This window comes from Uloborus diversus, chromosome 9 (assembly GCF_026930045.1).
Source record: "Uloborus diversus isolate 005 chromosome 9, Udiv.v.3.1, whole genome shotgun sequence".
NCBI classification, from domain to species: domain Eukaryota; kingdom Metazoa; phylum Arthropoda; class Arachnida; order Araneae; family Uloboridae; genus Uloborus; species Uloborus diversus.
The window spans coordinates 48,547,318-48,691,496 of NC_072739.1; the positions used below are offsets into that span (position 1 = coordinate 48,547,318).

The 144,179-nt window shown below is 32.7% G+C and overlaps 1 protein-coding gene across 4 annotated transcripts; it reads left to right on the top strand.

Annotated features, from left to right (window-relative positions):
* The first annotated feature begins 20,282 nt into the window (after positions 1–20,282).
* Positions 20,283–116,166, top strand: LOC129230755 (kinesin light chain-like). Of its 4 annotated transcripts, XM_054865190.1 has the most exons (15): positions 20,291–20,639; positions 56,356–56,602; positions 58,223–58,444; positions 61,948–62,044; positions 63,163–63,391; positions 65,333–65,420; positions 66,413–66,514; positions 70,056–70,229; positions 83,612–83,711; positions 85,867–85,984; positions 88,364–88,472; positions 92,596–92,751; positions 102,538–102,671; positions 108,703–108,748; positions 112,029–116,166. In XM_054865190.1, exons 2-15 carry the CDS (start codon positions 56,381–56,383, stop codon positions 112,101–112,103), a joined length of 1,872 nt encoding a protein of 623 aa, XP_054721165.1. In that variant the 5' UTR covers positions 20,291–20,639; positions 56,356–56,380; the 3' UTR covers positions 112,104–116,166. The 4 variants fall into 4 exon arrangements, with proteins under 4 accessions (XP_054721166.1, XP_054721165.1, XP_054721168.1 ...); XM_054865193.1 differs by lacking the exon at positions 102,538–102,671 and having other exon boundaries at positions 112,029–112,118; XM_054865191.1 differs by lacking the exons at positions 102,538–102,671; positions 108,703–108,748; positions 112,029–116,166 and adding an exon at positions 94,090–95,566 and having other exon boundaries at positions 20,283–20,639.
* Positions 116,167–144,179: the final 28,013 nt, after the last annotated feature.

Here is a 144,179-nt window from a genome sequence, read left to right on the forward strand (position 1 = left end):
GGATTAATGTATGTTTTAATATTAGTTTTAATGTTATTTAAGAGTGTTGTTTCACTAATTTGGTGGATTAATTTTAACTTCAATACCTCATGGTACTTAACCAAAATTAATTTGGAGGAATTTTTACATTTTAATGCAACTTTTGTCATGGCTGTAGCGCCAAAATTTTTGAACACTCGTCCCGAACACGTTATCATAACTCTGCCTGTCAAATAAGTTTTAAAAATTTCATTTTGTTTAGTTTCATTTTATATTTCTGGCAACTAAAAGCAACGCTAAAATGTAAAATAGTAAATCCTAATCCATTATTTATCGCCAAAGGACCACAGTACCATACATTCGGCTGAGACTTGCCAAGTTTATGAAACTGCGTAAAATGTTTGGTTAATCTATATTTATAAGATATGATTTTTAATTCCGAACAGAAGATGCTATAAAGAAAATGTTTTTCATGTATTTGGCCGTTTCTGGCGAAAAATAAATCTTTCTTCGACGGTAACTGAGGGTAGGAACAGACTCTATTTCATAATTTTATTTAGTTACCAGATAATTGTAAATAGCAAAAATAACCGGCGTTGCCTGGGTCTGTAATAATTATGAGAAACAATCGCTACTTTTATTCGTTCTCTGCTGTAACTGAAATAACTCAAAACACACCGCTTTGACGTGATTAAAAATAGAGCTTCTTCCTTACCCATAAAAGTAAAATGGCAATAAGTATGAAGAACAAAATAGTACTCTTTTAGAAACGAAAAAACGATATTTAAGCATATACAAATTTGAGGAATTTCCAAAATATAAAATTAAACTTCACTCGTTTAAAAAGATTTATCTTTTTGAGCAATCACGATTGCTTATTGTTCTCACTTGACCGTTTTTGGCGTCCGTGCCTTTTTCAGCTTGGACCAGGCCTGCAGCACCACCGTCCACCGGCGGCGGCGCGGCTGGTCCTGAGCACTGTCCCCCGAAATCCACTTTTGCTGGGCGGTGGCGTCCATGTCCCACACACACGAACGCCTACACACACACACACGAACGCCTACACACACACACACGAACGCCTACACACACGCACACGAACGCCTACACACACACACGAACGCCTACACACACACACACACGAACGCCTACACACACACACACGAACGCCTACACAGTCACACGAACGCCTACACACACACACACGAACGCCTACACACACACACGAACGCCTACACAGACACACACACGAACACGCACGTACACAACACTCACTCACACACATGCATACATACACTTACGCACCCACACACATGCGCCTACACAAACACACACGCTCGTGATTGCGAAAAACATAATTTGAATTCAAGATGCCAAAAATTCAAATTAATTTTTATTTATTTATTTATTTTTTTTAACATAGTCTAAAACCTTTTCTATATTGCTATTGAAGTACAAACTTTTAAAAAGTGTCCCCTTACTGCGATTTAAAATGTTATTTAATTTGCATTAATCGTTTTGGGATACCTTAAATGAGGCTCCTCCTCCCTACTTTGTAAAACTGTGTGTTACAAATTTTCATCGAAGAGATAGAGTCGCCAAATACAGAGATACTTCTGGTGATTATAAAATGATGCTACCCGAAATGTTTCCAATAAACAGTAAAAAATTTGGCAATTGTTTGAAATTGTGTGCAAAGACAAAGTAATGGAAGTTTTTGCGCTGTTTATGAATTTGCTTAATTTAGTTATCGAATTATTTTACGTGTTAAAAAATTTCAAGAAACAAATATTAAAGAAATGGCGATATTTGATTACATGGTGAAAACCGAGAAACAATATTGCGTAGTCTTTAGCTTCAAAAACAGCGACAGTTGAAAAAAATGCCAAATGCCTTAGCTATTGAAATGATTCCACAAAAAAAGTTTGGCTAGATTCCAGCTGATTGATTAAATACCCAGTCAATACAAATAAATAAATTAAAAAAAAAACAATAATTGCCTCAAAGTTGCATTAAAATGGAAAAAAATCAGCCAAATTCATGTATTATTTGCCAATTTTGGGCAAAAATCCTACTTCAAGATTGGACTTGAGAAAAGCCTTGAACAGTCACGAAAAGCAAAGATAGTCAACAATACAACAATAGTCGCTATCGAAAGGGAGTTGAGATGATACACTAAATATTGTATTCGGAACGGAAAGTAACTATAGGGGGCGCTATTTAAATAGGAAAACAGAAGACAAACGTCAGGAAGGGGGCGTGACCAGACGTCAATGGTGCGCGCGCATGTCTCACAAGCAGGATGCGAATGATCGTGATTCGTAAATAGGATGAAGTGACAAGCGGTGACAAGACAAGTATTTTTATAATGCGTTTATCAGATATAGCAGGAGTTTTTACTCTTAAACGATAGCTTCTGCAAACATAACAGGTTGAGATCTTTTCATATTCGTTCAATAAATTGATATCCACGGATGTTTTTTTTTTCTGCTGCTCAAAAACTCAACACACAGATCTACGTGCAAATAGCATGTTATCCTATTTAGATTCTCTCGCCAGATGGCGTGTTACTTACTTTCAGCGGAACGGAAAGTAACTATAGGGGGCGCTATTTAAATAGGAAAACAGAAGACAAACGTCAGGAAGGGGGCGTGACCAGACGTCAATGGTGCGCGCGCATGTCTCACAAGCAGGATGCGAATGATCGTGATTCGTAAATAGGATGAAGTGACAAGCGGTGACAAGACAAGTATTTTTATAATGCGTTTATCAGATATAGCAGGAGTTTTTACTCTTAAACGATAGCTTCTGCAAACATAACAGGTTGAGATCTTTTCATATTCGTTCAATAAATTGATATCCACGGATGTTTTTTTTTTCTGCTGCTCAAAAACTCAACACACAGATCTACGTGCAAATAGCATGTTATCCTATTTAGATTCTCTCGCCAGATGGCGTGTTACTTACTTTCAGTTCCGAATTGAGTTAAGGAAAGCCTTTGAACATGGAACTGAAAAGCTCATAACTCGTTTCTTATTCTACTTAGAAATTTCGAACAGGGGCCATCTTCAGCAGAAAAATCAGAGCTTTCGATGGACACATAATTTTAATAAATGCACGTATTTTTCCACCGAAATTTATTCTGATGCATAAGCTATATTATTGTAAAGTTTCATCAAAATCCGTTCAGTAGTTTTTGCGTGAAAGAGTAACAAACATCCATATACATCCATACATCCATACAGACAAACTTTCGCATATATAATATTAGTAATGCATAGGTAGGATGCATCAGAATAACACATAGGGTAGTTTTCGTCCTGTTATGGGGGGCAAAAACCCATTAGGGGGGCAATAAAACACAATTTTTGTATACATTCTCTAATATTGGGATGAAAAAATACTTGCACATATTTACATCATATGTCCATCGAAAGCTCTGATTTTTCTGCTGAAGATGGCACCTGTTCGAAATTTCTAAGTAGAATAAAAAACGAGTTATGAGCTTTTTAGATCTATGTTCGAAGGCTTTCCTCAACTCAATACAGTATTTAGTGTATCATCTCAACTCCCTGCCGATAGCGACAATTGTTGTATTGTTGACTTTCTTTGCTTTTCGTGATTGTTCAAGGCTTTTCTCAAGTCAAATCTTGAAGTAAGATTTTTGCACAAGATTGGCAAATAATACATGATTTGGCTGATGATTTTCCATTTAAACGGAATTTTAATGTAATTAATGATTTTTATTATTATTTATGCTGATTGAACACTTACTCATTATCCAAACAACCAGCAGATCGCCAAAATTTATGCAGAAAGATTTCCGTAGCTAATGCATTTGGCAGTTTTTTCAACGTTGCTGTTTTTGAAGCCGAAGACTACGTCATAATGTTTCTCAGCTTTCACCATGTAAACAAAATATCGCCAATCAAAGAATTTTCAAAAGACTTTTTTTACTGTGTTAAATAATCCAGCAACTAAATTAGGCAAATCCATAAACAGCACAAAAACTTCCATTAATTTTCCTTTTTGCACAATTTCAAACAATCACCAAATTTTATTACTTATTTTGGTAACATTTCGGATTAAACTGTTTAGCGCCATTTTATGGTGACCAAAAATATCTCAGCATCTGGCGACGATATCCCTGTAACGAAAATTAATATGATATCGTTTTACAAAGTAAGGAAAGAATGGGGGAGCATCATCGAAGGTACCCCGAAACGACTTTCGCAAATTCGGTAAAATCGCACCAAGAGCCACAATGATTGAAATTTCCCGAAGTAACTAAAGCAAGTATAAGAGGATTACGAGCGCAGCTACTTTTTTTTAATCACTTCGTACTTCATTAGCCATATAGAGAAGGTTTTAGACTCCATGTTAAAAAAAAAGTATCAACAGATTAATCTTTTTAAACATGAGAAGATTAATTTCATGTTTTTTAAATTTGTATATGCTTAAATATAGTGCTTTCGTTTCTAAATCAATACTACTTTGTTCTTTATACTTATTGCTATTTTAGTTTTATGGGTAAGGAAGAAACTCGATTTTTAATCACGTCAAAAAGATGTGTTTTAAATACTTTCACTTAAAACAGAAAACAAAAGCAAGTAACGATTTTTTCTAATAATTATTATTGACCCAGGCAACGCCGGGTATTTTTGCTAGTAAATAATAAATGAACTAAGAATCAATAAATAAATTTAAAGTCAGAAGAATGTGCTATTAATTCTTTCAGAAAGAGATAGCAAAAAAATAATTACGAATATAATTTCAATCCAGCAGATTTTTCACTCTTTATTATGTCTTCAAAATTCCAAGTCGAGATATTTGACAAGTAATGTAATTTCCACACTTGTGAAATTTAGATTGAACATTAACCACTGTTTTTTAGTTTCGTGCTGAACAACATATTATTAACGTCTGACTTACGTGTAAACTAATATAACATACGAGTAAACTAATATAATAATGTAAAATAATACACATAAAAATAAGTTAGCCTTTTGAACAATAGCTTTAGAATCAAAGACTTCAGCATTTTAGTCACCAATTGAGTTCAGAAAATTGTACAATATAATGGAATGTTGCCTGTTGCAGCTGCAATCTAATATCTTTTTAAGCATTTAAAACTGAGCAAATGGAAAAATCATTTTTAAGTTTCAAGCAATTTTTCTCTCTCCCCCCCCACCCCCCACCCCACCCCTTTCCGTTTCTTTAAATTTTGTTTTATTTATTTATTACAGAAATCTATATGATCAATCAAAATTGATTTCATTATGACATTCTATTATGTTTTGTAAATAGTTTATTTAAATAAGGGAGATATATTTCTGCTTTACATGGAGCAAATACAGCAAACGACGTAAGTATTTAACGAGAGAAAAAAAATTTGTTGTGGACCTCATATTACTTCTTTGTGCGTCTAATAGATATTGGATATCTTTTACTAACTCAAAATAATAGGTGCATGAACCCATACATGCTCATTAGGAGATAGGAGTAATACTCTTCTTAAATGCATATTTTTTTAGAAACTCATAAAATATTTTCAGTATGAGTACGGTACTTTCAAATTAAGAGGGTTCGGATGTTTTTGTAGGCGTTTGAGATATGAAATTGAGATAATAGTAACAGTAATAATAATAATGATAATAATAATAATAATGACAATAACAACAAATTTAGCCATGCTCAAGAATCAGCAAAAAAAAAAAAAAAAAAATGCAATCTATGCTGAATTTAAGAAGTTGCATCAGAGCGGCTCCTCATTTTTGAAACAAGGATGAATGAGAATGAAGAATACAAAAGAGTTCCAACGATGGAAATTCGTGCTTTACTAAGATTTAGAATTTTTTTCTGACGATTCAGTATTTGAAAAAAACTCATCGAAGTCTCGGGGTTTTTGCAGTCAACGCAAGTATCCATGACTTGTCATTATGCATTTTATATGTACTATTCAATGGTCCCAACCCCTTTATTCTCGGAATTAGCGTCCCTTCCCTACCGATTCCAAGAAATAGCTTAGGAACAACAAGGTCAAATGTAAGAGAAAGTCAAAGGAGTATTCCGAATTGATTATACGTAAACACTATATGTCCAATCAGCTTTTGAATATTGTGTATTGTGGAGTCAATTTCTCTGAAAACTCATTAGGTGTCCAGGCCCGGACTGGCTCCTTCTGGGTTGGTCGGCTAGGTGCTAGAAAGGGGCCCCGGCCTCCTGGTACGGAGGTTCCTGGGGCCCTTTCCTGCGAAAATGTGAGAAAGTTATTGTTTCAAAAATTGCTTTTTCTTTTTGGACATGTTAAATAATAAAACTAAAGTTAAATTTATGTATAAAAAAACATGTGTTTGAAGTTTTACTTGACTTACCCTTTAGCAGAAGGAAATTTCATACCATTTTTACAAAATCTATTAAAGGTGCGTTATTTTATTTATCATTATTTCTGAATTGAACGTTTTTTTTTTTTCTTTATTATTATTATTATTATTTTTTTTTAATTTTATTTACCTTGTAAGCGGAGACTATGTGGAGAAGGTTTGTGATGCAGGGTCAGGGTTGGAAAGATTTTTCCCACAACCGGTATTTACCGTCCTGGGAAATACTATTGTTTTTCCCCCCGGGAAAACTGATTTGATTATTAAAAATATAAATTCAAAACAATTTTTGAAAATCAGATGTAAAATTCTCCATTTTTAGGCCTAATGGGGGGGGGGGGGAGGGGTAGCTTAGTCTCTAAGAGGGAGCCTCTTATCCTCTCCGTGGGTGAGCCACTGTTGGAAGGGGCTGAGATATTTTTTATCACACGCTATTTTAAGCTTAAAGCAATGCCTTAATAGTAGAAAATTATCATACCTTTTTTGCTTCATCTTGTCACTATTTTGTCCCAATGTATCTATCTTTTAATTTCCATAATAAATATTATAGTTGGCTTGCACGCAAGTAAAATACAAACCTTCAATTATCTTACTATAATGCAGATTGCAGAAGACAAAACCCCACGTGGAATAGTTTTATAGCCAATATGCGGTCGAACCCTATCGGAAAGATTTCCATATGCATTCAATTTTCCCATTTATTTACTGGTTTAAAAACAAAAGGAGATGGGGCACTAAAGCAATCAACATGAACCTATTGAGTCTTGAACGAGTCATGAAGTTTTTATTTACTCCTATTTTTATTACACCTGCATTTCTCTTTTGTTTGAGTTTTTTTCACACGGTCATCATCCATACCCAAATTCTAAGTTCTTGTCTTATCTCATCTTTTTGATTCTACAAGAACTTGCAGAAACGTGGAGAAACGCACCTTTAGCGGCCTGGATCACAAAAGCTGACATCACTCTCCAAGGGGCCCTAATTTACTCCTGTCACCGGAGTAACTTAACCATGCGTGGAACCAAATTGACAAAGACAGAACTCCTGTGTAGTACCGCCAACACCCCCGGAGGCCTCGGTAGTACACTTGGAGAAAGAAGGAAGGAAAGAAAAGTTGTAGGTTAAATTTTATTTGTTGGAATTTGCAAAAGATAACTTTTTTCAACTTTAGGATTACTCTGGAGATCTGCGTACTCGCAGACTCTGTAATGCGAGGAGGGGGAGGGCACACCTCTTAGGGGCCCATGGCCCGAGAAACCAAGGAATCTTTTTGAAAATAAATCGAACACCTAAACACCTCCAGGATCTGATTACTGAATAGGTCAACTAGGCCGTAGCCTAGGACCCTGGATATTTAGAGGCCCTCAAATGGCTGAAACTACTTTAGTTTGCGGCTAAAATTGTTTTAGCCAATGTATAGAGTTTGACTACAGGGCTCCCCAAAACTTGAACCTAGAAATATTGAAGCATACAAACACGAACAACAACCACTCTTTTAATTTTTTTTTTAGTGGGGGGGGGGGGAGGGCAATTCAGTGGGCGGTTAGGGGCCCAGATGATTTTTTGCATGGAGGCTGAACATTTCTGTTGGGGATCCTTAGGCGATTCCTAAGTTGCCTATTTGTTAATCCGGCCCTGTTTACGGGACAAATTCAGAGAATTTAAAGCCCTACGGGCCCCTAACCTAAAAATAATGTTTGCCCCGGGGCCCTACCTGGCTTTAATTGGGTCCAGTGAGCTATTTGTATAAAACTAGAGATCAAAAGCATCCCAGACAGGGCCTGATTAAGATATAGGAAGGTTCTAAGCGAATATTTTTTGGAGCCACTATGCAGTTAAATCTTACTTTTAGTCATTAGCTAAAATAACTTTAGCCATTGGAGGGCCCCTAAAAAGCAAGGGCCCTAGACCACAGCCTAGGTGGTACATTCAGTAATCAGGCCCTGATCCTGGCAAAACGTATAAGGAAACAGATTGAAATAGTTACTAGGAAATTAAATTGTAAAATCATTTTTTGCTACAAATTTTTTTTCGCTTCATTTGGGGGGGCCCTTCCTAGCTTGGGGGCCCTCGGCGATCGCCGACTAGCCGACCTGGCCAGTCCGGGCCTGTGTGTCCGTTATCGTTCGGTCACTTTTTTAAGCACTCACAGAGTGAAGTTGTTAGCGTGAGGAACAGTGGCGTAAGGTACGCTAGACCGGGGGGGGGGGGGGGCGATCAGAGTCGGAAAGGGACCGATCATTTTTCAGTTTTATCTTTATTCAATTTTATTAAATTTTCCCGCAATCAATCTTAGTTTGAAAATTTGGTTATGGAGTAGAGGTGCGACATCGATGTCGATGTTTTTAACATCGATGCTTTACTTTCGATGTTTTTGGACCATCGATGTTTTGGTTGCGATGTTGATGTTTTTGCATTTCAATTGAAAATTATCATAAAATTTGCTCCAATTTTCTCGCTAGGTGATTAAGTTTACTTATGGAGTTGCCCCCCCCCCCCCCTCCCCTCAAAAAAAATTGCACCTATTTTATAAGATCAATTTTTCTGTGTAGAGGATGATTTTTGGGAAGATCACTACAAGATAGTAAAAGATTAACTAGAGAGTGAGGAAGAGGTCAAAGCTATTGGAAGAACCTGACGCTGTTAGTCTGGTGCCAGAACTTGCAGTCTATTTCAAGGCTCCAGTTCTTAAACTAAAGGAAAATCCTATACGTTACTACGGTGAAAATTATTCAGAGCTGGTAAAAGTTGCTTTAAAGTATTTGATAGTGATGACAACATCTGTTCCATTGGAAAGAGATGTTTCTCTGTCTGGTGGGATAGTTTGCGAAATGAGAAATTCTCTTCTGGGTGACAAAGTAAACAGACTTCTTTTTCTCCAAGTTGTCAACACCAATATTCGGGGTTACTTATCGATTTCCCCCAACAAATCGCCCCTCTATTACTTACAATTTGTGTATAATTATTAACTAACAGTACAACACATGTTTCTTGCTCTTAAAAATAATTGTTAGAATTAATTTTGTATTTTTTTAATAATTACCACAATTTTTTCTCATCATTCAACTGACGGTAAGTGATATGATACATTTTTTCTTAGCTTCTTCTTTGATGTAAATTTAATTTTAGTTTCATTCAGTTTGAAAAAATTTCCTTATTACTATAACTAGTTTGTATTAATCGGTGCTCGTCTTATTATCAATTTTTGTCCTACTATAATTCCAAGATGTAGTAAAATTATTCTTATTAATTTATATTTATGATTTGAGGTTCAGGATTTTCAATATATTCGTCGGGTACGTATTCTTTTGTATTGCTTAAATTAGTGTAGTCTATTCAAAAATGTATGTTATACATTGATAAAAAGATCGATGTTTTAAAACATCGATGTTTGGAAACATCGATATTTTTTGATCGATGTATCAATACCATCGATGTTTTAATTTCTAACATCGATGTTTTGTCATCGATGTCGCACCTCTATTATGGAGTAAAAAAGCTTGCACTTCTTTCCAATATAAGTAGAAACAGGGCCCAATTAAGATATCTGCGGCCCTAGGCCTGGATTGGGGAACCCAGAAGTCAGCAATATGAACCAGCCTCCTTCACGTTACGTATTATGAAGTAAAATCTCACATGCTAAGAGATTTGCTTGCGGAAATTCGCAAGGTTTATATGGTCGACTCGAACGACTAGTGACAGGGCCCAAATTTAGCAAATTTCAACTATTTATAACTACTGTCAAAATTTCATTTAAATATGAATACAGCTAGGGGCGTGCACAGGGAAGGAGAAGAGACACCTGTTGGCCCGTACCCGAGCCTGAAGGGGGCCGAGATTTTTTAAATAATGGGTGAAAAAATGGGATGTAGAGTAAACAATATGAAGGGGGGGGGGGCGTAGAAGTCATTTGTGACGGGCCCCAAAATTTCTGTGCACACCCATGAATACAGCTACTATAAGTTAGAATAATGTCAATTATCAAAGAACGCTCCCCCCTTTTTAATTAGCATTGATTAAGATAGCTTAAATCCACGTTTTGAGAACTTTAATATCGACAGATTTTCAGAAGAGTCCCTGACTCCTTCCCTCAAAGATGGCTCACAATCACGTGTGTAAAACTTAAATTTCGAAGATCTTCTAAAATTGCGTTTTTTAAAACTAAAATGTCAAAACATTGCAGGAACAGAGTCACCAACTCCTCGTCAATTCGTTACAAAAAAAAAAGCTTAGAATCAGGTTTTTAAGACTTAATTTCAAAAAATTTACGACGAAAGGCCCCGAACCTTCCTATATTAGCATTCCTGGCACTATATTAGTGTTCCTGATATACTGCCAGGGCCGTCGCCAAAGGGGGGTGCTACCTCCCCTTTTTTTCAGAAATGGGAGCCGCCCATTCCGTTTCAAGTATTTTTTTTTAAGCGGGAGGGGTGAGTTTTGTATTCCTAAAAAAGGTATATATATATATATATATATATATATATATATATATATATATATATATATATATATATATATATATATATATATATATATATATATATATATATATATATATATATATATATATATATATATATATATATATATATATATATATATATATATATATATATATATTTATATATATATATATATATATATATATATATATATATATATATATATAAATTAAAAAGTACTTTTTCTAAAAACTTTAAAAAGAAAATGCAATCTTTAATATTATTTAGGAACTTTCAATATTCTGCAACACAATTTACCTAATAAAGGACCGCAGAAATGCACATTTCAAATATTTTATCAACGAAAGAAATTTATTCAGTACGAACCTATAGCAAGCTTCAGTTTAATAAAAAATGAATAGATGTTTATTGAAGATAGCTTCAGAAGAGCCACCTACATACTCACATTTCTCTCTCTTTTTTTTTCTGTAAAAATGTCATGGAACTTACAGTTGAGTGGAGAAAAATACATGCGCTGTCGAAGTATATTTTACAGAGAAAAAAAAAGTTAAAATGCTGTAAGAAAGGTTTAGAATATTGTAATGGATAGTTACACTAGTAGTTCTAAGTATTTCAATGTATGAAGCGAATATAAAACAAAACTTAATTAAAAGATTTATTATTCAGAATACACAATACTTACAATAAAAAAATGCGAAAAGAAGAAAAAGAAAAAGGATTTAAGGTATAACTGAAAATTACCACCAAACCAAACTTTTTTTTTTACTGGAACCTCCAACATTGGTAATTGAAAATTTCATTATGAGAGTAAATAAAAGCACTCAAATGGTTTTAGAAATGAAAAATTGGGGGAGACTTTAACACAAAATTTTTATCAATACTTTAATTGAATAAAAGAAGATAGTTGGAATACTTTTGGACAACTGATTTTCTTTTGTACATCATTGTTGGGAAAGTGACATACGTTGATTTGTCACCACAAACTACAAATGAATAAAAGATTCCTTATTTTAAAAAAACAGCTCGAAGGGGAAAGGGAGGAGGGGAAGCAATTCATTAGGAACATGAGAAATTCCTGACGTAAACATGGAATTAAAATTCTTTTAGAACATAAAAAAACGAAGAAGTCAGAAAAATACAGGATGGAGCCTAAATCAATTTCAACTTCGCCAAATATTGCACCCTACCAACTCAATCGGTGGAGTTGTCCTGTCCTACGAAAACGGAGGGAAAATACGCGGCGGATATGTCTCATGGGGGGAATGGTAGAGATAAACTTTGCGGCGGAGATGTCTTCCGCTGCGGCGGAGATGTCTCATGCCCCCACAGACTTCTACTTCAAACTGGACAAACCCCTTCGCTTACTAGGGGAGAAAGCGTTATCACGTCATTGAAGGCCATTCCACTAAGTTCCACCATTATCACCCCCTCCCTCCCCCCCCAGTGGGAACTTACGCGCATATTATAATAGTCAACAATGTTAGGTTAAATACGATTTTTGAGTTGCATTCTACGTTTAATGCTTGGTTTCTTATTAGATAATTGCAGAAATTTAAGCAATACATTCCTCTTCAGTAGTTATTTCTGTTCAAAACTTTAACTTCAGGTTGAATATGATACGTACAAGGCACTATAACAAAATTATTTGCAAAATTACGCGCACTTTTTACAGCTGCACGAAATAAGGAAATTTAATATTTACTTTCGTCGTAGAGCTCAATATTAATTCAAAAAGTGAAACTAACTTTGTACGATGAAATATTTAAGTAAGTCAAACATTAGTTATTTTGTCATTTTATTTCCTCCCCCTTGTCACGAATCATTCGTTTCAGCTGCTTGCATTGCAAGCTCCTTGCCTTACATTGCTCCTTGCAAACATTTCTCTACTGCTTTTTTACAAATGAAAAAGAAAAATATTTCTCGCGCTGACATTGGTGCCAAAAATTTGACATCAATGCAGAGCGGACTGGCCCGCTGGCCCATCGGCCCACGGGCCGATGCGCCCTCCCGCCTATGCATCCTTGCGCCCTCAAGGCTTAACACCCTTTTTAATTTTTTAAAATTAATTATTTTATTTTATTTATTTATTTTATTTTATTATTTTTTTTTTTGAATTTATTTTATTTTTATTTTTGGAGCACTTCCTTATTTTAATATATAAAAATCTTCTGTGCGGACGTTTGTCATCATAAGGCTTTTAAACGGCTGGACCGATTTTGATCAAATTTTTTTGTGTAATTAAGTTGTGGCGAGCATGGTTTCGAAGCGCGATTGATCGAATCGGAAACGTTTTTGTTAATTAATTAATTTAAACATTGGATGGTTATATCTCCCAAATGATTAATATTTATTTTAACCTATTGTTGAGCGAGAACTCAAATGGATATTTATCCCGTCGCCAAAGGACAATAAGAAAGTCAGCTCTGATTTCTGTGATGAAATTTCCTACTGTGATATATATGTCAATTGAGAGAATAGATAAAACGTAGAGAGAGAGAAGTGAAGCCTTCATTTCTTGAAAGCAACTATTTTAGGTTCTGAAATATGTTTTAAAGTAAAGTACTGGAAGGTTCAGGCAAAACGTGTGTTCTGTCGTGGTAGTTGAACCATGTGACCGGATCGGTGCTATAGGTTTTCCTAACCAAATGATCAGAATGTACCGTACCTAGCAACATTTGTTTCTCGGCTCAAATCCATCTGAGTTTTGGCATCAATGTCAAGAATACTTTAAGGATTATCAAACTAATCAGTACATTATTAAAGGAAAAGATGATGGAAGATCTTCATCTTTGGTGGAAAGAACAAACTAAGCAGTATATGAAGTTTGAAAAGTTTTTGTTTAAAAGATCGGACCGCTAATCGGTCGGAGTTGGCTTCGCTCACTGATCGGCTGGATTACAGTAACGTGGTGGCTTGGCGACTTTGGCTATAAACAATAGAGTTGCGTGATCATTTGTTTACATTTTAAAGCTACTGTTAATGTAACTTATTGTATTTTTTTGTTTATTTGGCGAAATATTTCAAATTGCAAAGAATTCTTTTTCTTTTTAAAAGAGTTTTTACTCATTTTAGTTGAAGAATGTGTTTATTTTGCATCAGGAGGGGGGAGGGATGAGTGATTTTCGCTTATTCAGAGAACTGTTTTTGCCTTTATCATTTTTTTAAACGATATCCTTTCGATTGTTTTAACCTTTTTCATATGGGGGATGTTGCAGCGGGATTTCCCGTTTGTTCTAGATGAGTAGTTAGTTTTTTACACTAAATATATGAGGTCGCTTTTTATCCTTTGAGTATGGCCGAAGGAACAGACCATCAAGTACGGGAGAAAAAATAGTTAATAAAACAACTGCTCAGTGGGCATTAGATAAATCAAGTTGTAATAAATATATGCATTCTGACACCAAGCAGCTTAAAACATTTTTCTTTTTATTTATTCTTTCCAACAAAACGGTTCAAACACTTGATAGTTTATTAAAATTTTTAAGCTTTTCAATTTACAAGTTCGAACATAACAACGTCTGTCGGGTCCTCTAGTTTTAATCTATTTTTTTATTTTTCTGCGGTCACAAACCTGTGCGACTTTACTTCATTTCTGTTTTCTTTTCTTTAAACTCGTAAACCTGTGCACCATCGTTTTTTTTTTTTTTATTTTTTTATTATTTTTTTTTTAACTTTTTTTTGCACCTTTTTTTAACACCTTTACTTTTTATTTTGCACTTCTTTTTTTCTGCGCCCTTTGGAGACCAAGGTTGGCGCCCTCTTGCGGGACCCAGTCCGCCCCTACACCAATGGATAAAGTTCGCCAGTTTCACAATGATGGAAGCCTTCCTGAATGAAATGATACCGCAAAACTCTTTTAATACGTAAAACTTCTGTATAAACAATATTCTATGTAAAAGTAGGCATGACCTTTGCCGTTAAATATAAAATTTCCAACAGCCAAATGAACGAACTCTACTCGCTGCAACGTATAATTGTCCATGCAAAAGCACTGGACTTCGTAATAATACGCCAATTTTATTAAAGGTTTCACCTTGAGATTTGTTGATGACGATAGCAAATGCAGGTATTGTTGTGAGAAGAAGGTAATTTTATCGAAACTGAAAGTCCTCTCTCACTCCGTAAAATGATTTATTTTATTAGTGATTCTTTTTGGGTAACTATGAGCATATATTTCCATTTTGATTATGTAATATTTAAAAAAACAAATGCAAAAATTTCATTTCTTTACGCTCATAATCATATTCCTTCAAATTTTCATCAAAATTCACATTTCTTTAGGCAGACAGGTTGGTCAATAACGCAAATTCGCAAAACACAGCCTCAGTTCCTCTTTACGCATGGGTTAAAGCTTGCGGGTCGAGGGAGGCAGGGCCGTCACCAAGAGGTGGGGGGAGGGAGAATTTCTGAAATGGGGCTGCCCAGGGCCTGATTAACACACAGGTTGACTAGGCCTAGGCCTGGGACCCCATGTTCCTAAGGGGAAGAATTATGCATAGCATTGTAACGATATGGAAAATACATGTATTTTTTAAAAAATAAAAAATTTTGACTTATTAATTGAAAAAAAAAACTTCTTTAAAGGGGAATTTTTAATCATTCTGCCAGTAACAAATTTACTTGGTCACGATTATGAGGGGGCCCAAAGGGGATTCATTAATGCACATAAGTGATTTATACATAGTTGTGTGATTAGACAAAGAGGCCTCCAAAAGTGCATTCGTGCTTTAAAAACGTAAATCAAACACTCCATAGTCTTCAGGGGGCCTCCAAATTAATGTGGGCCCAAAACCTGACTTTTAGTTAGTCGGGTCTTGGGGCTGCCAATATAATTTTAGTGGTATAATAAAAAATAAATGAATAAATTAAAAAAAAAACACGGAAACTTCAGCGGTTGTAAAATGTTAAAATACTTTTGGTCTCTTTCACGCTTTTATTTATAAACTAGCAGTACCCGCACAGCGATGCCGTGCTAAAAATTTAATGGAAGTCCGTTGAATAAAAAGAATTGACGCCCCCTCCGCCTCTGATGTGAAATGATCGTTTTTCTTTGTATAAAATGCGTACACACCTTTTCAAAAAAAAAACAATTTAAGTTTCTTTGGAGTTTAAAATTTTTCGTCAAATCATTAAATTAGATTTACAGTTGCTTTAAAACTCTATTTAACGAGTGAAGCGGTTTTTTCTGCAATTTAAAATATTTCGCCAAATAAACAAAAAAAGACATCAAATAATATCTTTCAAATGTAAAAATAATTCTGCAGCTCTATTGTTTATCGCTAAACTTGCCCAGCAACCACGCTATCATAATCCATCCGTCTAAGGAGAAAAAAAAAAAAAAAAAAAAAAACAACATCCCGTGGAACATTCAAAAATCATCGTCAGAAAAAAAAGAGGAAAATGTCGTACATTTCACACGGATAAAAACAAATCAAAAGTTTCTTTTCTTTCAAAACAAATCACCAAAACACTGAATTACATTAACGGTTGCCTCAAAACAATAATCCTAGACTGAACTGCTCAGTGCCTAACGTGTCAAGCGACCACGCTACCGGAACCCAGCCCTTTTGCGAGTGAAGCGGATGTTTTTTCTTTGGCAATAATAAATGTTTCGCCAAACAAACAAAAATGTATAAAATCACATTAACAGTAGCTTTCAAATCTTTATATATTAGGAGCTGCGTGGCCTGGCTTTGCCCGGTCTACCTTGAGAACAAAAATTGTGTCAATTGACATATATTCAACAATTAATTAAAAGAATAACTTAGTAACTTAAAGAATAACTTAAATAAAAGAAAAAAAAAGCACCATGCAAAATTACCCTTCCAAACAATGACGACAGATTCTGTCGTCATTGTTTGGAAGGGTAATTTTGCATGGTGCTTTTTTTTCTTTTATTTAAGTTATTCTTAAGTTACTAAGTTATATTAAAATACTTTTAAGAAATTAAAAATCGAAAGATGGATTTTAAAAGCGTAACCATGGAAACATGAAATAAAATAAGTTTAAGAAATAAGGGAATAAACAATTGATCCAAAAAACGTAACCATGGAAACGCGAAAATAAAATGGTTGACAACATGAATCAAAATGACATATTTCACAATTGATTTAAAAACTGTTGTAACTTTTTTTCCTTTGAAGTTAGAAGCTAATTTTTTCGACCATAGGTCGAGAGAGATCTGGAGTAAAAAATCTCATTTTTTCTAACACTGTCAAAAAGAAAACTGTGGGACAATTCCTTCACTTTTTATTGATAGATTTAATGAAGAAAGTAGTGCCTAAATTTCAGCTAAGCATAAAAAAGTTCGAGTTAAAAACGCAAATTACTCCTGCCGTAATTAAGTTAGAGCATTGAAATAAATTGTTTAGAACGCAGAAAATTCTACCCTTTTTAACGATATACAATATTAATATGTGAAAGTAATTTTTCACCCCTTAATAGCCAATAATAGGCAAATTACGTGAAATTTGGGCCTAAATTTGAATAAAAAAAATAACTATTTATCGGATTTTTTCGAATTATAGCATATGTTACTCAGTAAGAAAGCACCTTTCATATAGTGAAAGAATTTTCCAAATAGGTGCAGTGGTTCCAGAGATTACCTCGAACATATAAACACACAAAAATCCATCCTCTCTCTTTATAATATTAGTAAAGATAAAGATGACAATTTAAAATTGCTATAAAATGCAACTTACTACAAGGATCGACTTGAGGTCATGTCAGCTTGCCGGCTCCAGTTGCTTAGCTACAGTGTTTGCCACCCGGGACGGCTCCTCAATTTGCCGCCCTTTCATTGGGAAATAGCCAATACATTAAACTGTCAAGGGTGTTTAAATTGAAACTAGAAATTTAATTAAAGAAAAAAAAACATAAAATTTTTCTACAAACTTACAAAGGAAAAAAAAGAAGGGGGGGGGGTCACTCTTGGAGAAAATTGCTAAATTTACGTAAAAAATCGAAAACATAGGCAGTTTTTGATAAGGTGAAACAGGGGCGGATTCAGGGGAGGGTCAAAGGGTCAGCTGACCCTCCTGTGACAAGAATTTTATTATGATCATTTTTGAAGTTCAATTTTTTACATTAAAAAAAATAGTACGTCAGTATCGTAACGTAGTAATCAATGTTAACCTTTTTTTTTTTAACCTGATTCTACAAGGTATTTCTTTTTAGCGCATCATAATTCAAAGGAATGACTGGGTCCGTTTACTGGACTGTTGTTATTTTGAGTTTTTGTTCATTTTCAAAAGAATAATCATCTCTAATAAGCTTAACGTTTTTTCAGTGTACTTTTCCGCCTCAAACCACAGGTGTGTGTGTGTGTGTGCGTGTGCTTTTTCCATCGTGACCAACCTGTCTGCCTAAAGAAATGTGAATTTTGATGAAAATTTGAAGGAATATGATCCATGATGCAGGTTGCGCCATTGAAAGTTTTAGGGGGAGGGGGAGGTGGCAATTTTAAAGGGTTTTTGTATTAGTTGGGGTGGGGGTGCTCTATAGCATAAGAGAGGTGCTCCATCACTTTTAGAGGGATGGGCACACCTGCTTACTGATACTTTTTTGCGATGGAGATCTGTTCATTGAAACTTGACACCCCTTACAAAAATTTCTGGATCCGCCCTTGAGGTGAAGGGAAAGGTCGGATTGGGTTGCTTCTGATTTTTTTTTTTTTAAATCTAAATTCTCTTAATGTTTCTTTGTCGACGTAGGGGGATCAGTGGGCAACGCAAGAAAATGTTCCGAAATCCAAGTTTTAAAATGCAGCTTAAGCTACGTTGTGAAGAGGTTAAGAAAATCGGAAACGGTTGGATACTCAATTCGAAAATTTTCAGCTCTGAAACATGCAATTTTAGGCTATCTTTGGCAGCGCAATTGCATGTGTATTCTAAGGCAGTTGTAAGCGTTAGGAGAGGGAGGGGCGCTGAGGTTTCTTACTGAAGTATTTTTTAATTTAAATCAATAGGGTTAGTGTGTTAGGGCAATGTGCGAATCCAGGGCATTTTTTTTAGCCTTGCAGTTCCCGCAAAAAAAAAAAAAAATATATGTAATTTTGGTTGATTGCGTCAATAGGGGGCTATGAAGATAAAGACAAATAGAATTTCTCACTTCAAACTTGTGCAAGATTGACAACGCTAGTAATCTCTAAGAGAAAGAATCTTCAAACTAAACCGCTTTAAAAAACAAAAGAGGTGGAAGGGATTTTTCCTTTTTTTTAGATCCGCGGGGCCCCCAATTTCTCACGGGCCCTCCTAAGAGCAAGGGCGCACCACCCTAAATATCACGAAGACTTCAACAAAAGCTAGAGATCCCTAAAAAATGAGAAAAATACCCGTCAACCCCCCCCCCTAAAAATTTCATTGGCGCAGTCTGCGCCATGACCCCACCTGAGGTGGGCACCCCTCCTGACTACTTTTTTGTGGGGAGTTTGTGGAGAAGTTAAGTTCTTTTCGTTTTGTTGCATAGCGATTTTCAGACGGTAATCTAAAACCCCATACCATTTACTTTCATTTTTCAATGAAACCGCAAAGAGTATAATGCTCTTTCAAAGGCAAGCCAAGTTACCACAACCAAACTCGTCGATAAGTTAAGAAATAGAAGCAATTCTCTACTACAATAAACTATAGGAGGCGCTGCAGCCACTGTCTAATGGCGGATGAAAAAGGTAAAACAAACAAATGCCGTAACTTGTGCCTTGCTCTGACGCTTAGTGAATGATAGTAATTTTTCATCGTGTTTGTGGGAAGCTTTTTTTTTAAATCTTCTGAAATACCACAAGCGGTCTGAAGCCTATAATTTACCCCAAAGAAAACTCGTGGAATGGAATGTTTTACCTTTTTTTTTTTAGTATTGTTAATCACCGCAAGGTAGCGTATTCGTGTTCTAGAGTTACGAATTGGATATTAATCTTCTTTTTTTTTAATCTTGTGTTTTGGTTGCATTTTTTATATTTTCTATTTTGGATGGGGAGAGGGCTCATGTCCTTCCTTCCGTCTCTGGATACGCCCATCATGGCAGTATATGCCTTCCCCCGCCCTCCCATTGTTGAATGTTTTCCAGCTTTTTAACAATACTTGTTACTTGCATCTTTCAACACTTTGCTGGGGACTTTGTTGGAACCGGAAATGGGAACTAAGCAGGGTACGTAATGTGTAGCGCTACGAATTAATATTATCTCCATACATTTTCAAACTAATATATTTTCAATTTTTTGAACAAATTTCAAAGAAGTTTGATGTTTCTCACTTTTGGTTTTCATTAAATGTCCTTTGGGAATCCAAACATATTATAAAAGGAGGCGAAAATTTTAATAGGGAGGAAAGATTTCAATTTCGTCTGCCACCTACTGAGCAGTACATCAACTGAACTTGGTGCATATTACGCCATTGTAGAATATGCTGCATGATTACACATTTCCTATTGTCTTCACTTCTCTTGTATATCTCAATCTCGCACACGTAAAGTTTCCAATAGTTTTCAGGTGGAGTTTCTGAGTTTGCTGTTTTCATTTGCTTCAAATAGCTTTTTAAATTTCTTCTTAACGTTTTGAATTATCATTGTGAACAATGACTGTGACCGGTATGTGGTGAATGACATTATTTGGCTAAAGATCAAAAACAACCGACATTAGTGAGTGGAACCCTAATAATCTGTGTTCGTGTGTGTATGGTGAAAGCTTTTTCGTCGATATGGTCTTTTTTGGGTTAAAAGGTATGATTGCTAAGTATTAAACTTAGCATTTTAGAGCCATATTTCTTGTGTAGTTCCTCTGTGCTATTTGAGCTGAAACTTGCCGAAGTCTTCCTTTGGATAACGTGTAAGTATCAAATTTTTAGTAAACGTTTATAGTGGTGTGGCACGCTAGTAATTTAATGTTTTAAATTAGAATACACTAATGATTTTATAATCTATTTATCTTAAGATTTGAGGGATTTTTCGAGGTTTGTTGATCTTTCATGTATTTCTGTTTAGTGATGTGTAGTATTGTTCATATTCAGTTTTCGCTGAGAATTAAATGTGTAAACTAAAATGTTTTGTGTTGAATTGTTTTTTGATGGCAGATTTAATTCATATAGTAAGAAATCGATAGGTGTTTTGAAAGTTAGTTCTGTTCTTTTAACGGGTAAATTTGATAGATTGTCAGATGTTCAATTATGATGTATACATTTTCATCATTTTACCTATCAACAATCAAATATGATTTACTAAAAGTGTGTGTGCAAACATTTTTTTTTCATATTAAAATGAAATAAAGACGGTCCTTTAAAAAAAAAATGAAATGTCCTCCACCCTCATGCTTGGGATGGATGCTTTTTCTTTAAAAATTTTCTTCAAAATTGTTTTTAATGAGTTTCATGTTTGCAATCGAAAGATTTTTCTTTCAAGTTTAAAAGGTAAAAAAAGAGGGGAGGGGGGGGGGGGTCTGATGACGTTTAGGGAATGGAAAATATCTGAGGGATCTTCAGAAATTTTTTGACACTGGAGCGCGAATTAGGTCATGTTTAGTAATTTTAGAGAGAAGGGAAAAAAGGTTTTCTCTCAAATTTTCGAACTGAAGTTGATTTTAAGCTGGGGAATGCTGCGAAAATGTCAACCTGAGCACTGGTGATTTGTGGTGATACACACAGGTCACATAATAATGGCATATCATTGTAGGGTTTACTTTCAAGTCCACTGGCAAGGTAGCTATGAAATAATGAATATTATTTTCCAATGTTTCCTAATGAAATACTTTTAATTTTCATTTTATTTTCAAAATCCAACCAAAAATGCTGGTGGTGCAATGCACCCCATTGCACCTCTGTAAATCTGCATAATGGTTTAATGTATTAGATATGTCTCAATGAAAGCACTCTACTGCACTTGAGTTAGCTGCCTTATGCCCCCGCCCCCCTCCAAACTAGCACTGGAAAGCACCTTTGAAAGCAATCATATGCAGAATTTTCGAAGAATATTTAAAATTTTATTGTAAAAAAAGTACGAATATACATCTTTTGGTAAAATCAATTTACAGTATAATTATGAAATTTACAAAAAATTAAATATGCGTAGCATGAAATGAACGTACAATATGCAAACAATTAGAATAATGTTATAATTATTGTGATTAAGGAGAGGAAAAAAAAGTTTAAAAGGTGATTGGGTTGGTTGATCCGATCCAACCAAGCTCCGTAAAAAGTGGACCAATGTGAACCAGGTTCTTGCTCTGAAAATATGCTGTCATTATTTTTTCTTCATGACAAAATTAAAACAAAATTGCATAACTAAAAGAGATAAATAATTTATTTTCTGAAATCTTGACAAAAACCTTTAAAAAAAAGTTGCAGATTTCTGAAAACTTCTCAGCACTACTGAAATAACACTTTCTGGAAGAAAATGTGGTCAACATTAATGTATCATGTGATTTTATTATAGGATTTGTAGGACCATGGTACATGTTTGTTGATCATAAATAAAAATTAAAAATATCAATTCAATAGCATTAATATAGAAAAGAAAGGTCCAGTGAGCTGTTTCTTCCCTACATAGAATTAAAAAAAAAAAAAAATAAATAAATCCATTCAAGCTTTTTTTTCAAACATTTTTTTGTTTCGTTTTGTTTTAAACAAATACAAATACAATACAAATGTGACAACCAGCAACAGGCTCTGGGCCCAGCTAAGCTGGTCCTAATCAGTAAAAGACTAGGGGAACAGGAAAAGAAAAAAGGCTAAGTTTTCATTTTACATCAAATATCTTTAAAAGCTATTAATATTAGGCCTTTTTCTCAGAAAAAAAATTAAAAATCAATAAAACCAACAGTTGTCATTTTTTATTTATTCAAAAGTTTATCAGAATGTCTCCTTGGTGATCTCAAAAATCTGTTAGATTGTTTGATATTTATCATTCATCATTTCCCTTCTTGCTGATAAGATATCAACATTAGGGTGTGCAAAGTTGTTTTATGTTTTCCGTGAGAGGCGTTGGTAGCTAAGTTTGTAAAACAGTAGTATTGAACATCAATTATATTTCACATTTCCACTGTACACATGTCTTAAATCTGGTGTTACTAGTTAAATCTTGTTTTTAACTTAAAATGGCAGCTAAACAAGCAGTGCAGCGTTTAGATAGTTTAAAAACTTTTCAAGAAAAAGATTTAGGAGAAAATTTGTACGTAAAAGTGTCCACTTTAGTGGACTGCGTCAATAAATCATTGGGGGATAAGTCGGAAACTATTGAATCATCAGAAAGAAGTGAAACGACAAGTAGTCTTACTGTAAATTTGCAAACATCTGATGTTTATGAAGAGAAATACTCTAGTGTTGGAAGTTCTGATTTGAAAACTGATGATAGCGAAGTACCAGTGGTGTTACGTAAATTTCTGCGTACTTTTAGTCAGTCCGGTGATGAATGTTTACCAGAGTTTGATTTAAGGTAATCAAGTTTTTTTGTTTATTATTGTTATTTAGTAAAAATAAAAGCCATGTAACATTAAGCTGATAAGTATGACCTTCATCTACATGCATTTTGTTTGATTTTGTTTGCTTATTTTACTTCTAAAGAAAAACTTTATAGTAAAGAGCACTTAATGAGGAAAGAAGTCAATAGTTCTTTTCAGAGACTGAAAAGTATTGTAAAATATTAGCCAAAAAAACTTGAAGGCACCCGACTTTTCTTAAAAGTTTGTACGAATATTCAATGGGAAAAATTCTTGCCCTGAGAAAAATTGTCACCAAGGTATTTGTTTTTCAGTTGGTCAAGCTATGTTTGTTGGCTTGTACTTATTTTTAGTTTTTTGATTGTAGCATCTATCAAAAAATATTTTTTTAAATGTTTTAGTGGCTTACCTTTTAAAGTAAAAGTTAAGTAAAAAATTAGTTGATTTATGGTAAAAATATAATAGTATATTATTTTAAAGTACATAATTCTTTAGAATTCAAGCAGGTGTTCAACAATTAGAAACACACACCTTGGGACCAGAGATTTTGCGTTATACAAGTTTTTGCATTATATTAGATCATTTCACAAATTTTGAAACTAATATTCAGAATACATTTACATATTAGCACTTCAGAATGAGTTTTATCTGCATTGAGTATTAAAGCACCAATATTACAATTGGTCATTCACAAATAAATATGTTTCACAATAAATATGTTCTTGCACTTCTACTAGCTTCATGGTTTGCATAACAACTGCATTTTCAAGAGCTATCTGATATTTTCTTTTTACTGTGAACACTAATTTTCATTTTAAAACTTTGAATTAAGATGGAAAGATGAAAAACTGTTTTAAAATTTAATTTGCCTAACAATTTTTATGTTTCCAACCAGAGCCGGCCTTAAGCCGATTAGAGCAAAAGAGCCCAATGGGACCCCGCTCTAAAAAAATTTTTTCTTAAAAATAAATAGGAAAATAAAGTAAATAAAAAGTTGAAAAATGAACTTAATTAATATTAATTATCATATGCTTAACTGAAATTTAATTTGTTGGTATGGAGCTACTTTCAGTGCGATTAAGGGAATAAGGGGAGTTTCCTGAGGCTTTTAGCAGCCCCATTAAAGTTAGCAAATGTATGTCTAAAACTACTAGTTTCAAATAAATTTCCAGAAGAAAAAAAATGAAACAAATAGCCAGTTGAACATTTTTAAATCCATATCTAAGGCCGTACCCGCAGTACCCTATAACTTCTGGTCAAGAGAAAGCAACTATGTAGTAGGGAACAAAAGTACAAATTTTTAATGATTATCAGCAATTAATACGGTCCGCAATAACGTAAGGGTAAAGGGTCCCTATCCCAGGATCTTACTATCACATGGGAAATGTGGATATTTACCCGAAACTCCGAAATTTCAGGAATTTCCAAAGCTATCTTTTTAATTATTTCATTTAAGTATTGACTTTTATAATTGACTTACTTTCTTTATTTGTGTTGTTAAAAAATCTTAAAACTCAGCAGCAAGGACAATTTCTTTAAAAACAAAATTAACACTAACGTAGGTACAATTTTGAAAAATAAATAAATAAATGATAAACTTCAAATACTGATTGTTTAATAAGCATAAAGCATCTCCATAACAATTTAAAAAAAAACAAATTGCCATTCTTCTTCTAACGTTTAAATACGCATAGCCTGGAATTTGGTTTTTATATCTTCAAGGCCAAAAAATTTCTCGGGGCAGCCATCAAACCCTGAAATATCTCTTAAAGTGACTGAAGATGCATTTGGAGGACTTCAATTTCAAAAAAGTCAGGAGAAGGCTACTCAAACGTCCACGCATACCTCAACTTTATCACAAAAAACTGACCAAAATTATATCATTCAGTTTTCAATTTTAAAGAATTTCCAAGGGAGGAAGATTCATAAATTTCACGACCCTCCTCCCCTTCTTCTCATCTAAAGTCTCCAAAGGTAGCCTAAAACAGTGTTTTTAAGATTTAAATTTTGGAATATTTCATGAGGAAGGCCTCGGAAACCTTTTTTTCTAACTAATGACCCCTTTCTTTAGCATCAGCACAATAGCTTAAAATTTCTCTTTTAGAAAATACTGCCACGAGAAAACCCTCAAACCCTTCCTTCCCATGGATAGCAAGAAATTGATTTCAGTTTCGAAAAAATTCCGGGAGGAATCTCCTCCCTTTTTCTCTATTGTTACCAAATAGGGCGGAAAATTGAGTTTTTAACACTTCAAATTTTAAAATTTTTTGAAGAGTCACTGAATCTCCTAACGTCACCACTGATAATCTAAAATTGCGCCTTAAAGCCCTCGAGTTTGAAAGTTTTCCGCAGAAGATCACCAAATTCCTTTCTTCTCCATTTTCATCAAACATCACCTAATCGAGACCAAAATTTCTGACTGGAGCCCTTAATTCCCTATCGTTACCAAAATTAATCTAAACTTATCTTAAGTTTTAAAAATAATTCGGTAGGCAGGGAAACTCCGCCTCTTCCCATTTCCCTTCATTTTACACAAAATTGTCCAATTTTACGATTTTAGAGGTCTGCTTTGAAGATTCTTCTAGGGACCTTGGGTGGTTTATCTGACCTATAACATCCTCCCCTCCCCAAAAAGAAAAAAACCTCATTTCCGTACCTCCCATTCCCTACAATTCCGTTCCGCTTCTTACATCCCAAATACGTCTGGTTTTTTGCATGTAGACTAAAATTGCTTTTTTGGAACTGATAAATGTTGGTGCATTTTCCTTTTCCGTCTAAGCTATAAATTGCGCATATAGGTGGCTCGTACGAGATGGGTGGGGGAGGGGGGGGCAACCGTTCACTCACTTCCAACGGTGAAGGGGCGTGCCCCTCTCTTCTCAAAGTTGTACAATAATGATCGATAAAAAAAATGATTTTTTTTTCTGGGTGGGTTGATTTATTCCACGAAAATAAAAACTAAAAATTCCAACTGAATGAACTTTTCTCAAGTTATTTCACGTCAATCGAACTTTAAATTGGAAGAGGGAAGTCTACAGTGGCCATTTGGACAGGTTTAAGAGGCCATATTCTACATTTTCTGGAGATAATTTAATCAGTCATGTTAAAATCCCATAATATCGTCCAGTTTTACAAAAAAAATTAAAAAAAGGGAAGAAAAAATCAGCATCAGGTGCTCCGTTCCCTTACCCCACACTTCTTTTGACCCCACAATTTTCTCGTGCACCAACCGCATGTGATTGGGCATAAAGATTCACAGAGCTACTTTTCTTACGTTCTTAAATTTTACCCTTATTTTTGGGACCATTCATTCATTCATTTCTGAAGAAAAAAAGAAGTAAAAATCAAAAGTAGAAATTTTAAGGAAGACTGATAATTGCGACAGTTTCAAATCCTTGGCTGAATCTGAAAAATCAGTTGGCACTTTTCCAATTTGTACAACCATACTGTAAAGGGCCCCGCCAGATTTCTTTAATTGGGCCCCGCATCTGCTAAGGCCGGCTCTACACAAAACAGAGGGAGTTTAACTTCAAAACCTATTGTTTATTTCTAAAAAGTAGTGAGGTTTATAGAGAATTGTGTTATACTAGAGAACCCGACAGACGTTGTTCTGTTCAAACTTTGTAAATTGAAGAGTTAAAAAAAAAAAAATTCAATAAACTATCAAGTGTTTGAACCGTTCTGTTGAAAAAAAAAATAAGTAAAAAAATGTTTTAAGCTGCTATGGTGTCAGAATGCATATATTTGTTACAACTTGATTTATCTAATGCCCACTGAGCAGTTGTTTTATTATCTATTTTTTCTCCAGTACATGATGGTTTGTTCCTTCAGCCATACTGAAAGGATAAAAAGCGTCTTCAGATATTAAGTGTAAAAATCTAACTACCCATCTTGAACAAACGGGAAATCCCGCTGCAACATCCCCCATATGAAAAAGAATAAAAAAATCGAAAGGATAACTTTTAGAAAAATGATAAAGGTAAAAACAGTTCTCTGAATAAGCGAAAATCACTCATCCCCCCCCCCCCCCCCCCCCCCCCGATGTAAAATAAACTCATTCTTCAATTAAAATGACTAAAAACTCGAAAAACGAAAACCAATTCTTTGCAATTTGAAATATTTCGCCAAATAAACAAAAAATGCAATAAATTACATTAACAGTAGTTTTCAGTATTTTTAATAAACTCTAATTTTCAAAAGATCAAAGTACTGTGTGCAGATTAAAAAAAAAGGGAGGAGAGGTGGGAGGTTGCTGGATGAATTCAACGTGTCTGTTAATTTCATGGATTTAATTAAAATATTTGGATCTACAGACACAAAAATCTATAGATTAACTTACAAGTGTAGTAAAAAAAACTGAGTGATGTGTTTGTTGACACAATCATGCAATTTCAGTATTTTGCATCCTATTTGGGTTACATGTCTCATATATTTTGATTATTCTCAAAAAAAAAAATAAATAAATAAATAAATAAAAATAAAAAAAAAATTAAGTTTTAATTACCAAATTCGTATTAATGAAGTTTCTAATTAAGATTCTGATTTGAGGTCTCAATTTATGTAAGAAATATTATGTACAAAATAATACTGTTTTTTTTTTTACATTTCTTTTTTTTTTTTACATTTCTTGAAGTCTTGCCAATTTTCGTAATTTTTGCCGGTTTTTACCATGTTTTGCCACCGTCCCGGCATATATACCATTTTGCTAGACCTCATTTTGCCCCTAACCTATTTTGAATCAAAACAGGGATTTAGTAAAAGGGAAATTACAGACAAACAGAATAATAGGTTGGAAAAAGGAAAAATTTCTATGCCGACCTTCCTCACTGCATTTGAATCACATGCAGTGTAATATAAGTAACTAGCTGCGTTGCCCGGCTTTGCCCGGTCTACCTTGAAAATAAAAATTGTGTCAAGTGACGTATATTCAACAATCAGGCGTAAAAAATAAATTAAAAAAAACATCATTTCCCTTTCAAACAAAGACGACAGATATTAAAATACCTTTAAGAAATTAAAACCAGAAAGATGGATTTAAAATGCGTAACCATGGAAACACAAAATAAAATAAGTTTAAGGAATTAAAACGCAAAAGAAAATGGTTTTCACAATTTGAATAGAATCGAGATTTCTTAAACTTGATTTAAAAAGGCTTGTAACTTTTTATTCTTTCGAGATAGAACCTTATTTTTTCAGCCATAGGTCGAGTTAGATCTTTAGTAAAAATGGTCACTTTTTCCAATGGCGTCAAAAAGAATGCTGTGGGACAATTCCTTCACTTTTTATTGATTTGTTCAATGAAGAAAGAAGTGCCTAAATTTCAGCTAAGCCTAAAAAAAATCCGAGCTAAAAACGCAAATAACTCCCGCCATAATAAAGTTAGAGCATTGAAACAAATTGCGTAGAACACGGAAAATTCTACCCTTTCTAACCATATGTAATAATATGTGCAAATAATTTTTAACTCCAATATTTGAGAATTTATGTGAAAATTGAACGTAAATTGGAATAAAAAAAGAACTATTCATCGATTTTTTTTTTTCTTTCTCAAACAGGTCTGCAAACCTTCTCGGGACTTAAAGGAACAAACTGAAAATTTCAGCGTAATCGGCCGGGTAGTTCTCGAGTTTTGCGTGTTCAAACACACAGACGCTTTTCGGGCACTTCATTTTATACTATGTAGAGATATAAGAGTGGACAAAGAGGGGGGATCATCACTCATGACCTCTTTTCGAGTGACCAAAGATAGCTTTAAATGGCTTTTTGGGATTTATATTTCAAAAAATCCATCCCAGACCTCCTATTCGTATCCCAAAATTACCTCTATGGCCAAGAGACTATGCCAGCTCAGTTGGAAACTAAAGAAACAACTCGAAAGCGGATTTGTATAAGTTTGATAAATTAAATGGAGGAAGGGGGCCTCCTTAGGGCTCCCATTCCCCCCCCCTCCCCCACCACCTTAGGCCTCTGCCTATCCCGTCCCTTTCAATTACAACAGCCTGAATAACAATTATTGAGTTAAAATACCTGGGCATTTGTATTATAGGGTAAATACCCAGGGAATGTACCCGAGTAAATACCCAAACTAAGTTTTTACCGGGGTATTTATTTTCCAGTGAATTCTATTCACAAGAAATATCTGTAATTGTGAATATGATATCATAATATATATGTATGTTGAGAGTACGGAAAAGATAAATATTGGAACCTGTTTTAGGAATTTTTAATTTTATAAACTTAGGAGGGGGGGGGGGGATGTCATGCTACACCATGCATTTTTCATTAAAGTCTTGATTTAAATATCATTCCTTTTATGCAATAATCTATTGCTAATTTCAGACAGTGAGGGCAATTTCGGTTTATCTTTACTAAAAACGAAGCTGAAAGTCTGGATTTCTGTTACCCCCGCATAGCCCCTAGATCATTTGGCTGATTTATCACGAAATTTGGCACAAAATTGTATGGGGGTGAGCACCTTGAAGCGATTTTTTTTTAAAATTGGATTTTGTTCTTTTTCTATTCCAATTTTAAGCCAATTTTCCCAAGGGAATTACCATAACATGGACGAGCAAGTTAACATAGCATATTGGCCAGAAATTCATCATCCATTATTTGTAAATATACAGGCGAAACAAATGACCTTGTAATTTTCTGCTACGGGCGAAGCCGTGCGGGTTCCACTAGTTTAAAAATAAAAAATATTGAATTTGGTTTTAAATTAATGAAGAAAGTTGATAGTAGCAACAATAGTGAAAGATGAAGTGTACAATTTTTTTAATTGAAAGAATTTAAGAGGTCTTGTGTCATTTTTTTTTTGGGGGGGGGGGGGGGTCAAATTATAGGTCTCAAATTTTGTTGCTCATTTTAAGGGTTGCCTAACTCAGTACACTTCTTGACTGGTGTAGGATACCAGATTTGAATGATTATTGCCAAACTTAAAGGAGAGATACTGAAAATTGCAGAAAGGTTTCACAAAATGACAACTGAAATCAAAAATCTCCCACAAGTTGCGCTGTGAGCAGGAAATCAAACATTACAGATTTTGCTCTGTTTTTAATTTTCATATTTTTTTTCCCTTTATGCTCTTGTGAGTTTTTATTTACCTAAGTGATATGGGAAAATGGATCCCCCTTAAAGATTTCCCTAATATCTTGAAGAGAAGGTGGTTTTCATCCAGGTTGAATATTTTTGGCTAATTTTAGGAAGCAATTAGGCCATACTCCTACATTTTCTCTTTGCAACCCTGCATTAACCCAGAGAATTAATACCCCACAAACTGTGAGCAAACACAAAATTTTATAGCAAGTTCCTTTCTGAAAATGTGTAGATATCTTTTAAATCATTAAATTTATTATGGATTCACTTCTTATGTTTTTCCAACTACGTTTGGTTGGTGTGAGTGGGACCCCTTTTGATACAAAAAAAAAAAAAAAAAAAAAGAAAAGAAAAAAGTAGTCTTATTTTGTCTTGGACATTATTAAAGAACTAAAGTTCATCATTAATTTATAAAGTAATGCTTTTAATATTCTTAACGATTGTATGTTTTTAAAAAATCAGATGGGTGTCCCACTTACCACATAATAAGGGGTAAGTGGGTCACCCCCATTTTATTTAAATTTAAATCAAGCATATCTAAAAAGGGGGTAGGAAGGTTTTACTTGATAAAGTATGTAAATTTTTTGTAAGCATGTCTATTTACGAGATATTTACTGTCTGTAATAATGATATGTAAAATCTGTATGGCAGAAATTTTTTAAACAAAAAACAAAACAATTACGTATGTGGAATTACATGTTTCCAACATTATATAATATTAATACGTGCAAGTTATTTTTCACCCCCATATTCAGGAATTTGTGAAAGTTGTGCCTAAATCGGAATTAAAAAAAAAAAGAAACAAGCTGTGAAAATTTCAGCGAAATCGGCCGGGTAGTTCTCGAGCTTTGCGAGTTCAAACCCACAGACGCTTTTTGGAGACTTCATTTTATACTATGTAGGAGATTTAGATTTAAAAAAAAAAAAAAATCACCCGTTCAACTTTTAAATTTTTCAGCAAAATACTCTAGTCAAAAGTATATAGCCTGAAAACAATTATTATTATTTTGTTTTTTAATGATCCACAATTTTTGTAAATAAACGGCTGAAAGTCATTTTAAAATCCTTTCAATTTCATTCCAGGATGATTGTGCGTAGTTACGAACTATTGCTGGACTTTCCAGTCTCCCTTTCTTAATTCATTACCGGAAATTCTTTTTCGGTCATGCTTTCTTGACAGCAGCGGACTGCAACAGTGCAGCACACATACACGTTTTGTTCTTCTCCACGTTCTTTCTTTTCGACCATATGGCTATAACTTCGAAAAATTGTAAATAAATATGGGTCCTAGTTGAGTCATGCCATAAGAAAAACTGAACTAAATGAAACTTTAACGAAGGAGTACTAATTGGCCTCAATAAAATAAATTTTGTCCAATATTTGTTTGTACGAATTTAAATCATGATAGTAATTTTCAGTCAAGTAATTATTTGAGCGAAGTTCGATGAGTATATTGCTTTCTTTCAGAAAAAGAAAATGATTACACCTATTTTTTGCTTCATTGTTTGATAATCGCAATTTTTCCTTTCACATCATTCGATTACGTCATCCGTTTTCATTCCTTCTTTTTACATTTTCAAGGTCCGTTACGGATGAGTGAAATGTAAACAAGTACTTAATTTTTTTTTTTTTTTTGTCGCTCTAACTTCTCCACATGCAACGAATACATGCTTACATTTTAATTTGGAATTTCGCATTAAAATTATTATTTTAATTTTATATTTTATTATTATTATTATTTTTTATTTATTATTTTTTGAGGGCATTTTCTCCGTTCCTCCGCTGAGCCTATATATGGTTTAAAATAAAAGCACTTAGTGTTAAAGAATTTCAATTGGCATTTTCTGTTTAATTGGAGTTGCTCTTTTATGAAAACAACTCGAAAATCTGTCTGACCCACAAACATAATTTTTAAACTGTCAAGCATGTTTAAGAAATAAAAAAAATAAGAATTTAAAAAAAAATTTAAAATTATTTTTTATAACTGTCGGTATGAATATGATTCGGTCATAAAAGTAGATGTTTCATCTTCAAATTAATCTTCACGCGATTAAGAATAATGGAAAAATATGTATTGCATTTTGTTTTTGAAGTAGCAAAGTTTTCAAAAATTTCCATTTTTCTTGAATGAAGATTATTTTGCTTGCATTCTTCATTTTTTCTTGAAACTTCCGAGACGTAAGTTCGAGATATGTTCCCACAATGTATCAAATTAAAATATTTATGGTAATATATTTTAGCTTTTAATTGTAAAATTAATGCAGTAGCAAATCATTGAGAACAAACAGATGGGATAAGAGTTAGGAAGATACATTTTTTTTTTTTTTTGGTTCAATTAATTCATATGTTGGGAAAATGCCATCATTCGTTATTTTATTCCTCACCCTTCACCCAAACCACATCAGTTCAATTTCGGGTAAATTTTATTTTTTCTTTCGAAAATAGAAAAACAGTTTTGTGGAAGATTTAACCTTATTACTCTGTTTTGGGACGTCGAAATTTAAAAATTTATTCCAATCATTAAAAACCAATTGAGAATAGGATTTCTTGTTTGATGGTAAGATAAATATCTGAGGCACTTTTTGGTTTTCAAATCCCGTGACAACATGACCTTAAAGCTCCCTACTTTTTCTTCTAGCTTGTTTTTTGCGCTGAAGATTTGCGTTGGCAAAAGCTTTAATTTTGAAGCTTTACATTTAATAACCTTGATACTGTCGCTTGCTTGCTATTTCATTCGTTCCCTCAGGCACTAATTGAAAAGAAGTAAAATAATTATCGTGTGGGATTGTTAAATGTTTGCATAATAATGATATTCAGTATTTTGTTAGGTGGGATACGTGAAAGAATTTATCAGATTTTTAAAAACAAAATTGTTATTCATTTTTAATTTTTTTAACTCACTTGATGCTGTATTTAGTAGATTGTTTTTGTCATGAAAGACGTAAGTAATTTTCACTTTCACCTCTTTTTCTTTTTTAAGAAAAAAATTTTTTAGTTTTCTCCTTTCACTAAATAAAAAATAATAAAGAAACAATAGATTACCGCTGCCTGGAAATTATTAAAACATATTGCGTTAGATTTATATGATTCGATTTAAAATATTTCAAGAAATGCGTAAGAATTTCAGTTTCCTATGCAAGTCAGTAGCGGATACAAGGGGGGGGGGGGCGGGGGAAATTTTTAATGTTTGCTTGAAAAAATATAAAAAAATGTCGAAACCATGAGAAAAAGTAAATATCTTTTAGAATTCAATGTTTTTGGGCATTACAATGAAGTGGGGGTTGGTGGATACAAAGAGAGGGGCGGGGATGGGTCATGGGAGTCATGATCCCCCCCCCCCCCCCAATCTGTGGTAACACTTTTTAATCAGTTGTTGGTTCATTGCATTTGAGTAGTGAAAATGACTGCTTGAAAAAGAAAGAAAAGAAAACCGGACCGAAACCACAAGAGGGAGTAAATCATTTTTGAATTCCCTATTTTTGGAGTATTACATGTCACTTTTCTATTTAGATGTATGCAGTAATTTAGCTCTACTTGAGACAGTCCGTTCTTCGCAGCAGCTGTCTTCAGGCACCAGTGTAATGAAAAGGGTCTGCCGCCCAATTGCTTTAATAGAACAAATTTGATAGTTATTGTAATGTGTCAGTATTTTTTATGTAAAGTCTCTGTAGATTATTCTTTTCTGTAGTGGTTTTTAGATCCGTTTTTGTTCGTTCTGAGTTTATTTAAATGAACTGTAAATAGTTAGTTTAAGTCAGTGTTTTGGACTTAGTGTCAGGAAGAAATGAAAAATTTTAGTATCTTGTTTGCCCGAAACCTCGTTACACGAAGGTTTCCGTAATTAGCCTATCAGTAGCCCTATAACAGTATTAGACGGAAATTGTGCTGAAAAAAGCCGCGTTTGTTAGAAAAAGGATTACCTGTAACCAAAATAATGAAGCGTTCGGGTGTTGTCTTTTTTGAAAAGTTAGAAAAACTGATTTATCCAAAACCGATGGAAACATATCCGGAGTTCTTGTATCAGACTCGGAGACTGCGACGTCTTCATTCGCCTCTGATTTTTCGACAATTGAAAAGAATCGGTGAGTATTCATCAATGGGTCCGAAATATATTCGTAAAATATTTAATTTTAACGAAGATTTTCGCAGCATTTTTTACTATTATTTAGTGAAGTTTATTGTATTTTTCTGCATGCAAGATGGATGTGTGTACTGTGTCGAGTATTATGCTAATGTTTAATCAAAATGTAAATGTATCATATTCATAAAACATTTAATTTTTGTTAGATTTTCGTAGTATTTATTTATTTATTGTACTAGAAAATCGCCCGTCAAGATATGACGGGTGCAAATTGCTTCTACTCTTCTACATTTGGACGAAGCAATTGCCTGTTTGGTGATATTTTGATATTTGAAGTTTTAACCCTACTCCAGTGGATTAACCCTAAACTCCAGTGGATAGCGTTAATTTTCAACTACTTCTTTGATTCTTCATTCTCCTAAAATGATTGCCTTGCCAGTAAAACAGTTTAGTTACCGGATCGAGTGCATCTTTGTCACAATAAAGCCTTTCCCTGCATGTTAAACATTACCAAAACATATTATCAAATTGGCATGCCATAGCGCAAGTTTCATTGTTGAAACACGCGGGTTACTCGATCATCGGCTATTATTACTATGAGGATTGTGTTGGCTGGTGTGGAATACTGATCTAAACAGGATATAATACAACTTAACTAGGTCATTTTATGTATTAAAAAATTATTAATTGAGTTTAATTAATAACAATTTAAGTATGTTTTCAACTAACTAATGGCCGATTTTGTACTTTTGTTGACACCTAAAGAAACCTAAGTTCAAGAAAATTCCCGAGAGTGAGACTACATTCTTGAGCATGCCCCCCCCCCCCCCCAACATGAAATCCTGTATCCGCCCCTGATGCAAGTACTCCCCGGCTCCTCCCCCCTATTTTTTTTTGGAAAATAAAAAGAAATTAAGCGACAAATTTATAAACACCGAATTATAAACTTTTGCTTTCAACGAGGATGATAAAGCAAATGAATATAATGAAGTCGTTTTCCGCGTTTTTTGAGAAATTTCGTTTTTGCGATATTATAACGTGAAAGGCCCGTATTTCTGTGTGTGTGTGTGTGTGTGTGTGGTTGATTATTTCGTGAAGGATTTTTTTGTCGCTATAACTAGTTTTTAGTTTTTGCCCTCTAAATTTTATGGAGGGTCCATTTCCACTATTGCTAAAATTAGAAAGTTGCGCTCCCAAGCAGTATGAATCTTTTTTTTTTTTTTTCTCTTCAATTCCCTCGACATAGCTCTGTTTTTATGAGGTTTCCGTTTTTACGATCATGAATTTTGCGATGCTTCGTTTTATGAAACTGAAAAACTGTTATTTATTTGAATTTCAGGATATTGCCGTTACACCGGAGCAGTTTAGTTTTAGGAAATTCCTAAATTGCTGTAGAGACCGGGACATTCTGTTTTCAAAATCGGAACTTAAAAATGGCTGCATTAATGTTTGAGCGGAGATTTTCCGAAAATAGTTAATGCATTGTGAGATATAAGGAAATGCAGTGATGAGCACATTTGTGGTAGTTCAGAATGCTATATAAAAAAAAAGTTATCTTGAAACAATAGAAAATGGTGGAATGCAATACAAACTTTATCTTTATTTATTTTTTGTTAATTGTTTGTCCCCCCCCCCCTCTGTTCTCTTCCTGGAGAAGTGTGCTTTGCACATTGAATACAGAATGAGTTTTTAATAAAACTATTTCAATGTTGTAGTTATTCAGTAGTGCTTAGTAACATTCTAAACTACTGAGCTTATATTTTTTTCTTTTTAGTTTTATCGGTTTTTACGCAGTCGGGTTTTTTGATTTTATTTAATAATTATTTATTATGATTATAAGACTGTAAATTTTGCAATCTTGTCATTTCATTGAGACAGTTTATATCGTGAGGGTTATGAAGTAACTTGCAGGGGTCTAAACTACTGATTACTATTCCCTCTAGTTACCTAACTCAGCTTAAAGCTACTTATGCTTGACCTTTAGCAAAAATGCGCGAACTTAAGTCAAACACAGCTATGTAAACAGCCTGTATAACTCATGATGATGCGAGCTCGGAAACATCGTCAATCAAATCCTTCTCGCAAAACTTAAAAATCCCGACCAGAAAGTACACGTCTCAAAACTCAGTCCCCTGAATCACGACAAAAACAAATGCAACATGTTACAGATGAAAATCGAATTAATAGACTTAGTAAGCAAAAAATTCAGGCAGTGAAAACGCTACCTGCATGTGTCGCACGTAGGTAGCATTCGGCACAATCCCAAATTGACAACTTGGTGACTGGTTGTTGATACGGTGAAATTCGATTACTGTCATGTGTTTAGTGAGAGTCCCAAGGTTAAAACAAATCGATTGACATAAAAATTATCAAAATTGGCCAAGGCATTTAGCCTCTACGACGCCACATAGGAACAAACATACGTACAACATAAGTAGACTCATAAACACATTACCCTCCTTTGCGTCGCGCACGCGCAGTCGGGTAAGAACGACTCCTTCCTCTTTTAAAAACTCAAAATACCACTTAAATTAGCAAAAGACCCAGAAATGGCTGTAATTGGGTTTTCGAAAGTTCAAAAGAAAAATTTCTGAAAGAGCATGCTTATAAACATAGGATTTAACCTTTTTTTTTGGAATAAATAATTTGACAAAGTTCAATATTTTTTTAAGTTATTTTAATCGATGCGCAGATTCAATTTAGGTTTTTACGCTTCTGCACATGACATTACAAGTGATGAAATGCCATCCACTGATGCCTTTAGCGCTGAGCGCAATATTTAATTCGTTTCTTTACTCACATGTACTGGCAATGCATTGATAGCAAGCGTAGAGCACAATATTTATTCTTTCCTTTATTAGCATGTGCTGGGAATGCGGTTGACAGCAAAGGGTAAACATTCAGCGGGCCGATGGAGTAGTGCGCTAAAATACATCACTTGACTTGTGACGCCATAAAGACAACGCCTTTTTTCCAAAACCACACATTTAAAGAAAATAAATAAATAAATAAATAACTGTTGTGAAAACAAACATTCTTTTTGCCGCCATGTTTTTTTTTTTTTTTTGCTTATTTTATTAATTTCAGTGCCTAAAAGTAGTACTTATGACAGAGAGACCTCCTCCTCCCATTGAGAAACTTTCAAATTTTATCCATTTACAAAAATTTAGTTTTCGCCCATTTTTACTTTCTTCTATATCTAATATATAGAAGAAAGTATTGGATTCGTGCAAATTTTCGAATTTCGAATTTTGACGGATTCGAACGTTTTGAGGTGTGCTGAGTCCATTTCGACTATTTTTGGAAAATGTCTGTCTGTCTGTGTGTATGTATGTATGTGTGTGTGTATGTATGTGTGTGTGTGTGTGTCACGTCTGTGTGTGACCAGTTTTTTGTGGCCGCTCTACAGCAAAAACTATCGCATGAAACTGAACGAAATTTGGTACACATATGTGACCCTATGTGAACTTGTGCCCATTAGTTTTTGGCGCGAATTCCTCCAAGGGGGGTGGAGCAATGGGACGTTTTTTGAGTTATGCGTGATTGCTATTCCTCAGGAAGTAACTGGCGGAATCAAACAAAATTTGGTCCATATGTTGCCCCTAACTGGAGCAGGTGCTGATTCAATTTTGGTGTCAATAGCTCAAACGGGGGTTGAGTTATAGAACGTTTTTTGTCGTGAATTGTGACTGCTGTATCTCAAGAAATAACGAACGGAATCAAACAAAAAATTTTTGACAAGTAGCCCTTAGTGGGTATAAGAGCTGATTTTATTTTGGTGTCAACAGCTAAAAAGGGGGTAGCGCAATCGTACGTTCTTTTTTTCCATTGTGAGTGCCCTATCTCAAGAAGTAATGCTACGTTCTGTTTGAAATTTGGAATATATGTGAATCCATACGTAAACAGGCTTTGGTTCAATTTTGACTCCAATCGCTCCAAGAGGTGTTGATTTTTTTTTTTTTTTTTTTTTTTTGCGAATAAAAATAGTTTTATTAATGCAACAATAAGAAAGATAAATCGTAATAGATTGTCGTCTGCGTATTTCTCGTGATTTTAATTGTATGGAAATGATCGGAAATATTATCTCAATGAATTAAAATTTTTAACTGTTGCCATCTTATGTTTTTTAATAAATAAAATATTTGTAATTAATTCAAGTAAGGCTTTTAAAATAACTTTCAATTTTCGCTCTTTGCTTTGCTTTTACAATAATTCAGACATTGGGATGGTCGTCAAGTTTTTGCATGTGTAATTTTGTTTTTGTTAGGAATATTGCTTCCTCGTCAAGCATGGGGAGGGATCAGAAAAAGGAAAAATATAGAAGAAAGTTTCGTGATGGCCACAACATACTAGTTACTTCTATATCTAATATATAGAAGAAAGTATTGGATTCGTGCAAATTTTCGAATTTCGAATTTTGACGGATTCGAACGCTTTGCGGTGTGCTGAGTCCATTTCGACCATTTTTGGAAAATGTCTGTCTGTCTGTGTGTATGTGTGTGTGTGTGTCACGTCTGTGTGTGACCAGTTTTTTGTGGCTGCTCTACAGCAAAAACTACCGCATGAAATCGAACGAAATTCGGTACACATATGTGCCCCTATGTGAACTTGTGCTCATTGGTTTTTGACGCGAATTCCTCCAAGGGGGGTGGAGCAATGGGACGTTTTTTGAGTTACGCGTGCTTGCTATTCCTCAGGAAGTAACTGGCGGAATCAAACAAAATTTGGTACATATGTTGCCATTAACAGGAGCAGGTGCTGATTCAATTTTGGTGTCAATAACTCAAACGGGGGTTGAGCTATAGAACGTTTTTTGTCGTCAATTGTGACTGCTGTATCTCAAGAAATAATGAACGGAATGAAAGAAAATTTTATCGGCAAGTAGCCCTTAGTGGGTATAAGAACTCATTTTATTTTGGTGTCAACAACTAAAAAGGGGGGTAGCGCAATCGCCCGTTCTTTTTTTCCATTGTGAGTGCCCTATCTCAAGAAGTAATGCTACGTTCTGGTTGAAATTTGGAATATATGTGAATCCATACGTAAACAGGCTTTGGTTCAATTTTGACGCCAATTGCTCCAAGAGGTGTTGATTTTTTTTTTTTTTTGCGAATAAAAATATTTTTATTAATGCAACAATAAGAAAGATAAATCGTAATAGATTGTCGTCTGCGTATTTCTCGTGATTTTAATTGTATGGAAATGATAGGAAATATTATCTCAATGATTTAAAATTTTTAACTGTTGCCATCTTATGTTTTTTAATAAATAAAATATTTGTAATTAATTCAAGTAAGGCTTTTAAAATAACTTTCAATTTTCGCTCTTTGCTTTGCTTTTACAATAATTCAGACATTGGGATGGTCGTCAAGTTTTTGCATGTGTAATTTTGTTTTTGTTAGGAATATTGCTTCCTCGTCAAGCATGGGGAGGGATCAGAAAAAGGAAAAATATAGAAGAAAGTTTCGTGATGGCCACAACATACTAGTTACTTCTATATCTAATATATAGAAGAAAGTATTGGATTCGTGCAAATTTTCGAATTTCGAATTTTGACGGATTCGAACGCTTTGCGGTGTGCTGAGTCCATTTCGACCATTTTTGGAAAATGTCTGTCTGTGTGTATGTGTGTGTGTGTGTGTCACGTCTGTGTGTGACCAGTTTTTTGTGGCTGCTCTACAGCAAAAACTACCGCATGAAATCGAACGAAATTCGGTACACATATGTGCCCCTATGTGAACTTGTGCTCATTGGTTTTTGACGCGAATTCCTCCAAGGGGGGTGGAGCAATGGGACGTTTTTTGAGTTACGCGTGCTTGTTATTCCTCAGGAAGTAACTGGCGGAATCAAACAAAATTTGGTACATATGTTGCCATTAACAGGAGCAGGTGCTGATTCAATTTTGGTGTCAATAACTCAAACTGGGGTTGAGCTATAGAACGTTTTTTGTCGTCAATTGTGACTGCTGTATCTCAAGAAATAATGAACGGAATGAAAGAAAATTTTATCGGCAAGTAGCCCTTAGTGGGTATAAGAACTCATTTTATTTTGGTGTCAACAACTAAAAAGGGGGGTAGCGCAATCGCCCGTTCTTTTTTTCCATTGTGAGTGCCCTATCTCAAGAAGTAATGCTACGTTCTGGTTGAAATTTGGAATATATGTGAATCCATACGTAAACAGGCTTTGGTTCAATTTTGACGCCAATTGCTCCAAGAGGTGTTGATTTTTTTTTTTTTTTTTTGCGAATAAAAATATTTTTATTAATGCAACAATAAGAAAGATAAATCGTAATAGATTGTCGTCTGCGTATTTCTCGTGATTTTAATTGTATGGAAATGATAGGAAATATTATCTCAATGATTTAAAATTTTTAACTGTTGCCATCTTATGTTTGTTAACAAATAAACTATTTGTAATTAATTCAAGCAAGGCTTTTAAAATAACTTTCAATATTCGCTCTTTGCTTTGCTCTTGCAGTAATTCAGACATTGGGATGGTCGTCAAGTTTTTGCATGTGTAATTTTGTTTTTGTTGGGAATATTGCTTCCTCGTCAAGCATGGGGAGGGATCAGAAAAAAAAAAAGAAAAATATAGAAGAAAGTTTCGTGATAGCCACAACATACTAGTTTCTCTTTGTAAACACAGAAATTGCACTAAACAGGATAGGCGTCTAACCATCGTAGAACTCGAAAATGAATCTAGCCATTCTTAAGCTCTGCCAGTTTTTTGAAAGGAATCTTCAGTAAGTTCAGGGGTCTGTCCAGGATTTTTCACAGGGTCCGTTTTTTGTGAAAAATCAAATAATTTTGTGAAAAATGAATTAATTTTGTGAAAAATCAAAAAATTTCGCAAAAAAAAAAATTTTTTTTTCTTTGTTAAAACAAATTTTAGAATTTAGAGATGGCACAAACAGCATCAATTAAACTTAAAGTTGAGTGTTTTCCTCTTCTACGTCGAGAAAATCATTCTGGATTTTTTTTCTGATATTTGGCGGGGGGGGGGGGAAGCATCGCTCTTTCAAGTATCAATATTTATCTACCATTCTACATTATGTTAAATTATACTAAATATATTTCTGTACAGCACTTAAAATAATTGTAACAAAAATATAAATGAATAAAATAAAATTCAGAATAGGGTTCAGCATTCAACTTTTTGACCCAAGACACTCTTAAAAAGCACAGAATTTGGTTTAAAACTTCTAAATTCCGTGATTTTAACAAAAATAAAAAGATATTTCAATTGTTTACCTCTTAACAAAGCGTAATAATCATTAAAAATTCGAAAAATCGGATTCCCATAGCGGATGCAAAGAGATCGCAATTCTCAAAGTGAAGGCATCAAAAGTATAAAAACAGCTTGTAAAAGAAATATTTTTGATAAAATTATTTTAAAATTGCATTTTAGAGTCCTATAATAAACATATCATTAATATCTGTGGACACAGTTGACCCAAAAAATAAAATAAAGTAAACCATCTATTTAGCATTTTAAGTTTTGACTCATAACAGAAAATGGAATTTTGCTTTAAAAACTTGAAATGAGAGTTCTAACAGAAATAAAGAGACTTTTCATTTATTTGAATCCTAGTAAAGCGAAGTTAGCTTGAAAAAAGAACAAAATGTGATTCTCATATCGGATGTTAAAAGATTGCATTTTTCAAAATGTAGACATCTGAAGAAAAAAAAACGGTAATTAAAGGAGTTTATTTAAAGTTAATCATCCTTGTTAGCATCGAAAAATCAAAACCCATATAATTTTCTCCCAAAATAACAATTAAACATCTCACCGCACCACCGTAAAAACGCAAATATTGACAAGCTGGCAAAATGATGAGAATATTTTCTAATCAAGTCATTATAAAGGTTCAAAGCCAGACGCTAAGGGGTGATAATTTTGAAGTTGGTAACACTATCTGAAGGGATCATATTTTTTCCTCACCCTTACTATCCCTTTGCAGTTCTAAGTTCATTTCGCAGATATATATTATTATTGTTTATTAAATCATGTGCGGAGAAAAGTGCTTACCAATGCCTTTTCAGAAAAGTTTACAAAAACACCGCTGCTAATTAGCTGTGATAAAACAAACAACCATTATATTTATTTGGCAGTAACCATTATTTATCGCTTGCAGGAGCATTCCAAGAGTGCCGATTTTTTTTTTTCAAAATTAGCCGATTTTGTATAAGCTGATCCCTCTAATTTGACTTAAAAAAAGGTTCCAAAAATTATCGGTTTATACACAGAAATATGCGTTATTTTGCTTTCAGATTTGCTCTTTCAATAAACAATTTGACAGATCCGATCTTGTTTATCAGAATTTTGTGAAGGGTCCGTTTTGTTTGATCGGGATTTTGTAAAAGGTCCGTTTTGTTTGATCGGAATTTTGTGAAAGGTCCGTTTTGATTGATCGGATTTTTGTGAAGGGTCCGTTAACGGACCCAAATATCCTCTGGCCAGACCCCTGAAGTTGATCAACTTACGTTTAAAAAAATGGACGATCAAGATTTAGTTTTAATAAAATTAATATTTTTACTAAGATAGATAAGAAGAGACTAAGGGAAATGAATTGTCTACAAATGATGTCACACTTATTTTTTTTTTCAAAAATTTGACCTGCTTCCCTGCTGTGTCACACATCGCCACCAAAAAAGACACCTTTGAGAAATACTGTAGACCCTCGATTTACGCGCGTGTTACATTCCACGGAAATGCCGCGCAAATTAAGACTTAATAGTAATAGTGTTAAAATAGGAGCTGGTTCCATAGGTATATGGTTCCTGCCAATTACTGGCGATGTTACTAATACTGGAAAGAGCTGGAACTAAACGAAAAAAATGTCACCAATGGCCCAAGCTCGCTTATTAAGCCTCTAAATGCAGTTATTGGGTGTTATCTGCAATTTTCAGAGTTTGGATTTGCAAGAGAGGAAAATTTTATTCGTTTGGGCAATGCCGCGACCACGGAAATTCAAAAGTTGTCCGTGTAAAATAAAATAAAGGTGTCAAATCTTAAACCGCGTATAATCAAATCCGCGTGTAATATACATGATAGGAAAACTCAGAGTAACATTGCTTCGGAAAGAACTAGTTGCCAAGCTACAGTGAAACCTGTGTAAATTGACCACCTGCGGTGCACTATTTTAGTGGTCAACTTACAGAGGTTGATTTATATGATGAGGGCTTATTCCGTGTCTGAAAAAAAAACAGTCAACTTAGAGAGGTAGTGAACTTACAAGGGTGGTCAACTTCATAGGTTTTACTGAACTTCTTTTAGTTGCCCGAGTAATCTGGATTTGTCGTACCCTATACTTATGTAATAACCGCCTCGTAGAAAAGTGTCTTATGACTTCAAGGTAAGTTTAGAAAAGTTCTGTGAAGCTAACCTTTTATGCTAAAAACTCCAAGAAAAGAAGTTGGAATATTGGTTCTTATAAAAAAAAAATTAAAATAGAAAAAAAAAAAAACAACGTGATCTTACTGTTGTATTCTTGGTTCACTTGCGAAATTTTGCAGGTGTGTTTCGTTAGAATTATTACCTATTGTCAAAGGATCAGTTCAAGAAGAAAAAACCTGTGCAAGACAAAGAAAGCTGCGACGTCATTTAATTACTGATCTAGCCGTCGTTTGAGGACTTTTTTGTTTCCATAGTAACTTAGGGTAATTGTCAAGTCGTTTTTTATGCTTTTGTAATGCAGAATGTTGTATGTTAAGGAGAATTATTAGAATATAACAGTAGTGAACTTCATATATTAAAGATAGCGCATACCATTTATGAAGAGGAAGCTGGTAAGTTATTTGTTAATAGAAAACGAGTTCGATAATCGGTTAGATTGTATGTTCAATAGAATATTAATGTGTTTTTGAGTTAAAACGTTGCGATTTGTTTCAGTTTATGCGAGCGTGAGCATTTATTGTGTATTGAGGAAACTGACATATGAAACTGGTAATTTATACTTAGTGAAAGTAATTGTAAATTTTTTGCAGAAACCTTGCTCTAAATTTGCCATTAGCATTTAGGAAAAGCAAACATGCTGCGGGGGTGATTCTACCGTCACGTGTGGGACGATTGGACGAATCGTTTCCTTACTTTTATTTATTAGAAGTTGTTTAAAGCTGAAACTTAAAAATTTCAAAATACTTAGTTTTGTGTTTTCTAAAATGTTTATTTTCAGTCGTATTTTTTCCAAACGAAGTTTACCTGTGACGTGCAGGGGACTTATCCATACATGCACTTTGGAGATTAGATTTAGAATTCTCGCTTCTGGCAAAATATCGTTCGAGTCTATTGTTGCAATTTTTTAAAAAATGATATTATTTGCTCTCCTACAATTTTTTTTTTGTTCAAAAGGAAACAAATTAGTGGACCACTCCAGAAAATCAGACATTCCGTCTTGCTCGTGAGAACTCGGTATTTTATTTCAAAAGCAATTGAGTTGATTCTTAGTGTTTATAGCCGTATTTGGTACAGGTTTTTCTTTCTTTTTTTATAATATCCTTTCTTGATGAATTTGTTTTTAGAAAGTTTCACACTCAATTTGCTTCCGTGTTCCTAGGAAGAAGGATAATTATAATGACTTCGTATTGGGTGTTATAAGCTTTAAATGAAAAAAATAAAGGAGAGTCATGGTCAAATGGCGTTACTTTAACCATCTCTCAGTTACGCTTCATTTATTATTAGTCAAGCTTCAGTAAAATTGCTTCAAAAATATTTACAAAAAAAATTTTTTTTTCTTCGATAATTGTAAAATTTCTGAATTTTGCAGTTGAAACTTTGAAAGTTTTCTCTTCTTCGCCTTGTTTTCTTTTATGCTTCTTAGTAAAGCGTAAGAACTCTCCCATCTTTTTATGTTTAGAATATAAACTCTTTCTGTGCGGCTCTTGGTTTCAAAAACAACGTTATAAATGCAAAACAATTGCAAGAAATTGCAGACACGTAATATGGTGTTCAAATAAGCATCTTTTTCAACACGCAAAAGTGTGAACTTTTGGGTTCTTTAAAAATGCAAAACACATATTTGCAATTTGTTGCATATTAGTACATTTATAACGAAATTATAGCAGAATGGTATTTATCCCAGAGATTGTATAAATATTAGACTGCGCGGTCCTTTATCCACTAGACAGAAACTGGCTGTTATTGTGAAAAATGGCGGTCTAGTGTTCATATAATAGGCGTGGGGAGAGGGGGGGGGGGGGGAGTAACTCGTTCCAATAGAAATCCGAGTTCCATGTGCTGAACTATGTCAGGCGAAGTTACAGTATGAACAGAAAGAAATTTTTTAAACGTTGACCTTTAAGGGGTTTTTAATCTGTTTTGGAAACTCAATGGGGGGGGGGGGGGGTGATAGGACGTTGGTATACTATTTGAAGAGGTGCTCCATTGCTCTTGAAGGGAATGGGCTGCAATGTATTTTAGTCTTTTTATAGGTGTAAAAGCTATTCAGCTATTGGTAAGGCGATTGAAATATTCTGTTGTTTAGTGAAGGAACCATTTATTTTGTCATAACATATTTATTACCTACTGCGTGCACATATTTGCATTTTGTTAGATCTGACAGACACCTGGCATTAGGGGGGGGATTAGGAGAGGTCGATTCCCCCCTCTGCCTCTGGAAAATCGATGTATGTTCATGTATTTCGGCGTGGATTTCGTTGTTTTTCAATATGCATTGAGTATGTACCTTTTGACTTCCTCGAAAAATTTGAAATGACTTTCGGGGGATTGGTCGAATTTCGCTCATTATCCGTGTACATGAGCAGTCTTTTATGTTTCGATTTTTACCCGGTACTAGATGAACTTCCTTTCGCAGTTGGTAATGTGTTAACTTCGATTGCTAGTTCGTTTAAATATCAGCATACCTATTCTTTGCCACTTTCCCCGTCTCTCTTGTTTATTTGCTTATCTTGTATTAAATTGGTGTTACTGATTAAGTTTTTGTACCTGAAATGAATGAAAAAAAAGTAAAAAAATGTTTGCCCAATATTTCTCTAAAGTGTTATTCTGTGGGGAAACTTAACAATCTCATATACAGTGAAACCTGTGTATAACGATAAGCTGTCTATAACAGTTTTTTTTTTTTTTTTTTTTTGGCCCCAGCACAATGTCAGCATGAAAAATCAAACTGTCTATAACGATAACCTGTCTATTACGATTTTTTTAGGTCCCAACCGTATCGTTGTAGACACGTTTTACTGCATTATTCCTCATAAATATGTTTGATTTGCCAAATCAAAGTTAGTTACAATTTCTTGCATGAAAACGAATCTAAAAATTAAAAGGCTTAGTAGGTTAAAAAAGCAAAACAATTTCATAAGAGCTTAATTTTTTCAAACTTGGTGAAATATCCTTGCTTGACATCAAAATAAGAATAAAAAGCGAAAATTTCGACGAAAGTGCAACCCTTCCCTCCAATCTAGTTTTAATTTTGAACGTATTTTGTATGTCTGATTTCAGCGAATTTTTAAAAAAAAAGTCATTTTTTTCCTTAATTTAAAAAAACTAAAAAATACTGCTGCTAATTCAATTACGTAGCTACTAATGAAATTGTTTCTGCTATCAACTGGCGACTAAAGAATTCTCCCGGGTTCGCCCTTCATTTTGAAAAAAATCTAACACAAGACTGAGGTTTTACTATAGTTTTACGAAGTCCGTTTCATCACGCCATGTTTCTGGTTAATAACGTCTCCATTGTCGGGCTGAATGACCTATTCTATTTATGAAAGGTGATGTTCTGTTGATATTGCTTCGCATTTATGACCGAAATATCAATTGTTTAGTTTTTTTTTTCAACATTTTTATTCATCTCTTAAGATGACGTTTATTCCTATTCCGTGTAGCTTCTGTCGCTTCTCTTGAATGGAAAATCGCTTGCTTACGATGCTGTTGCCAGCAATGTAATTAAGTTTATATTTGTGGTAGATTGATATTGTGTCGTAATAAGTAATGAGTCATTGTGTTGATGGATCGTCTTCTGATGAATTTTTCGTACTCGTAACTGGCTGTAATCTTTTCTTAAGTATATTCAAATCGTTGTGACCATTATTAAAATAGCTTGATTTTCGTGACTTGAGTCTCATGTATAGGAAGTTCTTGAAATTATCTTATGATTTAAATATTCTCTCATTATAGATGGAAAGGGAATAAAAATTCGGGGTGAAATGTATGTATTTCAACGCGGAAGTGCTGCTAATAGTTGATGGTCAATGGTCAGTGAAAAAATATTTTCGCAAAATGTTACACCAATTGGTTAATTTATTGATACAGTAGAACCTCATTAATCCAGCCTAATAAAGGATCCTGGTCATCCAAATTAGTGAATGTACGGAATCAATATAACCTATAAGTTTAACGAATGTCCATAATCCGCAGTACACAGGAAAAATTGGATTTGAATTCAAGAGGATGAAATATAAAACTCTATGTAGGTGATACTAATTTAAAAAAAAAAAAAAATACATAAAAAAAAAAAGAGAGACCAACAAAAATTCGTTATCACCCTAACTCGCCTTTTATTTGTGCTGTGTGTACATCTGAATGTCTTTCCGGATTAAGTGAATTCCGGTTTAATTGGATCCGGATTAACGGGAGTTTACTGTAATCATTTTAATCGGTTAATATATCATCTGTAATTGTTTTAATTAATGTTTTCCTCCAACTATAACAAAGGGTATAAAGTTACGAAAGAAAAATCTAAAGCATGATTTGTGTGTTAATTGTATCCGTGACAGCGTCTTTTGCATTGAGAAAAGAGTTCATTGTAACACAAACACACGTGTTTGCTGAAATTTTCAATTTTTGTGCATCATTGAAGTTGATTTTATCAATTTTCAAAGTGACTTATTTCGTTTTTTGAATACGTTTCAATTCGGTTAAATTACGACTGAAGTATACAACTCAAATTCAAAATAATAGAATATCAGAACTCGGAGCTGGTCAAGCAACTCTACCAATCTCCATACTAACCAGAATTTGTGGTTAAAGAAAGCCAGTTCAGGACCTGGTGCCCGCCAACAAAATTGATCTCGTTGCCTCATTGAAGAGGGTATGGGAACTGTGTTAGAAACGATTAATGTAAACAGGTGGTAGAATCCGTGTGTAAAAGGACTAAAGCATTGAATCCAGCAAAAAATGACGCACTTTAGTATTGATATTGCTTCTTTTGAAATGTTTTTTTTCACCCTTTAATTAGAATATTCTAATTTTTTGACTCAATGTAAACCTTCATCACTATAAGCTTTTGGATTATTCTGTCGAAGATTATTTTTAATTGAGTATATTTGAAACGAAATGCACACTTTAAAATCTAAGAAAGGTGGCACGTTCATTTAGTTACCTAATTGCACTTATATTTGGTTAGAATCAACTTTTTTCCAAAAATTGAGAAGTATTCTATTATTTTGAATTTGGGTTGTAAAATTCGTCTATTGTCGACACAACTACGAATGTTATTGAATTTAGCCAGTGGCTGTTTTACGGGTTTGGTGACCCGCCGCAATGCTATTTTTCTGGGGCCCTTTTGTTTGTCCCCCATGTTTTGTCGCAGAACTATGTAAAACAGTTCTCATGTGCATTTCTGTATTCCCTTCGTGGCCTTTATGCTCCAAAGAGCCCCTAGCAATTGCGACTTCTGCGACTTGGTAAATTCGTCAATGAATTTAGCTTCATGCGCTGTTAGTCTGATAAGTTATATTTAATGCATAATTCAATTGGAATTCATGAGTGATTGGCAAACGTTCAAATATAATTTATTTCTAAAATTGAACAAATTTTATGTTTTCTAGAATCACTTTGCAAATTAGACATTAAATATGGAACTAAAACATTATGCGAAACCGACTAGTCCATAAATAACCAGAGAGAAGCAAACTGTAAAATAAGAAATAATTGACTCGAAATTCTATTGTGTATTTTCTTTACTGCTTAATTTGATTATGTCTGTAAATATTTCTTTTGTGACCCTTAAGATGGTTGTTTCTTCATTTGGTTTTCGTGTTTTCTCTTCGTGATAATGATGCTGTAACAGCAACAAGGAAGTCAGATGTTTAAAAGGAGATATTTGTTTTGAAATATTTTCATCAATGACGACTTTCTTTTTCCTCCAGCTGTTTCTACTTCGACCTTAAATTAAGCAGCATTTTAAAACCTCTTTTGGGATGTATTGAAACGTACTGCTCCAAACTTTTTGCAACAACCGGGGCTTAGTAGGAGTGGGAGCTCACGGAAGCTGAGCTCTTGCACTTCTTTTAAATTTCATTAGAAATGTAACATTTTAGTCGAAATTCAGTACAAAAAAGTTACGAGGACCAAAAGGCTCCCACACTTTTATTAGCAATAAAGTCCTGGCAATTGCGCCCCCCCCCCCCCATTTTTGAGATATATGATGGTTTTAAAGCCTGCCGAAATTTAAGAAAAGTCACTAAATTTGAAGACTTGGCGAAAACTGGATGGTACCTCGGATCTTCACCGTCTGCATGTGGCATGACATCCATCTGCAAAGCGTGTGAAAGGAGTCTTCCGAAACTCACTAAATTTGGTGACTTTTACTAAAGACCTCATATTTCGATAACGGCCGACATGAGAGCAAATAATTTATACCTCAAAACACATGTTTTACTATGCTTTTTAGATTGTTACGTATTGATCCCCCCCCCTCATAATTGCACTAACGTATGGTTTCGGGCGAGGACAGTGGTTTGGTATACTTGACTGGTATTTCAGGGACGGCAAAGAGTCTACAACGGAACATGAAATGAATAACCTCTTGCCTGTCATTGTATGCCAAGGGGTTTTGGTTATTGCAAAGTTATCCTAAGTCCGAGGTGATTTTATTAGGATACCAAAGAGTTACTGTATTAAAGCTCTGATTAAAGATCGTTTGGTCTTTAGTCAAAATGTTTTAATCTTTCGACACACTTATCTGAAATTTTTCAGAATTAAGGGAAAACGGAAAAAAAAATCCGAGTTTCTATGAACTTAAGTATTTTATTCATAAAACTACAACAACTGTGAAATAGGCAAATGACTGTTATGTAGAAAAATTGGTATTAACAAAATTAAGCTCTTTAATAGTTTACGCAAGAGGGGAGACTATGACGAAATTTAGTTCATAAAAACATCAAAGTAGGGTTTTAAATTTCACATAAAAAGCTGTTCTGACGAATTCGAGGGAGCGAATGTGTCTCGTCTATCGTTTTCCGAATCCAAAGTAAATACAGTCTTTTTATAAATTCATAGCAATCTGCTATTATCCTGCTCCTTTGCAGGACTGGTAAGAATACCAAGTGGCAGATTTCTGAACAAAAAGCGCAATTTACAATTTTGCAAGCCCTCCAGTGTAGAGTGAATTAGTCTTCGATTTTATAAAGGATGCGAACAATCTCTTCTTTAATCAGTTTCGAAAATCTCACCGAACCTTGAAGAAACATTTTTTAGAACGCATGAATGAATCGTCAAACAAATGAATAAACCCGAGATAAAAAAGAAAAAAAAAAAAGGCAGTTCTAATCTGGTGCTATTGACCTGCATTTTTGTTGGTATTCTAAGTTCAAAACGAGACGTTTCCTCGCCATAAAACTAATTAAAGTTAGATTGAGATTTTTTTTTTTTTTGAAGATCAATAAACGGTCAAATATTTTCACGTTTACATTTTCATCCATTTCCTTCTGCAAAAATTGGCATTTGATATAAAATATTTTCCCAAGCATTGAACTCTTTCTACAAACGAGGTATTTTAAAGTGAAAGTTTTATTTCGTTTTTTTTTTTTATCATTTTCTTCGCCGGAAGTCGTTTTACTCGCCTATTTTAATTGCATTCGTCTGTGTTTTCAAAATATTATCTTTCAGGATGAATTTTTTCTATAGTATAAATGATGATAAGGATTGTATTAAATTTAAAAATTGCATCTATTGGTTAAAAATTAGGTAGTGATGTTTGTAAGCTGCAAAATATCGTTTGGAAACTGAGATAGAAGAATCTGAGCATTTGCTATTTATTTTGAAACCGTTGAATGTATTTCTTCAAGGGCTCTACGATCGATATTGTCTAGCTAAAGTAGAGTGCGTCATTCGAAAAGAGACCTTGATGCAAACGGGCGAGACGATTTTCATTAATAACCCCAACCCCATTTTATATATTTTAAATGGATTTTCCAAAATAAGTTTAATATAATTCAATGCTTTTCGTATCACTCAAGTTAAGACTTATTTATCGTCGTCTGAGTACAACAAATAGGCAATTTTTATACTTTAGTGAAAAATAAATAATATAAAATAAAGAATCGTTTGGCGCGGTATAACCCCCAAAGACTTTTGCGCCATTGAAATTAACTAAACCAACCAACAAGTAGGCAACTTCAAGTCTGGAAGAATTAGAACGTTGTGTTGAATATCTCTGTTTGAAAGAAGACATAATTGCTTCTGATTAAATAAAATTTAATGTAATAACATTTAAATCAAATCTTCACAGTCCCCCAAAATCACTAAAAAACATTAAGTTGTTGGGGTTTCATCGAAGCAGTATGACAAAAACTGAATTGTAGTTGCCTACTTGTAGCATTCACCCCAGAATTTTATCAATAACTTTATGATAATGAAGATTTATATTTTGGCTATACATTTGTTGATTTTTTTTTATTTTTTTTTGAGAACTATTTTGATTCGTAGGATATAGATTGGGCTTATCCAGATCCGTCATTTCAAATTTTCTCGAGAGGGGTTGGGGGGGGGGGGCAAAATATATAATCAAAGACAATTGAAAAAAAAAACATGCGTGTCAATTAATTTTTTTTCGAAGTCAACCCCATCCCCCCGCCCCTTAACTGACGAAGATTTCAAGTTGGTCCGATTTCAGTCGTAAGATGAAAAGAGCTAGGCAGGCCTCTGTGAGTATTAAAATTAACGCTGTAATGAAATTCAAGTTCTTGTTATAGCGAAGCACAAATTATCACCGACGCACACACAAATCGCCCCCAACTTATGTGAAAGGTTAAGTATCTACGACACAAGTGAATAATTACGCGTACATTAATCGGAAGTTTCTAAGTTCTTATTATAAAAAAAATAAACAAAATATGTTACGCTAATTCAAAAAATCAGTAATCCAACGTCAGAAAGCACAAATATTGCAAGATATTGCAGACACGTGTTTCGAGTCTGCAATCAACGTCTGTCGACGTCATCCGAGAAAAGCTTTTCTTGTGGACTATATTTTTTCATCCGAGAAAAGCTTTTCTCGGATGACTTTTCATCCAGAAGCTCACATTTCTTTGCATTGAAAAAGGTGTTCCTTGTAACACCGAAACACGTGTCTGCAATATCTTGCAATATTTGTGCTTTCTGACGTTGGATTACTGATTTTTTGAATTTTCAGCACAAAGGTATTTATTCGTTATTTTACGCTAATGTTTATTTAGTTGAACAACGGTTTATTGAAAATGTAAAATGACATACGTACGGCCTTAGTATCTACCGCGGGGGGGGGGGGGGAGATTATGTATGATTTTTGCATCAACGTACGTAATGTGCTTTGTTTATAATTCAATGGCAACCGTTCATAAAACAACGCTGATAAAAATAAAATGTCTCAAGTGATTTGCTTCGCTGAAAAGTTATTCCTTCGGTGTTTGCGTATCTGAAATTAGCCGCTAAAAGGTTTCAATCGAATAGAGTTATTCTATTATCTCCACAGGTCCTTTAAAAGTACCCTTGACCTTAATTTCCGCGCTTGAAATCAGTGTCTATGGAAACTAGACCATTGTGTTAATAGAAGTTTCCGATACTATTTAACTGTTATTACGCGTACGACTTTCAACTGCGCAAAGATGCCAGCCTGATCCTAACCAAACAGAATCTGAAAACGCATAAATATTTCATAGATTTTTCTCTTAAATAACGATATCTCCCCCCCCCCTCCCCATCATTTTCAACAAGCTGTTGTTCTATTTCTCCTCTGGAGAATCTCGTGTAGTTTCTTTCCCTAACTTCGAACGGGAGTGCCCTCTCCGGATCGATACCATTGACATTTCTCCCGGCGCCTGAAGTACTGCTTCCTCCTACACACCCCACGCGCCCTTTCTACGTCATAAGCTAAACCCCTGCAACGGTGCACATGCGCCGTTTCGATGTTTTTCGCTGCCGCCCCCTCCTTAGCCACAAACTTGAGATCTATTTTTCCAGGGAACCCCCCAACAAGTTAACGTCCAGTTGTGTCAGCAAGTGCCTTTTATTTAGCCTAGTGTACTAAATAGCCGTAGTCATCGAACGAGAGTGATACTAGGATATAATTAAAAAGTACCATATGTGGAGAGATATATTTGTTATTGCAGCCAACTGAGTATTGAAGTCCTTCCTGCTGTTTGCGTCCAATTCAATGCATTTAAATTGAGTTAAACAACCCAGTGAATATTTAATGTATCAGCTTTCAAACGCCACATGTGATCTTCGTGCAATTCTGTCCACCCCAATTGTGATCAGCAAAAGTTATTTTTCTGCTACTTACACGTGTATAATCTGATGGAATATAATATATTTTATTGTTATCTGCATCATATCTGATTAATTGTTGTGTATTATATCAACTGTTTATTTAGTCAACTTGCGACCTTTGTTCTTTGCCTTAAGTCGGGCTTCAGTGTCGTGGTGGTGACATCGCCGTGAAAACAGTTTTACAGATTATGTAAATAGCGCTTTGCCGTTTTTGGTTTGCGCTCTTTTGCTTTTATAAAGGTATCGTCGTGAAAAAAACTTTACTGATCATATAAACTGCGCTTCATCGTTTTTTAACTGCGTTTCACTGTTTTTATAGTGGTACCGTCGTGAAAGCAACTTTACAGAACTTTTTTTTATTGTCTTTCATTTTCAACTGTACTCAGTTGGGACATCGCTGTAGAAGCAACTTTGCTTACTTCTTTTACAAAATATATACACAATGCTTTACTAGTTTCTAAACTTGAACTGAGCTTCACTGTCTTTGTCGTGACTTCACTTCAAAAGCAACTTTTCAGCACATTTATATTTCGCTAACTATGCTAGGAGTAGTCTATCTCTGAAGCCATGTCAGAGAGCTTGAAAGTATATAGAATGTAAGTTCAAGCAACAAATGCTTTTATTCTAAAGTATGATTTTTTTTTTTTTTTTTTTTTTTTTTTTGCTTCTCTATTTTAAAAAAATTGCTTTAAAAAAACTTTGAATTGAATAGTCTAACAATCAAATGTTTCTGATACAACACAGGGTTCGTTGATTTAAATTAGTTTGATTTAAATCATGATTTAAATCAAGTGAATTTTTTTAAAAAAAAGTCATTAATTTAAATTGATTTGAATCAAGGGATTTTTTTACAAAATCATTAATGGAAATCAGTTGATTTATTTTTATAAATTCATTTTTCATTGCTCTAAATTTAACTACACTGCATCATACTATCTTAACTTCAACTGGCAAAACTACATAGATCCATATCTTTCTGTGTGTGCAACAGATTTTCGCTCTTGCAATATTACTTTTACTCCAAAATTAGTTTAGAACAAAGCAAAAATGTGCAGTTTTTTCTTATACACCATGACTAGTGTAGTTAAGAAAAGTAATTGTTCAACATATTTTACCCTAAAAACGTACATGATGATGGAAACCTTATCTTTAAGCAAAGCTGAAAACAAAATCACATCTTATCTATGCATTATAACGTATTTATAAATCTTTAGAATTTATTGAATAGTTAGAGAACTGATCTTAATTTTAAAAGTAAGCTGAATGGATTCATCTATTTCATGAAATATGTTATGTTTTTAAATGTAAAGTAATTCATATTTGCAAATTTTTGAACATTTAAAAAATAAATCCAATTTAAATTTTTAAAAAATCTGACTTTTTGTTTTTTTTTTTTTTAAATCAAAATCACAAATTTTGAAAAACCACTGTTTGATCATAGCATTCCTTAAATGAGGCAGTGAGAAGCAAAGGGGTGTAAATGGACATTTTCAAGTTTTGAGTAAAACACATTTAAAGATAAGGTCCTATGTAGACCTTAACTGAAAAGTTTCTCTAATCATGCTGTAAAACATCACCTACCGGGGCTACTAGTACTATCTCTTGCCTCAAGATAGAAGAGTAGTTCACCTACCATTTGTACTGGTTCTCTCTAAATATTTAATTTTGCTACTTACATCCCTAGTTTCTTCTTACTGCCTCAAATGTGCATGTAGATATAGTAGCATACTAGGGTTAGCTATCTAGCTTTAAATCAAGTATGCAGAGTGGATCAGGAGGGGGGTAATAACTCTTTGATACGCCCCTTATCTACATTTTATGTAAATGATGTCCTGCTTTGAGGGGGAGGGGTGTTACTGAAATTTATAGTTTGTAATAGAGGAGAGGAGGGTGTAACAGAAATGGGACGTCATGCATTTTTTTTATAAGGACATGTTTATTTAAAATAGTGTTAAGGGGGGAGGGGGTAAGGTGATGTGGGACAATGAGGGGGGGGGGGAGAGGTTCAAAGTGGTGGGGAAAATTTATGTCATTTATGGACAGCACCTCACAAAAATATTATAATTTTGTTCATAAGTATTTTACTTTTTTTTACTGCTAGTGTAATTAAACATATTTGTATATTTCTATTCTAAAATATAAGATCCTAATGTGTCCTGGTAATACAACTCATGTTTTATTTAATGAGAACTTTTGGGGATGGGGGGGGAGGGGAGGGTTCCATAAAGTTAAATGCAATTATTTAAAATATGACTCCAAAAAATAATAATGGATGGATAATACTGTCGATAGTTTAGGGGGGAGGGGGTCATGACCCCCATAACCCTCCCCCCCGTATCCACCCTTGGTTGTCTGAATGTCATTTCATTTTATTTATCAACATATTATTATTCTATTAATGTCTACTAATATAATCTTATTGTGCAATGTGCAACTAACTTTATTTTTCTTTTCCAGAAAAAAAATTGAAACAATAGGTAAAATGACTCAAATGACCCAAGAAGAAATAATAACTAACACCAAAACTGTTATACAAGGCTTGGAAGCCTTGAAAAATGAACATAACTCTATTTTAAATGGACTCCTTACATCACTAAAAGCTGTGCAGCAAGAAAAGCCCAATGACAGCAATGTTGTTGAAGAAAAAACTTCAATAATAAAGAAAACTCTTGAATCAATTGAATTGGGATTAGGTGAGGCTCAAGTAAGTATTTAAAAATTATTTCTTTCTTACAAAACTAGAATTATTCTTTTCAACTGAATTTATTGTAACTTGGCTCAGTTTAAAAATTAAAAAAAATTGTCTTTACACATTAATTTTAGGCGTAAAAGAACTCAAAACTAATTTTTCCCTAGTTTATTTGACACCAAGGGATGTAAGTGCCAAAACAAAAAAATAGGAGATAACCATTATAAATGGTAGATGAGCCTCATCTCCATCTTGGGGCAAAAGATAGTACTAATAGCTAAGTAGCCCTGGTACCCTGGTAGTTTATAAAAACTTTTCAATAAAAGTCTACATAGGACCCCAGCTTTAAACACGCTTTACTCAAAATTTGAAAGTGTCCTCTTAAATCCCTTTGCTCCTCACTTCCTCATTTGTATTTATAGAATATTTATAGAATTGTTCTCAATTCTAATCGCATATTTCTCTTTAATTTCTTTAACCTTTTGATTTTGATAAAATTTTAAAGAATTTTTAAGGTAGGTTTGCTAAGTCACTGGAAAATTTTTATGTTGTAGTTTGTTACTGAAAGACTTCAAGTTTTGCAGACATCAAATCAGAAGAAATGTTTGAAACAAGTTGAAAAAGTATTTTGTTTGCAACAAGTAATAAAGAGGAATGTTAGCAACTTTAAACATTTAAAATGTGAAAAAAAAAAAAAAAAAAAAAAAAACTTTTTAATTTTAAGAGGGAAAAAGAAAAAAAAAATCAAGATTTTTTTTTAAAATCTAAGAAAAAAAGTTTTGGGTCTTTCCCATTCTTTTTTAAACAATTTGTGTTACATTTTAAAAATATTTTTATTTGAGCTTAGTTTTGAATGAAGCGAGTGTATTTTGGAAAATTGTTAAAACAGTTTTTGACAAAAGTTTTGTTTTCTTTTGTGAATATGATTTCAATAGAAATTTCCTAAATAAATAATTTTTAAATTTGTGATATGCATTAAAGAAATGTGTGCATGCATCTGCACACGCCAACAGTGACCCCCCCCCCCCCCAAAAAAAAAAACTAGATTTTTTTTTAAATTTTGTTCAAACTTTTTCCACTTCTACTTGAATGAAGTATTTTCAATTCAAGAAATATTTTAGTAACTTTTAAAAACAATTATTGGGGACAATTTGGAACCTATACTAATTGAGAGAAACCTTAGCTTGCATTCAAATCCTTGCTGGTATATGAAAAGATAACTTCAACTAAAGAAAGAATTTATTGCTTATCCAATAAATGTTTTTTTCCCTTGGAAAAAAAGGGCATTTTTTAAAAATTATAAATTAGTCCGTTCTTTTACCAATGCATTTAATCTGCTATCGGCCCACAGTTTTTTTTTCTGTCTCTTTGGATAAACTTTCTTTTTGCTTCTGTGAAGGACAATTTTAAGGGCCTAGGAAAGTTCTTGAATTAAACTTGAAGTATATTTTGGGCTAATAAATGAGACTTATGTACTTTATAAAGATATGTTTGACTTATTATGACTATGACATTAAAACATGTCTTTTCCAAAAAATGACATATTTCACATAATATTTTCATTAAAGTCATGTTAAAAAATTTGCTATTTTTACTATTGCTGTACTTTTAAGTTTTTATGTTGTCCTTTAAAAGGTAATGATGGCTCTTGCTGGTCATTTACAAACAGTTGAAGCTGAAAAACAGAAACTTAAAGCTCAGGTTCGACGACTTTGTCAAGAAAACGCATGGCTACGTGATGAATTAGCTAACACTCAGCAGAAACTTCAAGCTTCTGAGCAAATGGTTGCTCAACTAGAAGAGGATAAAAAGCATTTAGAATTCATGAATGCTTTGAAAAAATATGACAATGAAACAGTAAGTATACCATAAACTTCATTGGTGTACATACAAAGAAGAAAAAAACAAATTTTTATGTAAAAAAGGATTCTGGTCGCTAACAGTTGTCTGGTCTCTCCTGGAGAACTCATATCCTTAATTTATATTAGAAAAATTGGTACATTCAGGGTTGCCAGCCAACTGCTCCGTGTTTTGCGAAGTTGCACTGCAAAAGAAATTCTTTTGCTCCACATTTCCTGGCCGAACACTTTCAAGCTTAAATTTTTCTGTTTTATGACAAGAAACATGTGAATTAAAGATGCTTATACTCACACACAAAGATTGAAATAGTGTTTGAAGCTATTTTATTAATTGAAAAAAATAGTACTAGTGCTTAAAATGGTTATTAAAGCTCTAAAACAATTTTTGATAAATGGTTTTAGTTATTTTTATACAAAATTCCGAACTGCTCCACAAAATTTTAAATTGTTCCTCAAATTCAGCCCAGATGCTCCTCAAATTGTTTCTTCAAGGTTGGCAACCCTTGTACCTTGGTAAAATGAACTTTAATATAGGAGGTGACTGTAACAGAGGTGGCCATTCCTAGTTCTTGTTGTATTAGTTTTATTGCATTTGTTAAATATTTAGAATTGGGATATTAAAGATTAAAATAAAGAGGAAAAAGAGACATTAATCTGTTATTATTTTAATATTATTGTCATAGAATTTATAAGAAAGTAAAAAAACTAAGTTGTTATAGACATACATTTCTACAAAATTATTATCTATGGGGGCAATTGCAAATTTTTAGATGGGAGAAATAGTACAAATATTTTCATCACTATTTCAACCTTTTACGTTTCCCACACTCTAAAATTTTGGTATTAAAGAACTTGCTGTGTTTTCTACTGCTTTATCTGAGTTTTTAGCGATTTCATAATTTTATTCCATTAAAATTACTTGGAATTCTGAAGGTTTAATGAACCATTTTAAATCCTATTGCACTCATCATTTAAGGGCTTTGTCGTCCACAAGCAGAAGTCTTTTGCGCCAAAAATTTTTAAGAAGGAAGGTCATAATAGGGTAAGTTGGAACCCTTCAATCACACCTTAAATTTCAGCTGCTAAAATTATAAAAAAGAACCTTTACAGTCGTCCCTCGCTACTTTGCACTTCGATTTTCGCCGTTTCACTACATCGGGGTTTTTTCTGTTTTTTTCCCCTAATTATAGCAATGAGCCTTTTATGTTCTCGTGTAAACTTTTTCTTACCAGAGAGTTACAAATTATGTCTTTTAAGTAAGGTAAGCTCTTCTTAGGGACTGTAGTTGTACTAGTTGAGGGAGTGGAGGTTTAAAATCGCCGAAGAAAGTTTATCTCAATTTAACCTTAAAGGCTAACTGCAAAATATAAATCACTGTATTATTACTAAGGGATAAATACATCTCTAATAGTGTTCAACAACGTACTACTAGCTTTTTAAGCTGTATGCGTAATACCTTTGATGAGGATAAATGTAGAGGAAGAAAGGGAGTATATACGGTCACTAACTGAAAATTAATTCATCATTGAACAAGTTGAAGTTGAGCTATTTTCATAGGTTAGTAGTAGTGTGTAAGAACTGCATGTGTGTGTGTACTTTATTTCCCAATAATTAATGTGATATCGGTTCCGTCTAATATATCTCGTTTTCTCATATTTTGTGCAATAATATATTAAGTAATACAAATGTAATGTTGGATAAGGGTTTCATGTTTAGGGGGCTATAAGTATGTTAAAAACCTATTTTAATTGTCATCAGTACGTTTTATGCCCTCTAATTAGGAAAATATTCGGTTTATAAATACAGAATCCTACTTCGCGGAAATTCAGTTATCGCGGTGAAGTCTGGAACGAATTAACCGCGATAAACGAGGGTTAACTGTATTACCATGCGGGAGGGGGGGATCTAAGAGAAGGGCATAATTATTTTTCTAGAAGCAGTCTTTAATAATAAAGTATGCCTGATACTTTTAGGTCCTAAAGAGTTGAAAAAACGAAAATTTGGGCAAATTTTATGAAGCAATTAAAATAAATTGAAAAAATGAAGGGAAAATCAAAACAATGAACTTCTGAAGAAAACTACTTGGATACACTTCTACAATACTATAATAAAACCACATTTAAAAAAAAGATTGAAATAATGGTGTTTTTTTTTCTTCTGCAAATTATGATTAAATTAGAAATAATTAAGCATGTAGTAGTATAAGGGTGAAATTTATGTGCATCAATATTTAAATGTTTTGAGAAAAAACAGAGTATTGACACAATATGAATTTATTTGTTCCCATTTAAATTGTGATCTACAGTTTTCATATAGTGTAAAACAATTATTTTCACGAAAATGAAGGTTTTGGTGATTTTGAGAGCTGAAAATTTCACGAATTTTTTTTAAACAGAATTGTATCCTTCAATAACAAATATTTTGCAAGGCTTGAATTTTTGCAAATACGAGGGGCTCACGAAAATCATAATAATTAAAGCGTCTTGAAAAAAAGTGCTTTTGCAGTGTTGTACCTATTACTCTCACATTTTGCAATTATTAAAAAAGTTAGCATTACTGTTGTAAGTCTCAAAATATTGCTGTAGTTTGAGTCTTGTATCAATTTTCATTTTGTTTTTTCCATAGTTATGATGACTTAAGTCTTAAATCTTTTGTTATGCTTGCATTATAGTTGTTTTGTCTGCATCCTTTAAAAGATTTGTCCTTAAATTTTGTTATGTTCATTTAAGCAGTTATATTGACTTCTTTTGTAAATATACTTTTTTCTTCTATTTCAGAAAAATTGTAACCACTGTAAATGTAATTATTTGTAACCACTGTTTAGAATTTGGCCGTTCCTGGCCTTTGGTAGATAATGAATCTCATCCAAAATTTTAACATTACATTTCTAGGTTTTTTTTTTTTTTTTTTTTTTTTTTTTTTTTTTTTTTTTTTTTTTTGCTGTTAAAATTTTCTTTCTACAGTGAAGTCCAGTTAATATGTGTACCAATACAACAAAATATCCATTTCAGCAAAATAAACTGTTAGTCCTGATTCAATTGTAATTATATTGCTTAGATTTCAACAAAACTCCTGTTACAACAGAAAAAATTGCTATCTCTTGAGGTAGTTCTAACAAGATTTCATTGTAGTTTAAAGAAAATTTTAGTTTTATGGTTTTAAATTTGGTGGAAGTCAAAATGTTTGAATCAGATTGTTTATTAAAGATGTACTGGAAGTTAAATCAAAGTAAAACCGACTAGGTCTACCATTGATGTCTAGCAACTTGTGCTATAAATTTATGATATGTTAAAAAACAAATTTTTTCCATTTGGAAGAATGCGAATATAAAGCTTGCCTGAGCATTACTTAACAAGCTTCATATTCACAGTAATTAAGTAATAACAGTATTACTTAATTGAATTTTTAAAGCACACAGTTTGTTAAATAAGGTGCTGAAAGTGTAAATGATATCTTTACAAAGTAGCCCAAATAAATTTTAAGCTTTTGTTTCTGTTTTAGGGATCTGAAGAAAATTTTCCTGAAAAGAAACCAGATAGTGAAGAACCTCTAAATTTAGGATTTCCTGAAGATGATGATGACAGTGCACATCATGAAGGTAATAATTTTCTTGACACTGCATATTTTTTAGTAATTTAAAAACATGGCTCCCAATGCAATTTTCATCAAAATGGCGCGATCGATTAATACCCGACTTTTGCAAGTCCAAATAAAAATAACCCATCAGAAAGAGATGAATTATTAGAAAAAGAACAAGGTTAAAGTGCTTTTGTATAAAATTCAAGTATTCATAAGGAATTTAACAAGAAAAATGTAAAAGTTCCGAACTCTTTGTGTTTAGCGCGATCTGGAAAATGTTCGCCATTTTTTTCTCCCCTCTTTTTATTGGGAATGCAAAATGATGATTTTCAAAAGTAATTCTGGTTACATGAATGCCAAATTGCAATATTTTTACTGTACAATTGTCTTGTATTAATCCTGAAGATTGCATTGAAAACCTCTCTCATTTTTAGTCTTCATTTCTGTTTTTAGGAATTTCCTCAAGATAAAAGTTGAGGGAAAGCTTATTCTTAGAATACAGTACAATGGGCTATTTGTGAACTTGCTCCCTGAGCTCTGCCCAGGAGGTCACTGTAAGCTCCAGTCGTAACACTAAAATTCCATTGACTGGTCCACAATTGGGGTGTGTTTGAATAGCTGATAAACAGATAGGGTCATTTTAGTCCCTTTGTGTTGATTCTCCTGGTCATTTTGAAGCTTAAAAGCATTTACTAAATAGATCTTCAGCATTTTCTCCCATTTTTTTCTGCTTCTTATCTTTTGGGTTTTCTGGGTCCCTGGGACCCGATTTTTCGCGGAAGTTGCGTCCCTTTCCCGCGAATTTGCGTAAAAAACCCGCTATAGCGCGTAAACGCGAACCCTGGCCTTTTATGAAGGATGTGTATGATGTCATACTTCTTGTGACCTTTCTTTTTCACTTGTCACTAACTCACGTTTTCACAAACCCCCTCCCTCCTCAAGGTGAGACATTTGTGGACGACTTCCTTTGAGTTATATCGAGTTGATTGTAGTAGAAGTGATGACATATATGTGAAAGTTATATATTTGTTGAAATGATTTGAAAAATTGAATTTGCTATTTTTACAACAATCATCTTTTAGTAAAGTGTCATACTTTCGTATTTTTGTTTCATAATTCTTGCTTACTTTCCTTCAGCTCTCTCACCAACTCCATCAACACAGATGTCTGTTTCCGCTAATGCAGGCTATGAAATTCCAGCAAGATTGCGCACATTGCACAACTTAGTAATTCAGTATGCCTCTCAGGGAAGGTATGAAGTAGCTGTTCCTCTATGTAAGCAAGCACTAGAAGATCTGGAGAAAACTAGCGGTCATGATCACCCTGACGTTGCAACTATGCTTAATATTCTCGCTTTGGTCTACAGGTATGCATATCAAATATTTGAGAGCTTATGCTTATATGAATACAAAAAGGAATTTAACTAAATAACAGCATGGAAATTAAGTCCCCCCCCCCCTGTTGTTGAATGAAACTTTCACTTTTAAGTCTCATGGACTAAAAGCTAAAAGTTGGATATTCCTGTACATTTCAGGAAAACTTTTTGAAAAATTAAATATTAAGTGTTGAAAATTATCAAGACTTTTTTTTGGTACATTATTACAACATGTGATGAATAACATCAATTAATTCTAATGTTGATTTTTTTCTAGGAAAAGTGCTACTTAGCTAACTTGCTACTTGGTTTTTAATAGATTTTTTTCAAAAAAATTTTGTACAATCAAAACTACTCATCACTATTGCCGCTAGAATGTAGATCCAGAAATGGGGGGTAATCAACACATAAATAAATTGCCATACAAGGATTGACAATATGTTTTTAAGCTAACAACTTATGGGGGTAGGGGCCTTTGCTGCACCACTGCTACCAACACTTCTTTTGAGAACAGGTGTATGAATTGGTTCCTAGCTTTTAATCTGGGATTTAATATTGCAGTAGTGTATAATTTATCTAGTTACAGATTAATGTATCGGTTAGACTGCATAGTGTGGATCTGATAAGTTATGCTATGACCTTGACTATGTTTTCTTGATTTTAGGGAGTTTAGTGCAAAGGAATCTGTAAATGGTTCAAATTTCAATTAGAAAACTTTTGCACAAGTACTACAAAAATAACCGCGCTGAATTCAGCTCCAATTAACCTTCCTTATTGTCTCAAAAAGAGGTTAACAATGTCAAGGTCATGGCTCAACTTATCACAGTCACACTATAGTGATCCTTACTTGATGTTTGTTGACTTTTCAATTCAGATTCTTTTTGCATGTTCAGAAATCCTACTATACTAATGTAAGCAATTGATTTTGTGGTTATTTTTAGTTTTATTTATCACTTACTTCCCCCCCCCCCTCTTTTTTTTTAAAAAAAAATTGTACTTTAAGTAATATGGGTGCAAATCACATCAGAACCACCAGTTATTGTAAGGCAGAGGTTCCCAAACTTCAGCCCTCCGCCGACCCCCTCCAGAAAAATTACGAACTTCGCGGACCCCCCCCCCCCCTTGCGCATGGGGAAAAAATGATTTGACACAAAATCTTTATATTTTATGCTTCTTTTCATTTAAATTTATTTATTCATTGTTCTGTATATTTGTCAGAGTTCTTGTCTGGTTTTCATTTCTTACATTATTTTGAGTTATGGTAATAAAATTCTATTTGAAATTCAATTAGGAATAAAAATGTTATCACCAGATTTCTACAACAAGTTGACTAATAAAAAGAAACTTTTAAAGTTAATGAACAAAACACTGTTAGCTTGGTTTAAGTGTGTTAAGTCGTGCACATAAAACTAATTAATGTGTAGTAGTGGTGTGTTTACTTCCACGTTCCGAGGGGGGGGGGAGCTGCTTCGTCCTGCATGTACTTAAGCAAGAACTTTTTTATTCCTCATAAATGTGATTTCTTTTTGAATTAAAATATTGTTACCCCTTCTGCAATCTCAATTATATTTAAAGTCTGGGACCACAGTTTGGGAAACTCAGCTGTGAAAATTGAGCTTTTGATGGAGATGTATTTTTTATGAATAAGTGAGTCTTTTTGGTTTGGAAATTTTGTTTTAATGAATAAGTAAATTGAACATTTGTGATTACATATTGCCTAGCTTTACCTGAAATAGTTTTCTCGCATTACTTATAAGATTACCCAAAACTATTCAAAATAAAATTAAAAACAGCACTGTTGAACCAGTTTCCCTAACTCTTGGAATGAAAAAATATTATTCCTACTTTAACTTTTAGTATATGAAGTGTATTTTTCTGAACTGCAGTTTCATTTTAAGATTCAAAGAATAACTTTTATTGTTTCCTTTCCAGGGATCAAAACAAATACAAAGAAGCTGCAAACTTGTTGAACGATGCACTGGCTATCAGAGAAAAAACTTTGGGTGAAAATCACCCTGCAGTATGTATCATTATTACCTATTTATATTCACACATCTATCTTCATGTTCACTGTTATCAGTCCATTTCCCCTAGCTTTTTCTTCAATCACTGCTATTTTTTGTTTTCCAAAACTTCTCATCAAAGCTTTTAGTTTGCCTATCTTGTTTGTGGACTTTTTCTGGGATCTTTAACACCAAAGAAATATCAGTTCAATGCTTTAAAAGTCAAGAGAAGAGACTTGCAATGCCACTACACTTGAGTCTTTCTATTACATCATATACCCTATTTTTGATTTTGATTCTTCATGGTTGTCTCTTTCAAATCCTCCTTGTCATTCCTGCTAAGCAATTCTCCTGATGTTGTTCTATGGTTTAAAACCTCTGTAGTGATTTGTTGGTAAAGGCCTGCGTTTCAACTCCATGACTTACTGCTGATAAGAAAAAGTGAATATAAAAACTTCTTTTAAAAGCAAGTGCCATGGAGTTCCTCAGTACTATGTCTTGTTTGCCGAAGGTACTCCATCTGATTAAAATTCTGCTTTTGCTTTATTTCATGATATTATCCATTACAATTTCTTTATGTAAATACTTACATGTATAGCTTAGTATTTTTTCAGTATCAGTGCCTTTATTTTTGGTTTTCTGCATTCTGACATAAGCATAAAATTCAACTTACCCTTTGACTAATTGGATTGATGCTGTTAGTTTAATATTGATTACTTCTATATGAGTTTCTCTTCAGATTTCTGTTTATTTTTTTTTTTATAGAATATTAAAGCAACACAAAGAAGTCCATTATTTTGAAACAATATTTTTTATTGCATTTATATTGCATTTGGTCCATGATATTGAAGTTACACCTGAATCCTATGTGTTCTCAAGGTTTAAGTTTTCGACAGTCATTTAGTTATAGTTTTTAAGAATGTTATGTAATCATTTATATTGTTAATGTTGTCTTTTTAACTATGCTTCAGTTGTAATCAAAATATATTTATTACTTTAAATATTTTAGGTTGCAGCAACTTTAAACAATTTAGCAGTTTTGTATGGGAAACGAGGAAAATATCGAGAAGCTGAACCATTATGTAAAAGAGCTTTAGAAATTAGAGAAAGAGTAAGTGTTAATTTTAGTTTCAATAACAAGTACCTATTACATTTTAGGCAGCGTTATCTTATTGTATTGTGATATGATATATTTATTAGCTGATCATGCATGTCCAACCACCAAATTTACTTAATTTTGAAACTTCAACCTCTTTTTGTGTTAGAGTATCCCATTGAGTCCCGTTTTAATACAGTTATAAGGTTATACTAATTACATTTGCTGACAAATGCAAAATAAACAAGATTTTGAAGTAGGGGGAGGTGGAGGCACATTGTACCGGTCTCAATTATTTTAATATTATTAATATTTTTTACTTTATTTTATGACCAACAAATAGCACCTATGGTCTTACAAATCCTATAATGAAATCACATGGTAAAGTTATATTGAACAAATTTTTACTCCAGAAAGTGTTATTTCAGCAGTCCTGAGTAATTTTCAGAAAACTAGTTTTTTTTTTAATGGTTTTCAATAAGATTACGGGCAAAAAAATGAACTCCTTTCTTAAAGTAAGTTCCTTTAATTCAATATAATTGGCATTTTTCTTTTCATTTTTTGTCAAAAAGAAAAAAAAATATGACGTCACTTTTTCAGACCAAGAAGGTGTGGTAGGTTGGTCCCCTCTTTGTGTGGCATGTTGGACCCAACCAATCTACCTAACATAATTTTAAAACTTTTTTTGCTATTAATTCTCAAAATTAAAACAATATTCTATGATTTTTCTTTTGATTTTTTTTTAAATCAAGTACTAATGGTGAATGCTTATTGCTGTTTTTTTTTTTAAATGATTCATCAAAAAATCAATTTAATATGTTATATTGATCTTTAAACTTAATATTTTTCATTACACACAACAGAGAATAAGGTAATTACAAAGTTTAATGGTATTTATCACTAAAATTATAACATGTTGTTTGAGTTATGCCGTCCAACAGGCCCCACCAGGCGGACCAACGTACCCTACACATTGGTCCACTTTATGAGGTTCCGTTAAAAAATCAAATAAAAAAGTTTATCAATTCAACACTTCCAAAAAAAAAAAATCTGTGGTGTTGAGAAGTGTGAAACTTATTGTAGAAAATTGAATTAATCACTAAATTTTTTGATGAGATAAAATATGATAAGTAAAAGAGCGGATCAACGTTCCCCACCTCACCTTATCTAAAATAATTATTCTAGAAACAATGTGTAAATATCAATCATACAAATAAACATAATATTTAATCCTGTGAAAGGAATGTTACTGAGCAAAATTTAAAGACTAGTCAATGTATAACTTATTGTTGGTGTGAATTGAAGAGCTTGTTTCCAAAAGGCATTAAATCAAATTTTTCAAGAATTCCTTTTCAATTTAAATAATAGCAGTACATGTCTGACAATTTATTTACAACAAGTAGCTTTCACAAACAATGATTAGTCAAATTGGAAACAGAGGGTGCAATTCATGTTTTTTTTTCCCAAAATAAATTAAGTCACTATTAAGTTTTGTGCCGAAAAGGACAAAGTCAAAGTTAACCAAATTTTGCAACATGCCTTGAGGATCTCAGGAGGTCTCAGGAGAAGCACACTGGAAAATAATTTGCCTGCGTGGCCCTTCTGAAATAAAATCCAAAATAAATATAAAACAAGCAAAATAATAATTAAAAAATGAGTTGTTTTGAAACTACTTGAAGAATAGGAATAAAAAAAACCGCGGGAATGTTTTTGTTTTTACAAGCAATCTTGCAAGGATGCACCTAACACTAAAAAATGTAAAAATTGAAAAGATCTATTTAGTGAAATTTTTTTTTGTTCATTGAATTGAGTGGATTAAGTTATCATTATTTAATCTTTACCTTTTTCTATTCTTAGGTTACTGTTGTTCTTTAGTTAATTTACTCTGTTTCTGGCATGTAAACATTGTTTAAAAAGCAAACGGCACCTGTAGAAGGGGGAGGGGGGGACATTGCTCATGACACCATTCCTTCAAGAACATCTTAGGTCCTTTCTAGGTAGATCATCTGACTTCATTCGCGCATGCGTGGGCTCTGATTGATCAGGTAGAGGTCGTATACTAAGTCACTTAGAGACATAAGCATGGTTGTAGGCAGTTAAAACTCACTTGCACAGCCGCAATAACTATGCTCGTAATTCCGGCAAGCCAATTTGCTTATTGTTGAGGGATTTAGGCCTTTTGTTTTGCCTTTTCATTGCCATCTTTCAAGTGATGTTGCTTGTTACTAACGACCAGGGTTTAAGCTGGGTTCAAAAGTTCTTTAGCATAAAAGCTAAAATTGAGGAAAAAATGTTAGCAAAATGCTAAAATGTTACTCATTCTCATATATTTATATATGCCTCAGTGTGTTCCATCTAAAGTTGAAAATAAAATTCACATTTCATCTGTGATATCTTTGAAGAAATAAGTACAACAGCGATTTTTTTAAAACATAAAATAAAAAAAGAAACCATGATTGTTGTTTAGAACGTTGCAGTCCCCTCCTCCTAATAAAGCAGTTATTGGTTGGACATAATGCTGAATAAGACTAAGTTATTGAACTTAATTGTAGTTTAAACATCTTAGCTAAGATTTAAAAAAGATTAAGTTGATTATCGCCATGCATGCTTCCTCTCTAGGATCAAACATTTCTACTTTTTTAAAAAAAATAATTTATTTTTTATTTGAGCAAAAAAGCGAAAATGCATTGCTTTATTTTCGCAATTCAGATAGTGTTTTCGCATTATGCGAAAAATGCGACCGTAGCGGAAACCCTGCTAACGACCTTGTTCCTTTACTGAACAAATAACAGGTCAACTTAAATAAAATTTAACTATTTGAAAGCTGATGCAATGATGACTGTGTTATGCATTTTTTATGTTTTTTTATCGCGATTAAAACTTTATTAATAAATTACTGTTGATATTTATCTTTGTCTTCAGCCGTTCTTTTATTCACCATCTCTTTAGTTGTGCTCAGCTAGTTTTTAAATTGGTTGGGTAAGAATTGTTTTTCATGATCAATCATATATATATTCCCATCCAACAAAGATCAAAAATATGTTTAACAGCAAAAAATACCTTATGTTTGTTAATATTTGTTTTACAGCTATTAATATTTATTTAACAGCAAAATTGCTTTTAATAATGATAGCAGTTTAAAAATATCTTGTATTTAGAAGATTTGTTGTAACTAGGGTTTTTGAAGCATTTTTCTTTGAGGAACCGGCAGCAGTCGCTGCATTTTATGCATTTCCAGAAAGAAAAATTCTAAAATGCTGTGTATGTCCACTGGCTGGACGGTTTACCTATTCACTGGGTTTGAACAATTTTTTTCATTTACCTAAAATTCCTAATGCAGAACCATAAAAATTTCCACAAATTTTTTAACTTGATTACATATATTATCTAAAATACTTTTACCATCATGTGCCAAATGCTACAATTTTTCACGATGCTATGATTTTTTGAAAATGAAATAAATATAAATTTGTTTATATTCTACAGGTGGTTTTAACAGATTCAGTAATATTTAATATGTAGAGAATTTCTTTTAATGAATCATTCATTATTCCAGGTGTTAGGTAAAGATCATCCTGATGTTGCAAAGCAGTTGAACAACTTGGCTTTACTTTGCCAGAACCAAGGAAAGTATGAAGAAGTAGAACGATATTACCAGCGTGCTCTTGAAATCTATGAAAAAACATTAGGACCTGATGATCCGAATGTTGCCAAAACTAAAAATAACCTGGTAAAATATTTGTCTTAATGCATGTTTTTCTGTCATTAATTGTTACTTTTAATTTTTTGCTGGATATTGCAAATATACTAAAGTTCTGATTTTTTTTTTTGTAAAGTTCTTAGTTTCTTTGATTATGACAATGATGGTTCTGGTCTTTCTCAGTGCAGTTAATTTTTCTATTTTTGCTGTAACTTAAGGAAAATTTCTCTTTTCAGTATAAGTAGCACTTTGCACCTCCACTTTTCTAAGTTCCAAATTAATGATCAATCAACAAATGATAAAATTGACCTTTTCACTTATTTAAACAAAGAATTGACTTGAGTGTGTTTACCATATTTCTTGTGTTATCATTTCATAAAAAATAAAATTAAGCATTAAATTAGAAGGAGGGAGTCAGGGTTCGTACAGGTCATGGAAATCCTGGAAAGTCATGGAAAAAAAATAAGCAAATTTCAGACCTGGAAAAGTCATGGAAAATTGAAATTTTCATTGAAAGTCATGGAAATTTATTTCAAGTCATGGAAAAATGTCCTGAACAAAGAGAAAGTAACAGTAATTAAAGGAGCATTAGAAATCTTGAGTGATTTAACAGTATAGTACATAAAAAGCTATTAAAAGTGGAAAATTGAACGATCCCAAAATCAAATCTGAATTTTGAAATCTCATTGCATCCACTTCTGTCGCAGCCGCTTCCTTTTTTGCAATGTGATTTTACTGCCTGGACATCACTTATTTTGAATTTACTGTTATTTTCAACACTTCTTATGTTTCATATTCTGTAGTAGCGAAATTTCACGTTCTTAGTTTTGCCACGCCCACTCAAAAAAAAAAAAGCAATTCAATTGCATCCGTGTTCGAATCCATCACTCTTAAGAACTTTATTATTAAATTTATCAGAGTTAACCTTCATTTGTTGAAGGTTTTAGAAAATAAAGGTCTTTATTCAGGTTATAGAATACGGAAAAAGAGGAATTCTAATATTCCAAAACAATAGTGCCCAACATACGGTCCGCAAAACTAATCCATGTGACCCACTGCTACGTTCAATGTCAGGAATCAAACATTTTCTGGAATTTCTGTTTCTATTAATTTATATGTATTTGAAAATGTGCAATTAAGTAAACAAAACAAGTATACTTTTGAATCAGAAGATTGATTCATTACTAAATGTTTTTTTCAAAAAAGATCTGATTTAGAAACATAAAAGACTAAACTATGTGGCTTTACTTTAAAGAATCAAAATACTGTCAAGTAACGTGGATGATTAAATGCACTGTTGACAATACTTTCGAAGCAAATTTATTGAAACTTAGTGGTGACTCTTTGTCCCATTCAATATTATTCTGCCTGTTTATAAATAAAATATCCGACATTTAAGCCTCATCAAATTCACTTCACTGTATTTTTACTTTACTTAAATTTATATGATGAAGACAAATAAGAATAGTTTAGTTTTTTATGTGTACACTTATGTTTTTCTCATTACGAGTAAGTGCTTCAATGAGGCTGTGGCATTCATGTATACGTTTCGCTCATGCTCATTTCCAAAAATTATCAAGTTAGAGATTAAATAGTGCTATTCTTTTCGAGTAACGAGGTCATGAAAATTTTCATTGAAGTCATGAAAAAGTCTTGGAAAGGTCATGGAATTTTTTCGTCCAAATAGAGTATGAACCCTGGGGAGTCTACAGGGTTGCCTTCTTCCAGAGAAGCTCGAGGAGCAAATCCAAGATTCGTGTGTAATTGATCATCAGCAACAACTTTTTGAGAGATAAATGATTCATTTCGGTAACAAGTAGTAGTGTGCATAATGTATAGGAAATTTAATGTACTTTTTTTTGTTACAAGCATTTTTCCTTAACCTGTCAAAAGTATTAAGAGCAAAACTGCCCACTAACTCATACTACATGTAACTTGCATTTTTTGTACTGTTGGAAAATGACATACCTGTCTATCCATAAAGCAAGTTTAAAACTTTATGAACAAACATATTTACTATTAATAGAATGATAAAATTTTATCAAGAACTAAAATTCTTGTTTTAAAATTACTAAGCGTGCAATGGTGCATTAAGCAAAAACAATTGGCAAACCATAAATGAAGCAATAATGCATTTAGTGGTCACTTACTAATTAATGAGTGTTTCTTGAAAAAATAGTCATGGGAACTAACAAACATTGGAATGATCTGATACTGCTATGGGCAAGTTGTGCTCCAGAATGAAATTTGTAAATAAAAGTTCTGCTCTAATTATATTATCACTTGATAATGCAGTAAAAGCTAAACTTAAGTTTTATTAGTTGTTAAAACATGCACTTTATCTTACTGTCATTGACAATCGACATGGCACTTACAATCTCACAGTCCATCATGTGCTTTGCTGAAATCAAAGTAATATGTCACATAAAATGCATGTTTTTCCAACTTCCTCAATTTCTTTAAAATGGGAAACAGCTTTGTGTATTCTTTTTTTTGAAAACTTGGCTGTGCAATCTCTTCGGAGGCATTATTATTGCAACGAACGTTCAGTTGGTATGCAAACTGCAGCACACACTCTGCACTGTCAAAATCAAAACGACTAAAGTTTACATGAACTTTTAAATGAGGAATGAGCACGACGAATTGTGCAAGCAGCAATAATTGCAGCCGTTGCTAAACAAAGTTCCATAAAAAAGAAAATCACACGTATGGAGACTTGAAATGGTAGTTAGCTAGCTAGCTCTTCCTAGATTGAGGTCATCAAAATGTACACAGCGCATGCCCCCATCAAGATCGCTCAAGTTCATTAATGCCAAGTTCAAAAGCGGAGTTTTGTGTACTTGTGCAAAGCAGTGAAGTTTGATTTGGAAAGCTGAGAAACTCCGCTGATACAGGAGCAGTTGACTTGTCTGAGTCGACTGTGACCATATATCCCTCTTTTTGAACAAATATCCTGATTTTTTTTAGTGAAGGTCGTTTGAACAATAATGAGGTTAAATTGAGTGCTGCCAAGGTACTATACCTATTTTGAACCTGTGTACAATTAATGCTCATCAGAGATATATATATATACTACGTATTTCAAATTACCTTTTTTTTTTTTTTTGAAAAAAAATCTTGTCCTTATGATGTACAGAACATAAATTTGAAGTTTTACTCGGATTCGCCCAGTAAATCGGGGGCTATAAGCCTCTGGGTACTGTCAGTTTACTTTTAAATTACCCTGTATGAATATCCTAACTAATACTATAAGAAGTAGAACTGTTTCAAAGATTTCATTCTTATTAATGTAGAAGTGAAATGTTTACAATTTTTAACACCTAACTTTTTGACTTATTACTCTTAAAAAGCAAGGAATTTTGTTCAAATTTTTCAATCTTGTGAATTTCAATAAAAAATAAAATTTATTTATTTTTTTGCTGCTTAAAAAACTTAGTAAACATAAAAATTGGAAAAATCTGATTCCCATTGAGACTAAAGAGATCGCAACCCTTAAAATGTTAGCAACAAAAGTATAAAAACATTAAATACAAGAAATTACTTAAATAATTTTTTTTTAGAATTGCATTTTAAAGGTCTATGATAAACATTTTAATAGCAATCAACAAAATTGAAACAAATAAAATTAACCAGTGATTCAATATTTAACTTTTTATACTCACAAAGAACGCAAAATTTCTCTTAAAGATTTTGATTTTATGATTTAAATAAAAATATAAACATTCATTAGCCTCCTAACAAGGTGTAGTACTGCTGTGCTAAGCACAGAAGTTGCATCTACACTTTATGAACAAAATTGAGTTATAATCACCAGGTATTTTTCCTAAATACAATGAATTATGGTCATTTAAAAATGAGAAATATATTTAAACAAAAAATCTGAAAAAGTGACATCTGAATCAAATAAATGGAGATGTAAAACTTTAAAAAGCTTTTTTTCAATTTGAGCTTAACTGCAGATACCCCTCATGCACTTATTACTGCAGAGTAAGCATTGAAAATGAGAAAAATATGATTCTCATATTGGATGCAAACACATCTTATTTTTCAAAATGAAGGCATTATAAGTATAAAAACGGCAATGAAAGTAAAATAATGTTAGAATTAATTTTTAACAAGGGTATGTGATGAATATTATTCATTGTGTTATTTTTTATTCATAATTATCAATATAACTGCGAATTTGGAGTAAAAAGAGGGGAAAAAAAAGAAATTGAAAGAAAGAAATTGAGCTGAAGAAAGTTCTCTCATTCCCATACTCTTACTATTAATTTTTTAGTTATTCATTGGTTTTGATACTAAAGACACACAAAGAAAATGCTAGGCAACTATCTAAAAAACTAACCAATTTTATTTTAGTTTTACAGCTGTGAGAGTTCCAAGTTGCCTTTGCTAACAAACTGCCCCGAAATGACAAAACATCAAATCTATCAATTCTACAATACAAAAAAGCATGTAACTAAATTGAACTGACAGTTAAGTTTATGGTGGTCAATTTGCACAAACCAAAAGAGCTCCTCTTGCGCCCTCTTTCCTTTTTTTTTAACTGAATATTCTCAACTTAAAACCAATAATTTTTTTAATGATCTTTAACTTAATATTGTGAATTTGTAAGAATTGAAGGGAAAAGGTCTTTGCAGTTATTGTTTTGCATTAAAACCTTTTCTAATGACCTAAATTGGAGTTTCATTGCCAAGAAGACCTAAAAAATACATTTCCGTATAACATGGTACAAGCATTCAGTCTTGTTCTCTTTAAAGTCGACCAGGGAAGCATGTTCAGTTGCAGTTTTATTTTGCTTGCATCAGCAGTTACACATTTTTCACATATTCTTAATTTTTTTAAGAGAAAGAAATATATCCTGCTATCTTATATAAACAGTTTTGCTCTGCATGACTTATCATTTTAACTTCGGATTTGTCCCAATCAATGGGAAGAATTACTGTATGGCTTTTTTTTCCTGTACACTGTGGTTTATGTTTGAAATAAATCTAATTACAAATTATCCACCAACCGATTCATATGAACCAGTATTGCACTTTTCAAAATACTGAGACACAGAGGTTAGTTTCAAAGCATTTTTAAATTTTAGAGCAGAATCTTGAATGCACTACTCCATAAAGATTTTCTTACACATCCTGTAAGATAAAAGGTGTGAGGAAAAACTTAAAATTATGTGTCTTTAAAAGAACCTCTTGGAAATTGAAGACAGATTGAAGGATGAAAATCATTCCAGCTTGAGTTGACTTCCATCTAGTTTCTCCCACTTTTCTCACTAAGTTCATGTTTCTACTAAACAAAGAAAACAGAAACGTCACTAAATAACAACCATGTATTAACATAAAACACTTGGACTACAATTATATTTAAATACTAACCTTAACAATTGTATGGTTTCAGTTAAGCACTCCAGACTTTTTTTTTTTTTTTGTATTGAACAGGATTTGCTTTGCTCGGTGTAGTTGCAAGAGAACGTAAGCTTAAATTCTTTTAGGTAGTCAAATGATACAGTACTGGTGGGGAGAAAATATTTTTCTTGAGTATCGTTTGTTATTATGGCATCGAAATTGGATAGTAATGAAGTACGGATATTTTTAAGCAGTTGAGCAAGTTCAGGTGCAAGATAAATTTTTATCTGTGGACTATTTTTCCCATTTGAATATATCTTCTAAACCACTAATGAACATTTGGACATTTTCACTACTTATTCCTGAAAAGGTGGGTAGCAGGGAAATTAAGGAATTAGCCATGGCATAAGTTATGTGAGGAGAGGAAAACAAAATTCAAGTCAAAATGAAATTGGAAAAAAAAAAAAGACTTAAGCAACATCATTGTAATAACGAATGTTTAAATTTGAAAAATACAATAATCATGAGAATGATATTTGTTTTAAAAAATCAAAACGATATCAAAACGCACAGGAACCAGCTAATGAAAAACATGAACTTTTTGCATCACAGGTAAATCGATTTAAATTCTACCAAAGTTAATAATGTAAATAAATGATAGTCAACAAACTTATCAATGTTTTATCACTACGGATTAATTTTGTGTTATAAAGAAAGAAAATTCACTCATAATACCAAACTAATTTATGCAGTTTTTAATGTTCCAATAAATTCAAGAGACCTTTCAAAAGACAAAAAAAAAAAAAAGGTTTTAACTAATCATTTGAAGAAATATTCAAACAAACCTAAAAGAACATGCATCGGTTATTTCTTTTTGGCCCAGTGCCAATGTTAAAGATTTTAGTGGCACTGATGCTAAATGATACCAATGTTAAATTATGATTTTGAGAACTAAAAAAAATCTTTAAGTACTTTGTGTCGTGATTATGAAACAGAGACATCAAAGAAGCAGTGATAAAGGAATTAAATATAACTTACCAAATTTTTTTATTCAATGAACACATAATTTCACTTTGAATAAAATTTAAATTTGCATGAACTTTGCAAAAAACAATCAGAAACTTTAACAATTAGATACACAAAAGTTTACAGAATATAAAAAATTGATTCTATTAAGTCCATGATGCATAGAGTCCATAAAAAGATTTAAGGATATTCAGGAATGAAGCAAAATCATTTAAATAGCCTTTTTTCCTTATCACAAGAGTTATCGCTGAGGTAATCGACCCCCCTTTAGCAACGCCTTGTGATAAATGCTCCTGTTAGGCATGGTTGGTGCCTTTTTTCGTAACTAATATTTCATTTTTCTTGGGATTTTAGCAAACAGTCGCTCAGTCAAATTGAAAAACCATTCCAATGCAAATAATCCAGCTAAAATATAGTTGATTCCCCAGTAGGAGACAAGCCTTCGTTGGTTGCTGATGATCAGCAACCAACATACTCAGGAGTATTACAGTTTAGGCCTCATCCGGCCATTCAGGGTTCGTATGCTCCTTCAAAACTCCTCCAATACTCCTTCATTTTCGAAATTTTTTTTGAAGGGCCCATCAAACTCCTTCATTTTGGTTTGAACTCCTTCAAAACTCCTTCTTTCTTAGTTCAAGACTACATAGAGTCTTCCTCTATGACAGTAACTTGAAATACTTCGCTCGACAAATTAACTTCGTCACAAGGGCAATTTTAACATAGTAATTTCTTATATTAATTTTTTCATAAAAATGTGATTTACAAATTGATCATAGAAGTTATAAAAGTTGAAAATGAAAATATTATTAGATGACTAAGACATTTCATAAATGAAGTAAAACATGCTTAAATGGTGCTTGGCTAGGGTTCCAAAATTATATTGCCCAACATGCCACGGGGCATGCAAAAATTCCGATTGGGCATGAATCTTTTACCCTTACATGACTGTCTCGGCTGGGCATCTAATTATCATAATTTTTTAAATGAGTATTGGTAATTTTAATGGCGACTTATTATATACTACTAATTTAAACTTCTATTTATGTTTTATATTGAAATAATTCTTGTTTCAGATATAAAGCTGTTAAATTTTTTGTCTGATTAATGCTATACGACAAGTTCAAATATTTTTGTTTCCACCCCACTTTCAGCTGCAAAAGTCAGTTTGTCGAATTATTATTTAAATATTTAAAAATACATAAGCAGATGTACTATAAGTGATAGTGTAAAAAAAAAAATTGTTTAGTAAATTGCATTTATGATGTTGTAAAATAAGTCATCCACAAGTGATGTCGTGCCTTGAAGGGGAGAGGGGTTCGTGAAATTGGGACAAGGGGGAAAAGAGAGGGTGACAAAAAGTAGCATCACTAGTTATTATAAGGGCCATTCAACGAAAAAGTCAACCCTTTGTCCTGCATGTAACGGTTCATATATTTCATCAAAAAGTAATAATTTTAAAGGGTAATGACGAAATTTTTTGCTTAAGATATGACACATAAGTTTGTAATTTGTTAAGCAGAAAAAATTTGTTCATTAATATTTTAATGTATTATGTTTAATAAAATATGTGAAGCATCACAAGCAGGGAAAAATGACCGTTTTCCGTGGAATGGCCCATAACTATGTTTATAAAAAAATGACGTGACACGAGGAAGAGTAAGATAAAGTGTGACACTTTGTGACAAAGGGGAAGGGGGTCAAACTTGTTGAAAAAAAAAATGTGTCATCATTTAAGGCCAGCCCATTAGTACTCCTACAAAATCTCATTTTACTCCTTCAAAACTCCTTCATTTTATTTCTGAAATTGAGTATGAACCCTGAAACTGTATCCAATTGCATTATGCTGAGTAGAATCATTTTCTTCACTTAATTCCTAGGATAAAATGCTTGGAGAAAGTACAAATTTTTCCAATATTTTTTCATATCTTGCAAAAACTCATTTTTTCTTTGTGCTGTTTTCAATGACTAGTGGTTGGGACATATCAAACCACACACATTATTTTTTCTACTGAAGCAAGCACACCCGCATCTTGGCGACACAGCTAATACCGCAACTCAAGCTAAGAAATATGATATTCTCTATTCTTTATCTAAGAGACTGGACAAGAGACAAGGCTTTCTAATTAACCATACTATAATGAAATTTGATCATAATATATGAAAACTGTTACTAGTTTATGTTTCATATGTTTCTTCAGTAAGTTTTCATTAATTCCGAAAGTTTTTTGACACTGGTGGGAGGGGGGGGGGGGCGTCAACAGGTTTTTAACAGACCCTTGTCACCTCAAAAACTGTGCTGCACTGAGCGAAAACATAGTTCATTTGTAGTAGTTTCGTTAGAACACTAATCCAAACAAAATAGGTAATTCTAAACAATCTACTAATAAGTATATGCACGGAAAAGCAACTACGGTATAACCTCGGTATCTCGAATCTCTCGGGATGGAGAAAACATTCAAGATATCGAGTTTTTGAGTTATCAAGGTTTTGAAAAAATTACACTAGTAACTCTCATTATTACAGACACATACACTATATACATTTAATATGTACTACAGGTTCACTTTGAATTACAATTAATAAGTTAAGTCTTTAATAGTTTACAGGATTTGTAATTTTATAATTGTCAATACTGTACAGGATGAAGTTTTGAAATGAACAACAATTTCAACTTTGTTTTTTCATCTAAAAATTTGAAAATTCTAATTTTATCTTCAACCAAATAGCCCCCTACATTCAAAAACTTTTCGGCAGCCATTTTGTAGGTGTCTATAAAGCAGAATGATGAGAATGAGAAATGCATTTTCGGTTTTCGCTTGAAAAATGACGAAAAATCGACTGCCCTGTCCTCAAAGTGGACAACCGGTTTAAAAGAAATGAACAAAGCACAAAGATTCTAAACTCTGGGGAAAACACTGAGAAAAAAAGAACTACAGCTCTCTCTTCATACCATACCCACACTCTCCTATTATCTTACCCCAATCCCCTATTCTCGAAATTTCCTAGAAAAAGGATGAAAACTTCAAGCAATTGACCCTGGAACTGGTTTTACAGCAAAGTTTCAAAGAGAAACGGCAATTGAAACTAGCTTCTATGCAAAAATTTAGACATATCAAGGGTTTAAAAAAATAAATTTCGAGGTAACTATGGAAAATACATAGAGGTTTTTATGGAAAATGCGGGGGGGGGGGGGGATTTTTTTTCGAGACATCAAGGGTTTCGAGATGAGGTTCAAGATATCAAAGTTTGACTGTACAGAAGAATTGATGGAGTACAAAACACCAAATATCTCTGTCTTGTAACCATGCTGTATTAACACATGCTGAATAGTTCACACAAGTTGCGAACTTGAATTAGGTTATCCATACTTTGTTTCATCATCTCTAGAGAATGAATTTTCATCACTCCCCGACTTATTTATAGAAATTTCGAAATCATTGTCTAATTCAATTTGAGAGTTAACTTCTGTTATCATCAGCCACTCATTATCACTCATTCTTATTAATTACAGCTTTAAATTAAAAGAAATTCAATTTGCTGCATGCAATCTACTAAGCTAGTGAGAACAGAATTCGCGCCTTTGCCTGCATAAAAGAAAAGCAAAAAATTAATCATAGCTCTAAATTTGCGACCATACCTCAACTGGACTACCAGAGCCATCAGTTTGAAACATTGCAAACGAAAGAATTTAGAAAAATCTGGCAAATCATTGCAGTAGAGTGACAGGAAAGTGGTTGATGACCCTATTTTAAATTTTCATTATTAAACAAATTTTATTTAAAGGAAAATACTGTAATTTGCAATTACTGTTAGTTATGAATACAAAAGTGATTGATTTCTACTCTTTTATGAACTAAATCAGAAAACAGTATTGTTGTCAAATTCTCTTCAGAACACGGCTCAAACTTAAACTAAGTTTTAGAAATAGGAAATTATATTTAGGCATCAAGATGATACTTAGGTATCAAAATTAACACTTAGGGTGCCATTTTTAATGAGAAATCTTCATTAAATTAAAATGTTACATAGCGCCACTGCAAATGTAAAAAGTCTGTGAAATATACTGACAAAAAGGATTTTCAAAGACAGAACTGATAGTAGTGACTTTTACAAGTTTCATTTCAATCAAGGGTCTTAATCATTATGAGTTAGGAAAGAAAAGCTGTTATGTGATTCAAAACTTAAGATGCCAAATTTGGAGCACACATTCTTTTCTGCAGTGAATGGAAATAATAATCTAGTGCCATAGCACAAAAGTAATTTTATTGTAAGAGAAAACAGTCAGATGTTAAGTTATCAGTTACTGTAGAGACTAAAATTGCAGAAAATCACTTGAATAAGTTGTAATTCAATTATGTTTTAAGGAACTTGAATGTGTATAAATTTAAGATTCTTTATAAGTTATAACACAATTATCAGTAATTGTATCATATATTGGGAAAGAAATTATCAATTTATGCAGGATTGTTGATAAACGTAAACTAAATTAGTCATTCTTTATACGAAAATGTATTGATCTGTTTTTACTTTCAAGGATGATTTATTTTATTTTTTATTTTAAATTTTGTAGATAAATTTAAGATGTTAAATGAAAATGCATTTACATTTCACAAAATAGATAAAGGTTTTCTATTTTTCATTGGCATAATATAAAAATGCGAATATTGCAATTAAAAGGTCTTAGCTGATTTTTTGGTATTTGGTTTTATTTTGTCCGAATATTCGTTATTTAGCAAAATACAGTACTTGGTGCATCTCTAACAATAACAATTAAAAAAAACTTACTTCACATACGTAAGTTGAATTAGTGACTACAAATCCCTCTCTGAACTTTTGCTGCCCATTCTGGTAGGATCCTGAGGGAATATATTTTCAAAGGATAGCCTTGCTCGGATCTGTTCAAACATCTCACTGCACAGCACCTTGGCATTTTCTTCACAAAATATAAAAATTGAATTGAGAGCAGTACAAGTAATTTAAAATATGGAAGCTAGCTCCTTCAGTGATTTGTCACAGAAAGAAAAGTAACAGGAGTGCAAACTAAATATTTAGAAATCGTAAGTTGTAAACGATAAATGGTGTTTGTGCTTTCTCCAAGGATGTGTGTGATTCAAAAATTTTAGGTTGCGGTTTCTAAAAATTTTGGACTTACAACACATTCTAAAACTAGAAAATTAATATTGAAAAAAAAATTAAAAAATTGTGTTCAATAAATGCAAATATTCATGTTAAAATCATTGAAACCATTGGGGAAAGAAAGTTATTTTTCCACCCATTGGTTTCAATAATTTTTTGCATGCACATTTGAAGGGTTTTTTCGGAGGGAGGATGCTATATATCTTCTGAAAATTTCACACTGTCTTCAGAAAAATAAAAGCCTCATTACGCAATTGTTGAAATCCCAGTTATAAATCATGGAATCCTCTGCAAGCGTTAGGCAATCTATCCTTAATAGCAATAACATCAAAAGCTACAATTCAAAACATCTAGGCAATTTTACTTTGTATTGATTCATAAGTAACGGAACATAATTTTTTAAATCATCCTCACACACAGTAAACCTTGGTGAGGAGTGCTGTCACCAAATGCATTTCAGAACTTGCCAAGCTAATCATACACAGAAAGGAATACAACAGCATAATTTACAATTGTAGACTGCTTTTACCGTAGTATAATTAAATGATAATGGCAAAATTAACTAATAAATATCCTGTAACACCAAAATAAGCTGGTTGCATAAAGATAATAAACAAAAAATAAGTGTAAACAAAATGGATGCTTTACTAGCATTTCACAAAATAAGGATTTAAAAATAAAGGGATTTTTCCAGAAATAACTGCACATGCATATAGCTTAAACATTCATACTATGACAAATTACCAAAAAAGTGATATGTGCCTGTAATTTATCGGATTCTTTGAATTTTTAATAGCTTCATGGATGTCTCATGTTAAATCAACAGGAAGAAAATCTCTTATCTGTGGGGGTAAACTGAAGAGGAGTGGAGGTTTTGCGTATTGGGGGTGGACTCTGAAGGCTACTTTTATATAAGAACTCAAGTTTTAATTAATTGAATAAATACAAAATCTGAGGCGTATTCTAAGAGGGAAAAAATACTGAATCACTTGTAAATGCAATGGCTTACCTTGGAAGGGGCATGAAATTAACCTAATAATCAGTAACTCTATTAAAGGACCAGTTTTTTCCCCAAAACATTTTCTTGGTGTGAAAGATATAGTAATTATTTATTACAAGAGTTTTAAAAGTGAGGAAAAACCTGTTATTGAAATATAAGGCTTTTGTTTTGCTAGAAGGATCAAACTATGATTGTGAAGGCATTTTTTTTTCTTTTGTTGACAGCACACTTGGTTGTATTTCTCTTTATTCTAGGGAAATTATGAATATAATGAAAAATAAATCATCACTCACAGATATAAACTAACTGTTCTGTTAAGTGTTGAACTGTAATTGAAACAAAAAAAAAGTTGATGTAAAAATTGTAGCATTAAAAATCATTATAATCAATTAACGACTGATTGGCTTTTGGCTGTTTATTGGTCATCGGCCAATTTGCTTATCAGCACATACTTACTTTGTATTCCTTGAGTGATGGAGTCATACATGATAAGATTGTTCAGAATATTAACAAGCAGTTTCTGGTGAAAAATATAAACAAGAAAAACTGGCTATTAAAAACTTGGATCTTTATATCAAGCAAAAAATATATTCAAGTAACAAAAAGAAAAGAAAAAAAAACCCTATCATTAAAATGTTTGCATTAATGCATATATTATTTCAGCTAACATAATAGAGATTTTGATTTCAAAACTAATGGTTTGCAGAAAAATGACTTGGGACAAAATTAAAACTTGTTTTTATATTGTGTTGAATGAAAAATAAACCTTTACTTTGCATAAATACGCACTAAAAAGTTTAAAATAAAGCTATTGTTAGAATGTCTGCATTTATAATTATTATAAATAGAAATGATTTTTTTTTAAATCTTTTAAATGAACATTAACTAAACACTTGTTTCAGGCTTCAGCATATTTAAAACAAGGTAAATATAAAGAAGCTGAAATACTGTATAAACAAGTTCTCACAAGAGCTCATGAAAGAGAATTTGGTAGTATTGATGGTAAGTATTGCAACCAAGTTTATAATTTTATGTGTAACATATTGTCTGAAGTTTTTTTTTTTGGAAGGGAAAGAAATAATGTATTATGCCAACATAAAATCAATGATTTTATAATATCATGATCAATAATGTCTTAATTTATTGCATTTGATTTGTGTCCATACAGTTGAACTTCAACATATCTTAAATTTTCTATGTCCAAATCCCAGCTAATTTCCATGTCCATTACATAGAAAAATTGTTTCTATGTATAGAAAAAATCTCTATAAATCGATTTTTTTCGAGATTTTCGTAGATTTTTTTTTCCACTTTAGAGTTTGTCTCATGAAAAATGAAGGTTAGGAGAAAAAATTATGTTCACTATAAAGGTTGAGAGGTGTGTAGATAGGTAGGTGTGTAGGTTGTTGTTCCGTTCTGGAGATCTTAAATTCCCTTAAAATTACGTTTATTTCAAATCTTAGTTGTAACCAGTAATACAGTAAAATCATTTTCAAGTTATCCCTTTTGTCTGTTGATTATCATTCCTAGTCTTTTTAGCTGCAATGAAAATCATTCAAGTAAGGTAGATTGATTTTTTACTTTTCTTTCGATTACATTGTCAAAACGAAAATCTCCTAATGTTGCGGATCAAGTCGAATTGACGAAGAATGAAGATGTATGAAGGAGCAAAACTCTTTCATTTCTGGTAAATTTAGTATTCCCGCAAGCAGAGTGCCTCCTATTATGAGAAATCGAAAAGTTTTAATATAAGTACTGAAACTTACAGAAAACTTTCACTTAAAAAACATGAAACGACATTACAGTTGGTTTTTTAGAAACGATGCAGTGCTCAGTAAACTTTTCGCATTAAATTTTTTAATTATTAACTTTCATTCAATCCAGTGCTCTTATAAATCAGAAATTGGGTTTCTTATATGAAAATTTACCTTATGTTTTAGGAGATTTTTATGATTAACTAAGATTGTTTCTATGTATCGAATTTTTTTCTGACAATTCGCTACTTCAATGTGGAGGGCCGACTGTATTTCTATGCATGTTGCTGAAAAAGAATTCTTCATACTTTGTGCTATGCATTGATAAGGTGTTAAACTTGCTCAAAAAGGCCAATGCATATTTTAATTAGCTACTAACCTGAATTTTCACGTGAAGATTCAGGCCAAAATGGTACAATATTGCAATTTTAAAATGGTATACTATTGCATTTCAGTTTTTGTTGAACTTACGATCGCTGCAAATTTGTGCGGAAAACTTTGTCAAGACCCGACAGCATTGAATATGCAACTTATTTTTTAGATGGGCTTAATCTTGACCTAAAATTTTAGCTAACCTCTGTGAAAAACAAAAGAGAAACAAGAAATTTGCTTTGTTACATTTCAAGCATTTTGTTTTCAATTTATGCACTATTAAAATATTAACACAAAACTAGAGTGAAGCAAATACATTTTAAATACAAGGTAAATGTTGGGCATTGCAATGGGAAAGTGTAAACTCGTGCTTAACAATGTAATACACCAAGTTAAAAAAAGTAGTATCACATTCCACCCTTCTATATATAGGTACTGTCAATTTTTTAAATTGTTTGATGAGCATCAATATCATTCAAAACATTTCAACATGAGCTATTAATGAATGACCTTAAAGCCTTCTTTATTTTAAAAGTTTTCTAATTTCAATCAGTATTGGTTTTGCTTTTAGAGTGATAAATGTATTTTAGATTACAAATTTCCACCTGTCTTCTGAAGAAGCAATATGAATACTCTTAAAATGGTTCAAGTTCATAGAATTTCAAAACAATATATTTTCACAAATCTAATTTTCTTTAATTACTTGGTAAACAGAAGAAGAAAGTAAAAATAAATTTTCTTAGCCCCTCCTCTAAAATTACACATATAGGCACCCGTGTCAGTGCCCACCTGTGGGAGTCATGGCGCAGAATGCGCCATTGAAAATTTTCAAGGGAGGGTTTGACGGGTATTTTTCTCATTTTTGGGGGGCTCTTGTTTTTTTTTTTTTGAGGTAGGAGGGCTTTGCAATATTTAAAGGGAGTGCACCCTTGCTGTTAAGGGGGGAACGGCACCCCTAGTATAATGTATGTGTGTGTGTAAGCTTACTTTTGAAATTTATCTACAAACTCTGAATGTTGCTCTTTTTACAGGTGAAAATAAACCTATTTGGCAAGTTGCTGAGGAACGCGAAGAAAATAAAAATAAGCAAAAAGAAAATTCCCCTTATGGTGAATATGGTGGCTGGCATAAAGCAGCGAAAGTAGATAGGTATTGTGAATATTATTACCTAGTTTAGCATTTTGAGTTTTGACATTTTGTGTGCAAAGAAGTGTAAAATCAAAGGGTATGCTAAAAAGTATTGTTTATCTATGAAGGGAGTTAAAAAGCATTAGCATATTATATGTGTTGGTGAAAATTTTTAATGTATTAATCAAAATTAAGAGTTGATCACTTTTTTTCAAAAAAAAAAAAAAAAAAAGAATGCTTTTTCTCTGTTATAAGTCAAATCTTTTAACTTTTTGAGCAAAATTTTGCGAAGAAATATTTTTGTATATATCAATCGCTTTTCTCTGGTAAAATGTTTTGCAGATTTCATTAAATTCTCAAAAAATAAGCATGAAATCTGAATATGTCTATGAAAAAACAATATTGCATCCTCAGTTGTTTTAATGTATTATCAGATCCTGAACAATAATATTTATTTTGATAATCTTTGAATGAAAGTATTAAAGTCTGTAAATGTTGTAGTGCTGTAGATAATTATTCATTGTGGGTTTAAAATTTAAAATATAATTTGGAAAGTAAATTTCATCCCATTAACCTGTGAATAAATGAACTCCCCCGCTCCATCCTCTCTCATTTTTTTTCTAGTTCATAAAAAAATAACAATAATCAATTATAAACTTGCATTTGCACTATAATCTATATGGTAGTCTCATTTCTTTTCAACCTTCTTTAAAATAATCTTTTAAGAGTAATGTACATAAGTTGTCAAGATAAAACTTTTAGAAGTGCCAGACAAAGCCAATTAATTACAAAAACTCTTAATTTAAAAAAAGCATTAATTTTTTGTTTCCGCAACAATTATTATTATAACTTGTAATTCATAAGTTCTCTAAGCCATTGATCATAAAGTATCACAATATATGACAGTTCAATGTTAATGTGATACTGTTTTACATGCTTGCTTTTAGTGCTTTGTTCAGTTTATTTTGAACCTATCAGGCTTTTTCTCCTATGCCTCTGAATTGACTTCAATATTGTTTTCAATTTGGCCATGTAACAAGTTTAACATCGGGTTGGTGAATCAAGCCTGATTTTGTACTTGCGGTGGATCAAAAACAACATTACTAAAAAGTGACTGGCACAAGAAATGTCCTGACACCTAAAACTGCATTACTTATGTTGATGTAAAAGGATGCAGGGCGGAAAAAAAATATATAAATTTGATGACCAGCAACAGGCTTTGTGCCCAACTAGGCTGGTCCTAGTCAATTTGTTAGTCCTCCAATGAAGATCAATGGCGCTCTTAAAGCAATCAAAGCTGTTCCAAGTGCCCACAACTCTATTAAAGTAATAATTTTTCCTAATAATGTTTGAAATCTTAAGTAAATAAAAAAAAGTTTGCTATGGCTTTGAATATTAAGAATGTTTTAAAAACATGAAGAAAAAAAAATGTGAAGATATCTAGCCAGGTAATTGTCTTTTTTAAAAAAATTAGATCCAAGCTCTTAATATAATTGTATGTCTCTAAAATCTTAATCATTGACTTCCTATTGTAAAGTTTTTGTCATGGGGGATAAAGTAACACTATCTATCTCATCAAAACTCATAATAGGAACCTTTTTAAAGATTTTCTTGCTCCTACTTCTGTAGAATATACCTATCTTTCAAGACTTAATTTTGGAGTTTGCAAAGTCCTCTGCAATGTTTATTTATTAATGTTAAATCAATTACTTTAATCATACAGTAAACTCTCTGCGAGTCATTTAACAATCAGGAACATGTATTTTCCCAGTAAAAAGCTATGTTTTTTTTTTTTTTTTTGTCAAAAAATTGTAAATAAACTCGGTTGTTTTTGTTTTATTTATTTATTTATTGTACTTTCTTCATCGTACATATGCTTGTTCTTTACTGATGTTAAGTTCTGAAGTTCTGTGTACAAAACATTTTTACTGAACTGTATGTATTTTCACTGTTTGAAAAAAGTATTCTGCATCAATACAGCTTAAATTTTTGAAGAAAAGCAATTTTAACTTTATTTAACCCTCATTTTACCATTTTTGTGGATTATCTGCGATTTTTATTATCCGGGGAACTTGTGCCACTCAATTACGCAGATAATCAAGAGCTTACTGTACATTAGAGTCGGAATTATCTATTTAATCTGTAAGATGTGGATGCATTAAATGTAAATTTGCTGAAAATTTAACTTTTATGAAGGAGTGCCCATCTCTCCAAGAGCGATGGTGCACCCCTCAAATACCTACGTACGTCTTTCTTTTAAATGCCATTTTCTTACGGTCTTCCAATTTGACATAATTAAGAGGTCTATGTCATTTGTTAAAACATTTTGAATTTAATTTATTCATGCAAGTAATAACTTCCTAAAACTTGTCTTAAAAAAGAAAAATTCTTTCATTTCAGCCCAACAGTAGCTACAACTTTAAAAAACTTAGGAGCCCTGTATCGGAGGCAGGGCAAATATGAAGCTGCTGATACCCTTGAAGACTGTGCTTTGAGGGCCAGAAAAGAGGTTATAGCATGTTTTGATGTTTATCAAAAACAAAATTTTTATTGTTTTAAAAGATAAGCTGAAAGAATGGTGTATTTTAAATTTTACCACTAAAACCAACTGCCATGGGAAGGTAAAGGGCAGTATCTGTAGAAATGAATTTTTAAGATATTTGAAGGAGCAGTTTTGAATTTCCCACTAACAATAGTGAATTGTTTGAGTGTGACATCCTTTTCATGCTTTACTTTCAGCTGAAACCAAATAAGGGGCTGTCCATAAATGATGTCACAGTTTTTTTCCAACTATTTTGACCCTTCTCCCCTTTTTTCACACTTCACCATGTGCAAAAAAGCAGAGTATGTGTCAAGGGGGGGGGGACTTTGTCACATGTTGCAGTTTTTTTATTGACCTATTATTATTTAAAATATGGATGATATACATTTCTTGTTACCCGCTCGCTTTCCCTTGTCATAAACTATCAGACTTTAAAGAAAACCCTCTCCTTCAAAGCGTGACATCATTTGTGGACAGTCCCTAAGCAAGCTTAAATTTAAAGTACAATAGATGACAAAAATTCAAAAAGAAAAGAAAAATTTACAGATTCTGCTTTTTAACTTCCCTCAGCAGTAAAACTGAAATCAACTCTGAAGAGTCTGTACATATTTGTTTGTCTGTTTGTATGCATTGGGTCTTACAATTACAATAGGAAGGGCAAACTCTCCATCAATCGCCATCAATCAGAGAAGCTAAGGATGTAATTTCCATGTTGAATTTGCTCTTCTTTCCCTCTCAAAATGCAGAACATGTTGTTTTTCTTCTGGAACTTTTGCTGTATCTCATTTTTTTTTCTTTGTAATATTTTCCAACAATTACAGTTAATGATGTAGAAATTTTTTGCTTGAATTTGATTTTATAACACATTACTGAGTTCTATTCCAATATGAAACATTTCTGTGTTAAAGAGGACTCTGTCTCAAATCTTCCTTCTTGGATCCTTAGCAGAAGAGGAGAGAAGAGTCATTTCCGAAATGTTGCATTTCATGGAAATCCTGGAAAGTCATAGAAAAAAGATAAACAAATTTCAGACCTGGAAAAGACATGGAAAATTAACATTTTGCTTAAAAGTCATGGAAAAATGTCTTAGGCAGTAGTAAAGTAACAGTAGCTAATGGAGAATTAGAAATCTTGAACGACTTAACCATATTGCATGCAAAAGCTAATACTCGAAAATTGAATGATTTCAAAAACAAATGAGTTTAGGAATCCTATTGCATCCTTTTCTGTTACAGCCTCTTGCCTTTTTTTGTAGTATGATTTTACTGCTGCGACATCCCTATAATTTTGAGTTCACCATTATTTTCAGAACTTCTTATATGTTATATTCTGTAGTAGTGAATTTAGCATGTGATTTTTCCCCGCCAGCTCAAAAAGTGTGATTTAATTGCATTCGAGTTTATTTCAACCACTCGTAATTATCAAAGTATACCGTAATTTGTTGAAAGCTTTAGAAAATAAAGACTAGTCAAACGATAGAACATGAAAATAGGGGAATTCTAATAGTCAACCAACCAGTGGTGCCCAACATGCATCTTGCAAAATCGATCCATTTGGCCAGCTGAAATATCTGCTTTAGAAAAATGAATTTACTGACAAGCATGACTTTACTTCAATGAATAAAACTGCTGTTAAGTTACATGGATGATTAAAAGCACTGTTGACACCAAATGGCAATATTTTTTTTAAAGTAAATTAACTATTGGAAACTTAGTAATAACTCATTCAACTTTTGTCCCATTCATTACTATTCTGCTTTTTTTATTAAATAATTATTAGACATTTTAACATCACAGTATATTGTTTCACTATTTTTTTATTTTACTTAAATTCATATGATAAAGACAAATAAGAATAATTTGTTAGTTTCTGCAGTGTGCACTGATATTTTTTCAGTCACAAGTAAGTGCTTCAATGAGGTAGTTGCATTCATGTAACAGTTTTGCTAATGCTTACTTCTGAAAATTGGCAAGGTTGACATTGAATAGTCCCGTTCTCTTCTTGTAACAAGGTCAATGAAAACTTTTATGAAGTCATGAAAAAGTCATGGAAGTTTTTTATCTGAATTGAGTATGAACCCTGTGTGTGCCAGAGGGGGGGGGGGCGCCAGGAAGAGGCAACACCAGATTTCACTCTGGTATAGAATTCCGTAAAAGTTAGTTTGAGGTTACATATAACCAGGGCCGCGCCGTCCCAATGTGCGAGGTCGTGCGGGGCACGACGGCGCCAGAGTCAAAAAGGCGCCGATCTCTACCAATAAAAAAAATGCTCCAAAAAATGGGGAGAATCTCTCTTACCAAAAAAATAAAAATGAACTTTTCATTAAATCCAGAGCCTTATCAAGCCAAAATTTGGAGCCCCTCTTATAAGAAAATCTCCACATTTTTCAAGTGGAAGTTTCCAAAAAAAAAGGAAGAAGAAATTTTGGTCTTCCTAAAAATGTGGTGCACAGGTCCATGGAGAGTGCGTTTACCAGGCCCTGGTTACATCCAATTGTGGCGGTGAAATTACACTGCTCATTAAAACAAGCAATCTGCTCGTTGCCTATCCAAAAGGAAAAAATAATGCCTTGTTGTGTTTAAATATGCTATTCAAAAGCGTAATCTTTCACAGTGAAAACATATGATGCTAATTATTTAATAGATAAGCAGTTTTCTTCCTAATGTAGAGCCGTGAATGCTATTTCGGTATGTCTATAGTACACAAGTCTGAGTGAGCATATGAGGCGCAAGAAATTCATTCCCCATTTAGATTTTTGAGGTTATTATGTTGTATTGTAATTTGTGTGAAATATGTCCTTTTTTGATTTCAAACTACTATTCATGGTAATTTGAACAATGTTATTGTACATGGAAAAATACTGTAAGCCCATTTGCATATATTTTACTTGTACGCCATGTTCATATATCGTGGACATCAATTATGGTTCACTTTTTAGTTCCAAAAAGTAGCAACTTGACCATAATTACTCGATTCCCTCCTCCCTCTCTTTTTTTTTTTTAATTATTTGCATTTTGAAAAAGCTATGGACAATGAATTTGTTTTAGATATATTCAAAGCCTTCTTACTTATTCCATATTTAAGAAATACTGGTTTTACCGGAAAGGATTTCAGTTTCAGATTTTATGGTGGAATACCATCTATACTTCAATTTAGTAATATAATGAGTTGAGTACCTTGTTGTCATGTTTTAAGAGGTATAAAAGTGTTTAATTATTCTTCAATTAGAGCGATTATAGAGGTATTTAGAGCGGCGTTAACTTTGATATTCAATCATATCAGAGGAGCTACTGAACTTGAAAGAACTTCGAGATATGAAGTAAAAACATACACTGTAATCCAAAATTTAATACACATCTTTACACATTGTATTTTTTTTTTAAATAAATTAAATGCTAAACGTTTTTTCCCCCACGTCATATTTGTCTAAAAAACCTTATTCCAGGTGTTAACTATATTTTCACTGGACGCCACTGTATAAAGGCGCTCAAAAGACATTTGCACGACGGCGCCGATCTGGCTTGGCGCGGGCCTGCATATAACCCAATTCCTTGCTTAGCTAGGACATTGGCTTTTTCATTTTTCCCCCGACACCAACATGTGAAACACCCACTATAAATATACATCAAGGCAGGACAAGAGATGTTATTGAAATTGAGGCTCAACCGCTAAGAGTGCCAGTTTTTTCAGATGTTGAATTGAGCTGTGACTTTCAGTCAGACTTCAGATGTTATAGGCAGCCCAAGAGGCCACAGCCTTGATGCCTTTCTCTATTACCTTCTTCTCTGTAATATTAGATTTATATATCTAAATTCGTTTTCTTTTTCTTCATAAGCTTATCATTTTTCTCAGATTGGAAAATATTTGATCAGCAAATCAGTCTTAGTTTTTTGTAAGCAGACAAATTTTAAAATATTTATCTCCTGAGAACAAGAAGAAAATACATTAGGAAGCATCTGCGTACGATAACTATGGCAAAGTTCATTCTGAAAATTGCAATCTGTTCATACGTTAATTGCATTAAAGTATGAGTGAAATTCGCAATATTTAAAAGCAGCTGATTGTGTAGTAATATCTAATATTTTTATAGGCCCTAGACTCCGGCAGGCAGGGTAAGTCACCTCATTTTTTAAGTGCTGAGCTGACTGCTATTCCAAAGGACAAGCGACGGTCCAAAGATTTCAGCCGAAGAGGCTCTCGAGAATCTCTAGACAGCATGGCGTATGATCATTGTGAAAATGAAGACGTAAGTTTTTAAGTAGCTTTTACTTTTATTTGCTGTTGCAATAGGGAGCAGACGCTTAAAGGAAACATATGTGGAGTAAATGCAGTTAATCAAAACTTCAGTCTAATGGAAATTAAAACATTTATTGCAGTAAAAAATGAGTGAAAACAAATTAAGTTTGTTCTTAAATATTATTATTATTTCTGGTCCTGTTTATTTTGTTCTTTTAGTTAATTTTCAGCTTATAAAATGATATAAAATTTAAGAATCACTCTGCTGTATAAGCAATTTACTTTAACATACTTCATTGAAAAACATAGAAGTTTGTGTCACATCCTTAGAAAAAGTGTCTTTTTGCAAGATTTTTAAGATTTATGAAGAATAAGTAGGGGGAGGGGACGGAATTTCAGCAGGCAATTTTTTCAAAGTAGAAAGCGAATCAGTTAATTGTTCTCAAATAATAAATTATAATATTTTTCCCTTTTTCAAAAGTGCAAATAAAGTTCAAATGCGACTGCAAACAATTTCGTTTTTTATGCGTTTCTTTCATGAAACATTAAATTGATTTTTTATTTGTTTCTTAAAATGATGATTGCAATGAGTCATATGACATGGTGAATCTCCCTTCAAGAAGTTTACATTTAGTTCTTTTTGCATGTGCAATTTTATTGTGTTAAACCAAAATTTTGCATGATTGGATTGATAAGAATCTTTTGGGGGAAGTCATGTAATTTGTAATATGCACCAACGGACCATTCATTGCAAAACTATTGCGGAACTTTGATGGTTGTATGCACTGAGCTGTTTGTTTCTTGCTGCAAGTAAAGGTTCATAATTTTCAAAATTAAGTTGATGTCTTGTAAAAAGCAAATATTTATTCATGCACTCTCTTGTGCCAAAATTAAAGTTGAAAAAGTGTTGTCATCTAAAGCGTTTCATTTCCTCGCCGTTGAATGAAAACCCCAAATTTAAATTTTGTTTTATGTACCAGCCGGTATAATTATCTTGTCTAAAGACATGCACGACAGACTAATTTACTTATTTTATAGTCATATAAAAAACTTCAACCATCTTCTCAATATACTAATATAGGTAGATTAGTTTAAATTGCCATTTTCAATACACATCTGATTTAGAGTGCAGCTTTAATTTTACATATTCATTTTATTTCTTTGAATTTTGTTTTCTTTTTATAGTAATATACCTCCTTCGTCAAAAAAAATTATTTCATAAGCAACCAGGCCTTTATATTTTGTTTTATGTTATTTATTATTTTAACAATGTTTAACCTTATTTTGTTTTCATTCTAAAGATAAATCGATTTATTAACAGTGTTTTAATTTTTCAAAAACTTTTTAGGATCAAAAAAACTTTTTAGGAACACTTCAAAGCGCAGCAAGAACTCTCTTAAAACCTGTAAAATTCAGAAAAGAGTAGTTTAAGTGTACTATATACTCCATGTGAAAATATCCCTACATAACTTAGGTGAGTTTGAATGATACATTTTGATTCATGTGATATACTGCATTGAGTGGAAATAAGTAAAAAGCGGTCATTACCGAAGCGAGAGATCAGTATTGATTTCAATTATATTGTAATTGAAGTTTGTAAGTTATTGAAAACAAGTCATTAGTTCTTTAAAATCTATATCTAACTGCATCTTTTATTTTGCATCTTGGCTTTTCTTTTTCTTTTTTTAACTTGATGCATAATTATAATGCTACAGCTCCTAAATTTAAAACATATGGTGTGAATAATCTAATGTTTCCTTCCTGTCTGCTCCCAATTGTGATATTGTTGATGCTGTGCTAGATTTAACAGCGCTTACATTTAAATTAAGTGTTATGCTCAGAATTTCATCACTTTTTAATAGAAAGAAGTGGAGGCAATAATTTTGCTTCTGCCGTTCTTGGCTAGCTCTCCCGTGATAATTTTTTTGTTATGTGCTTTGTTTGAAATGTTCTTTGCAAAATGTAAGAGAGTTGGAGAAATTCTTTCTGTGACCTTATTGAAGGTACTTAGTGAATATCTAAGCATGTTACCGCGTAATAATTGTTTAAACTTTTACATTTTCATTGTACTTGGATGTAAGTGCCAAGGATGAGAAGATTGTCAAAGAAAAGTAGTAGAATTTATGGTTTTGTTAAAGCTCCTTTTTAGAAATCAAATTTTACTGAGCTCATACTTTGTATTTGCCCACAACCTTTTTTTTCCCCCTAGTTAAATTTCATTTTCACTTTGTCTACTGATGAAGAAATTCAGAGGTTTTTTTAATATTTTTTTTTAACAACATTTGTTTAGAAACTAGAGGTTTCATCATATAAGGGTTGCAAAAGAGCAAAATTAGTTCTTGAGGTAAAGATCAAAACTGTATTAATGCTAAATGGTAGAATTCTAAATGAGTATTGGTGTATGTAACTGTCCCTATACCTTGTGTGGGTTCATCTTAGTTTCATGAATATTAGTACCGCAAATGCGGCAACTACATGCCCAGACCAGTTCTTGGTCGCTATTAAAAGGTTTTGATGTAAAAGCTTATGGAAAGAATAGTTAATGGATAGCTAGGAAAGCTTATGAATTTTCTGCATAATGAGATTCAAAGTTGGGAGTCTGATTTATGCATGGTAAAGTTCCCAAAACAAAACTCCTGAACAATACTTAAAAATCTGAGCATTTGGCAGATTTTAGTTCAATTTTGTTATCATACTTGAAGAAATAGATCCTCACATTATTTTATAGTGGTTGATTGTTAATTACAATAGATGCCCAAAAAATGCCAAAATTTGTGTGTGAAATATCTGTAGTGTTGATTGACATTAGAGCTTGTTTTAAAAAAGAACATATTTAGCAAGATTAAAAAAAAAAAAAAATAAAAACGAAAGATATTTAATCTGAATAAAAACAATAGCTCACAAAAATTAATTGCCCAAACGAATCCTTTTCAGAAATTGTGATTGCCAAAACTTAACCTTAACAGACACAAGTATGGAAATTTTTGATTATTTTTGAGAAATGTTGATTACATTTATTTTTATTTTTTTTCTCACATTAGCATACCTACCTTTCTGAAAATTATTTAATTGGTGACACATCCACCAATCTACAGGATGTAAAAGAATGAAGGATTATAGCCATGCTTTTTCTTTTTTCTTTATTCTTATAACAAAATAACAGGTTTTTGAATTTTAATTTATTATTTTAAAGGATTAGTTTAAGGAAGATTCTTTTCCTGCACAATGGAGAAAAACAATTTTGTCATGTATTCTTGAAGATTCCATTTGAAACATTTAAAAGTTGTTTACGTTATTTTGTATTCATGTCTAATGATGAAGTTTCAAATTAAACACATTCAGTGTGTGTGAATTGTAAACCTAGCAGTTCAAAGTTTTTCTTTCTATAGTTTATTATAAGTGTGGGCAAAGTAGATTAAAACTTCAGTTTCTTAAATTTAATGACTTACTCATAGTTTTTGAAATACATGTAGTTGCTATGAGGCAAGTTTCCACCTACGTTTTAAAATGACCAAGAGTTTTTGGGGAAATCAGATGCTCAGTCAAATCTTCTGTTCAATAGCCTTCTAAAATTAATTAGTATTTTTATGAAATACAACCTGAAGGTTCTGAACCTGGAAAATAACAACTATTTTTGTTTAATTTGATGTAAGTATTTACAATTATCCAGTCCTTGTTGGTAGAAAAATACATTTCCTTATTTTTTGGTGAGTAACCAAGTTTTATGGGCTTGAGAAACTTTTGAAACTGAAAATTTAGCCTGAAAATTTGATTTTCTATTCAAAAAATTTTGAAGTATAGAATACTCCGGTCAGTTTTATGGGCAATATTCTTTGCCTACCCAACTCCAAATTTTTGAGCAAAGCAAGAATTTTAAGGGGTAAACGTTTCTTCATTTAGTGGGGAGTAAAAAACTATTTTAAGGAAAAGATTCTGTGAAAAATTACGTAAGTGAGTGCCATTGATACTTTCCAAACCTTTGAAAAATTAAATGCTTCCACATGTTAATTAAAAGAATAATTTAAAAACAAATTAAGTGAGTTTAATGTATAATAACTTTATATTTAGAATATGATATTAATTATTGATTTCAAATAAATTGAAAGTTGAAACAAAACATTTAAAACTGGATATTTTGTGTTTTTATTCCTAGCTGTATCGATTTTTTTAAATTTTGCTTACTGAAATAGAAATTTTTAACTTGGGAAAAGAGTCTGAAGCTCAAAGCGTATCCATAGTGTATGAAGTTTTATATGTGATGCTTATTTTCCCCATGTAGTATCCCAAAATTTTTATTTAGTTCTCTTAATGAAAATGTTGCATGAATTTTCTGTTTTTTGATTTGAATACTATGTCCTTTTGTGTTTTAATTTTATTATTTGTTTTGATGGAGAGGCTGCAAAAAATCGAGTTATGTAAAAAGTTCTTACCTTCTGAACTTCAGGTGTGTTATGATTAAGTAATTTAAGCAGATATATATAATTATCAAAGTCAAAATTATGTTTATTGTACTATGAAAACTTTTTTTGATGTTAAGTGTATGTAGTACAGAAAAATAAATTTGTGTTAACGTATAGATATATCAGACTGAAAAAGGTGATGCATGCTTCTTTTTTTTTTCCTGTTGTGGAAATGCAAGGCCAATTTGCATGATTTTCCAAAATGTGTCTGTTATCTGAGATTAATGTATCTTTAGAATAATTTTCCCTAATTTTTGTGTTCAAATTTGCTTTTTTTTCTTTTTTCATTTTTTTCTTACTGCTCTCTTTGGTGTTATACATTTTGACTTACTTTGTTGGGTTTATTGGAGCATTTATTTTGCAACATTTCAGATACATAGATTTATTGCTAAAAAAATTTACCTTTTTCTTTGTTCAAATTTATCTATCAGTATCACTAGTAAACGTTTAGTGCAGTATGTCACAATCTATTATAGAAACACTTCTTGTGGAATAATGTTTAAAATCTGCTGTTTCCTTATTATTTAAAATTTATTTTAGTCAGTCTTCCTCCTGGGCGTAGCCAGAGTGGGGCAACTGCTCCTCTCTAGAAGAGATACTCAGATTACCACACTCTTTCCAAATGTCACCCAAAATAATTTAAAATTGCAATTTTAGGGCTTCAATCTTGAAAAATTCCCGGGGATAGTGACATAATCACTTTTTCTGTCCTCATCTGACCAAAATAGCACAAAATGTTTTTTAGGGGGAGAAGAGGACTATAATTTCAAGCAATTTCTAAGGTCTGAATTGGGGGAGGGACTAAAAACCTTGTTGTGCACACGCCCCCCCCCCCCCTTAACGAGAATCCTGGCTACTCCAAAGGTCTTCCTGTGCTTCTTAAACAAGGTTGATACTGTCCCCCTGCCCTCCTTCTTTTAAATGTAATTATTATTATTATTTATTTATTTATTTTTGAATTTTTTAAAAGTTTTACTAAAAACATATTTAAAGCTATTTGGACTTTTGTCATGTTGTTCTAGAGCTTGCACACAGTACAGAATTTTGTAGTATGACTTTTCTGCCTTTTTGTACTAAATGATTAGTTTTAGTTTAAACCTACTACCTTTAACTATCAGTTAGTTTTAGTACATTTTAAAGCCATTTGTTGTATATTTTTATGTCATGACTTGCTTACGATCATAACATTTATTATTACTTTTCATCTTATATCAACAAGTATTTGTTATTTACTCAATCATTAGAGTTGTTATGTTGAAGGTAATTTTTTGATGTAAATAATTCCAGCAAACATACTCATACTGAAAATTATATTGTTTTAAATATATCGAATCAGTGAATCATGTAGTGTCCTTTTCACACAAATGTAACTCCATAATAGTTTCTTCCTTTAAAATTAAGAGTATTGTTGGAATTAACTTTTTCAATACATTAAAGAACTTATAATCAAAAAATACATTTTGATAATTGAATAGTCGCTTTTTTCAAAGAAATATTTCAAGTACAGTAAATGCATAGAAGTTTGCTGCCTTCCTTATCTTATTGGAATATTTTCAATACTTAACAATAATATATATATGTATATATATATCTTGATCATTGATCTACTGCTAAAATGGTATACAACTTTCATGGCGTGTTCTGCTGATTTTTTTTTTTTTTTGGGGGGGGGGGCATCTGTGTCAGTGACTAGGCACTTCAAGGATCCTGACACTGTTTATTGTCATACTGAATCAGGTACCATGATGGAGCAACCAGGAGATTCTTTACTGTTGTTCCGTGGTACATTCATATCCCTTGGCCCACTGTTGGTGTAAATGGCTAATGCTTAGCTATCTTGTTAAGGCTTCTGCTATTAGCCACATATTAAATGTAGTCTGCTCAACTGTGTGATGAAAACTACTTTGCCTGCATTGTATTTGGCTACAAGCTGCAATACTGGCTGCTACTAATTTTGCTTCATCAACTGAACCAGGTCCCAAAGTTGTTAGGCCATCACACTGCTTGCCTTCTAACAAAGCTGTTTAGATCAGCAGCTAACATTATTGGATGATGCCTCAATATCTTCTGCAAAAGTTCATAGCCATTTTAAAAGATGGGTGAAGGGAGTCATAATGTTTTTGTCCTTTTGTATATGCCAGAATTATTTAGTTATATATGACTTGGAATATAATTAGCATAAATTAATTTAGGTTTTATGTACAAGAACTTAGTACCCAAACTCTTGATTCATCTTATTGAACAACCGGGACTTAGTTGAAATACTTAAAAGAAGATGGAATAATTTTTAGTAAATCATAATTGTCATTCCTGTTATTTGACTATAGAACATTGTGGTCATTTTATATTTCTTGTGCGTACATATGTTGGAAAATTTCTTTAAGGTGTTCCATATTTCTTACAATATTTTAATTATCAAAATGCATTAGAATGGTGAAGCATTTTCCTCTGTAATAAACTTGGCTTTTTTAATATCTTGTATTCCATAATATGCATTTTAGTAGCTCCTTTTTCCTGGCTTCATTAAGCATGCCATCTGTTTATTCTTTACCTCATTGCTCAGTCATTAAAATAACACACCTGCAGTAGGAGTTAAGAACTTTAAAATCTTGGGGCCATGCACACCTTTCTCTGGTTAAAAATCTTGGTTCTTCATTTTATTTAAGCTTTTATTGTATCTCTCAGTGTGGTTTCTTTGCATGCTTGTTTTAATGGTCCTTTGTTGGCTTTACTTTCTACCTTTTTTGACCCCCCCCCCCTTTAGTAGCTACAAGCCCTGTCTATTTATAGTCATATTTTTAATAAATAGTTTTTTTTTAAATTATTTGGTTTTTTAAAAAGTAAAGAAAAGCCTTCAAGGTAACAGACAAAAAAAATTCATTAGTTGCTCACTACTTTTAATTTAGCTAATTTACTGATTATGCAATCTTTCTTAGGTGTGACTACTAAACTTGAGTGAACGTAAAAGATTTTGCATATTTCTAAAATGCGATACTAGTGTATTTTTGTGTCTGTTGAGGGTTTATTAGTTTATCAGTGTATCATATAAGAAATACTCTTTAAAAATGGTACTTCACTTTACAGAAAAGATTTTGAACTTTATATTGGATTCCTTTATTTTTTAAATCTGCAGTTCTTTCTTATTTTTCATCAAACTCTCTTACTAAATTTTGTACAGAAGAAAACTTGATTACAATATTTCATTAATCTTGATTAGTAGTGATTATTAGTAGTGATTTTTACAGGCATTTTGAGTAATCCAAATGGTACATCATAAAAATGATAAAATTCTTAGCATTTTCTTACAGACTTTGGCTTTGGCTTTTTTTAAATAAGCAAATACTTTATTTTTCTAATGATCTCATCTAGTTTTCATGCATTTAATAACAATGCATGATATCATTTTTATCTTATTCTATTCTTTCTCTTTTATAGACTGCTGGAAATACTGTATTAATCATATTAGATCAGTTATGGGCAGAAATTCTTTGTTACTGTACTCTTTTTATTATTTCAAAAATAAAATTTTCCAGCATATTCAAAATGTTTTCGAGTTCTATTACATGTATGATGTCTTATCATATTTATTATGTGTCATAGAATATGAACAATAACTAAAAATCCCTCTAAAATTGTCTAAGTTGTTAAAGATTTTCTGTAGCAACGATGATTTAATCATTGACAGAAGAGCCCATTACAAGCACATAATTTGAAGAATTACTAGATACGAAATAGACTGTCTAAATAGTTAAAGATGTTAGTTTTTAAATGTATATACTTAATAAAGCTGAACTTAGTTTTGCTTCTTAAGATGATACTTACAATGCTATCAGTTTACAATGTCGTCAATAGATTAGTGATGATTTATTAACAGTTCTTTTATTACGTTTTATATCTTCAGTATGTAATGAAATTTTTGACTTATTTTTTCAAAAGTGCAACATAAATATGATTATTCTATGTTATAAAAACTAGTCTACTTTGTTGTCTTGAAGCCCAACGTTTGCTTCAAGAAAATAATTAATAGTTCTTTTGAAGTGTTTTTCAGAAATTGAGTTAGAATCTAGGCATTTGCATTTGTTCATAACACATTTTCTCCATAATTTTGAGAAGGACAAACATCTTTGGTAGCCAGCCATGTTAAGAATGCTTAAAAAACATCATTACAGTTAATACTGTCGTTGAATTTAGGACATCGTTCAATCAAACATGTACTGTATCCCTTCTGCATATTAGATTCATAGAGATGTTTCTTCCTCTGTTCCAATAATAGCTTTTTCATAATTCAATTTTTTATTTGAAAAACAGCCTTGAAATGAAGGATTTGTATGAAATTACTTTTGAACAATAGTCATTTTCAGAGCTTACAAAACCTTTTAAAGCAATTGAAAATTTTTATACCTTCCTAGATGTTTAATTTATGATTTCATAATATTAGAATTTTTTTATTTATTTATATATTTTTATTTTAATGTTTTATTTATCTACATATTAGTAGTTTGTAGGAAATAAAAAAAAGTAGGTTTTTGGAGGGGGGGAGGGGGAATTTTGTCGATTCTTTTAACTCATTAACAATGTCAGTCAATAAACTTAGATTGAATATTTAATCTTAATGTATCCTCATTGAAATTAGTATTATGATTAAATCACTTGTGAAACATATTCTTAAAAAAATTTAAAGTTTCACTGCATAAGGCCAATGAAGCTTGAGTATAAGCCTAAATTGTAAAAATTATCTTTGAAACATCAGATTTGAGTACATTGTAAGAACTTTCAAAATGATATTGTCATATAATTTGTTAAAAGATAGGAATTCTTATTTTAAAAGCATTGTCATGCTTTCATGTCAGGGTTTGGTTCTCTTGTTGTCTCCACCCCCCTTTTTGTTTTGTTTTTCTTTCAAGTGTCTGTCTGTTGATCATTTTCTCCTTTTATTTGAAAAAATTAACGTTCTCTGGAAATATTGTGGCTAATTTCCATAATATTCCACTTCTGTTTTGTTCAAATCAGAATAATTAACAGATTTCCTTTTATCTTGTGAAAGTAAAATTACTGTATGCTATGTGGGTGAGTAATTTAAACTATTCTGCTGTGATCTGTATAGAGCTGTCAAAGGCTTGATTGTGTGGTTTAAAAAAATGCTTGTGTTATGTGTATGCAGTTTCCGTAAATAAAATTTTTGAAGTTTACTTTGTGTATTGATTTGTACTGTGTGCATGGCTCTGGATTTCAAATTTAAAACTGAAAAAAGATTTAAAACAAAAAAGCCTCTCCTCCATGTTACCAAAAATACTTTATTAGTACCCTCATTTGTCGCATACACTTGACCCCCTTAGACAAATGGAAAACTCAAACGAAGTAGCAGCTTCAGCAAATTGAGGGCATCAATACGACACAGTAGTGCCAAGCTCCTACTTAAACTGAAGGGGGATCAGTCTGCGTATGGTGACATGGAAAGTTTTGCAGCAAGGTAGGATTTTGTGGTTTTCTACTGCAGAAAAGGATGTGTTGTTGTGCACCTTGCATGGCTTTCTTTTTATTTTTACCTAGTTGTGTTTTTTTTTAATCTTTAGATATTGTGATTTCTTTTGCTGTACCAAAAATATAAGAAGAAAAAAGTTATCTTCATGGGAGGAAAACTAAAAGTGAACATTATAAAAGCACAAAATTGCAAATCATTGCATGTGCCTCAGGGTTAGACGTTACTCTAATTTTTTAGTGTGAAAAAAACATCTTTGGTAACAACTAGAAGCTGAAAAGTTTTTCTGCATCAAAAAAGGTCTTTTTGTAGCCCCAAAATATGTGTATGCAATAATTTTGCAATTTTGTGCATTAATAATATTGACTTGATGATTTATTTAAAACAAGCGAATTGTAGTTCCGGCATACTGTAGACTTTTGTAGCACTAATTTGGTCTGGATATGTTTTGGCTTACATTTTTTTAAGCGCATAAAATGAAAGCAGCTTTCCAAAAATTACATTAAATTGTACGTATGTATATGTACATATATGTAGTGAAATCTTGTTTTAAAATGCGAGGTAAAACCGCCAATAGTTAAACAGTGCAACTAGTAGTTTACATTTATAACGATTAAGTTGAAAAGTGAGCAAATTTAAGCAATTTTTTATAATTTGTAATAAAAAGACATAAAGCAAAAAACTAAATGTCTTTATCAAAGGTAAAAATTAAATTGGTGTTTAAATTTGCAATGCTTACCTTTCAGCTTATTTTTTTACCAGTGTCGGCTATTAGAGTAGTGATAAAAGTAATATGTTAGAGTGGTTTTTTTTTGGGGGGGGGGGGGGATTTATACTAGTGTTCTTCTTAATATCCAACGGACCAACTTTAATTAACCAATTGACATCACAAATAAAACTTACTTTTGGATTTGGACAAAAATCTTTTTGGATGGTTTTGCAAGTGACATCATCTTATTTAATTTTTCACCCTGTTTCCCAGAAGAAAATAAATAATATTTTTATGCATCATATTTTGTCTTCCATATTTTAGTATTTATTAATATGGGCACTAAATACAGTGAAACTTCTCTAGAGCGACCACGACCACCCTCGGTTCGGTGAAAATGCGGTCGTTAAGAGAGGTGGTTGCTTAAAGAATTGACAACTTAAAATCTCCAAAAGAATTTCCCCAAAAATAGTATTGTAAATTTACAAATTTAATAAAATAAAGAAACATGAAAATTAATTTTCTTTGTTATTTATCAAATACTGCATCATATAAGCACTACTGCATACTCATTTTTTAAACTTTCTTAAAGTATCAAGAAATTTCAGATTGTTTCATACATTTTGCTTTTTCTGACAGTACTTGTCCCTCTAGAAATATCTTCGCTTCGACTTTACACCTCGATGTAAGATTGTTTCCCATTCTTTACAAATTTTTATGTCATCCTTCAAAACTTTCGTAATTTGAGTTTTCCCACAACCGAAAACATCTGCTAACTTCCTTTCCGAATTTCCTTTTTCGTAAGAATCAATCACTTCTATCCGCCGCTCCAATGTTAAAGTAACTCGTTTATCAGACATGTTTTAAGCACTTGCTTCGACAAGAATTTTAGCTGAAGTGCACTGTCATTCCTCTTGTTCGCCCCTTAAATTCATACCAAATGTACTTACCTAGAGATAGAGACCCTAGGGATTATCAGCAATGTGAATTTTTACTCCCTTCCTTACACCTGCTGCCCATCAGTTAACAATGCATCAAGGTCGACTGGAATGTGGATTTACCTATATTTTTATTTACTTATTTTTGTGAGGAAAAGTATGCAAGAAATTTTTGGATGAAGGCCCAGCCAGTGGTCATTGATAGAGGATTGGCTGGTCCGAGGTCTTATATTTTCCAGCTGGTTTAAATTAATAATTAATTTTTGTGTTATAGAACTTTAACATTTTTTTTAAACTTGAATTTCTGTTCTTGTTTTTTGAGTCACTATAAGTTCCGCTATATTTTTGCTCCAGCATGCAATTTGTCACCTATTGCTTAGTTACAAGAATTCACTTCTCTTTCCCTTTAATGCTGTATTGTAATTTTTGATCTGCATGATTAGTAATTTAAGAAAATATTAAGTTTTTTCCTGTGAGTAGTTTTCAGTGGAACTAATTTTGATTTCAAATTTTAAATTTAACATAGATTTCATTTTTGAGAAATATAATTTATTTTTTGTGTTTTCAAATATCATAGCTTAGTAGCTATTAGTGCATTTCTGTACAATTAAAAGTTTTAAACTCCGAGTGTAATTTTTGCTAATATCTTTTTCCTTAATAGAAAATATTATTTTTAAAATAAATCATTCATGAACTATGTGTATGTACATATATATGCAATACATTTCCATGATGAAATAATTATGTTTATTTACTTTTACTCTAAATAATAGCTGAAGTAGACAAATGCCTTATTTTTCATGCTTGTCAATCTGCAATATTGTGTAAAAATCTTAAAAAATAGTTTGAGGTTCAGAAATTTATGCTCTATTACTCAAAGTTAGGGAATTATCATCCTGTGTCCTGAAACAATATACAAATGCAAAGAGATTTGTAATTTAAGTATAAAAATTAAAGATTTTATTTCTCTATCAAAATCCTTACTATGAGAGTGAGAAAATAAACAGTGGACGTATTCTTAAAAACTTATTTCTACTATGCACTCAAATTTGTTGACCTGAGCAATAAAAGGTTGTACTTTGTGCTGAAATTTTTTTAAAAAAACTATAGTAAATCGACATAGGAAACACAAATTACAACAAAAAATATGATACATTTGTTTCAGGATTGCATGATCAGGATCATCTGAATGAAAGCTTTTTCTCAAATGTTTTACCATCCAGATCCTCACTTTTTTTACATAGGAAAATTGGTGTGTCATAACTCTGAAGCACTTGTATGCAATTTTAACCTATTTTTGGGCTTCCATCAATTTTTTCCCCCAGTATGACCTGAAATTTTGTAGTTAATAGTGCATTGAGACAAAATATAATAAACATTGAAGCAACACGTAGACTTTAATTTATATGTGTCACAAGATTGAAATGGGAAAAACTCATCTATATAAAGCTACAGATTATCGCCCATTAGCAAGGCTAGGGCAGAAGTGCCAGCTGATACTAAACAGCTTGTTACAGCTTTCAGAGACTGCAGTTTTTCCCTTGTTGGGATTTGTCGTTCATGAATTGACATGATAGAGCTCAAGGCTACTGAATAAAACCATCACCCTAGTTGGCAAAAACTATTAAGTACATCGGTGCTCTCTTGAAATGTGAACGCAAAACTTAGCATATAAAGCTGAGGTTATATAACTTTATACCTTAGCTTATATTGTCACTCTTTGCAGACTTCTCGCTAGCGTACTGAAATATTTTTAGCTTTGTTCTTCATGAGATTTTTTTACCTTCGAAACTGTTATAGCTATTCCAGAATGACAAGCCCAAATAGCCAAGTTACATCTCTAGGTGCTAAAAACAAGCTGCTCAGCACGTGCAGCTGATTGATCTAATTAGTGTTATAGTTTTTACACTCAAATCTTTTTTCCTACTTTTTTTAAGTTGAATTTTAGAATTTAAATATTTTGTGAACTTAGTTCCAATTCAGTCTCTTTTTAGTCCCAGTATCCTTTTATGTCTTATTGTTGCAGTTTCAAATATGCAAAGTATAAACTTTTAGCCGTTTTTGTAATTCTTTCTTTAAATATTCTCTCTTATTTTTACACCCAGTTATTAACAACAAAACGTCAACGTCGATAAAATGTTACATAAGTATGAAACTTGTAACAATGCTGTGGTGTTATGAACATTGCATGGTAATAAAAAGAAACAGGTACAGTGACTCTGATAAGCTGATCAATGACTTTGACAATGTTTACCTCTTATTAGGGTAATAGGGAATGGTAATCGAGCTGAAGGATTACGTTCATAGTAGTTTTGCGAGGATATTCCAACTCAAATTCGTGCCAATAACGTGTCCCTTTTTCACTGAACTCCCTAAAATGAGGTAAACATTGTCATGGTCGCAGCTTAACTTATCACTTTAAGTTTGCACAGTTGTCAACTCTTCCAACTATGGCAAAAGTCTTTCAAGTACGGGACTTGTTTTCCGATTTTCATATTAAAATAAAAATCAATTGATTTTACTATATTTACCAATACAGTCGGACCTCCATATATCGAAGTAGCGAATTGCCGGGGAAAAATTCGATATATAGAAATTTCGATATATAGAAACGATCTTATTTTATCGTAAAAATCTCCTAAAACATTAAAATTAAAGCTAATTTTCTTGCAAGAAACCTAATTTCTAATTTATACGAGCATCGGATTAAACGAAAGTTAATAACTGAAAAATTAACAGAAATTACATTTTTGTGTCTTTGTATATCTTCATTCTTCGGCAGTTCAACTTGATTCGCAACATGAGGGGATTTTCGTTTTGACAATGTAATTGAGAGAAAAGTAAAAAACCAATCTACTTAACTTGAATGATTTTTACTGAAGCTAAAAAGACTAGAAATGATAATCAGCAGACAAAAAGGATAACTTGAAACTGATTTTACAGTATTAGTGGTTACAACTAAGATTTGAAATAAACTTGAGGGAATTTAAGAACTCCAGAACGGAACAACGACCTATCTACACATCCCTCAAACCCAGATTTCTTACGAGTTTCTTAGCAATCTTTAATGAACATAATTTTCTCCCCTAAACTTCATTTCTCATGAGTCAGTCTAAAGTGAAAAAAAAAAAAAAAAAAAATCTATGAATGTCTCGAAAAGAATTTCGATATATAGAGATTTTTTCGATATATAGAAACAATTTTTCTATGTAACGAACACTGAAATTTGCTGTGATTTCGATATATAGAAAATTTCGATATGTGGAAGTCCGATATGTGAAGGCTCGACTCTATTTATTATTTTTTTTCCTGCTCACTGCTTCTGCGTCTAACAACACTGCACCAAAGATGCATTTGTTGTTCCAATAAGAATCTTTTGCCTCTTTCCTGCTATTGTGATCCAAAATAAATATTTTTTCTGCACAATTTCATTTCATCAAAATTCTTCCTTGTTTTTGATACCTTCCACATCCCTTTTTGTTTTTTTTCCTGGATTCTTCCTGGCACCTCCCATGCACAACGTTTTCAGTCTCAGAACAAGAACCTATTTCAGAGTCGACTCTCTCTAAATATTCACAGGCTGATTTTTTGCACTTCTGCAGATTACTCTGCCCCTTCTCTCCCCCTCCTCCTCTTTATCATAAATTCCTGCATAGATCAGTTTGTTTCACTGGAGATATTTCCATCTTGTAGATAAATGGTCTCGTAATTGCAATTTTGAGAGCTTTTAAGTTAAGATTCATTGTACCAATTGCTTCTTTTAGCTCTGTTTTACCTTTAAAAAAAGAGAAAATTCGTGTATGAATGCTACAAATTTATTTTTTCATAGTATCACAATCTAAAACAAAATGCTTTATTAATGTAAAAAATATTGTTTGAATGTCGATTGTAATGTAGCTAAAAATTTTAAAAATTGCATGCACTTTTATGTTGATTTAAATTTTCTTATACTGCTGTTTTATTCTCCAGCCCCTATTTATTTAGTTGTAATCGTTTATTTTGCTTTGCATGCCTGTTTATCATTTATTCAAGACTTATTTTGTTTTATTTCTTTTTGCACACAACACATGCTTTTCTGTTTTTGTCAGGATACAATGAATAAGATTTTATTGTGAAAATAAAATGCTCTTTTTTTTTTTCATAGTTTTAAACCTTGAATAGCTCATAATATTGTTCGTATTCTGAAATGCTCCTGATTTTAGTTTCTGTTTTATGAACTTTGCTTTTTCTTTTCATTCCAATTTACTGAATTGTACAAGGCCAAGTGAAAAATGAATTTAGCCAAGTGCATTTTTTGCTTCTGCCTTATAATTTAGTTTCTGTTAGTGGAAAGAGTTACCCTTTTTTAAAATGACATGTATTTTTATTCTCTTAGAATGAAACGAGCCAGCTCAATGTCAGTGCTTAATTCAGATGAACAGGTATCTTTCTGATTATATTAAATTATTTGTTGGTATGCATGCATCACCTTTAAAGTACACATCATTATCGAGTTTTTTACTTATGTATCTATGCACATGTGAAGTTTTTCTGATTGTAATGCATTTTTCTTTTAAAAATACATATCTTTCACTCAATTTTTAGTCTTAAGTTGTAAACAGGTAAAACTGATTGAATCAAAATTTAGAAAAATAAAAGTTAAATTTACTAATCTTAGGACAAGAGTTTCAAAATGAACAATGATAAATAATTAAATGTAATTGTTGAGCAAATCTGAGAAAATTTAGGAAAATATTTTTTATTTATATTTTATAATGAATGTAGTACCTTAAACTTTTATTTTTCTTGACTGCCAGTTTTGATAACTTGATCAGTTTTGTCTGCGCACAATCAATTGTTAAATTGTAGTTCCTTTTACAATTATTGAGTATAGCCGAGTTCAGAAAATACTATTTTCGATGCTTATCCGCTAGCCTGAATGTCTATACCGAAAACTCTTGCTGTGTGGGTTTTAGGTTTTATATTTAGCATTATTAATTAAGAGGCATGAGCTAATTGGAACTTGAGCTTCATTACAAAATAAATAAGTACTTTAGTGCTAAAAAAATGTATTCAAGCAGCGAAGTGCAAAATATGCAAATACTAGGGCTAATTTTTTGTAAGTCCAAACAGTAGGGACTGTTTATAGGATGCTTGGGGCCCCCAAATGGGGAAACTTATTTTCACAATCATTTGTGACAGTATTTATTCTTTTAACAATAATATTCCAATTACAAAAGTTTGAGAATTTTATTTAAAAATGAAAGGTTAAATGTTTAACTCTGTTTCATGAATACTTCAATGCTTTTTAATATTTTCATGCATGCTGATTTTTTTTTTTTTTTTTTGTAATACAGTCGGACCCCGGTTTAACAAATTTCGCAATTTAGCGAAATTTTGCTTTTTCTCTGACGAAAATGAAGACCAAAACCCCTTATTCTCCAAATAATAAACCCCAAATTAGCAAACTATTTTAACAACCGATTTTGTTTTTTTGTTGTTAATTTGAGTTAGGAAATGTGAGATTGTTTTCCAAATGATACATCTATCTTGTCCGAAGCAGAAAAAGACTTTTCTTAGAATGAGCAATTTTTGACGGGCTAGGGGGTAACCCTAACCAATGAATAGCGATTCTAGTGCAGAATACTATTATGAAACTCCCATTAAAACTTACTTTTTCTAATGCTTTACATAGCCTGTAGACTAAAAACATATCTCATACAGCAGGCTGTAAATGACACTGTATTTTCTTCTCTCTATACAGTCGAAATAAAACTATTCGAGCTATATATAGAATTATTCGAACTTCAAGTCAAGTATCTAGGAAATTGTGAAACATCTATTATTCATTACTTTAAAATTTCAAATTAACTAGTGTGTATAATATGCCGCAAAATGCTAAATAAAAAGTATACACTTTCTAATTGTGGTTATTTTTGCGCAGATACTTATTAGGGTTTATAGAAAAAGTAAGTGCTTTTTTTTCCTTACCCTGATATTAGGAATAGCCCCGATTAAACGTATAAATTTTCAGTCCCAATGAATTTGTTAAATCAGGGGACCGACTAGTAAAATTTAAAAAACATCCATGGTCTTTTTCTTTTTTTCAATAAAACAAGATTTAGGCTCCCAATGCTAGGTTGCATGCTGTTATGACAGTAAAATACCTTTTTTTTCTGCATGACATTGTACATTATTTTTGTTGGCTAATTTGTACCTTGCTATTAAATGAAATGGGTGCAAGTATTAATTTCATAATTATTGGTATTTGTTACTCGGTACACTTTTTTTAAAATGATCCATGATTGTTTACTCTTGTAAAATTGGTCACTAAATTCAGATGGTTTTTAAAGATGAAGGAATATTCCAGTTATAAAGCTTTGTTTTGCTTTTCTCCTTATCTTATTCTGCAATGATGCATGCTTTGTCTCGCCATACTTTAATGTTCAAGTTGTGCTTGACATTTGGAATGTAAACTGAATTCCAATATAATTAAAACTTTTTGATGCTATAATAATATTTATCAACTTTCAAAGTATTTATACTGATTAATATTTACCTAGTGGTGATAAATTTAACAGAATAGAAACTATACCTTTTTCATTTCATGCCGTTGAAAATGGAACCTGATCTATTATTTTATGTAATTAAACTTACAGGAATAAAATTTGAACTACATGAATATGCATTTTAGTTTTCTTCATGGAAAAGAAAAATCTTGCCTTCTTTTGTATTTAATGTTGAATTTACCTCTGCGAAAATAAATTGTTATATTATGCAATATAGCTCATGAGAAATTATTACAATTAAGTGAGAGAGGTTATCAAGATCATGTCTGCAAGAAATAGTTCTCTAAAATGTAAATATAAATACATTAAATACCATTATGGCATCCTGTTTTAAACTTTCACTGCTTTTTCATATTATTTATAAAACTGTCTCGGGTATGAAGGGTTCACAGAAATTGGCTTGCTGGTTGGAAATTGAAGGAAAACTTCAATCTGAAAATTTTGAAAAAGCTGTTTTAAACTCACTTATTACTTCATTCTAAGAGCAAAAGAAAAGAGATTCATGACAAATGAGTTTACAAAAATGCCACTATTAAAAAAATTAAACCGGGAATAAACAGAAATTATACTAGTTAAAAAATAGGAAATAAACGAAGTTCCAAGTTTAATTTAAAAAATAAAAAAAAGGTAGATTAAATGCAAAAGAATGAAGCACATATCTTTGAAAATTGTATTAAGAATATCTTCTCTTGTCATATTTTCACAATTAAAAAAAAAAGACTCATACTTTCTTAGTGTTATGTATTCAGAAATAAAATGTTGCTAGGGTATTTGATATCGTACACACTTCACACAAATGATTCAAATGCTCAAAACTGGTTTCTAGAACAGACTTGATCATAGCTGCCGCTTATATGAATCACATTTGTTCTAAACAGTTTTGATTCTACAAAGCGCCTGATTCAATAAAGCAGCTAATTCAATAAAGCTGGATTTTATACTGTTTTTGACAATTTGATTCATTAAAGCGGCTGATTAAATTAAGTGGCTTCCAATGAGTGGGATATTGAAGTGAACAGAGATCGCAAAAGTGTGTAGCCCTAAAGAAAAAAATATTCTTTTGATATTTCTGTAATCATATAATTGAACTTATGCTGCATTTTGTCATTGTTTCTCATTTTGAAATCACATTAATTGAGATATTCTTTTCTAGGTGAAAAGTAACTTGATGAGCATGCGATCGAAAACAGCAAGCACAGACCAACTACGAAGTCGAGACACTCATTAAAAACCACCCCGCATAGCTATTATTTTTTAGAAATTAGACTTTTATTTGATCTCTTGCACTTTAGTACATCGCTAGCAATATTTAATTGAAAAGTGTCAGGGTTAACTACATAGGAATGTACATAAGCAGAAGATAGTTTTGACAAGGAAAATTGATTGTCAGTTGTTGCAGTAAATTAACATTGTACATAGATTTTTTTTTTTCGTTTTAAACTCCTCACCATCAGAAATATTGCTTTAGATTTAAATACTACTAAGTAAACTATGGTATTTCTTTGATTTTCAAACCATAAACATTAAATATGATTGCTTCTTTATATATTTTTCATATAAGTTTGAATGCATACTTGCCAACTTTTAAGGATTAGGCATAAAATATACGCATACTAGCCAATTTTTATGCATTTTGAAAACCTGTTGCATCTGCTTCTGTAAAACTCATACACATTTGTTGTTATGTGATTCTAACACATAAACATCACAACATTTAAATATGCTATTATTTTTGCTCTTATAATTCATATTCTGTGGTAGAGATGTTGTACGCTTGTCGTTTTCCGCCACTCGCATATTTGAATTCAGTTGCTTCCAAATGGGTTCCAGACAATGCTCCTCTTAAACATTTGAATGTTACCAGTGTTTCACCTCGGATTTATGCAGATGAAAGAAAATACAATTGATTTAGATATTGTTTGAAAACATGAAGAGTGGTAAAATATCAAAAATGAGAAGTTTTGTTGATAAATTACAGATAAGAAGATTCAGGAAAAGTTGCTAGTTACTCAAATTTAGTAGTCTTTCCATTATTTTTTCGCCTTCCTTAAATTTTTGTTGATCATATCAGTGTATTTAATTAATAAATATTTTTGACTTATTAACCCTTAGCACTCATATTTATGCTTTGTGGGCGATCTTAATCTACTCTAACAAGCGAATGAGCAGTGTCAATGCAGAAGTTTTACTGGTGCCTATCTTCAAAAGTTGCAAGTATGTTTGAGTAATATCAAAGGAAAATAATCTCTTGAAGTATTGTCAGACATCATTTGTGGCGATGACTTACTCATCATGAAATCAAGGAAATACATAGAATCCTAATTTTTGCAATTTGAAGAAATGTGATACGTATTTAATTTTGTATTGTATGACTCGGTGCATTCGATGTTGTAGAATGATATTTTCCCTTGCATGGTTGATGTATTTGTATATTGTTAATCTTTGTTTTATTATTGCCTGTGTGATTAATGGAGGTTTGGGCAATATTGTGTTTTTTATTGTACAGATAAAGTAAGCTATATTAGAAACGTTGATTTTTTTCTCTATCATTATAATTTTACTAAATGTTTTACTAAATATTTACTAAATACCATCATAAAAATTGAAAAATCATCGTTTTCATTAATTGAAAAATCTGTTGAAATACTACATGAGAGAAAAGTATTTTAATGAGAAATTTTATTAGTATTTTTATTGAAATTTATTTATGTATAATTATTATTATTATTATTGTGTCTATTTGAACCAAATATTTTGTATAAATTACTATTTGTGTTAAGTCTTAAGGCCTTTTTTCTCTTCACTTGTTATTATTTTTTTACTTTAGTGTATTTTCAATTAAGCAATTTATAGTGATTAAGATTTTTAAATAAGGTTTGGGCAAAAAATGTTTGTGTGAATTACACACGCTCCTAATACTATTACGTATTAGGAAAACTCCCAAACCCTAATTTTATCTAATTGTCGATGCAATCCTAAGTTGTTACATAAAAAAAAATTATACAATAATATTACTCTGTTTTTCATTTATTTATTTTTTACTCATTAATAGTTCTTTACATTTTATTATTATTATTTTTTAATAATAGTTCATTTGCCAAATACTGCTGCGTGTACTTCTTGAATAATGTTTAATTTTTTAATTGATTTCATGTTTCTAATAGATATCTATTTTACATGAAACTTTTTGTAATGCACTTTTGTATTCAATTAGAATTAATAGTAATAGACTCAGTGTAGCAGAAATTAATATTTTCACAAAAGTTTTCATACACATAAATGTTTATATAAAACTTTTTTTTTCTTTTCATTAATATTTCTCGATTCCTATTATTTTAAAGTTTTTCCTTTTAAATTATTTTATAAAATTGTTATTTACCTCTGTATATGTTGTTTAAACTAATACAATTGGATTTTTTTTTTTTTTTTTAAATGTATAAATTGGTTGAAAAATCTAACTATTTAACTGCGCAAGTTGTGGCATTTGAAGTATACATAGGAGTTAATGTTAAATTAATCTGCTATATTTTTACAATTTTTTAATTTATTTTTTAACCTCAATGTACTATATTTCTCTACCACATGTGTACAATTAAAGAAAATTTGCATGAGTTCCTATAGTAAACTATAAATTCAATGAGCCTATTCCTCCTGTGGTTATGTACTTCTGTAAAATAAATGTATACATACATGTAGGTTTTTTTTTTTTCCCTCCAAAAGTTTTATTTTCTCGTTCATGTATTAAATGTGTGTGATTGTATTTGTTATTTCAAAGGTTCATGTTGATTCCTAAATTGTTTTAGCTGTATGCAAAATTCTGTATTTCAAAAATATTATCCTCACTATGCAAAAATTAAAGCAAGGACATTTTTTCTTGTAATGAAGAGTATGCCTCTGCAAAATTACATTTGGGGCCTGAAATGCTCTACAAAATTTAAGAAAAATTGATGTACTTCAAGAAGTTTTTTTTTTAAGTAAATGGAAGCGAGATTTTTTTTTAAATTTAATTTATTTTTTTGTGTTACAATGTGAACAGATTTTAGTATTTTTCTAGCAACCCGTACAAATTTTCTGATCAATTATTTTGAGATTTTTAATTGTTTCTCTTATAGCATTATGTTAGAATACACATTGTCTAGCATTTAGAGGTATTGTTATCTTAATCAAATTAATGTAAGGAAAAATGGAATTGTCTGCAAAGAAAAACATGCAAATATACCTTGAAATTAAAGATGTCTAGCAGAATATCAATTTTCTATTTGGTAAAATGTGATGAAAACTCAGTTGTTTTTGACAATGGGTTAAGTTCCATTGCTAAATGCGCTTGAATAATGTAACAAAACAGGTGCAAATGGTTAACTGCTGTGTAACTGAAATACTTTCAATATTATGTTAGAAATATTATTGCTTATTTATTTTATTTTTTCGTTAATTTATGTTGCAAAAACATAAAGATGAAAAAAGTAATTACAATTTCGAAGCTTATTTAAGAACAAAATACCAGTAAATTCATTTTCTAAACTTTATTGTTAGCACTCTGTTTAAGAGAATGTTTTTTGTACAAACAGGTTCTTTTAATATTAAAATATGGCATTGCATTGATTTCAGCGTTTTTGCTATTATATCATTTATAAATTTCAACTTCTTGTAAATATAATTTTATGAGTATCTTTTAATTTTAAATACACAGTCACGTGCAAGAATGTATCCTTAGTAGTACCATTAAAATGGAAATTTGTAAATCTCACAAAATTGATTTTCTCATTTACAATTTCTGAATCAAATTTGCACCTTAGTTGTAACATCTTCATCATATATATTTATATATATATTTCTATAGTTCAAAATTCGACCATTTGTGTAAAAAATGGTATTGAAAGCAAGGTTTCTGAGAAGTTAAATGTTGCCTTCACTCATTCCAATTCAATGCGCAATTTTTTTAATATGTGATATTCAGTTTGAACTTGGTTTTTTTCTTTGTGGAACTATACATACACATTTGTTTTACGTCGCGTTTTGTCACTTTTATCTTTGTTTTTATTTATAAATTACTCCTAATAAATCTTATTCATGTTGAATTGGTTGGTTAACAAAGTTTTTATACTTCAACTATTTAATGTTGTGTGTATTTTAAAATTTTCTGTGCAAAAAAAAAAATCATTTCATGCTTCCTAATGTTTTGCTTTTTGAGTTCTGTTGGTCAGGCTTATGTGTATGATATGAATGAAAGTCGCCTGCACAACTTAAAACAATGCTGAATAATAAAATGTGCATGTGTTTCCTCAAAACAAGGCTTCTTATTGTCTTATTCATTACTCAGCGAAAATCTGTGCCACACTGTCTCAGTATCGCAGCAAGGGGAAGGATGGGTTGGGGGTGAAAACAGCCCCAGAGGCATTGGTTTTAACATAAATGAAAATGCAAATACTAGTTTATGCGTATGAAAGTTCTGTTTTGGTCACAAAAAAAAAACCTCCAGAATTTTTTAAAAAACCGCCAGAAGGTAATTTTGATCAAAAAACCCGCTCCAGAAGATAATTTTGATTTAAAAAATCCTCCAGAAGGTAGAAGGACTAATTCCAAAAAATGTGATTTTCCGTTTATTAGTGCATTGTATATACACTGCCTGACAATTGCTAAGGAACAATTACGTTTTTTGGAATAGTTAAGAATGGATAATAAGTAAAGAAACAGAACAAAATGTATACTTAGTAGGGAGGATGTGTCTTTATTATAAGTACAAAATGATACAGATACTGCATCAATGAAGTAAAAACTTAAAAATTAAAAAATAATCCTACCTAGATGATTTTCATACAACCACAAAAAAAAATTATCTAGGTCAGAATGATGGAGACATGATATGATGTATATGACCTTAATATGATGTATGATTACCAGGGACACTAATGCACAATATACATCTGTTTTTCCATACTTCCCATTAATTATTGAGGAGTGCTTGGGGAATGTTTTCCCACTCCTCTCTCAATGCAGATTTGAGTTCTTGTACTGTTTTGGGAGGGACGGTTCTTCGCGCAACACGTCTGCCAAGAGCCTCCCAGGCAAGTTCAATTGGATTTAAGTCGAGGAAAGTAAGCAGGCCACTGCATACGGAGATTGTTTTCACTTTGCAGTGTGTCTGACACTTCAATGCTCCAGTGTGGCCGTGTATCGTCGTCCGTAAAGAGAAAGTCTGGATCTATAGCCCCCCTAAAAAGACGAACATGGTCCAGCATAACATCTCTGCAATACATTTGCGACGTATCGCTTTCTTATTCAAAAATGTGAAGCGGTGTTCTGCCATTGTGCATGGTGCCTGCCCACACCATGACGCCTGGGCAGTACCGATCACGTTTGCAAACAAATTTTTGTGCATAACGTGTTCCACGCTTTCTCCACAGTAGTTGGTGACCAGAATCACTTGTCACACTGAAACAAGATTCGTCAGAGAACATCACTCTAGACCAATTTTGATGATCCCACCAACATGTTCCTTACACCAGCGTAATCTCTCTCGACGACGGCGTGGTTGAACTTGGACGCAACGTACTGGCTTCCGTGCATACAAACCGACAGTATTTACTCACCGTGAGATGGTTCTTGCAGAAACATGCGTACCGGTAGCGGTTGTTAAATTTGCAGCCATATGTCCAAGAGTGAAATTTCTGTTCCTTTTTGCCACGAGGGCTACATAGCGATCCTCTGAAGGTGTAGTGCTCCTACCACTACCCCTGGCATGCTTTTGCAAAACATTTCCCCCTTCAGCGGCAGTCTTTAATAGGGAGATGGCACTTTTTGATACACCCATTGCAGCAGCCACAGTGGTGACACTTTGACCTGCTTCCAGTCGTTCAATCGCTCGTCCACGATCGTAGATACTCAAATGATGTGATGTCTTGTTGACATTTTACTCTTAAGTATTTCAAGAACCAAACAGAATTTCAGAGAAAAACCCTTTTTAACATCCAGCACTATTTTTGTTAAAAACCAAACAGCATGAATTTTCGTACGAATATTGAGCGTGTATGCAGTCTTTTATGCAGATAACGAGTCTTGATCTACCACGCCATCTAAACTTGAATTTATTTCCATTGGCCAGGTGGCTTAGGTTTTAGGTACAAATTTGCATAAATCACTTGTTCCTTAGCAAATGTCAAGCAGTGTAGAAGACTATTCGGCATTGAGCCATGTGAAGGAAATTCTTTTTAAAAACATCCTTTTCAATTTTTTACCAGGATCAAAAGAGTGTGCTTCTCATCCTTTGCATGGGCCAGAAAAAAGTTTTTCCTCTCTCCTGTAAAATTATAATGTGACTTACGTCCTTCTGGCTCTGAGGTACAGATTTCAGGGGTAAAAACTTGTTTTTCTAGCTTGCATAATAGAAGGTTAATTAGAGTAATTAGATGGATGTCAAGTTTTAAAAACATTGAAAATAGTTGATATATTAAAGATTTATTTTACATATTTAGATGGTTTTGGGAAATTTATTCTTACAGGATAATAATTCGATTTTTTTATAGGATATGTACTAGGCGTGCCCCCATCCCCTCCACCCAAATTTTCCTAAGAGTCAAATTTTGTACTACCTGTTCTAGAAGTTAGTTCACTTATCCTTTAAAAGAAACAGGAGGAATGCAAATGCAAGCCTTGGAATTACTTGAATTGGTTTTTGTTTATTATCTCTCTCTCTCTCTCTTTTTTTTTTCACTTAATATCAATTTTTTTTTTGAACTTTTTTTCGCTACTTCCTATTAATTTTCAGTTTTCTTTCTGTTTTTTTTTACAACGCCTACAAGTGCTTTTTTTTGCTTCAATCACAGGAGTTAAAAGTTTTACTTCCAAAACGTTAAGCAACGTTCTCTAAAATGCATGCCGACATTTTTTGATATCATTTACACTTCAATTGAAATTTTCTCGCTGAATACCAAATGTACTCGATGTACCGAATTTCAGAAAATTTCCAGTGTTATTCTGAAAATTATTAGCATCCACTGATACCGCCATCAGGTTGCATACATGGCATAGAAATCCTTGAATCCCCCTTCCCCAAGGCCTGATAAGTCCAGGAAAATTGAAATGATATTTAAAATAGCTTAAGTGTAAGTTCTTGATTTTCCCATTTCCACGGGCAAAGCAACAAAATATTCGCTTTTATGTCTGCTGATGAACTTTCAGCTCAAGCTAAAACATTCAAGATACTTTACACTTATTGTAAAATCTGACAGCTTTCAAAAAACTGCAATGAAATAGCAAGAAAGATAATATCAAACTTCAAACAAGATATTTTTAAAAACTTAGATGTAGCTAAAAATACTAAATAAAATAGTTGCAATTTAACTTTAATGGAAATACTGCTGAGCCATTTTTAGAAGTAATATTTGTAGCATTAGTGAGTGTTGTTTCAATGTCAGTAGAATTTTTTCAAAAATTATATTGCAAACAAAAGGTGGGGGGGGGGTCTAAAAATGGGGAAGCAGAAAGGAACAGCAAAGATCGAGAAAATAGTGCAAATAAAAAAAAATAACATTTTACTTAATACTATTAGAAAAGCGAGCTGAACCGAAAAAATGAGAACAATAAAATAGAATTTATTTCTGACAAATTTTAGTTTTCGCAATCAAGGAATGCAGCTTTGCAGCACTATTTCAAATTTATTTTTTAAACCTGCATTTTTTTTTTCGAACTTATATTTTTTGTGATTGATCACTCCATATTTCTAAAAATTGAAATTTTGTATAAATTTAGACTATCCTTTTGCAATTTTTATTCATACCAAATACGTGAAAAGACACTATAAATCAAAGCAAAATAAAAAATTGCAACACGTAAAGCCATCATCAAAAAGTAAGTTATCTACTAGCCATCTCTACGCTATAAGACACGTAAACAATAGTGATGCTTAATGAAGCATATCGTCAAGAAAATTGTTGTGGGGCAAAGTGAAATGGAGGAAGATTTACTCTGCTTTTAGCTCCACTTATCAGCTAATATTTAAACTATGGAGTGGCACATGCAGTTTATTCCAGTCAGAAAAAAATACCGCCAAAGATTAAAGCTTATGAGAATCCAGACAATTTTCGAAAATTGATACTCGTGTGTAATATTTGATTGTTAGTGAAAAATTGTTTTTGAAATTATAAAATGATAAAGTTATTTTTATGAACACTTAAAATATTAATTCAATGCAGTATTCATAGCTGCCAACTTGTAAGATTTAGCTGTACATCGTAAAATTTTCTGATTGTAGGGTCTTAGGCAGATTTGTAAGAGAACTGCACTCTTCTTTATCGGATAACAGTATAGAGAACATTTTAATCTGTAAGAACTTACAGAAAAACTATTGTTTCGAACAAGTTTTTGACAGGCAATTTTTGAAAGTTGCGAAGTCAGCAACTTTTCAAAGTTTAAGATCAAAGAAATAAGAGTTTATTTATTTACTTATTTTAAAATTAATTTATTTATTTTTTGTCTGTAAAAGCACAGATCAAGTAAAGGTAAGGATTTGAAAATATTATAATACTTTAAATTTTTACTTTGCTTTATAATGGTCAAAAAAGCGTAGAGATATAGCTACCGCGTGCATTGTAAGATTTTTCAAGTTAGCAGCTATGAGTTATTTATTTTGTTAATATTAAGCTTATTTGTATTTTAAATATTTTTTACAGGTAGTAAAGTACGTACAGGGTAAACTGAAATAGTTTATTTCGTTAACTCACTCGATCATCTTACTGTATCACTTACAATTTTGTTTTTTACTAATTCATTTATTTGCCTTCCTTAATTTTATTAATTCACTTATTCATTCATTCACTCTTTTACTCGCCTGTTTATTTTCCTTCATTTGTCATACATTAATTAATTTTTAATTCGTTTATATGTTGTTACATTATCTTTTCATTTATTCATTCCACCTTTTATTTACTGATTAATTACATTTGATCAAAAAAATAAATAAAATAAAATGTATAAACGAATAGAACATATTCCATTCCAAAAACATTTTATATTTCATATTGTCACATAAACAAAAGTAAATATTTTCCACTTTCCACACAAATTTACTGCCCAGAAAAAAAAAAAAAAACACTTTCAGTGCAAGTCTTATAATAAAATACAATATTATTTCTTTGTACTGCAATTTTCAAACCAAATTACCAATTTGTTCATATTGATAAAGCTCAGTCATCTTAAACTATTTCACTTGACCCCACATTCCCCTATATATTTATTTTAAAGAATTTAGTAAAATCATAAATGAGTATATAGTATAAAACAGCGCCTTTTTCGATCGCATGAGAAACTTCAACAAACGTGCATAAATAACGTTTATGATAAAAAGGGGCGAAATCATTTATCGTCTGTCAAAAAAAAAAGGCCACGACATCGCCAGGCTTGCACCATATGACGCAATGGATAAAGTGTCTTGCCATTGACCAATCACAAGGCGTATAAAAGTAACGCCAAGCTGTGTCAGAACGACATCACAGGATCGAAGGTTCACTCTCCACATAAAGCAGGAATCACGTGACTCGCTATCTACCAATCACCAAAAAAATAGAATGAGAAACTCTTAAGCCATGGTAGAGTGAAATCAATTAGCAATTTTGATTGCTCAAAAACAAATAAGATCAGAAATGTTCCAATTAATTTCTCAGTGAATTATTTTATTTTGTAAAACTTTTTCCTTTTTTATTTTTTTAAATAAAAGAGCGAAATAATGCTTCTGATAATAACACTCATTTTGACATTTTTGTTTCCGCATTACAGATATGTTCAAAGAAGAAATTCCTGTTAATTATTTGTTAACCAAAAGGACAAGAAACTCCAACAATATGTAGATCTGTGTGTTGAAATTATTTCGATTTCATTTTTCGCGATTGACCATTCTTCTGACGACAAATTATTTATACAGCATGTGTTCTCTATCTTTCAAACTACTGCGTTATTTGGAGGAAATCGGTAGAATCATTGGATTACGAAAGATTTAAGAAGCGATATTGAAATGCTTGTTCTCAGCATGTTAATCGAATTCAGCAATGAAAGATAATTCGTGGGAACATACGATGCTGTTGATAATGTTATCTTCATTTAGTTTAGAGCCAGTCAAGTTGATCATTTGTTTTCTTTGATTCGGGAATTGAATCAAGTCTATCGGATATTTTAAATTTATTGTTTAAAGTAGTTATGCTTTTTATCAAGCCATTACTTTCTTTTTTACTTGTATGAAATGAATCGTTATGTTGATCCTTCGAAGGTTGCCTTGTCTTCTGCAAACCTATTTACATAAAAAAGAATTTTGGAGAAAAAGTCTTAAAAGCAGAATTAAAGGGGGGAAAAAACAAAGAAACACTATCATTCAAATAAAACAAAAAACGTTACAATCGCACAAATTTGCTTCACATCGAAAATCTCACTTTTCTGCATTGGAAAAGGGGTTCCTTAAAACCACGAAGCATGTGTCTGCAATTTACTGCTGCGTATTTGTGCGATTTATCTCCTCAATTTTGTTATATTTTCTTTTACTTTTTTGCTCTATCTCTTTATTTCTTATAATTCATATATAATTGAAAATTAAACTAAGAAGTTTTTTGAAAAAAAATCAATTTACTCTTTCAACCAGTGTTTTTTTACCTTTTCCCTACTTTTCTTTTCCACTCCAGGGTCTCCCCTGTACCTGCCACTATTTATGGTATAACCAGTTAGATAGGACCCTGAAGACCAGGGGTCCGGACCCCTCCCATAGGTCTTGTTTTTTTTTTTTTTTCTCTCTGTTGATTACGATTCTATGTATTTGGTACGTAAAATAATTTCAAAGAAAGGTCATATTAACTTCAGTTTTAATAAGTGAAAAAATAAAATCCGCTTGTCAAAATATTTTTTAAAAATATTGTACACTTTCGAATTTCTAGAATGTTAATTATAAAGGAATGCACCGTAATAAGCATGCTTTTAGTTTTGTAATTATACATTAAAAGGAGATTCTAAATCAGCCGATATTTTAAGGAAAAGTCTGGCCCGATCGCAACGACACACAATTTCAGGAGTGACCGCAGAGGGGGAGGGGGATTATGGCGTAAGTTGCGCCATCAAAATTGGGGGGGGGGGGGGAATTGAGAGATGGGCACCCCTGCACAGGGCCTGATTAACGCACGGTCCACCGGGTCCACGGACCTGGGCACCACAAATTTAGGGGCACCAAAATAGCCCAGCCTAAATTCAGTTACTTCCTTTTTTTTAAAGATCATTTTACTTTCTCTCAACTTTAAGGGAGAGGAGGCTCAAATTTGTTTAAAAATCATCTCAAAACCTCATAAAGTTAAAAACATTCCGCGTAAAGAAGTCGTTGTCCCTTAGTTCTGGAATTTCAAAATAATTACTCGGATGACATAGATGAACATTTTCCAGAAGAATTAACACTTTCAAATTTTTGCAAAAGGTAACCCTTTTCCTGGAGAATGTTTTAAAAGGATAAGATCACTAAACATTACACATACATTTCCGAATGTGGATTCACCCCTGCAGCTTCTTCTCTTACCTTGCCTATCAGCAGCTGTTCCAGTGAACGTTCCTTTTCATTTTTGAAAAGAATAAAAAATCATTTGAGAAGCTGCGTTTCTCAGGATAATTTACAGGCATTTTCCTCGTTGACCATTGAAAATTCTGTGACATCAAACATAGATTTCAATTATTTAATCGACACATTTGCTTCTGTTAAAGCCAGAAAGAAGCTTTTTTAAAACTTAATGTCAGAATTAGTAAGATTTTTTTTGCAGTTTTAAATTGTTTTGTAACTCTTTTTTGCCTTAAGAGGCAATTTTAACTGTGATTAATTTGGTGACTATCAAGTGTTTGGTATTCAAATCCCAGATTTCCTTTCAAATGTAGTAATGTTCCTTTAAAATGTAGTTTCTAGTAATTAGGTTTCTAGTGTGAATAATGTGACCAGATTTTTCAAGCTAAAAATCAGGACACATGACGGGGGGGGGGGGGGGGGGGGAGAGTATTTTTTTTTTCCACAGGCTTAATATTTTACGTAACAGAAAAATGCCAAGAAATAACTCAAATGTACCAATAAAGAACTCAAGTTGAAAATAATTTAATAGTACTGATGTAAAGAATATTGCATCACACAACAAGTTTATTAATCAAAATTATTTTCCCCCGTTCGCGGCCAACACCTGACGCTTAACAGCTCCTCCTCTTCAATCTAAATCATAGTGGAGGTAGTTCAGCGTATTAGACATTAAAGAATAACATTTTACATGGCGTTCTTACGTTTACCGACAGCAAAAAATCGAAAAAGCGTTTAAAAAATCTAGATTGTATGTTATATTTCTTGTGTGACGGAATTTAAACAAAAAAAGCGGGACTTTTTTGACAAAGCGGGAGATTTTGGCGGGACAGTAAGACAAAAAGCGTGACGTCTGGTCACATTAAGTATGAAACATTGACTTTAAAACTGCGCAGATTTTCCCATGTGGGGGGGGGGGGGCATCAACATCTACTTAGGACCTGGGCACCAGTTTGGCTTGATCGGGCCCTGCCTGCAGACTTTTATACGATGGGTGATGATGGCGACACTCAAGACATTCTAACGTCCAACTTCGATGGAATGGAAGCTCATATTTACTTGAGTCGGTTGTTAAAGGCTGCTTTTTGATAATGAGAGGCTTTTAACTGTCTGCAACCTATTTTTCAAAAAAAAAAAAGGAAAACAAATTGGAAGAATTTGACAGTCAGACGGCTTACGGCTAGTAGATAAATTATTTTTTAATGATGACTTTATGTGAGGTTAACTTTGTTCATCGTTCAGGGTAACTTTAAGCCTCTGGGTTTCTGGTGAACTGGAAGTAACTAGGGGCGCACTGAATTTAAATTTTTTGGGAGTGTGGAAAGTTTTAATTTACCGAATGGAACTCCAAATTTCTCCGAATGACGATAATTTTGCTGAACAAAACTCCAAATCTCGCCGAATGGAACTCCAGATTTTGCCGGATAAGAGTTTTCGGGAGATCACAGAGTGACCTCCCATCGAGGCGCTCCTGGAAGTACCCCAGTATAGTGAACTTTGAAGCTCTGCGTGTGTCTATGATGTCCCCTACCCTACAACATTGTCAAGATCCTTTGTTTCACATCGAACTCTTCTCCCCGCTCTGAATGACATATTTTCCAATGCGAGTCACGTTCCCCTGTCCAAATCTTTTCATCTTGATGAGCTTCTAATAAAATTACTTGTCCATTGTATGCTTATGTAATGTGATGATGCGACAGCTTAAAGTCTGCTTAGTTAAGATAAATTAATATTTGAGATGCTTTGAAAGTGATCAAAATTCTACTAGCGATTGCTGTGGAATTGTTTTTGGAAATGAAATTTACGGTTTAACCCCGATTCCTCCTGCTTATTCTTCGCTTTGCCGAACAAACACGCCAAAATGGTAGTGCGTAATTTACATCGAGTTGATGCAGTGAGGCTGCTTATGTAATAAGTGATTGATTCAAGGTTGTCCGTAGAAATAGTGTACGTAGTACGTGCTTCGGGATGCGAAGAACACCTTTATCAGAGTGAAAATATGTTGAACTTCTCGACGCAACTTTCGCAATGGATATTTTTCGTATTTGTCCCCTTAACATTTTACATTTCCTACCTGCATTTTGAAATAAAATCATTTAATTATTCAACTGTTTCAAGCAAGCACATAAGCCAAGTACATAAAATTGTCTTTTTACGCTTTTGAAACCATCATATCTGTACCTCAGAGCCAGAAGGACGTAAGTTACATTGTGGTAATTTTACAGGAGAGGAAAAAAATTTTCTGGCGCATGCAAAGGATTGGAACTCCTTTAACCCTGCTAAAAAAATTAAACAGGATTTTTTTTTTTTTAAGTATTACGTTCATGTGGGGGAATAGGCTTCTCACTCGATTGATTAATTGACTCAGTCGATCAAAAATTGTCTCACATATTTTGCCTAAATCCTTCTATGCGCGTAGCAGAAAGGGGGGGGGGGGGGTACCAAATTTCAATCCATAAGGAGAAACAAATGTTGCTAGAAAATGTTTTTTTAAAGGAATGTACCACAAATTTCATCTTTTAAAAAATTTATTTTATTATGCTTTTTATATTGATTCTCGTGGGGCATAAGCACTCGTTAAGCAACTTAATTTCGCTCAACGAGTGCTTAGCATTGAAAGGGTGATTTCGGAAGCTTGTGCATGTGTGAACACAGGTCCATCATTTAAGGGATCAAGAGGAAGTAACCCCTCCCCCTCCCTTGGAGAAATTAATGTATTTACATTTCAGTAGGCATGGTTTTTTTTTTTTTTTTTTTTTGATAAAATTTGCGTTGAATTCATGCCATTCACGCCAATATACACACTTACGCCTGCACACGCTTTCACACACACACACGCATTCGTGATTGCGAAAAACATAATTTGAATTCAAGATGTCAAAAATTCAGATTTATATTTTCCTTTTGTTTAAACTTGCGAAATCGTACATACAAATGATTATTTATGTAATCGAAACTTCAGACAATTAAAAGGGATGAATTTTAGTCAAATTGAAAGCAAAAGCAATCAAGTCACTCTGCTGTAACCAGCATTATTCATCGTTACATCAATCTACAGATATCAAAACTTTTTGCGAAGAGCAGCCGATAAGAAAACCACCAAAGATTTGAGCCGGAAATTGGGAAGGAACTTTAAACCCGACAACAAAGGGACATGAACGGATTCCACCCGGTTCAATGTCCGTCAAAAATTGTAATTTATCCTCAACTAGTCAACGGCACGATCAAAGAAACCGGATTATTATTGTTGTTACTATTTCAATTTCATTTTGTCCAAAACTAATCTAAGCAATTTTTTCGTCTGAGAAGAAATAATAAACCATGTAGGAAAAACTTAGTTATCATTCTTAGGCAAACGGAAAGCTATGAGTCTTCTATTTACCTATTTTACCTTTTCAGACAATACTTTCCGCTTGAACTACTCCCTAAATGAATCGGGCAGTGAACGGGACCTCGATGTTTGGTTTTTATTTTATTTTCAACTAGAGGTACCCGCACGGCTTTGCCCATAGTAGAAAATTAAAAGGTCATTTGGTTCGCCTGTATATTTACAAATAATGGATGATGAATTTCTCGCCAATTTGCTGTGTTCATTTGCTCGCTCATGTTCCACGTTATGATAATTTGGTAATTTACTCGTCTACGGTATGATTATTTGCTCGGTAAAATGTTGGAAATATCGGAATAGAAAATAACAAAATCTAATTTTCGAAAAATCGCTTCGTGGTGCACCCCCCTCCCTCCCGTGCTACACACTAGTTCTGTGCCAAATTTCGTGAAAATAGGCCGAACGGTTAAGGCGCTATGCGCGTCACACAGAGACATCCCGACAGAGATCCGGACAGATATCCAGACAAACTTTGAAATTTATTTTTAGTTAAGATAAAGATTGAAGCACATTTATTCACGGAGCCAGGGCTCGTTCAAGCCAAACTGTTACTCAGGTTCTGGAAAAAATTTAGTGTTCCTTTCACATGAAAATCCGCTTATTTTCAAGTTAGTTATTTTCAAAAGAGGGAAGGAAAAAAAATAAAAAAATTTACACCATTTATATGTGTCCTGGTGTGCATAGAATTGTGGTGTCCTGGTCCACCGATCTGTAAGACCGTGCGTTAAACAGACTCGGCTCAGACCGTATGTAGGACGCTTAATTCCAGTCCGATTGATTGCTTTGAGTACAGTAGAACTCAATTTTCCGACCTCCGGCTATTCGAATCGCTGATTATCCAAATCGCTTTCAGAATTTCAGAAAAAAAAAGAAAAGAAATTAAGATTGCAGTTCTATTATTGGCTTCTAATGTACATCACTTGTAAATACATTTAGCAAGTAAAAGAGTTGACTTGTCTTTTGAGTAATTAAAAAATCATTTTTTTCTAAAAATAGTTTTTTTTCTCCAGTTTTCACCATACATTGTGATTAATTAAAATAAAACTATCTGAATTTTCAATTATCCGAATAGGGTCCGGTCCCCATTGATTTGGATAAATAGTTGGGGTTCCTCTGTACAGTTTGATAAAGTACAGTGGTGGTCAGAATTATAAGGACAGCAGAAAATTGCGCAGAAAAAAAAGTTATTTCTGGAATAATTCAGTGCAATTTATGTACAAAGTCCCTTTTTATGCTAGAAATAGTTGTGGAAAGCAGAATATTTGAAAATATAAATTTTTGCCAAGATTAATAAAAAAATGTCACTGTTAAAACTAGACGAAATTATAAGGACAACGAGCATTTTCCCCTGAAAAACACTAGTAATCAATATCACAGTGCACGTGAATAATGGCGGTTCTTTTTGGTTTTTAGGACCAAAGGGGCGGGAGGTCACTGGCCTCCCAAAAATTTCCTCACTTGGAAAATTTGGAGACAGGGCTGAAAAATTGCATTGAAAAAATTATAATGATACAATGCTCATATATTATTCCGTAAAATTTGGAATTTCATTCGGCAAATTGAAAAATTTCCCTCCCAAAAATTTTAGATTGAAGAGCGCCAGTAAGGGACGTGGTCCTATGAGAAATTTACTGTCACTATCAGAGAGTGTAACCTCTATCTTATAGAAGGGGATATCTATCAATTCAGGATATGCAGCATGATCTTTCCCTACTAAGGTGGTGGTTAAGTAGGACCTCAACTAATGCGATCCGTCTGTCTAGAACAGCAATCTAAATGCTTCAGATTGCCATTTTGAAACTATATACAAGCCCGTCATTTAGGAGGGTCAGTTACCCCTACCCATCTCCCCGGCATTGGAAAATTAATGTATTTACGTGTACGTGGGCGTAGTTTTTGTATTTGTTTGGTACAATTTTTGCTGAGTTTTTACCCCTTGCTTGCCCCTTCTCCCCTGAAAAAATTTGAAATGCTGGCTTGAATATATAATATGCTGGTTGTTCTACCAAGACGCTGCGGGCATGAGTCTTCCCTTGGCCTTAAAATCTGCAGACAACAACGTTTTTCGCGGAAAATGCAAAAAAAAAAAAAAAAAAAAAAAAAAAAAAAAAAAAAAAAAAAAAAAAAACAGAACTATAAAAAAAAAAATTAATTTGAATTTTTGGCATCTTGAATTCAAATTATGTTTTTCGCAATCACGAGCGTGTGTGTTTGTGTAGGCGCATGTGTGTGGGTGCGTAAGTGTATGTATGCATGTGTGTGAGTAAGTGTTGTGTACGTGCGTATGCGTGTAGGTGTTCGTGTGTGTGTGTGTGTAGGCGTTCGTGTGTGTGTGTGTAGGCGTTCGTGTGTGTGTGTAGGCGTTCGTGTGTGTGGGACATGGACGCCACCGCCCAGCAAAAGTGGATTTCGGGGGACAGTGCTCAGGACCAGCCGCGCCGCCGCACAGTGTGGCATAGTGGGCAAAAATCCACCGAACTCGCGGGTTTTGAGCTAGGATCTTCTATTATGGCTCAAAATGCGGCAAAATTCTTCCACTATTTTGTAGTGGTGCTACAATTTTGAATATCTTAACCCCCTAATCCCCGCAGAGCTCAGAATGGACCCAAGTCGCGATTTTGAAAACTAAAAAATATGACCATATTTTTTTCCTGATATGTCTCTTAATGTTTAGTAAAAATCGAGGAATTGGATGATAAAACACAACTTTTGATCGCTGCCGCGTGTTTAGAAATGCTTTTTCCCACCGTATAAGTCATTAAAAACATGATTTTTCAAGTTTTTTAGTTGAAAAAATGGGTTTTAACAGTCTTCACACATTTTTCGCGCAAGAACAAATATATATTTTAATTCTAAACTACAACTTTTCAATCATTTTTCAAAGTTCAAAAGGTAAAAACCTCCCTAAAACACCGAAAATTGCTCAAAATCTGAATTTCAGCTTCAGATCCTACCATTGCCCACGAGAATACATCTGTGCAATAGTGGCAAACAGCTTATTTTATATGTATACATTTATGTGTAATACATTTTGAGAATAAATCGTCTGCGTTCGAATAAAGACCTTGACATTTAGAATTTCCGAATGCTTTTGATGTTTTTAAGAAAATTTAATGCATTAAAGTAACAGTTGAGCAAACGTGTGTAAACGCAAAATTGGTATGTTTGTCTGTTTCCTTGGATTAATCGTAATACTAGAATTGTAACAGGTATGTTTACTCTTTTACATAAGTATACAAAATGGAAAACTTTGTCCTCTGTTGCATAAATAAGTATTTAAACAAATTATGTAAATTACATTTTTTTTAAAATTAGTATCTGCGTGTTAGACCACTAAAACAACAATAACTTTAATATAAATTCAATCTAACTTTATAATAAAGTTAAAATAACATGTCTTTACTGTTTTTCATACTTCTAAAGTGAAAGCTAATGGACATATGTTTGTAAATATTCGTTTTTTAAATTAAATAAAGTGAAGTAAAATCATGCTGTCATTTATCCTTTCAGTCCTACCTTAAATTTAGTTGCATTATAACCTATAAATGATGTTGTTAGGAACAACACTGAGGCTAAAAAGGTTCATCTGACAATTAATTGTTTAGTTTAAAACATAAAAATTTTAACATGTGTTTTTACACTTTAAATTAGAATTTCAACAAAAACACTTACGTAAAAGAGTGAAAATACCTGTTACAATTCGATTATTACGATTATTCCAAGGAAACAGACAAACATTCTAATTTTGCGTCTACACATTTGCTCAACTGTTACTTTAATACATTAAATTTTCTTAAAAAAAATTAAAGTATTTGAAAAATCTAAATGTAAAGGTCTTTACTTGAACGCAGACGATTTATTCTCGAAATGTATACATATAAATGTATACATACAAAATAAGCTGTTTGTCGCTATTGCACATTGACAATGGTAGGATCTCAAGCTGAAATTCGGACTTGGAGCTATTTTTCGGTGTTGTAGGGAGGATTTTACCTTTTGAACTTTGAAAAATGATTGAAAAGTAGTAGTTTAGAATTAAAATATATAGTTGTTCTTGCGCGAGAGATTTGTGAAGACCGTTAAAACCGATTTTTTCAACGGAAAAACCTGAAAATCATGTTTTTAATGACTTATACGGTGAAAAAAAGCATTTCTAAACACCCGGCAGCGATCAAAAGTTGTGTTTTATCATCCGATTCCTCGATTTATACTAAGCATTGAGCCACATATCAGGGAAAAAATATGATCATACTTTTTAGTTTTCAAAATCGCGACTTGGGTCCATTCTGAGCTCTGCGGGGCTTAGGGGGTTAAGAAATTCAAAATTGTAGCACCACTACGAAATAGTCGAAGAATTTTGCCGCATTTTGAGCCATAATAGAAGATCCTAGCTCAAAACCCGCGAGTTCGGTGGATTTTTGCCCACTATGCCACACTGTGCGCCGCCGGTGGACGGTGGTGCTGCAGGCCTGGTCCAAGCTGAAAAAGGCACGGACGCCAAAAACGGTCAAGTGAGAACAATAAGCAATCGTGATAGCTCAAAAAAAAAAAAAAAAAAAAAAAAACATGACTCCACATCTGGTATATCAGAAAAAAAGTCTTCAATATAGCATGAGCATTGGTATTTGGATAAAATTACGAGGAAGATTTTCAAAATATTCATTGCTCATGTAGGGGCAAAGCATTATGCATCTCATGAAATCTGACCGATTTTAATGCTTTCTTACCCCAGATATGACGTCATTCTTTTCTTTTTGTTTTTGTTTTTTTTTCGAAAACAATGGTCGTGGAGTTTAGGGCACTTACTGTCGGAAAAATCACGAAACGTTTCAATTCCGGCTTACAGAATAAATAGATAATGGAGTTGTTTCCTTCAGTCAAAAGAACTAATTTTAGTTACCAAAATTGATAGAATAAGTCAAAAAAAAAAAAAAAAAACATGGATCAAGAAATTTTTTTCATTTTCCCAACAGTTATTTCAGTTATTTTTTAATTAATTTTTTCAAATGTCCGATTTTTCAAACAAGGCGTGATCTTGATGACGTCACAAATGATGCCTTTTGATGCATCTTTTTACTGTGTTTCCACGTAATAATAATCAAGAAGCGAATTAAATATTGCGCTCTGCGCTTGCTATCAACCATATCGTTGCCAATACAAGTGAGTAAAAATGTGAATTAAATATTTTGCTCTGTGAATGGCAACACTGAATGACATTTCATCATTTGTGATGTCATCGGCAGAAGCGTAAACAATGAAAGCGCACCGATTTAAGTAATTTTTTTAAATATTAAACTTAAACAAATTATTTAAAAAATGACCAGAGCCTATGTTTTTAAGCATGCTCTTTCAGAAAAAAATACTTTTAAAATTTTGGAAACGACCCCATTATCATTAACGCAGCATAAAAATCGACATGATTCTCATCTCTCTGTTCTGAAAACAAATGATTTCTCAATTCGCACATACGAATGCATGCTTAGAGTAGAATTCGAATGACCTGGTTTCGAAAAAAGAAAAGCGAATTTTTCTTCTCACGGAAAAGATCTATAAATTAAGTTCGATCACAAATTCGGGTTCTTCCCACATTGTAATGACAAGTGTTTATTTACTGAAGTACACTGCAGCAAATAATGTTCACTTTCTTCCTAGTCGGTGACCATAGCCAATGGCTAATTTTCATTAAAAGCTCCTATGAATCATCAGGAAGTGTTAAAATGAAAATGGAGATTTCTCATGAGAGCAATGGGGTCGTTTCCGAAACTTTAAAGGTAATTTTTTTCCGAAAGAGCATGCTTAAAAACAAAGAATTTGACCACTTTTTAAAAAATTTGACAAAGTTTACTATATTTTTGAAAAAATATCTAAATTGCTGCGCAGACTCAATATCATTTTTTACGCTTCTGCGCATGACACCACAAATGATGAACTGCCATTAGCGCAGAGCGCAATATTCAATTCACTTCTTTATTCTTGTGTACTGGCAACGATACGGTTGATAGCAAGCGTAGAGCGCAATATTTAATGCGCTTCTGAATTATCATAGCGTGGAAACGCGATAGACAGCAAGCGTAAGCATTCAGTGCGCCAGTGTAATACGCACCTAAGTTCATCATTTGTGACGTCATAAAGACCACGCCTTGTTTGAAAAATCGGACATTTAAAAAAATTAATTAAAAAATAACTGTTGGGAAAATAAAAGTATTTTCTGGGTCCATGTTTTTTTTTTTTTTTTTTTTTTTGTTCATTCTATCAACTTCCGTGACTAAAAGTAGTACTTTTGACTGAAGGAAACAACTGCATTGTAAAAAATTTGGCTCAAAAAGAAATTTTATTCGTGCTAGACATTAAAATTTATTTAATTTCGATCAGATAAGCTACTTCGTTGCACTATGGTTTTGAAAATGAAAGTTGTAAATTAAGACATGATGGAGAAATTTTTCTGGAGACGTCATCTTAGGGGCTGTCCATACATGATGTCACACTTTTTATCAATGTATTTGACTCCCCACTATTTGACACAAAGTGTCACACTTCATCTAACCCCCCTCCCCCCGCCTGCTAAATATTTGCACGTTATAACCAATTGCTCTTAAAAAAGGAGTTCGTAAAAACCGTTGAGAATTCGTGCGTGCTTGCTCTGCTGTTTTTTCTTCACATTTATGTACAGTAGTACTAAATTGGTTAATTTGCGTTAAATTATTTTGCTGTTTCTTTCCTCTGTGATCGATTTGGAGTAATACATACTCATAGCGTCATAGCCACCCCTTGTCTCGAAAAAAGGGTAGTTTCCCTGCACATAAAAAGTTATTGAATGTGTTGAGAGTTTGTTCAGCTTCAAACTCTTCATACTTGTTGTCATTGTCATTTTCAGTATTTGTTTTTTTTTTTTTTTTTTTTTTTATTTATATCCGTCTGAATTTAAGATACAATATTCCCGGAAGTAATAGCATTGACTTCAACAAATATGTAATTTTCAAAAGCTTCTCTACTCCACAAATTATGAAAAGGGGGCCGTCATCCCTGTTCTATTGATCTATGACTCAACACTAACTTTCGGTTGACTTCAGATCTTCAGAACATTAAAAGAATTTTTGCAAGGATAAGCTGCGCTGGCAGGCAATAGAAATTTTATGAATGCCAAAAATATTGCTCGCTTTAAAATTTCTTCTTGCTAAATCTTTCTTATTGCTCTCCAAAAATATTGCGAAGTTTTCCCGTTAAAAGCAAGTTATTCTCAGGCCCGGCTCTTGGGGTAGGCGACCTAAGCTGCCGCCTAGGGCCGCAAATTTAGAAATTGAAATTTTTTTTGCAAAGAGTATGAATATATGTTTCAGCGCCATAAGATTCACTGCTTCAATGCTTAAAAAAAGAAAAAGAAAAAAACTTTCGAATTTTCAAAATTAATTTGAATTCTGAAATTTTGAATTCAAATTATGTTTTTCGCAATCACGAGTTGCGAGAGATCCTTACACATTGGTTACTACCCCACTCGCTTGTTTCTAGAAACAATTCCTGTCCCTCCTCTTGGGCGGTTACGTGTGCATAGTTGTGTATGTGTAGGCTTGTGTGTGTATGAGCGTGCGTGTGTATAGGACATGGACGACACCGACCAGGAGCAGCGGCTACCGGGGAGCAATCGCGCCTGCAGAGGACGGTGGAGTTGAAAAAGGAACCAAACATCAAGGACGGTCAAATAAAAACAATTAGCAATCGTGATTACTCAAAAAAAATTTGGTTGTGTACCAGTGTTTGGATATGCAAAACATTTCGACCTCTTTTTTTGTGTTCAAAACATAGTTCGGAATTGAACTAGAAACTCCCTTTAATTGTAAATAACACTTTACTATTTTTCTTATTTGGTAAAAATATCATTATTTTATTTTTTTATTATTATTATTCAATGGGGGGGGGGGGGGGGCACTTGCCAATATCGCCTATTAGGGCGGCAGAAATACTACAGCCGGCCCTGGTTATACTCCCATAGATTTAACATTGTGCCAAGCTAATCTTTCCAACTTCCTCGCTAAATCCGGGTTCTCGTTAATGTAGGGCTCGCTATATGCGAGTTCAACTGCATTTGCGATGAGTTTGAATCGCTCTGTTCATTCCTTTTTAGAAATCGGAACACGAGTGCTGCCAGATGCAAAAGGGGTTAATGTACGCCTGAACTAACATGGTCACCAGAGAGACATCTGTAACAACAGAGAAGGCGTAAAAAGGAAAAGTTGCTTTTGAAAAAAGCAGAGGTTTGAGGAAAAATTGATGAATTTTGAGAAACAGATGCTTACTCGTTTCTGTCGCGAAACAATCGACAAACACTTGAAATTTAGTTAAATTGGTCTTTGGAAATTGAGGAAGTCGTGCAGCAAACAGACGCGACTGCTTTTTCCGCATTATTTGTTGAAGAGAATGAATGGTATTCCCGATCAGAAACAAGGGGGTGAAAAGAAAATTAAAATATTTCACTACAAATGTACAAGTCGTTTTGGAGCGTTAGTTTTTGTTTTCATAAAAGGCGTTAAAAAAGTTAAGTTTTAAACCGTAGTCAAATTGTCCTACTGTACACACAAGGGGACGCTATGGGGACGATTTAAAAATTAGTTGCTATAGAACCTCGTTTACCCAGATCTCCGGATAATCTGAAACCCAATTTGTAGCCTTTAAAAATATTTCTATGGATTATTTTAAGAAGTAACATAACTATAAGTACACTGAACATTCACTTGACGTACACCTTCTACGTAGATTAAATTATGGTTATCCCCCCTTCCCCTTAAAAATTTCAATGGCTCAGTGCGCTATGGACCCTCTGGTGGGCACTTCTACCTCTGATATAACAAACACCACTGCGGCTGAAGAATATTGATAATATTGCATGAAATGATAAAGCGTTTGGTTGATCGTTCTTTGTTCTAACAACACGCGTTTAAACCAAAAAACAGTGGGCCAATTCTTTGTTAAGAAATTATGGGACAAAGTGGACCAATCCTATGTTTAGAAACTATATGAGAAATCATTATTATTATTATCATTATTTATTTCATTTATTTATTTATTTGTTTTTTTTTTAATGTCTTTTAAACAATTGTTTGTTAATTTGTTACAAACTATGGTTTTGTAGTAATGAACGGTAAGACGGTTTATTTAAGGATTTGTTTTGTTTATTCCCATATAATCCGGATTTTTTATAATTCGGATTGCCTTTGGTCCCAGTTAGTCCGGATAAATTATCTGGTACTGTATTTGGAAAAGAATAAGGAAAATTTTTAATAAAATTACAATGAAAGCTAAATGTTTCCAAAATAATGTCTTGCGTTTAATTTTCGTTTAAACTAAAATTCAAGAAAATATAATAAAAGAAACGAAAACTGTCCCACTGTGTCCCTTCCCTTACTCTGATTCATAGACGGCTCGTACGGGGAGGAGGCAAGGAGGCCAACAGCCGCCCCTCTCCCCACTTTCAAAAGTAAAGGGGCTTTGCCCCCTCACTTTTCAGAGTTAAAGAGTTGACGATCGATAGAATAATTAATTTTTATTGGTAGATTGATTTATCTAAAAATTCCAAATAAATGCACTTTTCTGATTTTATTTCACAATAAGAATGGACATTTGAAATGAAAGAGGAAAGTCTACGGTGGCCATTCGTCCCGAATTTTGAAGGTCATATTCCACATTTTTAGAATATATTTATTCAATACTATTAAAACCAGAACCAATAACTTTGCACAGTTTTACAAAATAAAAATTAATCTTTTTTGGGGCCACGCCCCCTACCCCTAAACTTCTTTTGATCCCACACTTTTTTTGGTGCACCAGCCGCCTATGCTCTGATTTTCAATATATATCGAGGTTTGCCAATAATAGAGCCCCCACTCTTTTATTAAAAATTTTGCCCTGCATACAACTTTTTTTTCCCCTTTAGTTGCGACTGTTCGTTTAGTTACGTGTGACAAAACAACTCTGTAAACGCCTTTAGCTATATTGCAGTCGTGTAAGAAACACTCAAGAAATTAATCATCTCGTCAATTTGTTTAAGAGAAATTCAATTTTTAATTTTCAAACTTCAAGTAACATTTCACTTTCTGTTCATCACTTTTAAAATCAGACGACAAGCACGAAATATTTACAACAATTTCACATAAGTATTATATAACAAAATATTTAATATAGTACATGTTTATGTACCTATGACATTTTATCAATACAGCACAGATAGTTTGATCTAAGTAAAACGAAATTAGTGTTACTGAAATAGGAGACAACTATTTCAACACGGACATCCTATTATTAGGTGTCTATTCTTTAGCAACGCTTTAAGTTGCATGACATGTTATTATTTAACAATCGTTTGTTGTTGCAAATATATTGCAAAAGACATTTACCGAAACATTTTTTTCCCTAAAATGTCATTTACCATAATAAAATGATATTAGCTTAAAAATATTTTATAAAATTCTGATCTATGTGTCTAGGAGTGCCTAAAATAAAACAACAGGCTGGACTTATTCATGCATGCTGATATTTTATTTTGTAAATTTAAGTTGTATTTGAGAACGAAAAGGGAAATTGATTGTGCGTAATTTCTTCATCAACATAAATAATTTTGTTCATAAAAGTTTCTTAAGTGTTTAGAAATTGTAACATTTTCTGGTAAAAAAATTTTTCACTGTAAAGTTTTTACACAGATTTTACTCAGAGACGCCTCGATGGCAGGTCACAGTGACCTCCCAAAATTTCCCTTATTCTACAAACATTGTCTGACGATTCGGAAATTCGGAGACAGTGTTGCAAAACTTTTTTTTTTCAACCATTTTTTTTTTTTTTTACTCACGTCTCTTTTCCTCTTTTGGTGTAGGCATGCGTGCATGTTCGTATTTTTTCATACGGTAAAAATCAAAACTTCGTTCGGAAAATTGAGAATTCCCATTATCCCAAAAATTTAAGTTCGGGGTACCTTTTCTTTTTAATCGTTAGTCACACGAATTTTCGGTTATACAAGGTTCGTTAAAATGTTTTCGAAGTATAAGAATTTGAAAATGTTGAAAGATAACGTTTAAAAGCACAATAAAGATATTTCTTAGTGTTGTATTTAAACTTTCAAGAATAAGGTGGGGTACCATGGAAAAAAAAATCTTTTAAAGCTTGACCACGGAGAGATGGAATTTGGATGGAGACTCTTTGAAGTGGATACATCATCTGTGTCATTTGTAGGAGGTAGAATCAATGAGAAGAAATAAATGGTGGAGAGAGTGACGCCTTTAATTCTCGAAACAAAGATCCCAAGTCACGTGATACATTTGAAAGTAAAGTAATGGAAGAAATCAGGTTTCTCCCACTCGTTTCGCTTAAAACCTGTCTCCCATCGTCGAAGTTGAACCAAGTGACTCGAGATCCTTGCCTCAGTATTTCTTAAGCCAATGAGTGAACTCGCTCCTCCAGTTACTAATTCCTACTCTAAGGGTAGAATCAGCCAGAAAGCGCCAAATAGAAGTGGTTCTCGCTGATCCTATCTATTACAAAATCATCATAACTAACAACCTATTACAAATGATACAAATGATGTTTCCGCTTCATTTTTTTTTTTTTTAAGTCTACCTTTTGTGTTATTAGACTCCTGTCGATTCCATTTTTTATCGTTGCCAAAAACTGCAAAGTTAATTTTGTTAATATATTTAAATAACTTAAGGAGTGAACTGCCGCCCGCCTTGTCTAGTGGTCAGAGGTGTCTGACTGCGATCCCGGGTTCGAATCCCGGCTCGGCCATGCATGTACTTTCTCTCTCCTGTCCTTGTCCTTTCTTAATGTGAATGTGTTGCTGTGCTGTGAATGGCTATATACTCTATAAACGGGTTCTTCTGGCTCGTGTGTACTGTGGAAGTCGGACTTCACACCAAATGACGGTACAGTTGGAAAAGTGAAGCAGCGCACCCCAAATTGCCAGCCTGGCATGCACACGACAACAACAACAAGGAGTGAACCTAAGCAGGCATGGATTTTTGTATTTTTGAAACAGTTTAAATAATATAGATTTTCAAAGCTTTCTTTGATCCAGGTCAACAGTTTAAAAGCTTTTTTTACCATTTACCTACTTGTTCAAAATTGTTTTTAAACTTGAGCATGCAAACATGCAATATTTAGATCATACTAGCGATACTTAGGAAATATTCTGTCGTTGCGCAATGCATTTGTATTGAAGCAAAAGTTGATACAGATTAAATAAATGAACAAATAAATAAATGTCGGTAACAGATAAATGTGTTTGAAATTTGAAAAGGTTTCACATCAAATACATTTAAAACTTTACACCGTAAAACATTAAAGGAAGAAAAAAAAAGTAATAATCCAAAGCCTTTTTTTTCGCTTGTTTTGCACTAAAAAGTATGAAGTAAAATGAGTACATATGTGATCTCTTGGTTACAATACTCAATTCAAAAACTGCAGTTGATCCCACTATACAGGGTGTTCCGTTTTAACCTGCAAAACCTCCATTTTCGCAACCGTTAGTTCTAGATGCATTCTTCCAATTGCAAAAAATTTCAAAATCAGATGCGTTAAGATATTGAAAGTTTGAAGTAAAAATAACAAAATTTAATTTTTTATACGGGCAATAGGTCCCCTAACTGATATTTAGAGAAATAATTTCCATCGAAAACTATTGCTGACACAAAAAACTTGACATTTGTGCTACCAAAACTCGAGGAGATATTCCAGTTCAAAGTTTTAAGGGACCATACAGAAGATAAGATTGGAAATAATCGCCCTTTCAGAAGAATGACAGGTTGTCAAAGTAAAAGAAGAAAAGGAATTTATAATTTTCATTGCTGTTCAATAATTCATGTAAATGTTATGCCGTGATACGCAAAAACACACTGCAAAACCTCGAATAATTTGAAAAACCACACTCTGCACACATATAATTTTAAACACTTTTTAACTGCTATATTTTCTAAAGGTGTTATTATGGCGAGTGTGTAAAGTGGCGTAAGTCACAAAACGCTGCGTTTCATATCTCGATGAACATCGGTCGTACTAGTTTCAAACTTTTTGTGTTGGAATTGTTTTCCAATGGAGATAGGGAACCTGGGATCCGTATAAAAAGATAAATTTTGCACATTTTTACTCATTTTTATTTTCACTTCAAATGTTCAATATTTTAACTCTGCATCTGATTCTGAACATTTGTGCAACTGGAAGTAGCTATGCATCTAGGATTAACGGTTGCGAAAAAAGAGTTATGTTGAGGTAAATTCTAAAGCAGCCAATACAATTTAAATTAAAAATTTGAGAGTAAAAATTGGTTGGTGTACAGTTTTGTACAAACAGATTTTCCTATGCCCCCTCCATTTCTTTTTCTCTCAATTTTCAATTTAAATTTTATTGGCTGCTTTAGATCTAACCTCAACGTAAAGATATTAAAATCAGTTTTTGGAGTGTTGTTAACACGAAATCATATATGTACTTATTTTTCGTAATACTTTTTAGTGCAAACAAAACTTATATTAGTCTTTTGATTAAAAAAATGTATTTTAAATTTACTATAGTTGAAATAGTTTAACAGAAATTCATGAGTTTTAAATGTGAAACAAAGTACAACTCAGCGATCAACGACTCTCAAATAAATATTTATCAGGATTTTTTTTTTTTTGGTCAATTTAACAAATCAGCAAAAAAATATTTAAAAAAAAAATTACGTTGGGAATGAAATGATTCGATTTTATTCTAAGAATGAGTCTTTTTTTTTTTTTTTTCGTAAAAAAATGTCTGAGAAACTTTTAAAATACGAAATATTTTTGTTATAAACAGTCCTATCAGCAACGATCATGTGTCAATTTCGATTGTAATCAAAGAAAAAATATTCTAGGAAGACATTTCACTGACAATAAGTTTAAAAAGTCTACACAGTTGACAGTATACTGGGAAAGATTATAGTAAACTGCAAAATATTTTTACAAAACTGTTTTTTCTTTAATTATGAGCATTCAAACCTGAAAACTTCAGCTAAAATTAAAGCATAATACGCAAAATATTCTAATTTTTAGAAATCATACTTGCTTTGATGAAACAACGCTAATTTCAGGGGAAAAATTCTAACCGCAAAGATCCCAAACCAGTTTCAGGTTGTGTTTATGTAACATCCAACATGCAAATTATTTTTGAAACATGGAGTTGGATAAGTCGTCGGCTCCGGCAAAAAGAAAAATGATGATTACTGATGAAATCAAATGTAACTGCAACTGCGAGTGGTTAAGTTGCTGGACTAGATTTGTTAAGGTTTTTGACCTTTAAACATTTTTTCCATGATTCAATTCGTGAGCGTCGTTGTATGAATTCTTGTCCCATGCTTGAACTGCACTAATTCTGTTGAATTATGATAAAAGTTAAATCAGAACAGCGTTCGTGTGTCCGCACGCAGGTTGATGAAATGTTATGACTTTCAGTGAGGTGTTAATTTCATTCTTACTTCCCTCTTCCTATGCGGAAATATATTTGGTAGCATATTTCAAATCAGTTGAATTATTTTAAAAGAAAAGAGATGTGTTCCTTGCTTTGTTAGTTTTTTTTTTCCCGTTTTAATTATTATATGTTTAGTATTTCGCTTTCAGACACAAATTAATTATTGAGACGGAGGTAGCCGGAGGGGGGGGGGGGGAGGGGATGTGTCCTGCGGAAAATCAAAAATTTTCCTTTTTTGAAAATACAAAGGAGCTGAAATTAATAATATTCCCCTTCGAAGTTTTTTTTCTCCTGGTTTCGCCACTGTTTTTTAATGATGCAGTTTCTGAAGTAGTGGTTTTATAGCGCAATCACAACGGCCCTAATAGGGGGAAGGGTTGGGGGGAGGGAAATAAAGATTGGAGTATACAAAACAAAGGCAAAAATCCGAAACTCAAATTTCCGAACGCATTCTTAGGCAGCCAAAAATCAGTTTTTTTTTTTGAAGATTTAGTTTTTTTAACCAGCTTTCTTTTAATACCAAATAAAGAGATTTTTTCCGCGTCTGATAGAATGTGTTTGGAGCTTCCATGTATTATAGGATTCGAATTATAATGTTTTTTTAAAGCAGATTTTAATCAAGACTCGACTAACTAAAACTGAGGCCCTAGGCCCACAATTATTTGGAGGTCCCTTCAGGACTTTATAGCATAATGCAGTGGCTGATTTACAAGTTTGAGGCTCGCCGGAATGCATTTTTGGGGGGCCTCTTTGCCTATCACAGAATTATGTAAATCATTTAACATGTGCATTTATGAATCCCGGGGCCCCTCATAATTTTGACATGGTAAATTCACTACCGGCAGAATGCATAAAAGTTCTCCATTAAGGAAGTTTTTCGCTCCCATTAACAAGTCATTACTTTTTTTTGTACTATTATGTTCTAAAATGAATTTTTTGTATAGTTGTAATGCTGTGCATAATTCTTTAAGTAATTTGGGGCCCCCTAGGAAGATGAGGCCCTAGACTCAGACCTAGTGGGCCTGTGCGGTAATCAGGCCTTGATTTTAATAATGGCTAAGCCTTTATTCACGCGATCGATAACCGAGTTCATTGTTGGCCGACAAGGAAATAAAACGCAATGATTTAATATTTTTATCTGTTGCTAGTTTCTATTTAATAGTAAATAAAGTACTTGACATTGATTTTTAATAAAATAAGATTTTTGAAAGGATTTTCAATTTTCCCTCTTGATTCTACAGTTGCGACTCAGTCGGGTATTTTAAAAATTTTATTTTCATCGTTGTTTATGTCTGACCACTTTATTTAATCAAAACGGCATACTATTTTTTTCAATGGAAATTTTCTAGGTTATTTTCGAAAATTTGAACAATTTGGAAAACCGAAATACTCTATGGTTCTGATTAGTTCGGATTTTCGACGCTCTACTGTAGCTAGCATTTTTTTTTTCAAAGCTTGAAAATACTCTTTGACATCTTTTAATGCAGTGAAATTCGTTTTAAAAGAGTGTAATACAGTTGAAAACTGTAAAAACCATGACAGTAATCAATTCCATAAAAAAATTACTTTCTTTAGATAAAGTGAAAGAAGAGATGTGTACTATTTTGTTTTTAAGATTCATTTATTATTATTATTTATTTATTTATTTACTTATTTATTTGAAAAAAATGCAAAACATTCAAATGTAGAATCTAAAACATTCAAATTGCTCTCCCCCAGGTGCTCTCCAATGGAAAGGAAATTGAAGGTTACTTTGAGCTTTCAAAATTTTCTTATTCGTCAAATTTTGTCTGACGATTTAATAAACCTTGGAGTTCCTTCCGGCGAAATTAGGAGTTCCATTCGGAAAAATTTGGAGTTCCATTCTACAAATTGGGGCGTCCCTGCTCTCCCCCTCCGCCCTGCGCAAATTTTCCATATTGCGAAACTTCTGTTAAATACACAAAGTTTGAAAGTACGTTTGACTTAATTTTTGAGTTGTATTTCAGTTTTCAAATGCGTGAAATGCGCTTGCGAAGCAAGGAAAATAAATCTGATAAAAGAGTAAAATCATAAAAAGTAGAAAATGTGTTATAAATTAAAGGAGGAGTCTTTTTCCAGTTTCACAGATTTCATTTCAATAATTTCTCAGTATTCGGAATGAGTTGGAACGGGTTTTGTAAAAGAGATGATCCATTTCTGCAAAATGGTCACGCTAGAATCTGACATCTTACATAATTTGAGAGTTATGTAACGTTCAAAGTCAGACGCAGATGAATAGAGCAGAAGATGCAAATAGAACGACACAGCATTTACGGGAATGCTGTAGAGTTCTTTAGAACAGTGGTATCAACTTACCACCCGCGGGCCATATGTGGTCCACAAAGCCGATCCATGTGGTCCGTTTTTGTGTTCAATGTTATTTATCAATCGAAAAGGATGTTATTTAACCTTCTGAAATAACCGATCATTTTGATTCGGTATTGCAATATTGCAAATGAGCGTTGAAATTTGAAGCCGACTGTAGTCAGAAATTGGTTTCGAAAAAACAGATGAAAACTTCTTATCAATAAACTAAGCATGGAGTAATAGCAATCATAACAACAATTCTGGTTTTGTAAATTTTTTTCCGTTTCCGCGTTTTGTTATCTAAAAGTGTGTAACTTTTAGATGTGTTCTGGCTCGCGAGATTCATCTTAGTATAAAGTGCGGCTCTCTGGTAAAAAAAGGAAAAAGTTGGCTTTAGTATGTTACTAGTTCACCTTTCTAGCTTTTAAATTGTATCGCAGCAACTCATATTGGGGTTCAAGTTTGGCAGAAATTAAGTCTTTTGTTTGAAAGATTACAATCAGCGTTTGTCGAAAAAGGGGACAAGTAAGCATGTCGCACCCGTTTAAGTTTAAGAT

What these genes read in the sequence shown, in the direction of transcription:
- LOC129230755 (XM_054865190.1), top strand. Translation starts at nt 56,381, where the DNA reads ATGACTCAAATGACCCAAGAAGAAATAATAACTAACACCAAAACTGTT. An exon ending in AAAAATATGACAATGAAACA is followed by an intron (nt 58,445 to 61,947) that starts GTAAGTATACCA and finishes TTTCTGTTTTAG; the next exon opens with GGATCTGAAGAAAATTTTCC. An exon ending in CTTTGAGGGCCAGAAAAGAG is followed by an intron (nt 88,473 to 92,595) that starts GTTATAGCATGT and finishes ATATTTTTATAG; the next exon opens with GCCCTAGACTCCGGCAGGCA.